Source organism: Pelophylax lessonae (genome assembly GCF_965119305.1).
Source record: "Pelophylax lessonae genome assembly, chromosome: 7".
Lineage (NCBI taxonomy): Eukaryota > Metazoa > Chordata > Amphibia > Anura > Ranidae > Pelophylax > Pelophylax lessonae.
In genome coordinates, this window is record NC_138774.1 from 66,353,261 (window position 1) to 66,497,439 (window position 144,179).

Sequence of the window (144,179 nt, forward strand, 5' to 3'; positions counted from 1 at the left end):
GTCCCCAAGTGCAAAACCTTACACTTCTCCACATTAAACCTAATTTGCCATGTCGATGTCCAGGTCATTCTGTAGGATATCTGCTTCATGCTGTGCAGTTATTGCCCTGCCCAATTTTGTGTCATCTGCAAAAACTGATATAGAACTACTAATCCTGTCTTCAATGCTGTTTATGAATAAATTGAACAAGGTTGGTCCCAGGACTGAGCCTTGGGGGACCCCACTTACCACCTCAGACCAGTCTGAGTATGCGCTGTTTATTACCACCCTTTGGACGCGCTCTTTTAGCAAGTTCCGTATCCAAGAGCAAACCCTGCGGTCGATGCCTGCAGACCTTATTTTATAAATTAAGCGCTTGTGGGGAACTTTATCAAACACCTTAGCAAAATCCAGGTACACCACATCCACTGGTCTCCCCCTATCTAGCTCACAGCTCACCTCCTCATAGAATGTTAAGAGATTGCTTTGACAAGAACGCCCATTTGTAAACCTGTGCTGATTAGGGATGATCGAACGGTTCGGGTCAACCATCGGTTCAACCCAAACATTGGGTGTTCGAAATTCGGCTGAATTCCGAACTTTTTGCAGTAAAAGTTCGGAATTCGGGTCACCCGAACCGCCCACAATGCAATGGGACAGGAAGTGGGCTTTAAAAGCCCGTGATTGGCCCAGAAATGTCAGTAAAAGCCAATTAGGGGGCAGGAGTCTGCTAGGAACGTGATTGGAGTGACTACGGGGACCAGAGGCCAATCAGGAGTGAATACGCCCCAGTATATAACATAGCCCCGCCTAACCTCTAGCACTGTAATACAGAGGCTTTGGAAGAGACTGGAAGCATTTGTGTTTCTCCTGCTGTGTTAAGCAACGTTTGCTGCATAGCCAATTGCTTGTAAAGCTCCAGATCAGCAGAAGAGCAGTCAGCTTACAGAAAGATTGTCAGTGTACTTAAATACAGCGATTGTGCTTGAGTTAGAAAAAAAAAAATTTAAAGGGACAGTGTCAGTTAGAAATTATCTTCTGCTGTATGGAGCTGTTCTTTTAGTGTGAGGAAAGGGATATGCAGTGTAGTTAGGGTACTATATAGCACTATAGTTAGATTCAATAATCTAGTTTTTGTAGGGATAGTTTTAAGTGTCAGGGTTCCGTCTAGTGAGCACGTTGCACTGCTGATATATCTACAGCAGGTATACGTGCTTGCTAGTCAGCTATTGTGCAAAATACATTTCAGCGATACACACATCTGCTGTATTTAGCTACAACTTTGGGTCGCATTGCAGGTGAATTTCATCGCACAGAGTTGCCAAAGCCTCAGTGACAACTTAATGGCTGTTCTTGTTGTAAGCGTTAAGTCCACTGCAAAAGGCTTTGCTACTCTGCGTCTCGCACATCGGCTTTATTTAGTGACAACTTTGGGTCGCATAGCAGTGTGCGATTTGCAGGTGATTTTCACATCGCACAGTTGATAACGCCTCAGTGACAAGTTAACGCCTGTTCTTGTTGTAAGCGTTAAGTCCACTGCAAAAGGCTTTGCTACTCTGCCTCACACACATCTGCTTTATTTAGCGACTACTTTGGGTTGCATAGCAGTGTGCGTCTTGCAGGTGATTTTCACATCGCACAGTTGATAACGCTTACAACAAGAACAGGCGTTAACTTGTCACTGAGGCTTTATCAACTGTGCGATGTGAAAATCACCTGCAAGAGACCCAAAGTTGTCGCTAAATAAAGCAGATGTGTGTGTCGCAGAGTAGCAAAGCCTTTTGCAGTGGACTTAATGCTTACAACAAGAATAGGCGTTAACTTGTCACTGAGGCTTTAAGTCCACTGCAAAAGGCGTTGCTACTCTGCGCCACACACATCTGCTTTATTTAGCGACAACTTTGGGTCGCATAGCAGTGTGCGTCTTGCAGGTGATTTTCACATCGCACAGTTGATAAAGCCTCACTGACAAGTTAACGCCTGTTCTTGTTGTAAGCGTTAAGTCCACTGCAAAAGGCTTTGCTACTCTGCGTCACACACATCTGCTTTATTTAGCGACAACTTTGGGTCGCATAGCAGTGTGCGTCTTGCAGGTGATTTTCACATCGCACAGTTGATAAAGCCTCAGTGACAAGTTAACGCCTGTTCTTGTTGTAAGCTTTAAGTCCACTGCAAAAGGCTTTGCTACTCTGCATCACACACATCTGCTTTATTTAGGTTAAAAGCTTGTAGACTTCACCTCAGTAACATCTGTAAAATTTGCCCCTTTTTAATTAATGAAACCACCAAGCTACTCATTCACTCCCTTGTTATCTCTTACCTTGACTATTGCAACTTGCCTCTCCATAGGCTATCCCCTCTTCAGCCTATCACGAATGCTACTGCCAGACTCATCTACCTTACCAACCACTCAGTGTCTGCCACCCCTATCCGCCAATCCCTAAACTGGCTTCTGATCCCCCAGCAAATCAAATTAAAAATACTAACAACAATAAACAAAGCCATTCACAACTCTGCCCCTAGCTACATCACCAATCTTGTCTCCAAATATCATCCAAACCGTCCTCTCCACTCCTCTCAAGACTTCCTGCTCTCAAGCTCCCTTGTTTCCTCCTCCAATGCTCATCTCCAAGAATTCTGCAGAGCCTCTCCACTCCTCTGGAACTCTCTGCCTCAAACTGTCCGGCTATCTCCTAGTCTGGCTGCCTTTAGGCCATCCTTGAAAACTCATCTCTTCAGGGAAGCCTATCATGTTTCCAACTAATATTTTATCACTTCCATCAGCTCCTCCCCCACAGTTACTACCTTTTGTACCACTTACCCCACCCTATTAGACTGTAAGCTTTTATGAGCAGGGCCCTCTTACCCCTTTTGTATATTATTGTATTGTAACTGTACTGTCTTCTTTTTATATTGTAAAGCACTCCATAACCTATATGTATAATATACATTATGTATATTAATAATAATAAAAGTAATAGGGAATAAAAAGGCCTGTTGCAATTTTTTACGTCACAAGACTTTTGCGCAGAGGTTTATAAAAACACATTTGTTTGGGAAAAAATACACTTTACCGAATTAAAAAAAAAACAAAATACAATATATACTCCATTTTTTTTAAACAATGAAAGATGATGCTACCCCAAATAAATAGATATCTAACATGTCATGCTTTAAAATTGCGTGTGCTCGTGCAATGGCACCGAATTATGGTACTTAAAAATCTCCATACTGTAGGTGACACTTTAAAAATTTCTACAGGTTACCAGTTTAGAGTTACAGAGGAAGTCTAGTGCTAGAACTATTGCTCTCGCTCTGACGCTCATTATTATTATTTTTTTTATTTATTTTTTTTAGACTGTCCCTTAATTTTTTTTTTTTGATCACTTTTATTGCTTCATTTTTATCTCAAAAAATGTAAACATGGCTTGTGATAACAATACGCATAACAGGTCCTTTTTATGGCAATAGGACAGCACCATGGCCAGGCAGTTTCACAGCCAGGCAGTTTCACACAAGAAGACTCAATGAAGGATCACAGCACTCAACAGCACCGTGGCAAATCATTGAAAACTACAGGCCAATGGATGTCAGGATTTGTAGTTCATTCATACACAAGGCTCTGTTTTCAAAATTGACAGCTAGTACAGGGAACTTCTCTCCGTACTGCTGTCACAGGGAGAGAGGGCATCAGTGAGCATCTGCAGCAGTGGAAACATGTTACATGTTCCCAAAGGTGAACTTATCCTGTAAGTTAAAGTGATACAAAAGACTCCTTTTTGTTTCTTCTTTAAAAATAACAAACATGTTATACTTACCTGCTCTGTGCAGTGGTTTTGCACAGAGCAGCCTGGATCCTCCTTTTTGCAATCATGTGATGGCTGTGATCCTCGGATACAGCCAATCACAGATTGGGATATGTGCGCTGTGATTGGCCCTCCCAATCATGTGATGGCTGTGCAGGGGTTGCCTGTGATGACAGCTCTCTGTGTACGTGATTAGTTTACACAGAGAGCTGTCACAGATCACATCTGTACCAGTGCAAAAAACATCTGTCACAGTGTCCCATCAACATCTGTACCAGTGCACAAACACATCTGAAATAGTGAAATAGTGTTCCATTGCAACATCAACATCTGTCAGTGTCCACTGGAGGACAATCAACATCTGTCAAAGTGTACAAGTTCACAAAAACATATGTCAGTGTACCAGTGTCCTACCAATAAATAAATAAAACATTTTAGGCGCCCCCGTCCTCCCCTGCAAAGGCGAACGCACACATGTACGCATATGTAAACAGCGATCACACCACACATCTGAGGTATCACCACGAACATCAGAGCGAGAGCAATAATTATAACACCAGACCTCCTGTTTTACTCTAAACCTGTAACCAATTAGGGCTTATAGATTGTCGCCTATGCAGATTTTGAAATATTGAAGTTTGGCGCCATTTCACAGGCGTGCACAATTTTAAAGCGTGACATGTTTGGTATCTATTTACCTGGCGCAACACCATATTTTACCAAAAATTTAGGTATTATATTGTCTTTGGGTGCACTGATACCTCTTACCAAATACCTTGGACAGTCTACTTTCCAAAAAGGGGTCATGGGGGGGTATTTGTGCTATCTTGGCATGTTAAGACCTCAAGAAATTAGATAGGCAGTCAGTACATCAGGTGTACTCAATTATCAATGATTGGCACCATAGCTTGTAGACTCTATAACTTTCACACAGACCAAATGATATACACTGATTTGGGTTATGTTTACCAAAGAAATGTAGCAGTATACATTTTGGTCAAAGTTTAGGAAGCAAAATTTCTTATTTGCTAAATTTTATAACATAAACTAAAATAAATTTTTTTTTTACATTTCTGTTCTTTTTTCATTTGTAGCGCAAAATAATAAAAAATCCAGTGCAGAGTAAATATCACTAAAAGAAAGTTCTATTTCTGTGAAGAAAATTATACAAATTTTCATATGGGTACAGTGTTACATGATATAAATCCACCTCTTAGCCATTTCTATCTGTGGGCTGAAAATATTTTGTGGTTGAAAAGCCATTACCATTTCTAGAGATGACCAAATTCAAAAAGTTGATGGATTCACTAATCCAATTATAAGTGAATTTGATTCCCCAGTCATTGGAGTTGAGCTCCCCCATAAATATATGTAGGGAGCCCACATCCCCCTTCCAAAGATAAAGAGCATCATCAATATAACGTCTTTAAAAGTAAAGGTTGGGATCATTACGTGAGAAGATAGTCTTATCTACCCAAGATGCCATAAACAAATTGGCGAGGCTGGGAGCAAATTTAGCTCCCATATGTCTGGGTGGAAATAGTCTCTTTCTGGCCCCCTGGGGTTTCTTTGCATTCTACCAGAAGTTCTCCTCCTCATCCGCTTAAGAGCAATTTAAGTGACGGCGTGCGCTACACTCCATTCCCAATTGACGCCTGTAAGAGGGGGAAACGCGTCGGACGGAGTAGTCACGCTCATTACTATCACATGGTCTGCCCTGCAGATGGCGATGTATATCATTTTCATGAATGTCCCATAACTCTGTGATAGATGTAAATGCAATATTTTAGCAATAAATTTCCATGTTTTAAAGATAATACACTATTAGCTCCTTTTTTCTTTGCATATGACTTTACCCTCTATCGAGTGTACCTCTTGTCCTGCATACTTACCTTTTGTGCTAGATCCTTTCTATATATTGGAGCTTCATCCCAAGCCTAAGAGGTGGATTTATATTATGCTGCATGTCCGCAGCCTTTTTGGTAAGCTGCCATTATCTTACTAACACCTGGGTGGATCAGTGAGCCCCTAGGAGTTTTCATTTTCGGCACGGTTCACGTTGTGCTACTGGCTGTGGTATCTCTCCTTCACTTATGGGACTGGACTTACTTCTATCTTCATATTTCTGCTAATTTTTAAACCTTTTGGTGTTTTTAATAGAGGACATTTTGTTTCACAATTTTTGATTTGTAAGCAGATACACATTTATGATTTATTGTCACACAGATTGGATTTGTTTTTTACAGCTCTATGTTTATTTTATTAATTCACTTTGTGTCCGCATGTATATAGGCATGGACGTAGGTGACGGCATGCTCCCCCCTCCTCGCCGCTTTAGATATTGGCTTGGTTCGGCTGGTGGGCGGGATGGCTCAGGTGGGGACAGTCTCATCTCGGCTCGGGGCGGGGTGGTCCGCATTTTCCGCTGATATCTTGGCTACACTCGGCTTGAGCAGGGAGGGGGGTGGTCCGGTCCACTGAAGGCTCAGGACGGCTCGGGCGGGGGGCAGTCTCATCTTAACTCAGGTCGGGTCGGCTCGGGTAGGGGGGTGGTCCACTGACATCTTGGCTCATCTCGGCTACACTCGGCTTAGGCAGGGAAGGGGGCGGTCTGGTCCGCTGATGGCTCAAGACGGCTTGGGTACGAGGCAGTCCGCTGACCTGGGGCGCACTGCATGGGGACATAAAGGCGCCTTTTTTCACAAATTGTAAACATACTGCATGGAGCACTCTCAGTGCCCTGGACTGCACAAGAAAATTAAGGTCAGTGCATGACAGCTCCACACCACAGACAGACTGCCCTGCCATCTGCTGAAAGAATCTGCAGGGGGTCACTGATGTAAGAGGTGAGTAGGGGCCCTAAAATAGGGGTAGTCCATCCGCAGTCTCTGGTTATCTCCTGTAATCTATCCACAGTCTCTGGTTATCTCCTGTAATCTATGTGCAGTCTCTGGTTATCTCCTATAATCCATCTGCAGTCTCTGGTTATCTCCTGTAATCCTACCGCAGTCTCTGGTTATCTCCTGCAGTCTATCCGCAGTCTCTAGTTATCTCCTGTAATCCATCCGCAGTCTCTTGTTATCTCCTGTAATCTATCCGCAGTCTCTGGTTACTGGTTATCTCCTGTAATCTATCCGCAGTCTCTTGTTATCTCCTGTAATCTGTCCGCAGTCTCTGGTTATCTTCTGTAATCCATCCACAGTCTCTGGTTATCTCCTGTAATCTATCCGCAGTCTCTGGTTATCTCCTGTAGTACATCTGCAGTCTCTGTTTATCTCCTGTAATCCATCCGCAGTCTCTCCCCTTTAGCCCCTCCCATGATCATGTTTGGTCACACCCACTTTTTTGTGGCACGCGTAGCCATACACCTCAGTCCCAAGTTTAAGAGTTCACAGGTATCGTTTGTATGTACAGTACCACTTCTCTTGTCTGGTGTGCTCGGATAACAATAAATCAGTTTGTGTGCTGCCTTCCACAAGATGGTGCCCTTTGCACCTGCTCAGAAAGTTTGGCTATTAGAGTGCCCCACCTTGTGATAGACACTCCAATGACTAAGAGCGCTGGTTTCTGGTGGGTGAGGCACCCCCCTGTCAGAACACAATAGCACAGTGGGGGAGATAACTGTACTAATACTGTGCGTCTGACAGTGTGTCCCAAGCCTTAGACTGGACAATAGACAAGCTCACTGGGCAATATTCATAAAAACTGAAAGTAGGAAAAACTGAAATTAGGTTAAATTTTTAGGAGGATCTGAGAAAATAGAATTTAAGGATGTGATTGCTTACTATGAGAAACACATTGTTTTCCCTTATGAATTTGGCACAATTTGTTTTATTTAAAAATACTTTTACTTAGTACCTGCTGCTGAACACCCCCCAGAACAAAAAAATTATCCCTGGTATATAGGTACCTTGTAACCTGTTCTAGAGATACATTTATATAGCGTCTGATAATGCTTATTATATGCAATATTTGTATTATTCCAAGATAGCGGACTTTATTTTATTTTTTTTTTTTTTATTCACATGCAATTATTCTGATATTCAGTAGTGATGCGCTTCGTGTTCGGGTCGAACATACGACTCGAACTTCGAGTTCCCGCATCCATAGTAGATTTTATTTAATATCCATATTTAATATTAATCATTCACTGGTCAGGGAATCAAACCCACAGCCTCTCATTTGCAAGCCCGTTATTCTAGTGCCTATGCCAATGAGCCAGCTGTTTAACCTAAGCCTCTCTCTGCCTAACTAACTTCTATCTGAGTTTGACACCTCTTTTAAAGGGCTCTGACGTCACCAACGCCCCAGGTGCAGTGAATAAATTACTGATGTCACGTCAGAAGGGGCGGGGACAATTAATAGGTTTTAATTAAAATCCATAATTATATTCTGAATTATATATAGATGATATAAATGACTAAGTTTACATAATCTATTCTTTCATGGAATGTGCGAGGTCTACATAATGTGAAGAAACGAACTGCTCTATTTACATTTCTTAAGTTTCAGAATCCCTCTATAGTATGTTTACAGGAAACACATGTTACTAAAGACACTATTGGTTTATTATGGTCCTCCAGATATCAGACTCAATATCATTCTACTTATACCCAATATTCTAGGGGTGTAAGTATTATGCTCTCTGGTAATGTTGGATTTGAGGTATTAGATAAATTATTGGATGAGTAGGGAAGATATGTCTTTCTATATGGTATATGGAATTCCTATAAATATATAATTGCTAATATATACTGTATATACCTCCACCCTTTGCCATGTAAGTGCTGCAGTGCCTGTCAAGGTTTATTTCTAAATACCCTCAAACCTCAATAATAGCAATAATAATGTGTTAGATCCGTCACTGGATCTTTTCAAAAAAAATTGTCCTCAAGGTCCTAGATGGCCTAAACCTTTTGCTAATTATTTAGGGGAAATGTGGTTCATAGAATTGTGGAGGTGTAAATATCTATCTGTCGGTTGAAAACGTAATCCTTTTTGGTTATCTCTGTTCACTAATGAGGAGGGTTTTCACCTCCAATTGGAGAATTTATTGATTGATAACAGGCACTCAGCTACTTCAGTTATTGTATGGGATACGTTAAAAGCATTTGTTAGAGGCCTATGTATATGTGAAGTTTCTAATATTAAAACTAACTCTAAAAGAGGGGTAACTAATGCTGCTGAGGAAGTAGATAGAGCGGGGAGAGATTTTATCCAGGCACCCTCTGTAGATACAGAAAATAAATGGACAATGGCACAAAAGGTATATCGGGAGCTTCAACAGGCATCTAATAAGAGATTTTTCTCATCACAAGCATTTTTTGAGGAGGAGGAGCGGACAGGACATATGTTATCTATTATTTCTAGAGCACAACGCCGATCTACTGTATTACATAGGATACTAACAGGTATGGGGGAGGTGGTTAGTAACACTCCATCTATTATACAGGAGTTCAGGTCCTATTTTTAGGACCTGTACTCCTCTAAAGGTATCCTATAACCGCCCAGACCTAATACGGTTTCTGGACGGTATATCCCTACTGACAGTTGGGGAGGTGGACAGGCAGAATCTGAATGCTCCCATTGCAGTGGAGTTGCTGCGGATTGCCCTGGCTACTTTTCCAAATTCTAAGACCCCTGGTTTTGATGGTTTACCAATGGAGCTATATAAAAAATGTGAAAGTATATTATTGCCAGAGCTTTTAGATACTGTTTTAGATGCTCAAAAATGTGGCTCACTACCGAGCTCAATGTATGAGGCAGTGGTGGTGTTACTATTAAAACCTGGGAAGAACCCTGAATGTCCCGAGTCATATAGACCTATCTCCTTATTAACAACTGATTTAAAATTACTCACCAAGGTTTTTGCTATGCAACTGTCAAAAATCGTAAGCAAAATTATACATCCTGATCAATCTGGATTTATTCCAAATCGAATCACAGCTAATAACATCTGTAGACTCTACATTAATTTACAAATACTTGCCACCAATCAGGGACATAGAGCTGTTTTATCTTTAGATGCCGCCAAGGCATTTGATAGTGTGGAATGGCATTATCTGTGGTTGGTACTGGAGAAATGTAAATTAGGGGACTCATTTATATCGTGGATTAAATTATTATATAGAGCCCCTGAAGGGTATCAGGGTAAATAATACACTTTCTTCCCTGTTTACACTTTATCGGGTGACAAGACAGGGATGCCCTTTATCCCTATTATTATTTGCCCTTGCGGTGGAACCACTAGCAGCAGCCATTAGGACACATCCCCATATTACTGGCTTACGTAGAGGGGATTTAGAAGACAAAATAGCACTATATGCGGATGATGCTCTTATATTCTTGGGAGATACAGATAGGTCCTTGACATCACTCATATCACTTATACAAACCTTTGGATCCTATTCTGGATTCAAAATTAATTGGGATAAATCTGTATTATTACCTTGACCCTCTTACTGCTTCACTTCCGCAAATGGCATCACAGATCCGGGTAGTGGAACAGTTTTGGTATTTGGGTATTGTTATCCATTCCAACCTTCATAATTATGTCAAACTTATTATTGAACCCCTATTGGGGTAAATAAATTACCTCTTAAATTAAATTACCTCTCTCGGTGGTGGGTCTTTGTAACTTAATTGAAATGATTTTGGAACCCACAATTGTTGTATGCTTTACATAATGCTCCTGTCTGGATACCTATACATATTTTTAGGAGGTGCAATACCTAATTTCATACGTTGATTTGGAGGAAAAAAACTCCTCGTATTAAACTGGAAAAGCTTCAGGAAGTTAATGAGGCCAGAGGTCTTGCAGTCCCTAATCCCTATTTTTAATATATGGCCACTCAGCTTCAACATTTAGCAGGCTGGGGAAATATTGAGTGTTGGGAGCCAAACAGGGAGATAATATGCTCTATTTTGTCTAATAAAGATGTAGTGGAGTGCCTGGAAGCAGGAGAAATGGGGAAATTGACAGCATGTCCTACATTGCTCCTACTAAATTGATTGTGGATTAAAACAAAGCAACACTTTATATATGAGGGATATACAAGATATTCTCGGCTCTTTCATAATTATGACTTTGTTGAATTACTTAAATTGGAAGGTTTTTCTATGTGGTCTGAATACGGATTGCGATATATTCCACAATTATATGAGGGTACAACATTGAAGGATTTTCAATCACTTAAAATGAAATTTGGACTTCCAAATGTTCTGTTCTTCCAATATTTAAAGTTAAGAAATGCCATATCTGCACAGGCAAAGGTTTCTCTCTGGAGTTTGTCCAATCCGGTGATATTGTGTAGGCTTCTGCGAAAATCTATTAAAAGAGGTACTATCTCACTTCTATATAATTCCTTTCTGAATCAAGTATCCAATGTGATGTCTTTAACATGTACAAAGGGATGGGAGGAGGATATTGGTCCCATATCTAATGAGGAATGGTCCAATATTTTGGAGAATGTGACTAAGGTCTCCCTCTCATCCACACAGAGGCTTACACAGTTATTTATTGTGCATCATACATACCACACCCCTACTTGTTTATATAAATGGCAGAGGATGGATTCTCCGTTATGCCCTTGGTGTAAGATTCGTAATGGTAAATGTATTCATATGTTTTGGAAATGCCCCAAACTTACCCGATACTGGAAAACAATAATATTAACTATTAATAATACATGTACAATAATACTCTCCCTTATGAACCAAAAATAGGTCTGTTAGGTTGCTTGAATGGGAAGGAATATTCTCCATATACACAGATGGCAATTCTTGGAGTGCTTTTTATGGCCAGAAAGCTTGTTGCAAGGAAGTGGCTCTCTCCTTCTCCCCCCAGTCATTGTGAGTGGATTGGGGAGGTGAATATGACACTACTTCGTGAATATCTAACATACAAACATAGAGGCAGTTCTAGAAAATTTGATCGTACTTGGGAACAATGGCTAGCTGTTCCGGGGGTTGGCCCCTGCACAGCTGGCCGCCATTAGAATTTTTGGAGGCATGTCCTCCTTAAGTTTAGAAAACAACTGACTTTCAGAGGCCCTAAAAGGTAGACCAATGTAATATGTTAGGAGAAAACTATATTGATCCCGAGAATACCAGTCTTGGCAGAGAAAGAGGTGAAATGGATGGTCAATACAAAGGCAAAAAGAGAGGAGGAGGCTGGAATTTTTTTTTTTTTTGGGGGGGGGGGGGGGGGTTGTGTTAAGAATGTAGTTAGTTAGGAAATAAAATGGAAAAAATAGTTATATACTAGAGTATTTGCATGTAACGAGATGAAGGTATTTCAGTATAGAGATAAATAATGATCACATATATATGTATTAATGGATGTACATAGATCTGTTGTTATACTGGTCTAACTCAGATAGAAGTTAGTTAGGCAGAGAGAGCCTTAGGTTAAACAGCTGGCTCATTGCGTAGCTGGTAGAATAACAGGCTTGCAAGTTAGAGGCTATGGGTCCAAATCTCCCCTGGCCAGTGCGTGATTAATAGTCACTTACATTTAACCCTTTAAAATGAGGACTTGTGAGTGTTCGTATGTTCACTAGAACATTTCCCCTGTTCGAGATGTTCTGGTGCGAACCGAACAGGGGGGTGTTCAGCTCATCACTAATATTCAGGAATATTGAGTGTAGCAATCTACTTTTGAGCAATTTTGAAGCATGGCATGTTGGGTATCTATTTACTTGGCGTAACATTGTCTTGGCGTTTCAATTGTCTTTCACATTATGGAAAAAATTGTGCTAATTTTACTGTTTTCTTATTTTTTAATTCAAAAAAGTTAATTTTCCCCCAAAAAATTGCGTTTGGAAGACCGCTGCACAAATATGGTGTGATAAAAAATATTGTAACGATCTCCATTTTATTCTCTAGGGTCTCTGCTAAAAGAAAATATATATATAATGTTTGGGGGTTCTAAGTAGTTTTCTAGCAAAGAAAACTGATTTTAGCTTGTCCAAGTGTCAAAAATAGACCTGGTCTTAAAGTGGTTAAGGTAAGTAAGAAAACACTCCAATTCACCAAATCCCTCCTCTACCACACAAATTAGATCATCGATATAGCAAAAGATCTTAATGTATGTTCTGAGGTGATGTTCCCTCTCCTAGATGTGTGTTGTAAAGGCTGGCAAGTGAGGTTGAAAACTTAGCCCCTGTCGCAGCCCTGCATTTCTGAAAATAAAACACCTCAAAAAGTGAAGTAGATGTGGCCCAGCAGATATTCTTATGCCTCCAAAATATATAATCAACATTCTACAGATAATCAAGTCTGATTTTCTATATAAAATTAAACAGCCTTGATCGCTAAATGAGGAGTTATAGAAGAATATAAGCTGGCCATGTCACAGGTGACCCATACAAAATTTCCCTTCCACTGCAAGTGGGTAGTGTCCTTTAAATAACCAGAAGCTGGCATAACTAAAGGCTGCAACTGTCTATCTTACCATTGGCCCAACCTTTTTATTTAGAGACCCAATGCCTGCAATAATTGGTCTTCTACACAAGGGATCAAGTCCCTTATGTCTTTTAGGCATGTAATAAAATGTAGGCAGAACAGGATACACAGGGATTAAGACTTCAGCTTCCTCAGCACTGAAAACTCAGAGGTAAACGCCTTCATTTATCAAACAGGCTAAAATAGACTTACATTTCTTTATGGGGTCCCCTGTGAGTTTAATATATATTGGTATCTGAAAGGGGTTTTAATGTTTCCCCCGTGTGTATCCACATTCATGACTATGACCAGACCACCTTTGGCTGCAATACGGACCGTGATGGACTTGTCAATCACTAGACTCTTAAAAGCTGCCCGTTTTTTGGATGTTAGATCGTGCCACACACCAAGGCCTACTGACATCTTCATGGCTAAAGAGATATGGTCTAATTCAGATTTTTGAAATGTGTCCATTTCTGGACTGCGGGAATTAACTAGGCAAAATTCTGAATGAACCCTGAGTGTGACAGAGCAAGTAGATCCATCACCTCCCAGAACCACCCCCCAAAGAATGATCTTCCAGATCTCTAATAGCACAGTGATAACTAAATGAACATTAACTTGTTCACTCAAATTCAAATCCGATCCAGAATCTTCCTTCCCAGTGTCAGAAAAAAATGCTTTTTAATTGTTACATTTCTTATAAATCTATTAATGTCCAAAATTGTATCAAATCCAATGCGGACAAAGGTGGTCTAGTCATGGTCATGAATGTGGATACATACAGGGGGAAGCATTAGGACAGCTTTTAGCTGTGTGCGGCTGTGTGTGGCCACTTGTTTTCTTTCAGTTATCACGGGTTTGGAGCCATGACTATCACTTGCCTGGAGTTGTGGTAGTCCGTATATTGTATTCAACAGTTCTGACTGCAGCTACCCAAAAGCATGAGCACCTGCAGGTAGAATATTGCCCCAAAAAACAAGGGCATTAAGTGGCCTTCTTCATCCAACGCAGTGTAAACTAGACCTACACAAGTAGAACATCAGTGCTGATCTGCTGTTTGTTTTTGTTTGTGAAAGATAATATCTTGATGTATTAGATTTTTAGTGCTACTTTGTTGAAATGAAGGCAGAAGAGGTTACTTTGATCAAGCAGCCAGCCTGCATTCAAGAAGAATGTAAACATTATAGCAGCATTTATTTTTTATTGAGAAAACCACTTACATGGCTGTATAGTAAATCACATTGAGCTTTTATATTTTATGTCCACCGGACTTGTTCAATACAATTTGAAAAATCTGCAACTTTCTGTCTGACCAATAATGATGCAATAGAAAAGAAGCATTAGTAGCGAGATTTGTTGCCCAGAAAACCAATACTTGACTTGCCCCGCCTTCCACACTAAGCCCCACCCTTATACATAACTGCTACACTGTCACGGTACCCAGTGGGAAACAGGGCTGGTACTGAATAGTGTGCTGTTTCCCCTTTGAAGCACGCAAAAGGATGCAAGGTAAAATGCCTTTTCCACATCAGTTCTAGGGATCTTCATTCATGGAAGGAAAGTATCTCTTTATGGAAAAAGTGGATTTGTTCCTTGAGGTAGGCAACATTCTACAAAACTCGAGGGATGAAAGACATCTCATAAAATCTGGGGACATTGGCAAATCCTGTCATTCTGGGTTCGATGTCTTCATCTGTGAATTTAGTCTTGGATGTCAGTTTGAAGTTCTGCAGGATAGTTGTTAAGAAAAGAAACAGCTCCATACGGGCCAGAGCTTCTCCAACACAAATTCTCTTTCCTAAATAAAAAAAAAAAAAGACAGTTACATTTTTCACTATATGAATATACTTTTAATAAGTGACCCCTCCAAAAATTCTACTGTTCATTTTTTAGTACAGTACAAAAAAAGACAGTTGCATATTGCAGTTTATTGAGTAGAAATGCAGTATATTGAATGTAAAATGGGTACGAATAACGGGACCCCTCTCATTTTTAACATAGTTGATCTTTAACCGAATGTAGTGTCTGGTTAAAATGTAAATGTACTTGCAGAGAATGGCATAAAGGGTTACTTCTTTATAAAGCAGCCATTGAGGGTATTTTTGGGTATAGTTGTTTTTGGGTATAGGTATTTTTGGGTATAGGTGCGCTTTAATCTGAAAATGTGGTGTCTGGGTAAAATGTAAATGTAGCTGTAGATAAGGGCATAAATGCTTCATTCTTCTTAACGCAGTCATAGCATTGATCAGGTGCTTCACAAACATAGGTTCATCAAGAAGGATAACAAGGGCCCCTCTCATTTTAGGTATAGTTACACTTTCATCTATGAGCGTGGTGTTTGGTAAATGTAAATGTACCTTCAGAGAATGGCATTAAGGCTTCATTCTACTTAACCACTTCCGGACCGCCCACCACATATATACTGCGGCAGGGCGGCCCGGCTGCGCAAAATCACGTACATGTACATGATTTTGTGCATGAATTTGCAGGGGGACGTGCACCGCTGGAGGGCCGTCCCTGCTGTGATTGGCCAATCAGCGGGTCTGGTGGCCATGATGGCCGCCGAGACCGAGACCCACTAATTGTTCCGTGGAATGACAAAACAGCAGTCTGCCTGTGTAAAAAAGGCAGACCCCTGTTCTGTCACAGAGGCACAGAGAGATCTGTGTTTCAGCTTAGCTAAAACTCAAGATCTCTCTTTTCCTCTAGTACATCCAATCCCAGCACAGTTAGAAATCCCTCTCTAGGAGGACATTTAACCCCTTGATCACTCCTAGTGTTAACCCCTTCCCTGCCAGTGCCATTTGTACAGTAACAGTGCATTTTTTTAGCACTGATCACTGTATTGGTGTCACTGGTCCCAAAAGGGTTTCACTTAGTGTTAGGTTTGTCAACCGCAATGTCGCAATCCCGCTAAAAATCGCTGATTGCCGCCATTACTAGTAAAAGCAATAAAAAATAAATAAAAGTCCATAAATGCATGCCATAGTTTGTAGACGCTATAACTTTTGCGCAAACCAATCAATATACACTTATTAGGATTTTTTTACCAAAAATATGTAGCAGAATACATATTGGCCTAAATAAAGGAAAAAAATTGATTTTTTAATTTTTTTTTATTGGGAATGCTTTATAGCAGAAAGTAAAAAATATTGGGGTTTTTTTTCTTCAAATTTGTGGTTCTTTTTTTGTTTTTAACGCAAAAAATAAAAACTGCAGAGGTGATCAAATACCACCAAAAGAAAGCTCTATTTGTGGAAAAAAGACATCAATTTTATTTGGGTACAGCTTCGTACAACCGCAAAATTGTCAGTTAAAGCAGTGCCGTATCACAAACAATGGTCTGGTCATTAAGGGGGTAAAAGCTTCCAGAGCTGAAGAGGTTAAAGTGGCCATTGTGTTGATCAGGTGGTTCACAAACAAGGGGTCAACAGAAAGGTTTTTAAAAACAGGACCCCTCTCATTTTGAATATAGTTGCACTTTAACCTATGCATGTGGTGTCTGCTTAAAATGTATATGTACAGTACCTACAGAGAGCAGCATGAAGACTTAATTTGTTCCAAAGCAGTCTTTGCGTCAGTCAGGTACTTCACAAACAAAAGGTCATCAAGAAATATACCAAAAACCAGGACCCCTCTTATTTCTCTTACTGTAAGTATATTTACACTATGACCTAAGAATACGGTTCTGATTTAAATGTAAATGTACCTGCAGTAAATGGCATACAGGTTTTATTCTTCTTAAAGCAGCCATTGCATCAATCAGGTTCTTCACAAAGGGTCATCAAGATGGATAACAAACACAGGACCCCTCTCATGTTGAGTATACAGTAGCTGCCTTTTAACCTGTGTTGTCTCTTTAAAATGTAAATGTACCTGCAGAGAATGGCATAAAGCCTTCATTCTTCTTAAAGCAGCCATTGCTGTCCAGGAAATGATTGGGGTTGAACTTAGTTGGAGTAGTAAACTTCTTGGGGTCTTGATGAACAGAACATAGTAATGGATAGACATCTGTACCCTAAAGACACACAAAAAGAGAGAGTGACATTGAAGGAGATGGCTTAATACATTTCAGGATTTAATATTAGGACAACTAATATTCCCTAACTAGGAAGAAGTAAATAAATATCCGATAGATAGCAGCCAGTGTGGAAGGTGAAGAAGACTCAATGTGAACGCTGGAAATTAAAACATTGTTTGGAGTACTAGCACTTTTATGGAATGGAAACTTTTTTTTTTTTTGGCACATGATTCTTGCACTTTATGACATTTTTTTATGGAATTATTTTTTTGCACATGATTTTTGCACTTGATAAACTTTTGTGTGCACCAAGCACTTTAATAACTGTATATGAATTTGTGGATACAGAACTCGTTATTAAATATATGGTCTTTTGTATATAATCAGATTCATCACCACCAAACCCATACCAGCATCCTGTTCACCATCATACCCCATACTGGCATCCTGATTACCGCCATACTAGCATTCTGATCACCACTATACCTCATGCCAGCGTCCTGATCACTGCCATATGCCATACACCATACCAGGGTCCTTATCACCACCATACAAATGTCCTAATCACCGCCATAACCCAGACCAATGTCCTGATTACCGCTATATGACACACCCACATCCTGATCACTGCCATACTTCATACCAGCATCCTGATCACTACGTCCTAATCACCACCATACACCATACCAGCGTCCTGATCACAGCCATACCCCAAACCAATGTCCTAATTACCTTTATATGCTACACCAAAGTCCTTATCACTGCCATAACCCATACCAGTGTTCTGATCACTGGCATACCAGCATCTTGATTACCACCATAGCCAGTGTCTCTAATTATTTCCACTGAACTGGTGCTCCAGTGCTTACAAAAATGTAATAGGTAGTAGGGAACTTAGATGTGTAATTTATGTCCCTAGAATGCCTATAGGTGCTCTCTATATTTTGGGCTCCTCTTTGTGGCTAGGCTGTAAAAAAAGGTCTCGCACATGTAGTATCACCACACTGTCTATGCCCTGATAGATATATATTATCAATTGACAACTTTGTGTAAAAAAAATAAATGTTAATTTTCTTTCCTACACTTTTCAAAAACTTGTGGCAAAAAATTACATTTTCAAAAAACTCACTATGCCTTTTAGAAAATACCTTGGAGTGTTTGCTTTCCAAAATGGGGTCAATTTGTGGGTGTTTCTTCTGTCCTGGTGCTCAAGGGCCTCCAAAATTGTGAATTTAGATGCATACTTTGTATGTAATTTATGCTCCTGTAACGCCTTAAGGTGCTCCTTGGATTGTGGGCCCTTCTATGCATCTAGGTTATGAAAAAGTCTCACACATGTGGTATAGTCATAGCAGAAAGTGTTTTGGGGTGTAATTGTAAGTATGCCCATATTAAAATGACATAATTGTAAAAAACAAAACAAAAAAGAAAAAAAAATATTTAATTTCTTCATTGTCGAAAAAACGGTGACAAAAAAATTACAAAATTCAAAAAAACTCACCATGCCTCTTATTAAATACTAGGGATGAGCTGTGTGAGTCAAACAAATGGGGGGCTCTGCTTGAAGTTCACCCGCCGATAAGCGCACATAATGCACTGCGCAGAGTGCCTTTGGCCAATCATAGCTCGGGGGCTAAGTCCATGGCCCACACTATATAAGGCTGCTGCTTACACGGCAGCCATGTATAGTGTGTGACAATGGAGAATAGGCAGGTTGTTAGTGGATAGTGTGTTCAGCCAGTGTAGTGTACAGTCATAACCCACTTTTAAAATGTATGGATATGTTGTAGTCCTGGGTCCCCTCTGCCTACATAACCTTTCAAAGCGGAGAGAAGTCAGATGGCTAGACGCTTCTGAAGAGGTGGAAGCATTTTTTTTTCCGGGTCTGGCAGGGCATCGTAATTGATGATGAATTTACATCGAGGGACACTATTTTTAATTTTTTTAATAAGGGACTTGTTGAAAACTGTTTCCTGTGGTTCTTACTTTTTGACACTTTTTTGATGAATGGGTAAGGGTACGATGTACCCAATATCCATTCACATGGGGGGGGGGCTGGATCTGGGAGCCACCCTTGTTAAAAGGGGCTTCCAGATTCAGATAAGCCCCCTACCCGCAGACCCAAACAACCACAGCCCAGGGTTGCCAGAAAGAGGCTCTGGTCCCTATCAAGATGGTGAGAAGGTGCTTTGGGACGGGGGCCAGGTATCATTCACAAGCGAGTGCCCCCCCCCCCCCCCTATTTCCTGACCTGCCAGGCTGCATGCCAGCATAAGGAACCCTACGCTGTTTTTTTTATTTTTTTATTTAAGGATTCCCCTTAAAATCCATACCAGACCCGAGGGGCCTGGTATAGACTGACTGGGGGGGGGGGGGGGGGGGGTACTCCATGCAGTTTTTTTTTTTCATTTTTTTAAAATCTGTATTGCCAGGAGCCGACAATACATTACAGCCGCGAGCAAGTTTAACCAGTTCTGTACCGGAAGATTTGCCCCTTAATGACCAGGCCCAATTTTGCGATTCGGGACTGCATTACTTTAATGGACAACTGCGTGGTCGTGCGACGCTGTATCCCAACGAAATTGACATCCTTGTTTTCACCACAAATAGAGCTTTCTTTTGGTGGTATTTGATCACCTCTGCGATTTTTATTTTTTGTGCTATAAACAAAAAAAAGAGCAACAATTTTGAAAAAAAAAGAACAATATTTTTCACATGTTGCTATATGACATTCTTAAAAAAAAATGTAAAAATCAAAATTTTTTAACCACTTGCAGACCGCCGCATGACTATTTACGGCGGCGGTCAGCCCCTCCTGGGCAAAGTGACGTATATATACGTCACTCGCCCGCGAGCCAATAGGGGGCGAGCGCGCGTCACCGGAGGCGCGCTCCCACCCCCGCTCGTTCACAGGGATCCCCGCGCGAGTGACCGGCAGCTCGGATGTCCTCCGGCCACCCGCGATCGTCCGCTGCAGAGGGAGAAAGGCAGGCAGCTGATGTAAACAAAGCCGCCTGTCATTCTCCCTGGTGTAACTGCAGAGATCATACGATCCTGCTATTTAGGATCGTATGTCTCTGTGGTTACATGAAAAGCCATGCCCCTTTACAGTAAGAAGCACACCCCTAGGGACACATTTAACCCCTGCCTCTCCAAAAAGTTAACCCCTTCCCTGCCAGTGTCATTTTTACAGTAACAGTGCATATGTATAGCACTGATTACTGTAGTAATGTCACTGGTACTCCCAAAAGTGTCAAAAATGTCAGTCAAGGGTCAGATATGTCCGCCGCAATGTCGCAGTCCCGCAAAACAAATTGCAGATTCCCGCCATTACTCGTTAAAAAAAAAAAACAACAAAAATTACAAAAATCTTTCCCTTAGATTGTAAACGCAATAACTTTTGCCCAAACCAATCAAAATACGCTTATTGTGATTTTTTTTACCAAACATATGTAGCAGAAAACAAATTGGCCTAAAATGTCAAAAATTTTTGATTTTTACATTTTATTTGGGAATTTCATATAAAAAATGTGAAAAATATTGTTATTTTTTCAAAATTGACGCTCTTTTTTTGTTTATAGCGCAAAAAGTAAAAATCGCACAGGTGATCAAATACCACCAAAAGAAAGCTCTGTTTGTGGGAAAAAAAGGATGTCAATTTCATTTGGGTACAGCGTCATCCATTAAAATCACGCAGTGCCGAATCGCAAAATAGACCCTGGTCAAATTGGTTTGCCAAAAGTTATTGCGTCTACTAACTACGGGAAAGATTTATGTCATTTTTAATGTTTTTTTTTTTTACTAGTAATGGCGGCGATCTGCGATTTTTTGCAGGACTACGACATTGCGGCGGACAGATTGGACCCCTGACTGACATTTTTGACACTTTTGGGGGGTACCAGTGACATTACTACAGTAATCAGTGCTAAAAATATGCACTGTTACTGTAATAATGACACTGGATATATATAGTATAGATGATCAAGGGGTTAAATGTGACCCTAGGGGAGTGATTCTAACTGTGGGGGGGTTGGACTTGTGAAAATATCACAGAGACATGCGATCCTATATAGCAGGATCACATGGGCTCTGTGATCATTGCAGGAAGAAAGACGGTGGGCTGTGTTTACATCAGCCGACTTTCCTTCTCTCTCAGCAGGGAGCGATCAGGGCTGTCAACAGGCAATTGGAGCCACCTGAAACCCGCATCGGCTTTCCCGCAGGAGAGCGACGTAGACCTATGTCTCTTTGCCTGTCCGTGCCACCCTGCCGCAGTAAAAAGGCGGCGTGTGGTCCGGAAGTAGTTAAATTACATTTTTTCCTTTAGAAATGTCAGTATTGTTGCAGCAGGCTCTATACTTTTCATTTTTATTTTTTCACTTTAAGCATCATTAAAATCACTGCTCCTTTAACCACATTAAGACCACCCGCGGCACATTTACTGCGGCAGGCTGCCTCTTCTGCATAAACAGACGTAGCCCTAAGTCGGTCGCGCTCGTGGTGCTGGGGGGCAAGGGTGCTCCCGCCCCCACTAGGCAGCATAGATGCCGATGCACGAGGCAGGCAGTCGCGATTGCCGCCGGGCACCCACGATCACTCCCCGCTGAGAGGGAAGGGTGGTCAGCTGTTGTAAACACAGTTGACCGTTCTTCCCTCTGAAATGATCACAGAGCGTTTGTGATCCTGCTATATATAGGATCACAGGTCTCTATGATCATTTCACAGGCCCATCCCCCCATACAGTTAGAAAACACTCTACTAGGCTCACACTTAACCCTTTGATCACCCCTAGGTTAACCCCTGCCAATGTCAATATTACAGTAACAGTGCATATTTTTAGCACTAATTACTGTAGTAATGTCACTGGTCCACCCAAAAGTGTCAAAAATGTCAGTGAGGGGTCTGATCTGTCCACCACAATGTCGCAGTCCCAATAAAAATCACAAATCGCCACCATTACTAGTAAAAAAATGAATAAAAAGTACATAAATCTTTCCCCTAGTTTGTAGATGCGATAACTTTTGCGCAAACCAATCAAAATACGCTTATTGCAATTTCTTTTTACCAAAAATATGTAGCAGAATACAAATTGGCCTAAAAGGATGAAACATTTTGATTTTTAATTTTTGTTAAGGGAATGTTATATAACAGAATTTTTTTTTTCTGAAATGTTGCTTTTTTTTGTTTATAGCGCAAAAAATAAAAATCGCACAGGTGATCAAATACCACCAAAAAAACACTCTAATTTTGTGAACAAAAGGACATCAATTTTATTTCAGTACAGCGTCGCATGACCACGCAAGTTTTCTGTTAAATTAACACAGTACCGAATCACAAAAAAATGGCCTGGTCATTAAGGGGGCAAATACTTCTGGTCCAGAACTGGTTGAAAGCGATCGTTTTAAAACAAAACGTTTGCATTGATTCATTTCCCCCAGGACAGTACCCAGGTCCCCATACACTTTTAATGGCAATAACTTGCATATACGCCTTTAAAATGAGGACTTTTGATTTTTGATGTTTGTGTCCCCTGTACTTTAACCACTTAAGCCCCGGAAGATTTTACCCCCTTCCTGACCAGGGCCTATTTTGCGATTCGCACTGCATTGCTTTAACTGACAATTGCGCGGTCGTGCGACGCTGTACCTAAACGAATTTCACGTCCTTTTTTTCTCACAAACAGAGCTTTCTTTTGGTGGTATTTGATCACCTGTGCAATTTTTTGATCATGCGCTATAAACAAAAAAAGAGCGTCAATTTTGCAAAAATAACAATATTTTTCAAATTTTTTTATATGAAATTCCCCCCCCAAAAAAAATGTAAAAATCAATTTTTTTTTAACGTTTGGCCAATTTGTTTTCTGCTACATATGTTTGGTAAAAAAAAATCGCGAAAAGCGTATTTTGATTGGTTTGCGCAAAAGTTATTGCGTTTAAAAACTAAGGGAAAGATTTTTGTCATTTTTGTTGTTTTTTTTTAACCGCGAAATGGCGGCGATCTGCGATTTTTTTTTGCGGGACTGCGACATTGCGGCAGACAGATCGGACCCTTGACTGACATTTTTGACACTTTTGGGGTTACCAGTGACATTACTGCAGTAATCAGTGCTATACATATGCACTGTTACTGTAAAAATGACACTGAGAGGGAAGGGGTTAACTTTATTGGAGAGGGAGGGGTTAAGTGTGTCCCTAGGGGCGTGTTTCTAACTGTGATTGGCTGTGGCTACTTGTGTAGGAATAGAGATCAACGGTCCTACATAGTAGAACCGTGTGATCTCCATTCTTGTACAGGGGAGAATGACAGGTGGCTGTGTTTACATTAGCCGCCTGCCTTTCTCCCACTCTAACGGACGATCGCGAGTGCCCGGCGGACATCGGGTCCGCCGGGCACACGCCCGGGGGGGGGGGGGTCCGTGAGCGAGCGGGAGCCTCACAGGCTAGCGATGTAGACCTACTGTAAAACCAAATGACAGAGAATATAAAACAAAAGCCCAATATCTCTATCACCCTGCGCTGGTAGGAGGATGTGGACTTGCTAAACTGTGTGAATGCAGTAAAATAGCAATATCTAGCAGCTGCCTTGATAAATACAAAATGATAAAAGGATGTGAATAGCCTAAAAGTCTAGGACAAGGAAGTATCACATAAGCAGCGCTTAAAATAAATGCATACATATACAATATGTGCAAAGTCAGACAATCAGGTGAGAAAGATGTACTAATATTAGATGTAAAAGTCCATCTTGACAAAAAAAAGGGATGACCCGTCACCATGAAGTGAAAAGATTATGGATGACAGACTTCCACCACACCGCGTGACCCCTTAGGCAGTCAACACTCACCGAATGCCTGAAAACAATGAGCCTTCAAAATATCAATATGAATCCCGGATCAGTCCACCGGATAATCAACACTAGCAGGTGCCCCGAAGGATCTCACTGGGGAAGGCTCACAGATGACTGGAATACTCAGAGCAGCATCACATGTGTATGAAAGGGAAAACGCTCATAGGGCAGTAGTTCTAAAAAACTTTATTGTAAAACAAGCCCCATCCCCCTCACATTAAACTCACATGTTCAATACAGATATCAGGCATGTAAACGAGTGGAGATGACCGGATAGTAGTGCGGCCAATGGCTCACCAGTGTCGTACCGTCCCCGGAGTACTGGATCTAGACACCGCCGCTGCTCCCCGGACAATCTCGCTGTCTCGCTCGCCTAACTCCGCTCCGCCGTATTCCGGACTCTTGGTTGCACTCGTCAGCGTTCGGCAACTTCCGCCTTCGCCTCGCCGACAGCACGTAGTGGTTGGGGTGATAGCGTGCTCACGCCCTACGTCGCTTTGCCTGTGAGGGGCTGACTGCCGACGTAGATCTACGTTAGACAGTCGGCAAGTGGTTAATAGAGTTTGCAAGTTCACTAGAACTTTTTCCCTGTTCGGAATGCTCTGGTATGAGCCGTACAGGGGGGTGTGCGGCCCACCCCTATTAAATACCTTGGACTGTCTACTCTCCAAAAATGAGTCATTTAGGGGGTATTTGTACTTTCCTAGCATTTTAGAGCCATTGAAAATGAGTCAGTACATTAGGATTAATTAATTTCCAAAAATAGATCATACTATAGCTTGCATCTATAACTTTAACACAGACTAAATAATATACACTGTTTTGGGTTATTTTAAGAATGCTCTACCGGTCTCAAAAGAATGATAACATTAATAATTGGGTAAAGTGTTGCATGGCCGAGCAATTGCCTTTCAAAGTGGGACAGTGCTGAAAGCTGCAAATTGGCCTGAGCTGGAAGGGGGTGAAAGTGTTTGAACTTTAGGCGTTGTGACACATCGTGTTTTCTTAGCTCAATGGTAACGCCAAAACAGTGAGCTTACTCCATGCCAGATATAGTTTTCAGGGCTTTCCTAACCACTTTAATTTAAACAAACATCACAGGTATTTCTTCCCAAGCAAGGGATTCTCACCATCACTGCAAAAACATAACACTTAGCCTCCTGGCTCTCTTGTGGCAGCTTTACTGCTCCAGGGTCCCTCCTGAACCTGAGTACCTTTTTGGTCCTCTTGACCATGAAACACGTCCCAGTGGCTGTTTTTCTATCAGTGCTGATGAGAGCTTGATGCAGGATGGAAGCCTGTTGCCTCTGACTCGAACCTGCTGTGTCTGCTAAGCACGTTTACCGGGCTGCATGATTTAGAGGATTTTGGGACCTGAGGCTGGCTCTACGTAAGAGGAGGTTTATTGGGCATGCTAGACTGACCTCTGTAATGGGGGTCTGTCAGATCCGGTAAGAGGCTTGAGCACCTGGTGATTGCTGGTGGTGGCTTCTGGATTCACAGTCTTATTTTGAACCACGATAACACTTGATTCCCTATCCATTTATGTGTGTGGACTTCATGTTAATTGTTTTTTTCCACTTGAGTATCTGTGGACTTTAAGAATTTAAAAAGCGCTGCATGTTTTTATAAGCTTTATGCACAGATGCTTCACCTCAGCTCTGCATCTCCCTAAAGCTTCCTAGCTGCTCTTGTCCCTCATGGACTTTCTCTCAGGCTTGGGCCTTACTCTGTCCCGACCTGGACACCATAGTGCACACCAGCACCTCTCCTGGCTTCCATCACACACTGACTCCCTCGGAAGGGTGGGGCTCTGAGCTCTATCTCTGGCTCTCATATTTAGCCAGCACACACCTGTGCCATCAGTGTGCTTGCTTCCCACAAAATCTGGCGTAAACAAACCATTTTACAAAGTAGTACAGGGTCACCCTGCTACAGAGGTTAATGATTTCATATTTAGACCAATACGTGTACTTTTTTGCCAAAACAATGTTAGTGATTTGAAATGTGTTCATGTTGACATTTTCACAGAGAGCAAACCCGTACCTTAGGAATATTATATCCCTTAAAGTTGGTATCTTTTGTCACTAAGTGTGCAACATTAACCGGAAGAATATCACCGAATCTCTGGATCTCATGAATTACAGCATCTGTATACGGCATTTTGCTTCGGTCTTCAATGTTAGGGATGCGATTTTGTCCAATAACCCGTTCTATTTCCTCAAGTAGTTTGTCTGGGAAATATTAATATAGATATAGATGTAAAAACAAAAAACAGTGCTTTAGCAATCTAAGAGGTCTATTTATATATAAAAAAAAAATAAAAAAATAAAATGCTGTGCAAATGTCTTAGCATCTGCATAGCCAACATAAATATGCCAATAATATTCTTAAAGGGATTGTAAAGGCAGAATTTTTTTTATCTTAATGTATTCTATGCACAAGATTTTACAATCACTTTAATATGCTTATTTTCTATGATCCTTCGCTATTTTTAGTGGCCATAATGCAGTATTTTTCTATCCCACCCCAATCAGACATATTAGACACATTATGGGGGTTATTTGCTATGGCTATGCGGATGCTAAGACATTTGCACAGAAAAATGTTTTATGAAGAGATGCCAGTATACAGTACCACAAAGCAGTCAGTTAGGAGTCATCTCCTTGCTCTTTTCATTAATCTTTTACTGCTGAGTTCTCCCAGTATTTACCTTGTATCTCAGGATATCTCATAAGTATGAGGAATCCATGTCGCAGGGTGCTGCTGACTGTCTCGGTTCCAGCAAAGAACAAGTTGAGTATTGACATTATCATATTCCTTGTGTCAAAGTGTGGATTGCCCTTTTCCTTAAAAAAAAAAAAAATATTATGATAATATTAGTAAATAGGAACTCAAGGTAGTTCTCTATGTACAGAACAAACTGAGTTGGAGTTGTAAAGGGAGGGGGGAGACTTAATTGGGCGGTGATCGCAAAACGTGCCCTTGCTTAGTGTAGAAGAGGAGAAATATGTGTATGTGTAAAACAAAAAAATAGATAATAAAGCAATGTTTACTATCCCCCTGCAAATAATAAAGCAATTCTTATACCTTACTGAACAGAGTCATAATTATTATTATTATTATTGTACAGGATTTATATAGCACTATTAGATTGTGCAGCACTTTATAAAATGAAGGCAGACAGTACAGTTACAATACAATTTAATACGAGAGGAATTAGAGGGCCCTGCTAATTAGAGCTAACAATCTGAAAGAGAAGGTCAAGTGATACAAAAGGCCATAACTTTGAGATAGGAGGTAATGGGGAAAGTAAAGGTCCGGTTGTTAAAAAGAGGCAGGATAGGCTTCTAAACAGAAATGGGTTTCAGGAATTGCCTAAAGGTGGACAGAGTAGGGGATAGTTAGACAGATTGGGGTAATGCGTTCCAGAGGGGAGAGGCTCTGGAGAACTCCTGGAGGTAAATATGAGAGGAGGTGATGAGGGAACTGTCAGGATTATTGGGGGAATTAAATTAAAGAAAATGGAAATATTTAAAAGCCATGTAGACTATAGCGATTTTGAACAGCACAGCTTCCATTTTGTTAGGAGTTCATGGGAAGTTCATGTTCTTTTACAAAATGCCTTACAGAGAGTCTTGAAATTTTCAACAGATATCTTTGTATTTCTTTTAAATCGTAAATAAGTGGTACATGGACTCATCAGATAAGGGTCATTTTAGCCCGACACCAACAGTCACTGATGTCCAGACGTTAGTCTATTTGTATTTTAACAATGGACAATAGTTCAGTGTATTTTATCAGACATTTAAACTATAAGTTTTAAAGATACATTATATCGTGTGTAAGAAAATATGAGTAATAATTATACGTATATGTATACATATATATTTAGAAATGTTATATCATATTTTGGTTTTATATACTTGATACAGTAATAATCTTACTTAGACGAAGAAGTACAAATTCTACTTAAATCACTTCACTTATAGGGAGTGTTTGTATAAGATTTGTTTCAGTCTTGGCTAGGTGATATAAATCATACAAGCCAGATGCTTTTCTTGGCAGCCCATGACATGGTCAAATGATTTAATTATTTTTGCCCAGCCAGAGGTCGAAGTTTATCAGTTAATAGTAGTGTAATTGTATATTTTATACTGAATTTAATAAGCAATACAATACTGCCCCCTTTGGAGATACTACTAAATGCATTATCGGGGTATTTCAGTATTTTCCAATATAAATATATATATATTGTATTCATAATTATTATTTAAATGGCTTTACCAGATCCAATTGCTGCCAAGATATGCGATGGAGATATTAGATAGACAAGTATACATATTATGAGAGTATGGACAAGTTTTTATGTTGTGTTTATGATCACTCTTAAATATAAAGAAATCATAATTTAACTTTAATATCCAAAATATTGGGTTATTACTGGAGGCGTGCCAATGACATCACCAGTTAATGTATAAGATATCCTAACCAATGGGGATAATGTTCCTCCCTCTGGGTTTAACTTATGGTAATTTTAATGGTCCTTTGTTAAATACAATATAAAAAGGAGAACCCAGATGTGAGAGACACATTACATTACTGACAACACTCATTACACCTACAACACACACACTACTCACATCCATCTATATACTCATCTATACATACTCCATCTTGCTCCATCATTTATCTGAAACTTTGAAGGGTGCCAAACGAAACTCCTCCCTAACTGGCCACCATTTTAAGAAGGCAGCCATCTTAAGGACTCTGGTAACGACCATTTGAAGCTAGCAGCCATTTTAAGTGTGGTAAATATACCTTGCTGTTTATTTGATTTTATTCAATATTGTTTATTTCCTTCCTTATACGTTTTATATTGCATATTTAAGGGTAATAAGATTACAATCCCAGCCGTATAAACCATGGTAGATTTTTCTCTAAAAAGCTGATTTTTGTTTTTATACATTTTTATTAATATCAGATTTAGTGCATATTAGCCTATTAGTCTCCCGTTTTGCATAGCTTATTCTTGCTCCATCTGCAGTGGAGTGACTGGAGGCTGCGCAATTCGCAGACAATTTTGGTCTGTTTATACAGAACACTTACCTATGGTTTATGCTATACCTGGAGAAAAGGTAATCTTGTTTCATTTTTAGTTTCATTACTAAGCTAAATATCACATTGCATTGATTGTTTTAAGTTTGTATTTTATGTAAAGTTATCTTTTTGTGTTACCTCAAGTTTAATCATATATTGTGAATACATGTCTTGTGAATAAATATTCTTATATATATATTCCTTACTGTAGACTTTTTTCACTAAGATTGGTATATGCTGTTAAAAAGAAATTAATCGATTAAAACGAACTTGTTACATATTGATTTGTGGAAAAAAGTTGAGATTCTCCTACCTTACAGATCTTTGCTTATTTACATAAATAGAAACTGTTATATTCAGAGCAGTATAAATATTCTGACAGAACAAGAGAGCAGGAAGTATTAGAAGGAGTCATGAGAACAGTTTAGTTGATACTTTGAGACAAGGTTAGAGATGTAGCTGGGGGGCAGAGTTGTGGATGACTCTAAGTTGTTGTTAGTATTTTGAATTCATTCTTTGGGTGAGTGAAAGCCAATGGAGAAATTGGCAGGAAGGGGTCGTCGACACTGAATGGTTGATAAGGTGGATAAGTCTGGCAGCAGCTTTCCTGATGGACTGAAGGGGGATAGCCTATGTAAAGGTAGTTCAATGAGGAGAAAGTTGCAATAGTTGAGGGGAGAGATACCCGGGGAGTGAACTAGAAGCTTTGTGGTGTCATTGGTTAAGAATGTAGGCAGGTAGTGGTTAACTCTGCCCCATTTGGGAAGAATGGGGTTAATTGTGTTTCCCGGGTCTTGTTGTTGATTTTCCTTTGTTTTCCAACCCCTCCCCCGTGTGCTATAAGAGGGGCTGAGGTCCAGACCCTGGGGTTTCTTACTAAAAAAAGGAGGAGACTGGCCTTGCTCACTTATAGCAGACCCATTCAATGCTGCTGCTGGGGTCTGGATTCCCAGTGCCATGCCAATGTCAGAATTCCCAATACCAAGGGGAACTGTTATGACTTGCAGTCCTCCCCAAAGAAACCAAGCAAAGACTCTGCCAAGAATGGATTCTTTCTGATGCAGGTATGTTGGGGTAGCCACCAGCCTGAAGTTAGGAACTAGGGATGTTAGGGAAAATACTGCACTTTATTTGGGATGGCCACAGAATTCAAAACGGTCAATCATTTTTCCATTTATCCAACTTTGGATTGTTCCAAAAATTTGGAGTTTGTTAGAATATTCTGGTGTGGTTTTAAGGGAAAACCCACACTAAAATAAAAAAAAATAAAAAATGGCGTGGGGTTCCCCCCTAAAATCCGTACCAGACACTTATCTGAGCATTCAGCCTGGCAGGCCAGCAAAGGGGAGGACGAGCGAGCACCCCCCCCCCTCCTGAACTATACCAGACCACATGCCCTCAACATGGGGGTGCCCTCCCCAAAGCACCTTGTCCCCATGTTGATGGGGACAAGGGCCTCTGCCTCACAACCCTGGCCCAGTAGCTGTGTGGGTCTGTGGGCAGGGGGCTTATTGGAATTTGGAAGCCTCCATTAACAGCAGTCGTGTTTGGCAGTGACGTTTTTTTTTTTTTTTTTCATTCAAGTGTTTTTTTTGTTAAAAGGGGCTTCCAGATTCTGACAAGTGACCTCCCGTACCCCAAGAACCACCGGGCCAGGGTTGTGGGGAAGAGGCCCATGTCCCCATCAACATGCCCCATAACACCCCCCAAAGTTGAGGGCACGTAGCATGGTATGGTTCAGGAGAAGGAGGCACTCGCTCCCCCCCCCCTTTCCTGACCTGCCAGGCTGCATGCTCAGAATAGAGTGTGGAATTGAAAGGGGCCCCCAAACCATTGTTTTTTAAAATGTTGGCGTGCGGTTTCCCTTTATATCAATACCAGGCCCAAAGGGCCTGATATGGATAGGGGGGACCCCCAAGTTTTTTTTTAATTCCAACTCTCATATTTTACTATTCTGTTTAAATCTAGCTGTCAGTGGGAAAGCCTGCTAACAGCTGATGATTTATCGGTTGTCATGGACGCAGCACCCAGCTTCTTGGTCCACTCTTTCACAACCAGCTATTCTTCACACAGAATTCAAATTGGTTGATTCTTTTTCCACCAATCCAAATTCCAATCATTCTGAAAATTTAGAATTGGTTTAAAAACAAATAAATGTAACACAACTAAATTTCCACAAAATTCATTACTATTGTTATTCAGAGATTTGGATACATCTGAATTTCTGAATAACCAAAAGTTAGATTCGGACCAAAGTAAATAACACATGTCTAGTAATGCAGCAACCCTATCTAGAATAGGTGCCTAGAATAGCCCAGAAGTACCCTCCCCAGGGTAGGCCTTTCCAATGAGGAGGGAAACATTCATGACGTAATGACCACCCTGTCAACTCATCAACATGCTCTGCAAGAAGAGGCATATTTTTGAGATATTATAGAGGTTGAGGCAGCAACATTTGGATAATGATTGGATGCCTGGCCAAAAGAAGGGTTCAGGGTCCAGGATTACACCTATCACCCTGACATTCAGAAATAGAAGGATAGTTGTCAGGGGAAGGGGCACATGGGGGAGGGAATAATATTACCTCAGCTTTGGATAGATTGAGTTTGAGAAAGTGGTGTGACATCCATAATTATATGTCTGTTAGTAAATAGTGATGTATGAGAAAACTGATGGAGAAGAAGGAATGATGGAATGAAGAGGAATCACTGAATGAGATATTATAGAGGTTGAGGCAGCAACATTTGGATAATGATTGGATGCCTGGCCAAAAGAAGGGTTCAGGGTCCAGGACCAGGATTACACCTATCACCCTGACATTCAGAAATAGAAGGATAGTTGTCAGGGGAAGGGGCACATGGGGGAGGGAATAATATTACCTCAGCTTTGGATAGATTGAGTTTGAGAAAGTGGTGTGACATCCATAATTATATGTCTGTTAGTAAATAGTGATGTATGAGAAAACTGATGGAGAAGAAGGAATGATGGAATGAAGAGGAATCACTGAATTAGGTATTTTCAGAATTGACAGTTCTGGTGTTGTCAATCTCCTGTGTTCTCTGTTGTGCCCAGTGTTTCCTTTCACCATCCTATACAATACAATGTCACTATGTCCTTTAGTGATGTAGGGGTTGGTGGGATCAACTAATGAGCACAGCAGAGAAGTCTTCAGATCGACTTATGGAATAGTTGGTTTCTTAAGAGCCTTCAGTTAGTGATTCATCTTCATCACAATGGTGTATGAGGGCATAGGCAGATCTTACTTTCCTGCAGTCAGGTTAACCTCTTCCCGCCACCACCTCCCAGCCCCTTGAGTGGATCTAAATGCTGGGAGGCAGAGGCGAGCAATCTGATCATGTGACCTCTGTGATTGGCAGTCACTTGATTGGAAAGCTTGCAATTATGCACCAGGAGCTTTCTGGTACACGCTCGTTACTGTGCTGGGAGCATGCTCTCAGCAGAGTAAAGTATTTACATAGGGCCACACACATTATATATATATATATATATATATATATATATATATATATATATACATATATATATATATATATATATATATATATATATATATATATATACATATACACACACACACACACACATATACACATACACAGTATTATATATATATATATATATTTATATATATATATATACACACAGTAATATATATATATATATATATATATATATATATATATATATATATATATATGCATATACACATACACACACACACACACTCACAGTAATATATATATATATATATATATATATATTTATTTACGCACACACAGCATTATATATATATGGAATTTTTTTTCATACTTTCCGTAATTTTCCTTTCCTGGATCCTTCTAATGTCAGCCTATGGGTCAGCTCTGCCCCTCTGACCCCTCCAGGACAACCTCTAACTAGCCTTTAAAGTGCGGCTGTCTCTCCTAGGAAACTGTTCCCTTACAAGCCTCGCGACGGAGACCTGGGAGGGGAAATCCTCGGCTGACATGAGGATCCAGAAAAGGAAAATTACGGTAAGTATGAAAACAATTTTCCTTATTCCTGGACCTCCTCATGTCAGCCTACTATGGGACCTAACAAGCAATACCATTTCAGGAAGAGAGGGAATAAAGACTAAAAAATTAATCAACCTGCTGTCCCAACCTATCTATACGAGACAGCCGCAGAAAATCATATGACGAGGTTCCTCAGAAGGCAGCAAGGTCAGGACCATTCTTTAGTGGTGAATGAAAGGATTTGCCAGCATAGCCCAATGCTTACACTCTACTTCTGCCAACCCCCTGGCCTATATGCTCAAGGAACTGCCCTAGTTTTGTGCAATGTGCCGTAATTTCTGAAGACAGAGGAAGCCGCAGGGAGCTAGTCAGACTGAACCATCCTGACTGTTCAGGAAGAACTAACCCCTGCCAATGCCGGGAAAACTCCCCTAAACCCAATTGGGACACCAAGTGGTTATTCCCCTTGAAAAGACCAAACTGATCCCAAGTAGGCCGAAAGAGAAGAACAAGATTGAATTCCTTTTCATATTCTCTATCTCATCTTCCGAAAAAGCAGGAAGAGTGGTTTCTCAGTTCCCTTGGAACGTCGTCCATGGAATGTTGGAACTTGGGAAAAAGCCATCTGGCCGAAAAAACCTAACCTTTTTTTTTTTTTTTCAAAAATGTATAAACCGGATACTCTCTAGAGAAGCAAGTATCCATTGCCACAGGATGTAGGGTTTACAATGAGTTGAATGCCACATTATTCTCTAACCAATTTGGTGACATACAACAAAATCTAAACCTGAAGGAGACAAGGAATCCCAATTCTTCCGTGAAGAATCGCGCAAGAAGACTGCCACCTGTGGTGATAAGTGGAATAGCCCGAATTTCTTGATTCCGCAATATGGAGCCTATTCTCCCTCTGGCAATATAAAATGATCACCGATATCACATTTCAACCTACAGACCATCTATTTCCATCTTCCAAAATCTGGATGGAAATACTAGTCTCCTGGAGTATGAAATCATGGCAGCACAATAGTCAAAATGGCCAACGCATCCTTGGAATTCTCCTGAAAATCAGCAGAGCTGGAAGGAAAACCGCACCAGGTGGAGCTTCCACATTTTACACCCTGACCTATGGTCTGAGAGTCCCAGGACCAGGAAAAGTAGAAAGGACACTGGAATACCTCTGCTGACCCTACCAGATCTACGGGTAGCGTAACCTAAAGTTTTAAGAAGAACCACACTTGTTCCAGGTTGAGAGTCAATTCACAGGGATCTATCAATTTTCTGGTCAGACTGGTAAAACTCTGACCCTGGAAGATTTAATATCCTCCAAGATAAAACCTGCACTCAGGACAAAGGATAAAATCAGCACAATACCCTCTAGAGTGTTAAACTCCTGACTCCCTCTTGGTGTACTAAGCAAATTACCATGGTAGTTGTCTGAAAAACACCCCCTGACCTCCTAAAAGAGACCGAATTGCTATCAGAACAAATCAGACTGCCTCTGGTTTCAAATGACTCAAACTGAGTCTTGCCATCTCTAATCCTTGGCATAAAGACCCACACACTGAGCTCCCCAGTCCCAAGGACTGCCGTGTGTAGATACTAGTTTGGAGCTGCAAGACGGATTTCAAAAAACACAAAACCGTCAAACATACTCTCCTTCCCAACTCCATCCAAAAGAAAAAAAAAAAAGAGGTGAAACTATGCTCCAGAGACAAAGAAATTGAAACCCCTGCAATAGGAAAGTTATTTATTCCAAGACTGAGACACCCTGTCTACCGAAGAAACAGAGGCGTATACATTGCCTGGGTGGGCAGGAACTGCCCCACCCGACATTACCCTAAGACTAAGGCCTGTTACAGAAAAGAGCAGAACCAGAAAGACAGAGCTATCAGTAAGAAAAGAGCCCCTGTCCTGAGCAGCGTGCAGGAATATCCAGATATTCAAAAAGGTGAGTTAGTCCCAGAGACGATCTGTGGAGGTTCTGCCCCATCCAAATTACTGGAATGCCTGAAAGATCTTTTTGGGTCGGTCAATAGAGCCCATGCCAACTGTTACCTAAAAAGAAGTCACCACAAGATCACATAAAGACTCTAAGGCTAGTATTGGGCCTAGCCTCCTAGCGCCCACAGCACTGACGAGAGGCAGAGGGACAATACAAGTGGGCTAATGGAACTGGGAAGAACCACCTATAAGAACTGAAGAATGGCGATCTCATTGTCGAGGAAAAATAAATTCAAGTCATCTACTTCACCGCTTGCCCCTTGCCAGCCCAGGCATGGTGGAGGATAGGAAGACCAAGCAAGCACACATCACTTGCTAATAGACAGAGTCTGTCCTCCACCTTCCGGCGATCCAGGACCAAGTAAACTGAATTTGATTCTACTAAAAAATGACAAGATGAAAGCTCTCACGGGTCCTGCAGGCTAAAGCGTTACCTAGCAGCAGCACTCCTACGTAGCTATAAGCAAGATATCACTAAGGAAATGAATGCCCTTCTGGGACGGGTGCCATGACCAAAAAGCATACCAGGACCCAAAAGGATGGACACGACCTTCGCTTGCAATGAACAGCGATCCAGGACTTAAGTAGACTGAATTTGAATCTACTAAAAATTGACAAGATACTCCAAGATCTAGAAGGTCCTGCAGGCTAGAATGTTAACCCACCAGCAGCACCCCTACTTAGCTATCAGCAGGATATCCCTTGAGGAAATAAATTCCATAAATATTGATAGTACCCTCAAGAGGGTTCTGGGGAGAATGCCAACCAAAAAACATACCATGACCTATACCAATTCGTCGTCTGCTAGAAAACCTGAGAAGTGCTGGTGAACCCCAGATTATAGCAATATGTAGATTAGCGTCTGCTAAGTCCAGAAAGGGCACCAGCCTCCCTTCCTCACCAGCAGAATAATGGTTTTCCAGGATTCTGTCATGAAGACAGGAACCTTCATAAACACATCCACGTGCTTAGCACCAAGATAAATCCCAAGCGCATCCGATATTTGCGACCCCAGAGAGGGAATGAATATTTGTGCTCCACCTCTGCGTCTGTATCGAAAGAATGCCCTGAGCCACAAATCACTCCTTTAAACTGTGACAGATTGGTGGAGTATGGGAGCTATGGCAAGGAACAGGAAACTGCTGCAGGGATGAGAACATTTAGATATCATTGATATTCAAAAAGTTAAAAAGATCTTCCAGGGTATGGGAGTTAATGCAAATATTGTATATTGCTTTCTTTTTAAAACCTGCATTTGACTGTAGCCCTAGAGCAGTGATGGCGAACCTCGGCACCCTAGAACTACATCCCCACGATGCCCAACTACACTGCAGAGTGCATGAGCACCATGGGAAATGCAGCCCCAAAACAGCCAGGGCGCCAAGGCTTGCCACCACCGCTCCAGAGCAAGGCAAACCAGGGTAGCCAACCACGGCCCGGCAGCTGATCCGAAACCACAAACCCCCTGTTGCCTCGGCCTTGAGGAGACACAGCTGTCAGTTCCCCATACATCTCTATGGGGGAATCGGATGGGAACGGACCGTCAGTCCGTTCTCATCCGATCCGCTGGACGAATGGAAAATTGGGTTTCCATCCATTCAGATTTGACAGATCAGATAGGATGTCAGCGGACATGTCTCCGCTGACATCCGATGCCCCATAAGGATGCATGGGGCGACCATTCAGATCTGCCAAAAAACAATAGACAGGCGGATCTGAACGGTCCACCTGTGTGAAAGGACCCTAAAGCAGCTCGAACATTCCTCCGGCCAGCACACATAAATTCACACGCAAGACCAAGTCAAACTGACCCCACTCGATCAGATCTATTCGGAGTGACTAACTGACGAAAATGTATTCCGTCCTGACCACATGCATTGCTCTCTATCTTTTTAAAAAAAAAAGAAAAACAAAACAAATTCCTTCTCAAAAAATCTTCAGTGCTTTGAGGCTGGAGACAGCTATAGACAAAAATACCCCAAGCTTCAACACAGGCAAAGTAGACCAGTATGTGCATGCAGCAGAGACCCAGTTACACACAGTGTATTGGCCACAGAGGAAAAGGAAGTCAGCCGCACCTGGAGACTGCCTCCACTAATTAAAAGCGTCATAGTGATCAGAGGAAGCCTGGCCCCCTCCCCCCACACTGGAGCATCCAAAACCACCATCTCTAGCAAACTACAAGAGCCAACAAGCATGTTTAGGGGGGAAAAAATAACAGCAAAAAAAATCACCAGCCAGCTTCATTATCCTCAATCATACTGTAACAATAACTGGAATACGGCATCTGTGGCAGTTTTTAACTGTCAAGTAATGGTACCAGTATGAAATGCAGCAATTTATACTGCAATGTAACTTACCCCCAGCACCAACGGGAAACCCACCATCGAGGGAGATTTACAGCCCATAAGAGGGGGTCTTCTTGCCGAGGAGAGGCTGAACCTCGGAAGGCCACAAGGAAAGGTACATTTTTTTTTCTTACTTTTTTTTTTTTTAAAGGTGTCCGGAGCGAGGACAAAAAAAGAACAGTTTGCTAGGCGAGACAGCCACACTTTAAAGGCTAGTTAGAGGTTGTCCTAGGGGGTTTGAAGGGGCGGAGCTGACCCATAGTAGGCTGACATGAGGAGGTCCAGGAAATATATATATATATATATATATATATATATATATATTATACAGTATATATATATATATATATATATATATTTGTGTGTGGCCCTATGTCATTTTTGGGAGATATTGTGTGTATATATATATACATACAGTGGGTACGGAAAGTATACAGACCCCCTTACATTTTTCACTCTTTGTTATATTGCAGCCATTTGCTAAAATCATTTAAGTTCATTCTTCTTCCTCATGAATGTACACATAGCACCCCATACTGACAGAAAAACACAGAATTGTTGACATTGTTGCAGATTTATTAAAAAAGAAAAACTGAAATATCACATGGTCCTAAGTATTCAGACCCTTTGCTGTGACACTCATATATTTAACTCAGGTGCTTTCCATTTCTTCTGATCATCCTTGAGATGGTTCTACACCTTCATTTGAGTCCAGCTGTGTTTGATTATACTGATTGGACTTGATTAGGAAAGCCACACACCTGTCTATATAAGACCTTCCAGATCACAATGCATGTCAGAGCAAATGAGAATCATGAGGTCAAAGGAACTGCCTGAAGAGCTCAGAGACAGAATTGTGGCAAGGCACAGATCTGGCCAAGGTTACAAAAAGATTTCTGCTGCACTTAAGGTTCCTAAGAGCACAGTGGCCTCCATAATCCTCAAATGGAAGACGTTTGGGACGACCAGAACCCTTCCTAGAGCTGGCCGTCCGGCCAAACTGAGATATCGGGGGAGAAGAGCCTTGGTGAGAGAGGTAAAGAAGAACCCAAAGATCACTGTGGCTGAGCTCCAGAGATGCAGTCAGGAGATGGGAGAAAGTTGTAGAAAGTCAACCATCACTGCAGCCCTCCACCAGTCGGGGCTTTATGGCAGAGTGGCCGACGGAAGCCTCTCCTCAGTGTAAGACACATAAAAAACCAGCATGGAGTTTGCTAAAAAACACCTGAAGGATTCCAAGATGGTGAGAAATAAGATTCTCTGGTCTGATGAGACCAAAATAGAACTTTTTGGCCTTAATTCTAAGCGGTATGTGTAGAGAAAACCAGGCACTGCTCATCACCTGTCCAATACAGTCCCAACAGTGAAGCATGGTGGTGGCAGCATCATGCTGTGGGGGTGTTTTTCAGCTGCAGGGACAGGACGACTGGTTGCAATCGAGGGAAAGATGAATGCGGCCAAGTACAGGGATATCCTGGACAAAAACCTTCTCCAGAATGCTCTGGACCTTAGACCGGGCTGAAGGTTTACCTTCCAACAAGACAATGACCCTAAGCACACAGCTAAAATAACGAAGGAGTGGCTTCACAACAACTCTGTGACTGTTCTTGAATGGCCCAGCCAGAGCCCTGACTTAAACCCAATTGAGCATCTCTGGAGAGACCTAAAAATGGCTGTCCACCAACGTTTACCATCCAACCTGACAGAACTGGAGAGGATCTGCAAGGAGGAATGGCAGAGGATCCCCAAATCCAGGTGTGAAAGACTTGTTGCATCTTTCCCAAAAAGACTCCTGGCTGTATTAGATCAAAAGGGGGCTTCTACTAAATACTGAGCAAAGGGTCTGAATACTTAGGACCATGTGATATTTCAGTTTTTCTTTTTTAATAAATCTGCAACAATGTCAACAATTCTGTGTTTTTCTGTCAGTATGGGGTGCTATGTGTACATTCATGAGGAAGAAGAATGAACTTAAATGATTTTAGCAAATGGCTGCAATATAACAAAGAGTGAAAAATTTAAGGGGGTCTGAATACTTTCCGTACCCACTGTATATATATATATACACACACACACAATATCTCACAAAAATTAGTACACCTCTCTCATTTTTGTAAATATTTTATTATATCTTTTCATGTGACAACACTGAAGAGATGACACTTTACTACAATGTAAAGTAGTGAGTTTACAACTTGTATAACAGTGTAAATTTGCTGTCCCCTCAAAATAACTCAACACACAGCCATTAATGTCTAAACCGCTGGCAACAAAAGTGAGTACACCCCTAAATGGAAATGTCCAAATAGGGCCCCAAGTGTCAATATTTTGTGTGGCCACCATTATTTTCCAGCACTGCCTTAACCCTCTTGGGCATGGAGTTCATCAGAGCTTCACAGGTTGCCACTGGAGTCCTCCTCCACTCCTCCATGAAGACATCATGGAGCTGGTGAATGTTAGAGACCTTGTGCTCATCCACCCTCCATTTGAGGATGCCCCACAGTTATTCAATAGGGTTTAGGTCTGGAGACATGCTTGGCCAGTCCATCACCTTTACCCTAAGCTTCTTTAGCAAGGCATTGGTCGTCTTAGAGGTGTGTTTTGGGTCGTTATCATGTTGGAATACTGCCCTGTTGCCCAGTCTCCGAAGGGAGGGGGATCATGCTCTGCTTCAGTATGTTACAGTACTTGTTGGCATTTATGGTTCCCTCAATGAACTGTGGCTCCTAAGTGCTGGCAGCACTTATGCAGCCCCAGACCATGGCTTGACTGTAGGCAAGACACATTTGCCTTTGTGCTCCTCACCTGGTTGCTGTCACACACGCTTGACACCATCTGAACCAAAAAGTTTTATCTTGGTCTCAACAGACCACAGGACATGGTTCCAGTAATCCATGTCCTTAGTCTGCTTGTCTTCAGGAAACTGTTTGCGGGCTTTCTTGGGCATCATCTTTAGAAGATGCTTCCTTCTGAGATGACAGACATGCAGACCAATTTGATGCAGTGTGCGGCATATGGTCTGAGCACTGACAGGCTGACCCCCCCACCCCTTCAACCTCTGCAGCAATGCTGGCAGCACTCATACGTCTATTTCCCAAAGACAACCTCTGGATATGATGCTGAGCACGTGCACTCAACTGTCCTGTTAAACTGATGTATGATCTTGGCCACTCTGCTGCAGCTCAATTTCAGTGTCTTGGCAATCTTCTTATAGCCTAGGCCATCTTTATGTAGCGCAACAATTCTTTTTTCAGATCCTCAGAGAGCACTTTGTTGAACCATGATGCCATGTCGAACTTCCAGTGACCAGTATGAGAGAGTGAGAGCGATAACACCAAATTTAACACACCTGCTTCCCATTCACACCTGAGACCTAGTAACACTAAAGAGTCACATGACACCGGGGAAGGAAAATGGCTAATTAGGCCCAATTTGGACAATTTCACGTAGGGGTGTACTTACTTTTATTGCCAGTGGTTTAGACATTAATGGCTGTGTGTTGAGTTATTTTGAGGGGACAGCAAATTTACACTGTTATACAAGCTGTACACTCACTACTTTACATTGTAGCAAAGTGTGTTGTACACACTTTTGTGAGATACTGTATATATATGCTCAGCAGCGATAAGCCTACCGGCCACATATATTCTCCAGATTGACAGGGAGAGGTTAGAGAATTTAGATTTTTTTTTTTGCTTTTCGTAGGTTCCTGCATTTATCATATCATTGCTTGCCTGACTGAACAAATGTTGTAAATTCACATACCTGCAGCTGCTTAATAAGAAAACAGTCAATGTAATCCCGAGGACAGTTGGGATCCAACGTCTCCTGGTTTATCTTCAGTCTCTCTAAGATGAAATTCCTCAGTTTATCCAAATGTCCGTTTACTCTCTGATGAGGTCCCGGAATGTAGTACATTATTTCTGGGAGCATTTCCTGTAACTGGATCATGCACAAAGGTAGTATTTTTTACAAGCCTTCAAATTAGATAAAATAAAAATCTCAGGTTGTGATGCCATTCAGCTGCATTTTGACAATATTCATTAAAATTAAATCAGTATTAAACCCCAAAACAAAAATGCTTCATGTTGCAGCTTGCAAATTCCTAGATGTGGTGGCTGCATTTGTTTTCTTTTTTTTAGGATTTTTTTTCCCCCTTTACATTCACACATTGATATGGACAGTAAATCTCCCTTTAACATACCAAGCTGTCCAGCAAAAGTGGCAGCTAGAGGGTTGAGGTAAACCATTTAAGCCTGTCAGAGTTGCTTACAATGATCAGATTGTCATTTATTAAACCTTTAAGCCATTTCATTAAACCTCATTTGGGTTCCCTCCTTCTCATTCTATGTCATTTCAACATATTACATCAAATTTCTCTGTTAAGGGTAATGTCAATGCCAAATTCTTACTATTGCAGGATTGGTTTGATGGACTTGGCTATTAGTTGTGTGTGTCTGTCTCGCTTTTGGATCACTCACTGATTGCCAGAATATTATATATACAAAAATGATTGGGGCCTGCGTGCCCAACATACTGTTATAATGATGATAAGTGATTCTTTGTTTTTCCTTTTTTTCTGTCTTGTATGTATTGCATTGCATATTTATTAGGGCTTGTGTACCTTACAATTCACAATTGTTCTTAATGATATTTTTCTCTCCCTCTTCCTCTTGTCACCGGCCACTGACAGTTCCTCTGATGGGTGGGATTACTTCTCCCACGGCGGGCATGTGTCCCCTGCATAGACGGACATCCGGTCCATCTATTACTGCTGGTTTCTTACCTGTGGACTGCGTGTGCGCCAATCCGGCGCATGCGCAATAGCAGGTGGACAGAATGGCCGAAGTCATATACCACGTCAGACGCGGCGCACACTCGGTCATTAGAAGACACATAAATAGCGGGCGCCATCAATCATGGCGGCGCCCGCTGTTTGCTTCCACACTGGGAGAATGATGCATGGGGATCTCTGCTGAGTAAGTTGTTATACAAGTTGAATTCTACAATCTGTTGTCCTCTTTTTCTCCCATTGAACGACCTATCTGTTGGGTTGAGCGATCCCGGACTGTATTGTTCGGGATCGTACCGAACTTTTGGGTATTCGGTACCCAGACACGGACCCGAACATTTCACTGTATGTTTGGGATACTGTCCGTTGTTTGGTAATGTTATTTGATGTTTTGGGGTGGTTTTAATGGTTTGACGTGGTTTTAATGGCGCGGTTTCCACAGGTGCAAGGCAGCCAATCAGGAAGCGTTTAACTAATGTGCCCTTAGAAGCCATCACAGCCATGCCTACTAATGGCATGGCTGTGATTGGCCAGTGCATCATGTGACCCAGAGTCTATATAAGCTGGGATCACATAGCGCCTCACGTCACTCTGCTCAAACTATACTAGGGAGAGGTTCCTGATGCTACTGCTGAGGGAGAGATAGGAGATTATTGTAGGGTCAGGCTGGAGATTGCTTTGAGGGAAAGAATAGGAAGAATCTCCTTTAATCAGACAGTGGTCTACATTGATTGTATTGTGTGGGGGTGCAGTGCACAATCTTTTTGCCCGGAGGGAGAGATAGGAGATTATTGTAGGTTCAGGATGGAGATTTCTTTGAGGGAAAGAATCGGAAGAATCTTCTTTTATCAGACAGCGATCTACATTGATTGTATTGTGTGGGGGTGCAGTGCACGATCTTTATGCCCTGACCTGAGAACATCGAGGAGGAGGAGGGAGAAAAAAAAAACTTTTATCAGTCTGTTAGGTGGGCGGCGTGCGGTGTGTAGCGGCCATTTAATGCAAGCTCAGTGCATATGTGTCTGCTTAATCTGCATTTAAAAAAGAGAAAAACTTTTTTCCTTCATATTTTACTGTGACTTACAGCGTTTAGACACTGCATTTCAAATCTTCTATTCAACAAGCACCAATTAAGGGGACAATTATTTTTCAGATTTTCATTCATACGTTACAGTGAGATGCACCAATTGCATACTGTTGTTGTATTCCGCTTTGCAATAAAAACCCATTTAGGGGAAAAAAAGTTAATTGCGGCCTAGTCTGCATATGGTACAGTGAGATACACCCTTTGCATACTGTTGTATTCCGCTTATCAATAAAAACCCATTTAGGGGAAAAAAAATAAATTGCAGCCTAGTCTGCATATGGTACAGTAAGATATACCCTTTGCATACTGTTGTTGTATTCCGCTTTGCAATAAAAACCCATTTAGGGGATAAAAAGTTAATTGCGGCCTAGTCTGCATATGTTACACTGAGATACACCCTTTGCATACTGTTGTTGTATTCCTCTTTGCAATAAAAACCCATTTAGGGGATACAAATTTAATTGCGGCCTAGTCTGCATATGTTACAGTGAGATACACCCTGTGTATACTGTTGTTGTATTCCGCTTATCAATAAAAACCCATTTAGGGGAAGATCCAAAATTCGATAAATATGAGGAGAAGGTCAAATAAGGGACATGGCCTGGGTCGCGGTGTTGCTGGTGGAGCTCCTGTTGCAAGGAGAGGACGTGGTCGATCTGTGCCAGCTACATGCACAGGTGAAACACCTTTCTCAGCTGCGAGTAGGCGACAGAACCTGCAGCAGTATTTGGCAGGGCCTAATAAGCCTCTACAAATAAAAGGACAAAAGGGGAAATGGGGGAAAGGGAAGGGAATGTTGAAAAGAAGGGAAGGCGAGGAAAGTGGGACTTTAAATGAGACTCGTGCAATTGAGTCTCCATCCCTGATTAATTGAAAAAATTATATATATGAACACATGGTGTTCAAACAAATTTGGGACATTATATGAGGTATGACCAGTGTACACATAATGTTAATAATATACATATACATCTGCTGGTAAGCATATAGAAGCATATGGTTAGCATTACATGTTTAATAATGTATCCATAGCAGTTTGACATAGATACAATAAGTATAAAAACTTCACTCATTTGGAATATATTGTTCCACATATCTTACTCACCCTTTTCTATTTTTATATTTCATTCACTTTCTATGGTCTTGGGCTCATCAAATTTTATTTTGATGACTTTCCTCCTTTTATATATATTACATGTATATATGTGTATGTCTATATATATATATATATATATATATATATATATGTATATATATATATATAAATATGCATATGTATGTATATATATATATATATATATATATATATATACACTTGTAATCATTATTAATTTTGGTATACCCTACTAGAATTCTACTTGCCTATCATGCCCAAGCCCTACCATGGGAATTCACACGTTGTCACCGGATCCTGCGCTCTGGCCTTGGGCGGAGACCTTGCCCCCTCAGTTCCCTTTATGGACGTTTCTGTGGGAGACCAGACTGCCTCATTGATAGCCTATACTTTATTGTAAGTTATATATTTTTGTTGTATTATTTCAATACACTCCCACATTGGATGCTAGATTGTTCACACATTCATATGTTTTCTAGAAATCAGCATTGTGCCTGCTCCTGACGAAGTGACTTTGGTCACGAAACGCGTTGAGCAATGGAGGCCATGTAAAGTCTTTTGTCAATCCATCATGCATCCTATTATCAACATTCATCTATATCATACGTTTCTGATTTATTCTGTTATTGCTTTTTATTGACAATTATGGTTTTATCATGATTATCCAAATGTATACCATTTTATGTCCCCTCATACTTTGTTTGTATACTTATTGTATCTATGTCAAACTGCTATGGATACATTATTAAACATGTAATGCTAACCATATGCTTCTATATGCTTACCAGCAGATGTATATGTATATTATTAACATTATGTGTACACTGGTCATACCTCATATAAAGTCCAAAATTTGTTTGAACACATTTGCCTCTACAAATGTTGAGGCAAGAACAAGTACAGGCGATAGTAGATTGGGTTGCTGACAGTGCCTCCAGTTCCTTCACATTGTCTCCCACCCAGTCTTCTGCTGAAAGGTCAGAGTTGGCACCTGCAGCCGATGTCCATCAATCTTTCACCTCACCCTCTTGCAAATCAGCCAAGCAGTCTGAGCCCCAAGTCATGCAGCAGTCTCTTCTTCTTCTTGATGACTCTGTTAGCATGGTTTCCCAGGACCATCCACCTAGCCCTGCCCCAGAAGTGGAAGAGATTGAGTGCACCGATGCCCAACCACTTATGTCTCCAGATGGTTTGCACGCTGTGCAACCAGAGCCTAAAGCGAGGCATAAACCTTCTCAACCTGAGCACAACCTGCATGACCAGGCATCTAAGTGCAAAGCACGAGCTGCAGTGCAGTGCACACCTCAAAAACCAAGAAAGCTCTCTGGCTCCTCCTGCTTCCTCTTCTGCTGCTGCAGTCTTGGCCTCTTAACCACCTCTGTAGTGACAGTGGCACCTGCCACCCTGCAAACAGAGGATCCACCAGCAACACCACCACCTGGGTCACCAACAACCATCTCCATAATGTCCCGTGGAAGCGTTCAGCTTTCTATCTCCCAAACACTGGAGTAGAAGAGGAAGTACCCCCCCTACCCACCTGCGATCCCTGGCCCTGAATGCCAGCATTTCAAAATTCCTGGCCTTTGAAATGCTGTCATTCCGTCTGGTGGATACGCAGAGTTTTAAAAGCCATATGGCGGTGGCTGTCCCACAGTACGTCGTACCCAGCCGCCACTTCTTTTCCAGGTAAGCCATCCCTTCCCTGCACAACCAAGTGGGTGACAAAATCAGGTGTGCACTGCGCAACGCCATCTGTGGCAATGTCCACCTAACTATGGATACGTGAACCAGTAAGCACGGTCAGGGACGTTATATCTCCCTAACAGCACACTGGGTAAATGCAGTGGCGGCTGGGCCTGAGGCGGATAGCAGTTTGGCGCATGTCCTTCCACTACCGAGGATTGCAGGGCGCTTCAGTTTACCTCCTGTTCCTAACTCCTCCTACTCCGCTTCCTCATCCTCTACCGCCTCCTCTTCCGGTCAGCGTAACACCTTCACCACCAACTTCAGCACAGCCATGGGTAAACAACAGCAGGCAGTTTTAAAACTTGCCTGTTTGGGGGAAAAACCACACACCGCACAGGAGTTGTGGAGGGGCATTGAACAGCAGACCGATGAGTGGTTGGTGCCAGTGAGCCTCAAGCCCGGCCTGGTGGTGTGCGATATCGGGCAAAATCTCGTAGCAGCTCTGGGCCTAGCCGGCTTGACACACATCCCTTGCTTGGCGCATGTGCTGAATTTGGTGGTGCAGAGGTTCCTTAGAAATTACCCCGATATGTCAGAGCTGCTGAAGAAAGTGTGGGCCGTCTGTGTGCACTTTCGGCGTTCTCACCCTGCTGCTGCTTGCCTGTCAGCGCTGCAGCGTAACTTCGGCCTTCCCGCTCACCGCCTCATACGTGACGTGCCCACAGGGTGGAGCTCCACCTTGCACATGTTGGCCAGACTGTGCGAGCAGCAGCAGGCCATAGTGGAGCTTCAGCTGCAGCACGCACACGTGAGTCGCTCTGCCGAACAGAACCACTTCACCACCAATAACTGGGCCACCATGCGAGACCTGTGTGCCTTGTTGCGCTGTTTCGAGTACTCCACCAACATGGCCAGTGCCGATGACACCGTTCTCAGCTTAACTATCCCACTTCTATGCCTTCTTCGGGCGATGATGGAAGAGGATGTGGCACAGGATGAGGAGGAGGATGAAGAGGTATAATTTCCAAGGCTTTCAGGGCAGTCATTTGCAAGTGACTCCGAGGGTGGGTTCCTGCACCCACAAACGCCAGGGACACAAGTGTCCAGCAGGGGCACAGTTCTGGAGGATGAGGAGATGGAGGAGGATATGGAACCATGTTCACAGCAAGGTGGCACCAAGGCCAGCTCATGGCCATCAATGGTGCGTGGCTGGGGGGATACAGGGGGCACAGAGGATACACCTCCCACAGAGGACTTCTTTTCGTTGCCTCTGGGCAGCCTGGCAGACATGAGCGATTACATGCTGCAGTGTCTCCGCAACGACCGCTGAGTTTCCCACATAGTAACTTGCGCTGATTACTGGGTGGCCACCCTGCTGGATCCCCGTTACAAGGACAACGCACCGTCCTTAATTCCCTCACTGGAGCGTGATCGGAAGATGCGTGAGTACAAGCGCATGCTATTAGACGCACTGCTGGTGGCATTCCCACCTGACAGCGGGGGCACAGTGGAAGCACAAGGCCAAGGCAGAGGAGGAGGAAGAGGTCGCCAACGCAGCCAGGGCACCACCAGCACCTCAGAAGGCAGGGTTAGCATGGCCGAAATGTGGAAAAGCTTTGTCAGCACGCCACAACAAGCAGCAGCACCACCAGCTGATATGGAACGTCTTAGCAGGAGGCAGCATTTCACTAACATGGTGGAGAAGTATGTGTGCACACGCCTAGACGTACTGAATGACGGGTCTGCCCCCTTCAACTTCTGCGTCTCCAAGTTGGGCACATGGCCTGAGCTTGCCCTTTACGCCTTGGAGGTGCTGGCCTGCCCTGCAGCCAGTGTATTATCTGAACGGTATTTAGCACTCTGGGGGTGTTATCACAGACAAGCGCAGCCGCCTGTCTAGAGGCAATGTGGACAAGCTCACGTTCATTAAAATGAACCAGACATGGATCCCACAGGACTTGTCCGTACCTTGTGCAGAATAGACATGTATACCGGCCTTACCCAGACATTGTTGTATTTGATCTTTCTTACTCTTTTGGGGTGTACCCTCATTTAAAAAAAATTTTAATTAAAAACCAAAACCAGTGTTGGCTACCTCGTCCTCCTCCTCCACCGCCGCCGCAGCTTCCACCTTCACCGCCATATCCACCGCCACCTCAACCTCCTACTCCATATGGGCCTCGTCCTCCTCCTACATCATTCAAGATTATTATTTTTTATTTTTATGTTTTTTATGTTATTTTAAGTTATTTCCCTATCCACATTTGTTTGCAGAGCACTTGCCATGCTCTTAAGATGATTTTGCTGCCATTTGCAGCCCTCTAGCCCTTTCCATGTTTGTTTTAGAGCCATTCTAGTGCTCAAAAGTTCAGGTCACCATTGACTTCAATGGGGTTCGGGATTGGGGTAATGTTCGGGTTAAGTCCGGGTCACGAACCCAGACTTTTTTTTCAAGTTCGGCCGGACCCGCCGAACCCGAACATCCAGGTGTTCGATCAACTCTACCTATCTGTTAACCTATGGACATGTATTTTTTCATTTTTATAGAACCTTGTCCTTCTACAAATAATCTTGAAAGAACTACTAGGAGTATTGTTTGAGGACTATCTTTCTATTTGCAGTCATTTATGCCCTTTATCAATAGAGCTCAACAAATGATTCTCATTTGTTCCTCCTATTTCTGATACTGTGGCAGACTGATCCTTACACCAATAAGCTACCCCCCCCATGTTTTGACCTCCTATGTGTGGAATACTTGTTGCAGACACACCTATATGATATGTTTCGTTATCACTTGACACCTAGTGTTATCAGTATTACCATTAGTTTTACCTTTCCCTCTGTCTCCCTTTTCCTTTTCCCCTCTTTCCCCCTCCCCCTACCTATTGTTCTTTCCTTCCCCTTCTCTTTTTTTTCTCCCCCCCCCCCTTTCCTTTTTCCTTTTTTCTATTCACATACCAATTCCAATGATAATGATTTCTGATATCAATATTAATCTCATACCAGTGTGTACCATTGTTAAATTTCTCCCATGCTCGCCGGTGAGAGATATTGATGGTCCGGTCCCCTTGGGGTCTCCTGTCTACCAGTGACTACAGGTGAGGTTGTCTTATCTCCCCATATTCTTTGTCACTTACCATATAAATAGACAATATCTTTCACTTTCTCTTTTGTTATCCCTAGATACAAAACTTAACCCATTAAATCCTCCTGAGGAAGCGGCTAAGTCCGCAAAACATGTAGAGGAACATGCTGAGACAATTTTGGTCTCTCCTAAATATGGGACTGTACTGACACAAGTTGTCACTGTATTTATTTGTCAATTTTTTGTAATGTCTTGTGTGTGTATATGATTTTAACCTGTATTTAATAAAGATATCTTAATTTTATTTTTTTCTTTTCTCATTTTGTACTGCACTATTATTTGGTACCCAAAAATCAAGACACTATTCCCTTCCGTCCCTTCCCCTCCCCCCCCTCTTGTGGGCTCCTTTGTTTGGGGAACTGAGGCCCATTTGATTCCCCTTCCCCGTTTCTTGACTCTGAAACCTGTAAACAGGTTGAAAATATGTGTGCAGTTAGTTGTCATCTCTGTTCCTGGGCTTTTGGTTTTGGCAGGCCCACCTGTGAAATAAATAGGGGGACAGCTAAGATCCGCGGGCACTGGAGAACAGGACCTTGGACACAGGGGTATTGTAGACTCACCTGCAGGCGAAAGAGTAGCACTAAAGAACCTGGGGATCATGGACAGCATCCAAGCTATGGACAATGCCATAATGGAATCTCCCCTCATGGAGACATGCCTGGACCACCACATTATCTTAGGATCAGGGACAGGATGTTGTTCATATTAAACTGTATGCTGCATCATGTTCAGTAAAGTTATATTACCAATATGAGCCTGATCTGAAGTTATTCAGAGGGGTGCATGTTTGTTCTGGAGTATTCCAAAGAACTTAAGTCTGTAAAGCACACGTGGGGTATGAAGCAACACTGCTACAAAGGGGTTAACTTGGCAAAGACAAGAAGAGGAGTGTAGTTGCTAGGGGTAACTACTGTAAGTGAAGAAGCAAGCTACAAGCAACTAGTCATTAAGCGTGGCACCTGGAAGGTGACAGGTGCTCCAGTAGTGAGGGGGTCAATGTTTTGGCTCCTCCCCAGTGGCAACCAGATCCAAACCCGCATTATGGAGATTGATTTCCTGGTCACAAGGTATGGGAAGATAAGAGTTAAGTGAGAGCACGTATGAAATCCGCATGCTTGGCGGGACCCCATTCTGTTACTGGGAGTGAGGTAATAGAGGTACAACGGACTGGCGGAGTGGGCGCAGGCTCCTATTGCAACTTACAAGTTATAGTGTGTAGTGACATGGGACAAGTTGCGTTTTAGCGGAATTTTGCACTTTATTTCTGCACACAATAAAGCTCATCGCTAAGTAGGGGAACTGCCTTAATGTTTGACTGTTCACATGACCACAGCCTCTGCACAGTCCCAGGTATTGGTAGGCACACTCCATGTCAAAGGCACCCCCACGTGCAGGGCGAGTAGACTCTGCCCATATACTTGAAGTAGTCCAAAAAAGGACCTCCCCACCAACAAACCTTTACCCCAAAAAGGAAAAAAAAAAAACAGTTGTAATGACTTAAAAAGTGTTAGCTGAAGTTCAGCTTTAATTTGTTAGTCCATATAAATCTGCTGGTGCATCTAACATTACCCTCTCCCCAGATTGCCAATGCTTTTGTCCAAAGGTGTTTCCATTACTCCTCCATCCAAAATGGAGGCACAAGAAAAGAGGAAGTGTGTTACTGGCCAGATCACCAGGTGAACAAAAAATGAAAAAAAAAATAAATAAAATAAACAAATGCAGTCACTATATTTAAAGTAATAATGCGGAGTAGGAGAAAAACCATGGACTTTCTAGGCACCAAAACAGATATTTTTTTTTTAAAAAGTAACAAATTTTATTTTATGTATTATACTGTACAACATGGAAAAAATGTCTAACATCTCATAAATAAAATTTGACACTCAAAATAAGCTACTATTGTATTTAAAGACTCTAGTCCCTGCACTAGCTAGGAAAATGGATACCATTATCTACAGTCATGATAATCATGGATGTGGAGGCTACATGATTTGTCAAAGTTTCTTACTTTGTATTTTTACTTATTTAGAATGTATACTCCAACTCCTGAGGAAGAGCACTGTCACGAAACATGTTGAGCTTCATCAAGCTACATCAACCTATACAGATTCCTTCTAGATGTTGGCAGTAAACCATCTGGCTTTTACATTTATATCTCTATAAGATTGGTCTGGGGTCTTTGGTTACAATAGTAGCTTATTTTGAGTATCGAATTGTATCTATGAGATTTTAGACATTTTCCCATGTTGTATGATATAAAAATTGTTACTTGTATAAGAAATGGTCTGTTTTGGTGCCAAGAAAGTCCATGGTTTTTCTCCCACTCTATATTGTTCAGTTCAAAATGGATGTGGCACCTTTCTACTGGTTTATACATCCACAGTACCACCCTGTGATGATGTAATAAGTGATAATGCTCCTTTTTCAGAAAAAAAAAGGTGTACTAACACCCCTACACCCTCCTCGCCCTTCCTGTTCCCACTGCACTTACCTCCGTGGCTGATATAGTTTCATCATTCACACAGTCCGGTGCAGTGGTCCTGATGTTCACAAATCATGCTGTTCTTCCTCTTCTTTCCCTAGGGATGCTGGGACAGATCAGAGCAGTTCTGATTGGTGATTGTTGGCATGTGACCGTGTTGACCAATCATAACTGCTCCAATTCATCCCTTTTTTTTTTTTTTTAATGGATGAGCTATCACTTTAAGGATTGATAAGCCACAATATATCCATTTTTGTACAGACATGATTTATAATGAAAAACAAGATTTATAAAAGTAATCTGGATACTTTTTCATATGGTATGAAAGACCTATCTATTTATTAACATTAGCTAATTATTACAACAGACAAACGTTTTGAGGAAAGTGGATAGTGAGAATTTTGATCAGCCTTTTCCTGCCCTATATCATTCACTAGAATTTGGTAACCACAGTTTCTTTTTTTTCTTTTTCTTTTTTTTAACCATAGCTTCAGCATCTTGATTGCTTTGTTGTATGCCTGTTTTTATTAATATAATCCAGATTTATTATTTCAGCATCAAGTCCTACAACACTGTTCCAAAGAGATGATTAAATGCAGACCTTCACCTTTTACCCCCATCAGTACCAGGACAAGGTATTCTAGAGCCCAGGGCAAACATGCCAAACTGCGCCCCCTCCAAAATGAATACGTATTATGTTTCAACAAAATTCCCCCCATAAAAACACAGCATTATTATGCATGCTTACCCCCTAAGCATGGATCCCCCCTCCTTCCAGTACAAATTCTCCCCCTGATAAAATCCTCCACCCTCTGTGCACAAATCTTTGTGCCCCCATCCCCCAATTCCCCCCAGCTCAAATGCCCCCCCCCCCACCAAAACAAAACAAAAAAACAAATCACCTCTCCTAGCACAAATCCTCTACCCCTAAAATTTACCCTCCTAGTACACATCTCCCTCCCTCCCACTTGAACTCCCTCCCTATCAGTACAAGTTCCCCCCCGAAATCCATCCTCCTAGCATACATCTTCTCCTTCCCAACACAGATTCCCCTAGATCACCACTCTTAGCAATCTCCTGGTGGCACCCCCCCACCTCACACAATTCCATAGTGCCCAGGGCAGCCGCCCCTTCCGCTCACCCCTTCTCTCGGCCCTGAACCCCATTACACAACTAGTTGCAAACCATTGGCGGGGGGGGGGGGTTAAGTGGCTTTTTTGCAGGACCTGTACCTTTCACTTTCTTACATAAATGGGAATGATGTCAACCCCCTGCCTGAAGCCTCCTGGAATACTGATGTCATCCCATGAGGGTTCAGAGTAATCTACGCTGCACTGTTAGCTGTACATGTGCCAGTAATCTCTGCAGCTGAGCGTCATCAGGGGGCTAGCTCGAAGAACCTGGAAGAAACAGCTGACAACCTGATGAGATCAGACAAGAATATGTGGGTGTGGGACCCAGAGTTAGATTTGATGGGTGGGTGGATTGTTTGTGGACAACCCAGCATTCAAAGTAAGGGGGTGAACAAAAAAATTGTAAAGGAATGGAGAGAAGTTCCCCTTTAAGATCAATGTTCCTTAGTAAGCCATGTAGCACCAGCATCACCTACCTGTCCCCAAGAGCTGCTGACGTCTTTGAATGTTGCAGCAAACAAGTTCAACAGTTCCTGAAAACTCTGATTATCATATTCGAAACGGTTTCCAAACACTACAGAACAGATGACGTTGGAAACAGCCTGGACTAGGAGGTTCGTTGGGTCGATGGATTTTTCTGCAGGCAAATTTTAAAAATCTAGTTATTGTACAGATTTGTGACACTTTTATACTTCACTTTGAAATTTACTGACACGACACCCAAAATTACTGGCACAGCCAAGTTTTTAACTGCCATTTTCACAAGTTACAAAATGACAGATGTAAGTGCAAATTTTAGTATTCAGACTACAAATAAGTACAATATGCAATTAGAAATGTGATTTAAGGTAGATATTAACCCCTTCCGGACCGCTTACATTAGCATGCTGGGGCAGGCTGGCTCGTACAGACAAAACGACGTAGACTTGCTCACCTGGGGGTAGCTAGGGGGTGAGCGCGTGCCGCCGGAGCACACGTGCTCCCGCCCCCGATGGTAAGCAGGGAAGCCGATGCGGGTGTCAGGTGGCTCCAATTGCCTCCTGACACCCGTGATCGTTCCCCACTGAGAGAGAAGGGCGGTCGGCTGTTGTAAATACAGCCGACCGTCCTTCTCCCTGGGATGATCACAGAGCTTGTGTGATCCTGCTATATAGGATCGCATGTCTCTGTGATCATTTCACAAGCCACGCCCCCCACAGTTAGAATCACTCCCCTACGCTCACACTTAACCCCTTGATCACCCACAGGGTTAACCCCTTCCCTGCCAATGGCATTATTACAGTAACAGTGCATATTTTTAGCATGGATTACTGTAGTATTGTCACTGGTACCCCCAAAAGTGTAAAAAAGGGCAGTTAGGGGTCCAATCTGTCTGCCGCAATGTCACAGTCCCCCAAAAAATTGCAGATCGCCGCCATTACTATTAAAAAAAAAAAACAATAAAAATGACATAAATCTTTCCTGTAGTTAGTATACGCAATAACTTTTGTGCAAACCAATCAAAATACACTTATTGCAATTTTTTTAACCAAAAATATGTAGCAGAAAACAATTTGGCCTAAAATGTTAAAAAAATTGGATTTTTAATTTTTTTTTTTGAGAATGTCATATAGCAGAATGTAATTTTTTTTTTAAATTTTCGCAATTTTTTGTTTATAGCGCAAAAAATAAAAATCGCACAGGTGATAAAATACCACCAAAAGAAAGCTCTATTTGTGGGAAAAAAAATGACTTCAATTTAATTTGAGTACAGCGTCGCACGACTGCGCAATTGTCCGTTAAAATAACGCAGTGCCGAATCGCAAAATAGGACTGGTCATTAAGGGGGCAAAGTGGTTATGGCAAAAAACATATTTCTTATTTTATTTTAATTTACTTTACTTTAATTTTACTGACAGCAGTGTGCAGCAGCACAGATGATGATGATGACACCTCACTGACACAACATGCACCCCCCCCCCCACCCCACAGTCACACAACACACTCAGGCATCTCCTCCAACAGACCCGTCCCTGCGGGTGCTGCCAGAACATGCCGTGGCAGGAATCTGGATGATCTCGGCCAGCTCCGAGTGTCACAACCATATTTTTTACTGGCAACCTTTTTCTGTGACTGGCTACCAGTAAAAATACTGACAGTTGGCAAAACTGACTGTATGTTTATGACACCATTGCCGCATATGGGTGTTATTTTTTAGTGCTGAAATATGGAGGCCAAATGGCAGCCAATCCTAGAGAAGTCTGTCACTCCTACTGTAAAGGTGCCTATAGGCACAAGCCTAAGTTGTAGTGATCGACCAATATTGGCTTTTCGTTGCCGATACTGATACAGATGTTTTGGCCATTGCATATTGGTATCAGCCGATATTGGCAGATATTTGTGTACATTTAAAATTTTTTTTTTTTCATTTTTATCACTTGACAGGTACTCTTGTGGAAGGATCTGGGGTCTAAAAGACCCCAAACCTCTCCTCTGCACTTAAAAGCATTCAAAACACCAAGTTGTTCTGAATGCTGTCATTTTTTTTTTTAATCTGGCGCTGAGTACCCGAAAGTAATGTCATGACATTACTTCCGGGTTTTTACATGGAGACCCGATCAGAGCCAAATGCGTCTTTGATCGTGTCTTCGGCGGCCATGCAGGCTGGTTGCCCTGGTCTCCCGGTGGGATGGGAGACCCGGGCGAGCCGCGGAAGGCGGCGGGAGGGAGGGACGTCCCCTCCCACTCCTTGTAATGGCAGCCGAGCGGCTTCTCAGCCGCATTGGTTGTCATTACAAGACAACCGACCATCGCCTATGGATGCCGGTACCGGGGTGATGCTTCTAGCTGCAGGCATCATTCCGGTACAAGCACTTTCCCAAAATATCGGCAATACTGGCCACCTTGGTGGCCGATTCCGATATATTGGGGAAAGTGCATATCAGCCCTCGATATATCGGCTTTGCCGATTATCGGTCGATCACGATCACTACTAAGTTGCCTAACGAAAATCCTATTGTGGCTTGGAAGAATAGGTAGATACATCCAGTCTCCATGTGGGGCTACAGATCAGCCAGTGCTGAACCACCAATACAAACTCAAAATGTAGGGGTACATGGGCAAATGAAGTGGGCCACATCCGATTTGCTATGAAACAATAAAAATATAGAAGGAGGACTGTTGTTCTTGTCTATTGCAGAAAAACAGATTTTCACAACTGGACTGGTTGTTTTAGGAAACAACAACAATTTTCCTTCAGATGCCTAAATAAGTCCCATATTTTGGGAACATCAAGATACAATGTATCCATTTTTTTCTCTGAGAAACACTACTGAAATTATTATTTTGCACTGCGTGTAAATAATTTTCATATTCCTTCATGGGCGTCCGCAGAACATTTTTCGGGGGGCATCATTTTAAGGTCACCCATGCTCCACCCCTTTTCAACAATGTTATGAAGGGGAGGGTCTTAGTCATTATGCTGCTTCTGCTGTAGTTTCATATAAAGTTTAATATCCTGTCTACAGTCTGTTTAATAATCCTGTGTGCCCCTCTGTCTGTGTTTTATAAAAATAAGCCGTTCTTTACAAGTTTTCAGAGGGCCAATCGCCGATTACGTGACCCGCCGCCTCTCTCCTCCTCTCCCCTCCCGACTGACATCAGTGAGAAATCCTCGGCCCCGCCCGCTGCAGGCAGCTGTCAGACGGGGAGAGGAGAGAGCCGATGGGTCACGTGAGCGGTGCTCGGCCCTCTGAAAACTGGTACAAAAACGTTTTTTAAAAAAAAACAAAAAAAACACACACACACATACTCAGACACACAGGATTATTAAACAGACCTGACAGGATGGTATAAAGTGGCTTAAAAACCACTTGAAAGAAGAAGTTGAGAATCCGGGGGGGGGGGGGGGCATTTGCCCCCCTTGCTCCTACCTGCGGATGCCCATGTATTCCTTCCAGGACGTACAATCAGACAACATACCTTTCAGAGATTTAATCGCTGCCACCAAGAACCCAGCTTCCTCCTGTATTCTCTCCTCAATAGATTTCTTCCCCATTCCAAAATTTCTGAGCATGGTGAGTGAAAACCTGCGCAAATCTTTCCATCGTTCCCCATTGCTGAAGACGATTCCTGCAAATCAATAATCAGAAATGTACAGAAAATGCTTGAAAACTGCAGTTATATAAAACATGAAATGACCTAAAACATCCATAATTGTTTTCATTAAAACTCATGGATTTTAACTATTTCATCTTCTAAAGAGGTTCAAATTCTGTTCACCAGTAATACTCTTAGTGCCGGTTCACACTGGGGCGACCTGTGAGGCGACCTGGTCGCCTCACAGGTCGCTGCAGGTCGCCTCCCATAGGGAAGCTGCGGACCCGTTCTAATAGGAGCGACACAAGTCGCTCCGACCTAGAAAAAGGGTCCGGAGCTTCTTTGGGGCGACCAGGAGGCGACCGCCATAGACTTCAATGTTATGAAGTCCGTGGCGGCCGCTCCAAGGTCGCGGCGCGCTGCTCGCACCGCGATCTCGGAGGTCGCCCCTGCAAGTAGCGTCGCGGTAATGTGAACCGGCGCTAAAACCTATTACAAGTCTCAGTGAAACGCTAGGAAAATAAATGATATAAATATTTCCTGAACAAATATTTAAATATTTGCAGGTCCGTAAGAATGTAGCGTTATACAGTGTCAATAATAAATTGATAACATAAATCAACTTATAAACATGTGAAAAAAAAACAACAACATGTAAAATCCACAATAATATTGCAATGACAGTGAAGTCCACATCCAAATAGATTTCTAATATACATCTAACGGCCACTTTATTAGGTACACCTGTTCAATTGCTTGATAACACAAATTGCTAATCAGCCAATCACATGGCAGCAACTCAATGCATTTAGGCATCTAGACGTGGTGAAGACAACTTGCGGAAGTTCAAACCGAGCTGGTCTGAGTATTTCAATAACTGCTGATCTACTGGGATTTTCAGGTGCAACCATCTCTCGGGTTTATAGAAAATGCTCAGAAAAAGAGAAAATATCCAGTGAGCGGTGGTTGTGTGAACTAAAATGCCTTGTTGATGTCAGAGGTTAGAGGAGAATGGGCAGACTGGTTGGAGATGATAGAAAGACAACAGTAACTCAAATAACCACTCGTTAAAACCAAGGTATGCAGAATACCATCTCTAAATGCACAACACATCAAACCTTGAAGCAGATGGTCTACAGCAGCAGAAGACCACACCGGGTGCCACTCCTGTCAGCTTAGAACAGGAAACTGAGGCTACAATTCGCACAGGATCAATAGAAGATTGGAAAAATGTTGCCTGGTCTGATGAGTCTCGATTTCAGCTGCGACATTCAGTTGGTAGGGTCAGAATTTGGTGTAAACAACATGAAAGCATGGATCCATCCTGCCTTGTATCAACGGTTCAGGCTGGTGGTGGTGTAATGGTGTGGAGGATATTTTCTTGGCACACTTTGGGCCCCTTAGTACCAATTGAGCATTGTTTAAACGCCACGCCCTACCTGAGTATTTTTGCTGACCATGTCCATCCCTTTATGACTACAGTGTCACCCATCTTCTGATGGCTCCTTCCAGTAGGACAATGCACCATGTCACAAAGCTCAAATCATCTCACCACTGGTTTCTTGAACATGACAATGAGGTCACTGTACTCCAATGGCCTCCACAGTCACCAGATCTCCATCCAACAGAGCACCTTTGGGATGTGGTCGAACGTGAATTTGCATTTTGGATTTGCAGCCGACAAATCTGCAGCAACTGCGTAATGCTTTCATGTCACTATGGACCAAAATCTCTAAGGAATATTTCCAACACCTTGTTGAATCGATGCCATGAAGTTTAACCACTTTACCACCGGAGGATTTTGCTGTCTTACGTCCAGGCCACTTTTTGCGATTCGGCGCTGTGCGAATTTAACGGACAATTGCGCGGTCGTGCGACACTGTACCCAAACGAAATTTACGTCCTTTTTTCCCCACAAACAGAGCTTTCTTTTGGTGGTGTTTGATCACCTGTGTGATTTTTACTTTCTGCGCTATAAACAAAAAAAGAGCGTTTATTTTGAAAAAATAACAATATTTTTAACATTTTTTTATATGAAATTCCCCCCCCAAAAAATGTAAAAATCAAAATTTTTTTTAAATTTTTGGCCAATTTGTTTTCTGCTACCTATGTTTGGTAAAAAAAAAAATCAGAATAAGCGTATTTTGATTGGTTTGCGCAAAAGTTATTGCGTTTACTAACTAAGGGAAAGATTTCTGTCATTTTTGGTGTTTTTTTTTTAACGAGTAATGGCGGCGATCTGCGATTTCTTTTGCAGGACTGCGACATTGCCGCGGACAGATCGGACCCTTGACTGACATTTTTGACACTTTTGGGGGTACCAGTGACATTACTACAGTAATCAGTGCTATAAATATGCACTGTTACTGTAAAAATTACACTGGCAGGGTAGGAGTTAATTTTATTGGAGAGGGAGGGGTTAATGTATGCCTGGTGCTTACTAACGTGTGTGGGGGGAGGTGACTGAGTGACACAGGGACAGATCGCATGTTCAGCTATGCTGAACCCTGCAATCTGCCACTGTTTGTCACTTAGGAGATCCGCCCGCTCTGTTTACACAAGCGGGTGGATCTCCGAACTTGATTCCCTGACGATCGGGGAAGAACAGCGGCGTTCGCCGCTGCTCCTCCCCTGGCCCGACTCCCGCTGTGACTGAAAACAGCGGGAGCACGCCTCCGGCGGTGCGCGAGCGCCGCCTACTAGGGGAGGAATCGAGCCACTTTGCCGCAGTACAGTCCCAGTGACTGGTCGGCAAGTGGTTAAGGCAGTTCTGAAGGCAAAAGGGGGTCCAACCCGGTACTAGCAAGGTGTACCTAATAAAGTGGCTGGTGAATGTATATTTGCACTGATGTCCCCAACTTCCAAGATAAGTAACAATCCTAGATAATCATCACTGTTCCCATCACCTTAAGGTGATTGCAATCCATCACCTTGTAAAACAACCCAACAAGGCAAAACATTTGTGTATAGAGATTAAAAAAAATAAAAAATAAAAAACATTATAAATACCTTTTTTACCTTGTCTTATGGTGAGCAGCCACATTCAGTCTTTTGCTAATAAAGCACTTATACTATACTGTATATTGAGCTATGAGAATCTTCTTCTCACTTTGTATGATATTTTGGAGATGTACTGGATTTTTTAGTTGTAGGAGGAATAGGGAATGGTTAGAACCAGGGCTTTTTTCTCAGAGAAAGAGTGCAGGAACTCCCCTTTCTAAGTTACTTCTACCCACCTTTGAGCACTAACCCTTGGTTCCACCCCTACCCACCTCTGAGCACCGACACTTGGATCCACCTCCTACCCAGCTTCCAGTACAGCCCCTTTTAGAGAATATAGAGTCAAGTATAATTTTGTAGTGGAATGTATGGAATTTGGTTATTAAAAACAAGAAAAGCAATAAAATTGATCCCCCACAGCCAGCAGCAATATACCCCCCCCCCCAGCAGCAATAGACCCCCAGCAGCAGCAAAAGATCTCCCAGCAGCCAGCATCAATAGACTCTAGAGCAGCCAGCAAAAGTAGACCCCCTCCCCAAACAGTAGATCCCTTCCAGCAACAATTAACCCACAGTATCAAAAGATCCTCCACCAGCAACAATAGATTGCCATCCAAAAATAGATCCCCTCCAGCATCAATAGATCCAGCATCAGTAGACCCTCCAGCACCCCTTGTCATGGCATATATTCAGTGCTAGAGGTGCCGGAACTGCGTTCCCCCACGTTCCCGCTGAAAAAAAAGCCCTGGTTAGAACTTGTCTGTTATCTCTTGTCTGTTTGAATTCCCACTGGAAAGATTAAAGATTTCCCTTCGAGTTGTACCACCAGTACAGGAACTGATGAGGATCTCTCCAGCAGGGGCAGACAGCAAATAAAGTACTTTTAGTAATAGGCACATTAAAATGTATTTCAGGTTTCATGTTGCACTACTTCTGTCTTTCACATCCTGTGCCTGCTGTACAAGAACTAAAAAAGGTTGGTATCAAATTAACCGCTGCAAAACTACTGTGGCTGGTCAGCTCTGTCCCGTGAAATGACGTACCTTTACGTCACTTCGTGGGACCGCTAGTGGGGGTGCGCATGCACGCTAACTGGCCACAGGGAGAGCCAATCAGTGGGTCCACGATGTCTGCCGGGCACCCACGATCGCTCCCTGTGGAGACAGAACGGCTGTTCTGTCAGTAATGAACACAAGGATCCTGTGTTCCTCTTATTTAATCGTCCCTGGTGTTAACCCCTTCCCTGCCAGTGTCATTATTACAGTAACAGTGCATATCTTTAGCACTGATTACTGTAGTAATGTCACTGGTCCCCCCAAAAGTGTAAAAAATGTCAGCTAGGTGTCCGATCTTTTTGCCGCAATGTCGCAGTCCCGCGAAAAATCGCTGATCGCCGCCATTACTAGTAAAAAAAATAAATAAATAAAAATGACATAAATCTTTCCCCTAGTTTGTAGACGCAATAACTTTTGCAAAAATCAATATACACTTATTTGGGATTTTTTTTTTACTAAAAATATGTAGCAGAATACATATTGGACTAAAATGATGAAAAAATTTGATTTTTTATTTTTTTTTATGAATGTTTTATAGCAGAAAGTAAAAAATATTGTTTTTTTTTTCTTTGCAGAGTTGTTGCTCTTTTTTGGTTTAAAGCGCAAAAAAATAAAAATCGCAGAGGTAATCAAATACCACCAAAAGAAAGATCTATTTGTGGAAAAAAAAGGACATCAATTTTATTTGGGTACAGCGTCGCACGACCACGTAATTGTCAGTTAAATGAACATTGTGCCGTATCGCATAAAACGGCCTGGTCATTAAGGGGGTAAAACCTTCTGGTCCAGAAGTGGTTAAACATGGGTACTTACAATATTTCACTTAAAGATTATATATTAGTGAATTTGCAACATCTCTTTATTTATGTATATACTGTAAGATTACATTGATACCTCTTACACTGTAATTATTCACAGTAAATGTTTTGTTTTGTTTTTTTCTGAATGGGCAATTGTCTCTCAATGCAATGTTGTGCCTGTTAAAAGATCGTTTTATTTTCTTATAAAAAATATTGCAATGAAAAAAAAAAGATATATTAATGATTACTAGGGTTGAGCGAACACCTAGATGTCCGTGTTCGACGGGTTCGGCCGAACTTTAAAAAAAAGTCCGGGTCCGTGTCCCGGACTTTTACCGAACTTTTCCCGGACACCGAACCCCATTGAAGTCAATGGGGACCCGAACTTTAAGGCACTAAAATGGCTCTAAAACACCAAAGGAAAGGGCTAGAGTGCTGCAAATGGCAGCAAAACGTAATTAAGAGCATGGCAAGTGCTCTGCAAACAAATGTGGATAGGGAAATAACTTAAAACAACAAAAAAAAAACAGAAAAATAAAACAATGTTCTTCTTCATCTCTGAAGGACGAGGCCCATATGGAGTAGGAGGGAGGTTGAGGTGGTGGTGGATGTGGCGGTGACATAGGCGTGCGCACAGGGTGTGCTGGGTGTGCCTGGGCACACCCTAATCACCTAGGGCACATAGCATTGCCAGTGAGGAGATGGGAAAGATCTCCCTGGGACCTGCTCTGCTCTATTTCTCCTTGCCTACAGGTACATGGCCCCGATACATTACTCTCCCTGCTGGCAAACACATGCATGTGTATTTCAACTTTGGGGTGCACACCTTAATGCAATAGGCTGCGCACACCTATGGGCGGTGTAGGTGGAAGCGGCGGTGGAGGAGGACCAGGGCCGGATTAACAGCATCATGGGCTTGGTGCTGAGGATTTTGAAGGGCCTTAAGGGCCGTGCCTTGCCATGCACCCAGAGGAGGAAGGGTGCAGCCATGCATGCCTAATTCAACATGGGATGCTGTCTCTGAAGCCCATAAACACATCCATGCATCGCCAACTGTCCCTCCTTGTCCGGCCTTCACGCTGTGTGGGGAGGTTCTGAGGGTGCTGCCTGGGGAAGCGAGCATAGAAGCCAGACTTCTGTGTTTACAAGTGACAGAAGAGCGGTAACAGTGAATATGGCCAACCCGGGGCCTATATAAAAGGTAGGGGCCTGGAGCTGCAGCTCCAATAGCCCCTACATTAATCTGGCCCTGAGGAGGAGGACGAGGTAGCCAACACTGCTTCTTTTCAAAAATTTTAAATGAGGGTACACCCCAAAAGAGTGAGAAAGAGCAAAAATGGAACAATGGGTGGGTAAGGTCGGTATCCATTGCTATTCTGCATAAGGTACGGAAAAGTCCCGTGGGATCCATGCCTGGTTCATTTTAATGAACGTGAGCTTGTCCACATTGTCTCTGGACAGGCGGCTGCGCTTGTCTGTTATAACGCCCCCAGCCGTGCTAAATACCCGTTCAGATAATACACTGGCTGCAGGGCACGCCAGCACCTCCAAGGCGTAAAGGGCAAGCTCAAGCCATGTGCCCAATTTGGAGACCCAGAAGTTGAAGGGGGCAGACCCGTCATTCACTACATGTAGGCGTGTGCACACATACTGCTCCACCATGTTGGTAAAATGCTGCCTCCTGCTAAGACGTTCCATCTGAGCTGCTGGTGCTGCTGTTTGTTGTGGCGTGCTGACAAAGCTTTTCCACATTTCGGCCATGCTAACCCTGCCTTCTGAGGTGCTGGCGGTGCCCTGGTTGCGTTGGCGACCTCCTCCTCCTCCTCCTCTGCCTTGTGCTTCCACTGTGGCCCCGCTGTCAGATGGGAATGCCAGCAGCATGGCGTCTACCAGCGTGCGCTTGTACTCGCGCATCTTGCGATCGCGCTCCAGTGAGTGAATTAAGGACGGTACGTTGTCCTTGTAATGGGGATCCAGCAGCGTGGCCACCCAGTAATCAGCACAAGTTAGAATGTGGGCAACTCGGCGGTCGTTGTGGAGACACTGCAGCATGTAATCGCTCATGTGTGCCAGGCTGCCCAGAGGCAACGAAAGGCTGTCCTCTGTGGGAGGTGTATCGTCCGTGTCCTCTGTATCCCCCCAGCCACGCACCAGTGATGGCCATGAGCTGGCCTGGGTGCCACCCTGCTGTGAACATGGTTCCATCTCCTCCTCCAGCTCCTCCTCCTCCTCATCCTCCTCATCCTCCAGAACTGTGCCCCTGCTGGACAATTGCGTCCCTGGCGTTTGCGTGTGCAGGAACCCACCCTCGGAGCCCCTTGCGAATGACTGCCCTGAAAGCCTTGGAAATGTTACCTCTTCATCCTCCTCCTCCTCCTCATCCTGTGCCACATCCTCTTCCATCATCGCCCGAATTGTTTTTTCAAGGAGGCATAGAAGTGGGATAGTTAAGCTGAGAACGGCGTCATTGCCACTGGCCATGTTGGTGGAGTACTCAAAACAGCGCAACAAGGCACACAGGTCTCGCATGGAGGCCCAGTTAAATTAAATAGCGGAATAGAAAATATGATCCAAAAAAAGTGTATGTATATCACACGTACACAACCACACTGGGCCCCAATTACTATTGTTTGTACCCCTAAAAGGCTAGATGAGGAGTAGGGGGAGTATGGAACAGGCAGCACCCTCAAACCTTCAGAAGTATGAGATGAACCCCAACAACTTGGAAAGGTGGATCTCTCTCACACGTACCGACACAGACTATCCCGCAATTCAATTGATCCTCAAAGGTTTTTATTGAATAGCGGAATAGGAAATATGATCAAAAAAAGTGTATGTATCTCGCACGTACACAACCACACTAGGCCCCAATTACTATTGTTTGTACCCCTAAAAGGCTAGATGAGGAGTAGGGGGGGTATGGAACAGGCAGCACCCTCAAACCTTCAGAAGTATGAGATGAACCCCAACAACTTGGAAAGGTGGATCTCTCTCACACGTACCGACACAGACTATCCCCCAATTTAACTGATCCCCAAAGGTTTTTGATTAAATAGCGGAATAGAAAATATGATCCAAAAAAAGTGTATGTATATCACACGTACACAACCACACTAGGCCCCAATTACTATTGTTTGTACCCCTAAAAGGCTAGATGAGGAGTAGGGGGGGTATGGAACAGGCAGCACCCTCAAACCTTCAGAAGTATGAGATGAACCCCAACAACTTGGAAAGGTGGATCTCTCTCACACGTACCGACACAGACTATCCCCCAATTTAACTGATCCCCAAAGGTTTTTGATTAAATAGCGGAATAGAAAATATGATCCCAAAAAAGTGTATGTATATCACACGTACACAACCACACTGGGCCCCAATTACTATTGTTTGTACCCCTAAAAGGCTAGATGAGGAGTAGGGGGAGTATGGAACAGGCAGCACCCTCAAACCTTCAGAAGTATGAGATGAACCCCAACAACTTGGAAAGGTGGATCTCTCTCACACGTACCAACACAGACTATCCCCCAATTTAACTGATCCCCAAAGGTTTTTGATTAAATAGCGGAATAGAAAATATGATCCAAAAAAAGTGTATGTATATCACACGTACACAACCACACTAGGCCCCAATTACTATTGTTTGTACCCCTAAAAGGCTAGATGAGGAGTAGGGGGAGTATGGAACAGGCAGCACCCTCAAACCTTCAGAAGTATGAGATGAACCCCAACAACTTGGAAAGGTGGATCTCTCTCACACGTACCGACACAGACTATCCCGCAATTCAATTGATCCTCAAAGGTTTTTATTGAATAGCGGAATAGGAAATATGATCAAAAAAAGTGTATGTATCTCGCACGTACACAACCACACTAGGCCCCAATTACTATTGTTTGTACCCCTAAAAGGCTAGATGAGGAGTAGGGGGGGTATGGAACAGGCAGCACCCTCAAACCTTCAGAAGTATGAGATGAACCCCAACAACTTGGAAAGGTGGATCTCTCTCACACGTACCGACACAGACTATCCCCCAATTTAACTGATCCCCAAAGGTTTTTGATTAAATAGCGGAATAGAAAATATGATCCCAAAAAAGTGTATGTATATCACACGTACACAACCACACTGGGCCCCAATTACTATTGTTTGTACCCCTAAAAGGCTAGATGAGGAGTAGGGGGAGTATGGAACAGGCAGCACCCTCAAACCTTCAGAAGTATGAGATGAACCCCAACAACTTGGAAAGGTGGATCTCTCTCACACGTACCAACACAGACTATCCCCCAATTTAACTGATCCCCAAAGGTTTTTGATTAAATAGCGGAATAGAAAATATGATCCAAAAAAAGTGTATGTATATCACACGTACACAACCACACTAGGCCCCAATTACTATTGTTTGTACCCCTAAAAGGCTAGATGAGGAGTAGGGGGAGTATGGAACAGGCAGCACCCTCAAACCTTCAGAAGTATGAGATGAACCCCAACAACTTGGAAAGGTGGATCTCTCTCACACGTACCGACACAGACTATCCCGCAATTCAATTGATCCTCAAAGGTTTTTTATTGAATAGCGGAATAGGAAATATGATCAAAAAAAGTGTATGTATCTCGCACGTACACAACCACACTAGGCCCCAATTACTATTGTTTGTACCCCTAAAAGGCTAGGAGTAGGGGGAGTATGGAACAGGCAGCACCCTCAAACCTTCAGAAGTATGAGATGAACCCCAACAACTTGGAAAGGTGGATCTCTCTCACACGTACCAACACAGACTATCCCCCAATTTAACTGATCCCCAAAGGTTTTTGATTAAATAGCGGAATAGAAAATATGATCCCAAAAAAGTGTATGTATATCACACGTACACAACCACACTAGGCCCCAATTACTATTGTTTGTACCCCTAAAAGGCTAGGAGTAGGGGGAGTATGGAACAGGCAGCACCCTCAAACCTTCAGAAGTATGAGATGAACCCCAACAACTTGGAAAGGTGGATCTCTCTCACACGTACCAACACAGACTATCCCCCAATTTAACTGATCCCCAAAGGTTTTTGATTAAATAGCGGAATAGAAAATATGATCCCAAAAAAGTGTATGTATATCACACGTACACAACCACACTAGGCCCCAATTACTATTGTTTGTACCCCTAAAAGGCTAGGAGTAGGGGGAGTATGGAACAGGCAGCACCCTCAAACCTTCAGAAGTATGAGATGAACCCCAACAACTTGGAAAGGTGGATCTCTCTCACACGTACCAACACAGACTATCCCCCAATTTAACTGATCCCCAAAGGTTTTTGATTAAATAGCGGAATAGAAAATATGATCCCAAAAAAGTGTATGTATATCACACGTACACAACCACACTAGGCCCCAATTACTATTGTTTGTACCCCTAAAAGGCTAGGAGTAGGGGGAGTATGGAACAGGCAGCACCCTCAAACCTTCAGAAGTATGAGATGAACCCCAACAACTTGGAAAGGTGGATCTCTCTCACACGTACCAACACAGACTATCCCCCAATTTAACTGATCCCCAAAGGTTTTTGATTAAATAGCGGAATAGAAAATATGATCCCAAAAAAGTGTATGTATATCACACGTACACAACCACACTAGGCCCCAATTACTATTGTTTGTACCCCTAAAAGGCTAGGAGTAGGGGGGAGTATGGAACAGGCAGCACCCTCAAACCTTCAGAAGTATGAGATGAACCCCAACAACTTGGAAAGGTGGATCTCTCTCACACGTACCAACACAGACTATCCCCCAATTTAACTGATCCCCAAAGGTTTTTGATTAAATAGCGGAATAGAAAATATGATCCCAAAAAAGTGTATGTATATCACACGTACACAACCACACTAGGCCCCAATTACTATTGTTTGTACCCCTAAAAGGCTAGGAGTAGGGGGAGTATGGAACAGGCAGCACCCTCAAACCTTCAGAAGTATGAGATGAACCCCAACAACTTGGAAAGGTGGATCTCTCTCACACGTACCGACACAGACTATCCCCCAATTTAACTGATCCCCAAAGGTTTTTGATTAAATAGCGGAATAGAAAATATGATCCAAAAAAAGTGTATGTATATCACACGTACACAACCACACTAGGCCCCAATTACTATTGTTTGTACCCCTAAAAGGCTAGATGAGGAGTAGGGGGGGTATGGAACAGGCAGCACCCTCAAACCTTCAGAAGTATGAGATGAACCCCAACAACTTGGAAAGGTGGATCTCTCTCACACGTACCGACACAGACTATCCCCCAATTTAACTGATCCCCAAAGGTTTTTGATTAAATAGCGGAATAGAAAATATGATCCCAAAAAAGTGTATGTATATCACACGTACACAACCACACTGGGCCCCAATTACTATTGTTTGTACCCCTAAAAGGCTAGATGAGGAGTAGGGGGAGTATGGAACAGGCAGCACCCTCAAACCTTCAGAAGTATGAGATGAACCCCAACAACTTGGAAAGGTGGATCTCTCTCACACGTACCAACACAGACTATCCCCCAATTTAACTGATCCCCAAAGGTTTTTGATTAAATAGCGGAATAGAAAATATGATCCAAAAAAAGTGTATGTATATCACACGTACACAACCACACTAGGCCCCAATTACTATTGTTTGTACCCCTAAAAGGCTAGATGAGGAGTAGGGGGAGTATGGAACAGGCAGCACCCTCAAACCTTCAGAAGTATGAGATGAACCCCAACAACTTGGAAAGGTGGATCTCTCTCACACGTACCGACACAGACTATCCCGCAATTCAATTGATCCTCAAAGGTTTTTATTGAATAGCGGAATAGGAAATATGATCAAAAAAAGTGTATGTATCTCGCACGTACACAACCACACTAGGCCCCAATTACTATTGTTTGTACCCCTAAAAGGCTAGATGAGGAGTAGGGGGGGTATGGAACAGGCAGCACCCTCAAACCTTCAGAAGTATGAGATGAACCCCAACAACTTGGAAAGGTGGATCTCTCTCACACGTACCGACACAGACTATCCCCCAATTTAACTGATCCCCAAAGGTTTTTGATTAAATAGCGGAATAGAAAATATGATCCCAAAAAAGTGTATGTATATCACACGTACACAACCACACTGGGCCCCAATTACTATTGTTTGTACCCCTAAAAGGCTAGATGAGGAGTAGGGGGAGTATGGAACAGGCAGCACCCTCAAACCTTCAGAAGTATGAGATGAACCCCAACAACTTGGAAAGGTGGATCTCTCTCACACGTACCAACACAGACTATCCCCCAATTTAACTGATCCCCAAAGGTTTTTGATTAAATAGCGGAATAGAAAATATGATCCAAAAAAAGTGTATGTATATCACACGTACACAACCACACTAGGCCCCAATTACTATTGTTTGTACCCCTAAAAGGCTAGATGAGGAGTAGGGGGAGTATGGAACAGGCAGCACCCTCAAACCTTCAGAAGTATGAGATGAACCCCTACAACTTGGAAAGGTGGATCTCTCTCACACTTACCGACACAGACTATCCCGCAATTCAATTGATCCTCAAAGGTTTTTATTGAATAGCGGAATAGGAAATATGATCAAAAAAAGTGTATGTATCTCGCACGTACACAACCACACTAGGCCCCAATTACTATTGTTTGTACCCCTAAAAGGCTAGGAGTAGGGGGAGTATGGAACAGGCAGCACCCTCAAACCTTCAGAAGTATGAGATGAACCCCAACAACTTGGAAAGGTGGATCTCTCTCACACGTACCAACACAGACTATCCCCCAATTTAACTGATCCCCAAAGGTTTTTGATTAAATAGCGGAATAGAAAATATGATCCCAAAAAAGTGTATGTATATCACACGTACACAACCACACTAGGCCCCAATTACTATTGTTTGTACCCCTAAAAGGCTAGGAGTAGGGGGAGTATGGAACAGGCAGCACCCTCAAACCTTCAGAAGTATGAGATGAACCCCAACAACTTGGAAAGGTGGATCTCTCTCACACATACCAACACAGACTATCCCCCAATTTAACTGATCCCCAAAGGTTTTTGATTAAATAGCGGAATAGAAAATATGATCCCAAAAAAGTGTATGTATATCACACGTACACAACCACACTAGGCCCCAATTACTATTGTTTGTACCCCTAAAAGGCTAGGAGTAGGGGGAGTATGGAACAGGCAGCACCCTCAAACCTTCAGAAGTATGAGATGAACCCCAACAACTTGGAAAGGTGGATCTCTCTCACACGTACCAACACAGACTATCCCCCAATTTAACTGATCCCCAAAGGTTTTTGATTAAATAGCGGAATAGAAAATATGATCCCAAAAAAGTGTATGTATATCACACGTACACAACCACACTAGGCCCCAATTACTATTGTTTGTACCCCTAAAAGGCTAGGAGTAGGGGGGAGTATGGAACAGGCAGCACCCTCAAACCTTCAGAAGTATGAGATGAACCCCAACAACTTGGAAAGGTGGATCTCTCTCACACGTACCAACACAGACTATCCCCCAATTTAACTGATCCCCAAAGGTTTTTGATTAAATAGCGGAATAGAAAATATGATCCCAAAAAAGTGTATGTATATCACACGTACACAACCACACTAGGCCCCAATTACTATTGTTTGTACCCCTAAAAGGCTAGGAGTAGGGGGAGTATGGAACAGGCAGCACCCTCAAACCTTCAGAAGTATGAGATGAACCCCAACAACTTGGAAAGGTGGATCTCTCTCACACGTACCAACACAGACTATCCCCCAATTTAACTGATCCCCAAAGGTTTTTGATTAAATAGCGGAATAGAAAATATGATCCCAAAAAAGTGTATGTATATCACACGTACACAACCACACTAGGCCCCAATTACTATTGTTTGTACCCCTAAAAGGCTAGGAGTAGGGGGAGTATGGAACAGGCAGCACCCTCAAACCTTCAGAAGTATGAGATGAACCCCAACAACTTGGAAAGGTGGATCTCTCTCACACGTACCAACACAGACTATCCCCACAATTTAACTGATCCCCAAAGGTTTTTGATTAAATAGCGGAATAGAAAATATGATCCCAAAAAAGTGTATGTATATCACACGTACACAACCACACTAGGCCCCAATTACTATTGTTTGTACCCCTAAAAGGCTAGATGAGGAGTAGGGGGAGTATGGAACAGGCAGCACCCTCAAACCTTCAGAAGTATGAGATTGTGTTCACTGTACCCCACAAAGATTGAGTTCACTGCACCCCACAATGATTGTGTTCACTGCACCCCACAAAGATTGTGTTCACTGCACCTCACAAAGATTGTGTTCACTGTACCCCCCAAAGATTGTGTTCACTGCACCCCACAAAGATTCTGTTCACTGTACCCCACAAAGATTGTGTTCACTGCACCCCAAAAAGATTGTGTTCACTGCACCCCAAAAAGGATGTTGTTCACTGCACCCCAAAAAGGATGTTGTTCACTCCACCCCAAAAAGATTGTGTTCACTGCACCCCACAAAGATTGTGTTCACTGCACCCCAAAAAGATTGTGTTCACTGCACCCCAAAAATGATTTTGTTCACTGCACCCCAAAAAGGATTTTGTTCACTGCACCCCAAAAAGGATGTTGTTCACTCCACCCCAAAAAGATTGTGTTCACTGCACCCCAAAAAGATTGTGTTCACTGCACCCCACAAAGGATTTTGTTCACTGCACCCCAAAAAGATTGTGTTCACTGCACCCCAAAAAGGATGTTGTTCACTGCACCCCAAAAAGGATTTTGTTCACTGCACCCCAAAAAGATTGTGTTCACTGCACCCCACAAAGGATTTTGTTCACTGCACCCCACAAAGATTGTGTTCACTGCACACCAAAAAGGATTGTGTTCACTGCACCCCAAAAAGATTGTGTTCACTGCAGCCCAAAAAGATTGTGTTCACTGCAGCCCAAAAAGATTGTGTTCACTGCAGCCCAAAAAGATTGTGTAAACTGCAGCCCAAAAAGATTGTGTTCACTGCAGCCCAAAAAGATTGTGTTCACTGCAGCCCAAAAAGATTGTGTTCACTGCAGCTCACACACAGAAAAATGGATGTGGATCACTGACACCTGCCTATCTCCAATCCCACACCACACAGCAATATCGATTGTAGTTTGTAGAACACAGTTTCCCTAAAATTCAGCAGACTCTGTCCCTAACAGGATTGAGAAGAGATCGTAGATCAGGATTGAGTGCAGACCCCACCCCCCACACAGCAATATCGATTGTAGTTTGTAGAAGACACTGACCCTATAATTCAGCAGACTCTATCCCTAAAATGCCTACAACTCGCCCTGCCTAAACACTCCGACCTGTCCCTCAATTCTATCCGGACACAAATGGTTTTTTCCTGCCTATCTTTCCCTAATCAGCAGCCAGCACGTTGATGTGTGCTCTGTCCCTGAATCTAAGCAGCATAATGACGCCGCTGCGGCTGCCTCGAACTTATAAAGACTTGGTCACATGCTTCAGACGGCCAATCACAGCTACTGAGACATTTGCAGGCATGGCTGGGATGGCTTAAGGCACACCAGTTAAACGATTGTTGATTGGCTGTTGAAAGCCCGCCATGAAAAGAGCGCCAAAGCATGCAAAACCCGGAAATAAAACGACCGAACACGGATTTTTACCCGAACATACAGTAAAGTGTCCGTGTCCGTGTTCGGGTACAAAAAATCCAATTATTCGGTACGAACACGAATAATACAGTCCGTGTTCGCTCAACACTAATGATTACACATATGCATTAGTTTATGTCATTTTTTTATCTGCCTTAAGTTCAGCTTGAAGGATACTTGTGTCCTTAGTTCACCTTCTATTTCATGATCTAATCCTTTAAACCATTCTTTAAAAATTAACTAGAAGTCTGTTTATGTTATTCTGTTTTTAAAGGTGAACTGATAACCGATAATCTTGTTTATATAACAAATATGCACTCATAAAAGTTAAAAAGAGATTTAAAATACCGTACATTAAAAATAAATCTGTCTTTTTCTTTTTTTTTAGTAACAATAGCAAGTTGAAAAATGTACAGTAACACATAAATGAATGTGCTTGTTAACATTAACAGTGCTATTTTTGTTCTATTTTTTCCTATTGTCTAAGTAACTTCAAATAACAAAACACACAACATAAGAAAAGGACACTTTTTTTTTTTTTTTTTTTTACTGCTTTTTTCCTATTGCGTAACATCGGGGCCAGTGGTGAATTTTTTTTTTTTTTCTCTCACTTTTCTGGTGTATTTTGTTTGGGGTTTTTTTTGTTATTTTGACAATAGGGGGAAAAGTTTGATTCTAAAAACTTTTTTTTTTTTTTGGGGGGGGGGGGGGGGTAATATTAATGTTTGATGATAAGAAAGATCAAAAAACATGAAAAAGAAAAAATGGTTGTGTAAAACAACTCAATTAACAACAAACTATACCCAAGTGTAGTTTGGTATAGTATAAACAGTCCATATATAGTAAATGGTATATTTTAAACAGTCTGTAAATGGTTGATTTTAAAATAAAGTGACAGGTGCTCTTTAAAACAGCTGAGTATATTCAGAAATCATGCTTGTGCTGGTGCTTCCATTGCTGCATGAGTTGAAGCACCAGCACAAACATCATTTCTGAATATACTCAGCTGTTCTAAAGAGCATCTGTCACTTTATTTCAAAATCAACTATATACGGACTGTTTATAATTATAATTATTATATAATAATTATAATATATTGGATATATATGAAAGCATATTTACACCTGTTATGAACTTGGAGTACTTTTTTGTGGTTTAAAGAGCACTTGTCATTTTATTTTATAATCAACTAAATGTGGATTGATTTTTCTGGATATACACCCAAGCACTTTTGCACACGCAGTATCTCACAAAAGTGAGTACACCCCTCACATTTTTGTAAATATTTTATTATATCTTTTTATGTGACAACTTAAAATGACACTTTACTACAATGTAAAGTAGTGAGTGTGCAACTTGTATGATAGTGTAAAATTTGCTGTCCCCTCAAAATAACTCAACAGCCATTAATGTCTAAACCACTGGCAACAAAAGTTAGTCCACCCCTAAGTCAAAATGTCCAAATTGGGCCCAAAGAGTCAATATTTTGTGTGGCCACCATTATTTTCCAGCACTGCCTAAACCCTCTTGGGCATGGAGTTCACCAGAGCTTCACTGGTTGCCACTGGAGTCCTCTTCCACTCCTCCATGATGACATCAAGGAGCTGGTGGATGTTAGAGACCTTGTGCTCCTCCACCTTCCATTTGAGGATGCCCCACAGATACTCAACAGGGTTTAGGTCTAGAGACATTATTGGCCAGTCCATCACCTTTACCCTCAGCTTTTTAGCAAGGCAGTGGTCATCTTGGAGGTGTGTATGGGGTCGTTATCATGTTGGAATACTGCCCTGCCGCCCAGTCTCTGAAGGGAGGGGATCATGCTCTGCTTCAGTATGTCACCGTACATGTTGGCATTCATGGTTCTCTCAATGAACTGTTGCTCCCAAATGCCGGCAGCACTCATGCAGCCCCAGACTATGACACTCCCACCACCATGCTTGACTGTAGGCAAGACACACTTGTGTTTGTACTCCTCACTTGGTTGCCCCCACGCACGCTTGACACCATCTGAACCAAATAAGTTTACCTTGGTCTCATCAGACCACAGGACATGGTTCCAGTAATCCATCCTTAGTCTGCTTGTCTTCAGCAAACAGGTTGTGTGCTTTCTTGTGCATCATCTTTAGAAGAGGCTTCCTTTTGGGATGACAGCCATGCTGACCAATTTGATGCAGTGTGCGGCGTATGGTCTGAGCACTGACAGGCTGACCCTCCCACCCCTTCAACCTCTGCAGCAAGGCTGGCAGCACTCATACGTCTATTTCCCAAAGACAACCTCTGAATATGATGCTGAGCGCGTGCATTCAACTCCTTTGTTCGACCATAACAAGGCCTGTTCTGAGTGGAACCTGTCCTGTTAAACCGCTGTATGTTCTTGGCCACCATGCTGCAGCTCAGTTTCAGGGTCTTGGCAATCTCCTTATAACCTAGCCCATCTTTATATAGAGCAACAATTATTTTTTTCATATCCTCAGAGAGTTCTTTTTCACGAGGTGCCATGCTGAACTTCCAGTGACCAGTATGAGAGAGTGATAACGAGTCACATGACAGCGAGGAGGGAACATAGCTAATTGGGCCGAATTAGGGGTGTACTCACTTTTGTTGACAGAGTTTTAGACAATAATGGCTGTGTGTTGAGTTATTTTGAGGGGACAGCAAATTTACACTGTTATACAAGCTGTACACTCACTACTTTACATTGTAACAAAGTGTTATTTCTTCAGTGTTGTCACATGAATAAAATATTTACAAAAATGTGAGGGGTGTCCTCACTTTTGTGAGATACTGTAGTATGAACTGGTCATTTTTTGTTTTATTAATACTAAGCTTATATTTTTATATATATTCCTCATATATTTATATTTTTCTGATTGCACATATGAAAATTTGGTTGTCAGTTTATGAACTATATAGCACCTGGCACTTATGTGATTTCACATCACACCTACTACTAAAGTAACCTACACATTTCAATTTTATAACATACCCAGAAGAGCAGCGTCATACCCACTCTTTCCTATTCACTACTCCAAGACTCTACTCTGGTAGGTGTCTCAGTGGAGGCAGAAGCTCTTTTTAGGAACAATAAAAACCACTGCGCTGAACCATTTTATTTTTTTTTAGACAAATCTATCTCTCTACTCCTCACCTCACTTCTTCAGTCTCCTCCAGCATTACTAGGTTACTAACTGACTTATCAGCATGGATGTCACACTACTTCCTTAAACTCCATCTTTCTAAAACTGAGCTCATAATATTCCCTCCTGCCCATGCCCCCCCACCTAACTTCTCCATCAAGATCAATAATACAACCATCTGTCCCTCACCTCATGCCAAAGTACTAGGTGTAATCCTGGACTCTGACCTGTCCTTCCAGCCCCAAATCCAATCACTGTTCAAATCTTGTAGACTTCACCTTCGTAACATCTCCAAAATTCACCCCTTTTTAACCGTTGAAACCACTAAGCAACTTATTCACTCCCCTGTTATCTCTTGCCTTGACTATTGGAACTCCCTTCTTATTGATCTACCTCTCCACAGGCTATCCCCTCTTCAGTCTATCATGAATGCTGCTGCCAGACTCATCCACCTTACCAGCCATTCAGTGTCTGCTACCCCTCTCTGCCAATCCCTCCACTGGCTTCCCATTGCCCAACAAATACAATTCAAAACTCTAAACACAAGCCATTTAAAACTCTGTCCCAAGTTACATCACCAATCTTGTCTTCAAATATCACCCAAACTGTCTTCTCTGCTCCTCCCAAGACCTCCTGCTCTCTAGCTCCCTTGTCTTCTCCACCTATGCTCTTCTCCAGAGCCTCTCCCATCCTTTGGAACTCCCTACCCCAATCTGTCCTGCTATCTCCTACTCTGTCCACTTTTAGGCGATCCCTGAAAACTCATCTCTTCACGGAATCCTATCCTGCCTTTAGCTAATAACCAAACCTTCTATTTATCCCATCAGTTCATCCCTTACAGTTATTACTTTTTGTTCCACTAGCCCCTCCCTATTAGATTGTAAGCTCATAGGAGCAGGGCCCTCCTAACCCTCTTGTATTGAATTGTATTGTTGCTGTATTTCCTCCCTTTATATTGTAAATCACTGTGCAAACTGTTGGCACTATATAAATCCTGTATAATAATAATAATAATAATAATGATAATAATAATAACATCATTATGTCGATATAAACATACCTTGTCCTCTGAAAAAATCGTCAAAACCTGGAACCCTTCCACGCCCACCAAATTCCTCTGCTCGGTCCAGTAAGGCCTCTTTTACAGATTCATAACCAGTTAGGACAATGATAGGATTATGGCCAAAATAAATAGTATATATTGATCCATATTTCTCTGCAAACTGAAAAAGAATATGAGTTTTTTTTTTGTTTTTTTATATTTGGCATCCATGAATCAATAAAAATAAATCTAGAATCTTAATGACTACAGTTTAAAAATGTGGAGACTGGAAGGACCATCACTGTTTATAAACTTTGGCATAACAACTTTACTCTACTAACCAATATATCTTGCCCATCACTCTCCCAATTAAAAAAAAAACTGAATGATGGTGGATAAAAGGGTAAGACCACAGCTTTCTTGATTATAAATCATATTTTGTCCAATAATAGCAAACTAAATTACAGTTGGGACTGGTGGTTTAAGACTCACTGCTATCCAAGTGCTATCCTACTGCAAGCAATAGTATCTGCTTGCTTTTACTACTTATGCTTGTTGGTGCTCTTGGTAGTAAAACTCAGTTCATTAACCCCAGCTTACTGCTGACACTGGAGAGAGCCCGGTATACTACTAATGTGTCCTCGGCCATGGACTCTGGGTGCCATCTTGGGAGAGCATATGCTAGTGTTGGCATAGAGTTCTCCCAGGATTTGGTAGAGCATCTGCATCACCAAAGGGCCCTGACAGTGTAAAAATTCAGATAGGGACAGGACCTCTTTGGTTAAGCATAGATAGGACTTTCTGTTGCTGTAAGCCTGCCAATACTTTTCTTATGCCATGTCATTGCCAAGGACTACATTCCTTAAGCTCTAGGGGAAATGTAGGCTGGTGGTGGCAGGTGGTTTGGGGCACCACTGCTATCCCCGAGGAACAATGATGCCAATTAAGGACTGATGCTTTATCCAGTAATCACTAAATCACTTCCTTCTTTTGCTTTTAGTATTAAACAAGGTGATCGCATTACCACCCCTTACTATGGCACTAGAGGGATTCTGGCATAGGACTAATGTGTCCTCTGTCATGGGCTCCACTTACCCTATTGGAAGAGCCTGCACCTAGCTCTCTTATAATTTTCTGACCATTTTAGGACACAGATTTTCTTTAAATTGAGCAGTCTGGTTCATCAATCAGGGACCATGACAGTAGGGAGTTTCAAATAAGGACAGGATTGAATTTGTGAAGGATAAAAAAGGCTCTGCTGCAGCCTCATCCCACTGGTAAATTCCTAATGTTTTGTATGCACTGAGGATCGATGTACTTTACCTGAGGGACCCATACTATTTATACTATCTTACTTTTCTAAGAAACTGTATATTTTGGGTATTTGGATACTGTTACTACAAGAGTCATCCGCATGTTCTATGTGAGGAGTCACCCCCCTCTTTGCAATTACCACCCAGTACAAATTTGGTGTAGTCAGCAGAATGAAGAAACATCCCTCTACCTTATAAGGCACCACTGAGGGACAATGATTGTACTGATAAGAGCAGGCTTCTTGTTAACTTCAAAATGTAATGGCATGAACATTTTCCCAACAGACTGAATCATACAACTGAAACGCTCTGCTCATCTGCAGCTAGTACATGCAGCACACCTCTCTAACCTGGCAAACAATTCCCTGGAGGATGGAGCTTGAACGGCACTGTTAGTTCTGCCTAAAGGGAGTGGACCAGCTAGAAGTGGTGGTAGGACTAAAGAAAGCCTGAATGGTGAAGTTACCTCAGTGGCAAATATCCAAAGACATTCTGCGCTTGGAGTCAACAAGATGGTGAGACTCTTGCACAATTTGCAATGGCCAAATAGGATATTGGGAACCATCTGGAGAATAAAGAGGGATCTGACTGTACAGCAGTAGCAAATCCTGTCCAACCTATGCACAACCAGTTTATATCTGGGGTTTGCGTTTGAACTGCACCGAACAATCGACTGAGAGCACATGGCAGTGTTACAATCACAGCCATGCTAAAAGGAGCTATACAATGTGATCAGGAAGATGATGAAGTATTTTTGTCTGTCACCCAGTGGGCTGTGTTGCCTTTGGAAAAGGATGAGGCTCCATTTCCACTGCTGTCATTGGGGAATGCCATCAAAGACTTAACTGAGTCTTTACCTTCCATCAGACAGGGGGTGACAGTTGTTAGCTGGGAAGTCATGCAGACATTGCATGGAAATAATCCTCTTTGAAGGGGCCCCAACACTGATTTGAGATGTTGACAATATGAGCAGCAGGGCCATATCATTAGGCATTGTGGGTAGCATGGGGCCTGGATAAGAGTTTAAGTGTTTTATCAAGTATTTAATCAAATTGGAGTGGTGGTGACCTGTGGTTCTGCCTTTCCAGAGGTCCCTATTGCTCTATGTGTAAATGTCCTATGACTGGATTTAGTAAGGCTACTGCTGAGGCTTTAGCATGACAAGCAAAGCATTCTGGAAATTAGGACACAATCAGTTGCAGAGCCTTGTTAACACTTGTCAAGCCAATTCGACACAGAGGTTACAATCAACCAAAAAATTCAGTGAGTGAGTGTGAGTGCGATTAACTTGTCCCCACACCCAAAGTGAAGGTTGTCTCCCAGCCAAGAGATTGTTTATATTACTTCTTACCTGTTTATACAACTATATTTCTTTAAGCCTGCCAATACTCTGCTTATGTCATGTCAGTGCCAAGGACTGTATTCCTTAACCACTTAAGCCCCGGAGGATTTTCCTGCTAAACGACCAGGGGGTATTTTGCGATTCGGCACTGCGTGACTTTAACAGACAATTGCGCGGTCGTGCAACGCTGTATCTAAACGAATTTGGCGTCCTTTTTTTCCCACAAACAGAGCTTTCTTTTGGAGGTATTTGATCACCCGTGCGATTTTTAATTTTTGCGCTATAAACAAAAAAAGAGTGTACATTTTGCAAAAATAACAATATTTTTCACATTTTTTTATATGAAATTCCCCAAAAAAAAAATGTAAAAATCAAAATTTTTTAAAATTTTCAGCCAATTTGTTTTATGCTACCTATGTTTGGTAAAAAAAATCGCAAAAAGCGTATTTTGATTGGTTTGCGCAAAAGTTATCGCGTTTACAAACAAAGGGAAAGATTTCTGTCATTTTTGGTGTTTTTTTTTTTAACGTGTAATGGCGGTGATCTGCGATTTTTTTTGCGGTACTGCTACATTGGGGCGGACAGATCGGACCCTTGACTGACATTTTTGACACTTTTGGGGTTACCAGTGACATTTCTACAGTAATCAGTGCTATATATATGCACTGTTACTGTAAAAATACACTGGTAGTGAAGGGGTTAACTTTATTTGGGAGGGAGGGGCTGTGTGTGTCCCTAGGGGCGTGCTTTCTACTGTGATTGGCTGTGGCTTGAGCTGTAAGGACACTGATCAACGGATCTACATAGTAGATCCATGTGATCAGTGTTTTTACAGCGAGGAGAATGACAGGTGGCTTGTTTACACAAGCTGCCTGACATTCTCCCTCTCCCCCGCCGATCGCCGAGTGACCGGCGGACATCGGGTCCGCTGGTCACACGCGCGGGGGGGTCTGTGACCGCGCGGGAGCGCGCCTCCGCGGGCGCGCGCTCGCTCCCCAGAGCCTCACAGGCGAGCGACGTAGACCTACGTCACTCTGCCTGTGAGGGGCTGACTGCCGCAGTAAATATACTGTGAGCAGTCGGCAAGCGGTTAAGCTTAGGGGAAATATAGGCTGGTGGTCGTAGGTGGTTTGGGATGCCACTGTTATCGCAGAGGAGCGATGGGTCCAATGGAGACTAAGGCTCCATGTACACGGGACGCTGGAAATGGCCGTTTAGGAGCAGTTGGGCGTTTTTTTCAGAAGCCCCTGAACGCAGCTCCATGTTATCTTATCTGTCCATGTACACAGGGTCGTTTACAGTCATTTGCAGGCAGTTGTGTTTAGGGACTTTTTTTAGAACGCAATTATTTGCATTCGAACATGTGTTTCCCGGCGTTTCAAATGCACAAACGCGTCCGAACGCGTCCGAACGTGTCCGAACGCGATGACCCGCGTTTAGCGTTCGCATTTTTCCATTTTAAAGGGGAATAATTTTTTTGACCTCTAGGAACGGTTCTAAATGCAAATGCCCGCAAACGCCCGCAAACGCCTGCTAAACGCGGGTGCAAACGCGACCTAACGGACATTTCAAATGTCCTAAAAATTCCAGCATTCAAAGGGACTTTTAACAACGTCCCGTATACATGGAGCCTAATGCTATAATCACCAAATGATTTTCTCTGTTTTGCTCTTAGTAGTAAACAAAATGATCACATGACCGCTGCTTACTAATGGTCGCTAAAGGGATTCTATTCTTATAAGACTAATGTGTTCAGGGCTGCTATTAGAAATCACAGAGGCCCATACAGCCTACCTGACAGCCCCGGAAAAATAACAAAACAATATTTTTGCTAAAAATACACTAAAATCATTATTAGCGGATACAAACATAACACAACTTGCAACATTCCTGATAAATCTAAAAGATAGTGTGTAAATGGGGTATTGGGGCTCATTCACATGCGTGCTGTGGCTTATACAAGGTGAGTTCGCATTTTTTTTTATTTTTTGTATGTGACTGGAGCTGTTTGTTCCTAATTTGGTCCAAATTCCACAGGAGTGTGGTTGCAGGTGTATGGCCACAAACACAGAAAGTGTGCATTTGTGGCCAGGCCACTCACCCATGCCTGCACACCTGTCAAATTGGAACCTGTGGCTGTGTTCATACACTGTACAGCCACTGCATCTCTATAGAATAACAGGTGGCTACAGCACACAAACTGCTCATTCACATTGTATGGGCCAGAGAACTTGTGTACGGGCTCTTTCACACGGCCGCTCCGTGTGAGAGCTCCGCTGCGGTCCTTTTTTTATTTTCCACGGAGCGGATGACATTTGTGTCATCCGCTCCGTATGCCCGCATATAATCCCATCCGTTTGCGGATGATATGGGGACATAATGTATGTCTATGGGGGTTTGCGGATATCAGCGGGTGACACCGCTGACATCCGATTTTCCTTCCTTTCCGTTTTTTGAACGGAGGAAAAATAGGGTTTTGTTCAGTTAAAAAAAAACGGAACAGAACTGACAGGAAGAAAATCGGATGTCAGTGGATGGTATTCCGCTGACATCCGCAATGCCATAGACTTACATTATGTCTGCAAATAATCCCCAAAAAAATAGGATGATTTGCGGACATACGGAGCGCCCGTGTGAAAGGGCCCTAACTGAGCCCTTATTTGTTTTTGTTTTTTTTTAACTTTTTTAATTGCTTTTTGCTTTTTTTTTAAAAAACATTGTTGGGGTGGGGGTGGTTCTTCAGTGAAATATCAGGGGTTTAGAGACAAATATATTTTTATTTGTAGTTGCAAAAGAGAAAAAATAAAAAAGAACATACAAAACAATAAGAGAGGGGGGCACTCCCCACTGTATAACACAGCTGTGACATAGGTAACAAATGGAGCATAGGGCCCTTTCACACGGGCGATCCGATCAGATCCGCCTGTCAGTTTTTTAGGCGGATCTGATCGGATCCTCCATGCAGCTCTATGGGGCAGCGGATGTCAGCAGAGACACCTCCGCTGACACCCGCTGCCATCCGTATCCGATCCTGTCCGTGAAATCTGGACGGATGGAAACCCTATTTTTCCATCCGTTCAGTGATCGGATCGGATCGGATGAGAGCGGACAGGCGGTCCGCTCTCATCCGATCCCCCATAGAGGGCAGCGGGGGCTGAGACACCTCCCTCTCCGCTCTGCAAGCGGAGACGGAGCTGTCATCCGCCGGCTCAGTGGGGATCAGATGGATGACAGGGAGGGTGATCAGTGTGGTGTAGTGGGTGAAATTACAGAACTGATCCCCTGTGTGGCTCTCCCTGCAGCAGTAGGTAAAGGAGGAGAAGTTGGATTTCAGCTGCTGCAGGGAGAGCCACATAGTGGGTCGGTTCCTGTAATTGCCTCCCCCACTGCACCGATCACCTTCTCTATCCATGATCCGATTTCCCCTGCTGCTTGGGCCCCCCTGATGAACTGATGGGGCTATACAGGAGGACTGGCTGTACCCCCTTATCAATCACTTGGAATGTTTCCTCTGCCATGGGTTTCAGTTGCCATCTTGGGAAAGCCTGTATCTACTTCTTTAAAACATTGCCTGACCATTTTAGGACACAGATATGCTATCCATAGAACAGTCTGGGTCATCAAGGGGCCATGCCAGTAGGGAAGTTACAGACAGGGACAGGCCCCCAGTTGTGAAGGAGAAAAAGGACTCTGCTGCTGCCTCATCCATCAGTGATAAAGTTGGAGGATCTGGAGACTAGATTTCCCTGTATTTAGGGCAGAGTGCTTGGCCTGAGTCAGTGAACAGTAAAGGAGAGGCTTCCTGATTCAGGATTTGCTGGTGGCCTCAAACCTTTATCAAGACTCATGAGTAGTGAAATGAGCATGTAAGGGAGGTAACCACTGGTATATTCCTATTGTTCTGTACACACAGAGGATCTATGTTCTTCTACATTGCCACCCTCTGACATGGTTATAATAATAAAAAAGATATATACTGACTAATACATATATATATGCCTTATACATAACATGGCAATTGTTTATGGTGCACAGCATTTATCAAACTAAATATTATTCAGTTAGTGTTTACGTTTTTTTTAAAACAGATCTAATTGAATTAATTAGGCTGGTACTCGCTGCAGTTACAGTAAGCCTCGGTTCACACTACGAACCGCATTTTTTTCCTGTGCAATTCCCATGTGATTCAGTGCGGTGCGATTTGAGTCCGTGCATGCACCAATTTTGAAACTGCACTGCAACCAAATCGCATGGTCATTTTATTTATGTAAAAATAGTTTATGTAAAATAATCCAGCGCTATAAGTCAATATCTAGTGCAATGTCTGTATGTATCTTTCTTAAAGCGGATTTCTACCCAAAAGTGGAACTTCTGCTTTAAGTAGCCCTAATTTGGCATGCTATTTTTTTTGGGGGGGGGGGGGGCTGGTACCTTGTTTTGACAGGTACCCACTTCCGATTGGAGCGTCGTGGTGCCCTGAGCAGCAGTTCTCCTCTCCCCCTCCCTCCCTGCAATCTTCTGGGGCACGTCAGAGGTTACAGAGGATTGTCGGCCAATCAAGACGCGCAGTGCTATTCGCGCATGCGCAGTGCGCGCCAGGCTGTGAAGCTGAAAGCTGTCACAGTCGGGTGCCCACACTAGTGATGCCGGCACCGCTAAGACCTGAGGGAGAGGAGCGAGGTGTCGGGTGGCCGCATCGCGGGATCGTGGAACAGGTGAGTATGTGTTTATTAAAAGTCGAGGGCTACACTTTTTGTAGCTGCTGTCTTTTAATAAACACAAAAAAGGCTGAAACACCCATTTAATACTGTAAATATCAATCAAAAATATTATATTTTATTATATATATATATATATCACAATAATCCTTTAATTGAGGGAAAAATACGTGTTTTGACTGTATATAAATTAGGTCCATCTTATGAGGTGAGAGTGGTGTAACACTGGTAGAGGGATGAGAGCTCTACAAATACAGCAACCCCAGAGTGGTCACCAGTGGAAACAACTTTATATGTGCATATGGCTTACTGCAAAAAAATAAGCACAGTAATAAAATGGACACACAGGGCACTGAACAATAGGGATGTAAGGATATCGAAGATATTGCGATATCGTATCGTCGTGGTCGTGTCTCGATATCGTCGTGGTTGGGTTACATTATTAAAAGGACAGGTGTCCGTTAAAAAGCAAGAGGAATAAACACAGTCCTGCGGAACAAATCATTGTTAACTACATAGACCAGAGTTTAAGGATTTTTTTTACTGTTTTTTTTTTTTTCTTGCAATGTAGATATTTTGATCTTTCTGATGAAAAACGTGAAAATAAGCTAAATGATAGGTCAGTGTTTTTTTTAAAGGCTTTTTGACTGACTATTTTATTTAAGTTTAAGTTATGTTCCTAAATACCCGTTTTAAAAGGCTGCCTTTATTTGCCTTGCACATTTAAACCTGACTTAACTTGATCTTTGTTTGCACTTAAAGGGAATTGCCTATTGTTTGTTTACAATTGTTCTAGCTGCTTCTTAACTTGAACATTGCACAGAAGAATCAGTTATGCAACCAAATATTTCTATATAGAATATTGATGTTCCTGACTACAACTTGCACTTTAAAAGCACTATGTGATCAGTGTTTTATGTTGTCATGGATCCATAAATACAACAATAAATTGCCTGTTGACTGGCAAAAGCAGAATAAATGTCAGTATTTTTTCGCTATTATCTTCACAAACACTATCATGAGCTATTTAACAATACCATGAGCTTTTCCACAATATCGCAATAAATATCGTACCGTGAGGTCAATATCGAAATTGTATCGTACCGTGAGATTTTGATATTGTTACATCCCTACTGAACAACACCATTTTTATTATATATATATATACTTTAAACAAAACATGTACTTATATTATTTTTTATTGGTTTCTATTAGGAAAGATACATACACATATAAAATGATTTTTTTATATGGAAAATTTTGTATATAGTAAAGTTCAAAGTTATTTGAATTAGCACGTCTTGTTTGGAGATGCACATGGTCATTTTGTACCATGCAATCCAGTGCAGCTAAACACACCTGCGTTTGCGACCTGCGTTTGGGGTGTCATTAAGATATAAACATGTAGTGCTGTCTATCAATCATACGTAAATAAATAAATATATTGTGAAAATAATAATAATCAAAAAATACCAAAATACATGTGCAATAATATGAATAAAAATGTGCCAATAAACTCATAAAATAAATTAATCAAATCAAAGTCCACCAAATAGCTAAAGTGTCTCCTAATAAATTAAAATTTAAAAAGTTCAATTATCAAAAGGTGAAAGCTGAATAACATGCAAAAAAAACTTTCTTCATCTCACCACCACTGTGCACTGATGACCAGATGCTCACACACCTGCTTACAAGAAAGTTAGACCATAAAAAAATAAAAAGTCCAGATGGAAGAGAAGAAACCCAGACGGATGGATGAATAGTGGATGCTTAGCCTCTCAGTAGAGCTTCTAACTAAATTTGATACATTTGTTGGCACATTTTTATTCATATTTATGCACGTTTATTTTGGTGTATTTTGAAAATGATTTATTTTACAATATATTGTTTATATATTTATTTATTTAAATATGTATTAATTGACAGCACTACATGTATATAGTATTCTTTAGTTAATATTCTTTAGTGTGTAAATATTAGTGAGAGCAGCTGTCTGAGTTTTTTTTATTATTTATTAGGCACTTTTAGCCCAGGATCATTTTTGGTTTTCTGTCATTAAGATTGCTCTGGCACCCGCAAGGGCAGTGCAATTCAAAGGTGGTGCGGGAAAGTGCATAGATCACGGGTTTTCAGCACTGCAATCTAGTGTGAACCTAGGCTAATAGCTGGTAAATTTTGCTGGCCTAATTAAATCCAAAACAAAATTTGACCAGGTCAACAACAGCTATAACAATTTAATTTGTACATTGTTTTTTATTTGGCTTTAGCCATTTTCAAGAAAGCAGGCAAAGAGCAATTATGAGAACGTTTTTGTTTGCATTAGCCATATAAAGATGAATTGTCTAATTTGTAACTGAGGAGTTTCATACTTTGTGCATGTTAAATGCAGAATAAGAGTTCCTGCTAAAAGTTTCTTAGCACAAAGGTAACACCTAATCAATATCAAGTACACAAGCATTGGATGAGCATCTCTTGGCTAGCAGAGATTCTTCTAACTCTGTAGTAAATCTCTACAGCTAATTCAGAATCTTCCTTCTTCTACACAAAAAATAGAATAATTTTATAACCCGTATTTTCTTATTCAAGCCTTAAGCGCCGTACACACGCGTCGATAATTGGGCGTGAATTTTCCGATCGCCCATTTTTCGGCTTGTTAGTAAGATGCTTCCGACAGCCGACTCCGAATTTTCGGCCGAAAAAAATCTGGTGTGCATGCTATAAAATTTTTGTTGGCCGTCAACACAACGGCCGATTTTCCGTCAGTCAGTACAGATTTCGGCAGACAAAAATCTGATGAGCAAGACTGGGCATGCTCAGAGAAGAAAAAACCCACGGAAAGTAAACCAGTACATGACATCACTTAAGTAGATTTTTGTTGGCCGAGAAAATTTGTGTGCAGTCTAGGCACATTCCAACCAACAAAACACCACTCTGGACAAATGTCGGACGATCGGTCGGCCGATAATCGTTGCGTGTGTACGAGGCATTAGAGAAAAATCTTGGTATTATAGCCAGATCTCATAACGTCCTCTTGGAAATCTGCCATCTAAAATATGAAACCAGATCTCTAGATTATATTTCCATTAAAACTGACCTCCATTAGGGATTGGACTAGTTTTCCTCTCCTTATCTGTAGGACATTGCCCACAATAGGCAGCGGTGTTGGTCCTGGTGGCAGGTTACGTCTCCGATACATGGAATTCCATGATGAGTAGAGGATACTGGAGATGATCAGAGCCAGGAGCACGGTGCTTATCCATGTGATGTCCATCTTGAGTTGGGAGCAGAATGTCAGAATGCTCTGCAGAATTTTATAAAGTGAATAAATGATTCCTTATCAAAAATTTACTTTTCTTGGCACAGCTTGCCCTAGTTGTGTAACTAATGAAATATTTGCAGGTACAAACATTTTCAGCCATTGGTTGGCATCATTCTTATATTCAGCTCTCTGATTAGTATTTACCTATTGCAAAACACATCATGCAAAGTCTACAATTGTAGAGCATACATAATCCTTTATTGTCTTGGCTGCCAGAAAGAGAACCAACAACCTTTCTGTGATTGGTCCCATGGAGCTACTATGCCTTCACTCTTTGTGTAATAGAATACAGTTCTAAGCCCCAAGGTATGTCTCCTTTGATTTATATGTTCTTTGTAAGAGTCAAAAGGTAACAACAGTTTACATACTTGCTAAATAATTTTATGTTATGATTAGAGCAGGCTTCAGACCCTCTCCCACTATCTTGCATTGGTTAAAGATTTCTCCATTAGAGATGAGGATCAGGTTTGCTTCCACCATTGGTTCAACGCTTGTGGTCTCAGCGAACGAAGGCAGGAATTTGCCATACTGAATACTTTGTAACCATAATGCACTGCCTGGTCCCTATACTTAGGTCAGCTGATATAGAAGGGCCAATAAGGAGCTTTTAGATAAGCCAGCTCCTTCACTATAAAAGGGTAAGGCCACAACAACTATATTGACAGTGTGCTTTAGCTGTAATAGGGAAAGCTTAGGGATTGCTGCTGACAAACTGCATAGGGAGAGATCAGTGTAGAGCTTAAAGGTACTGACAGTTCTGCTAAAGTCTATGTAGTGCCGGTTTACATAAATGCAATGACAGACATTGCATGTGATTCACAGCACACTGCTCTGAAAATCACATGCACTGTCTGTGCGATGCAAATTCAGTCATACAGATTGTATGGCTGAATTCGCATTGGATTTGGACACAACTTGCACAGGACCCTTTTTTGGAACCGCACCAGAATCGGATTGCATGGGTGTTCACACCTATGCGATCCGATTCATGTCCGAACTGAGAGTTCGCACTGCAATATGCAAACTGATCTAGGGGTGTTGTTATCTTTGTATTGACAACCCCAGCGATTTGCATATGGCAGTTGTGACAGGAAGTCAGGTAAATCTGTGGATGTAGTCACAGACAGGAGATACATTTCCACCTGGGTTAGAAAATTCACCAATTACTATAGGGTGTCGGCTGCAGAGGCAGCAGGAAGGTGTAAAGAAGTTGAAAGGCCTTCAGCTGTTCGGAATGAGGAAATGAAGGCTTCTATAATTTGTCCAAAGGAAGTCTAATGGATTGCTGCCTCCTGTCGCTGTGTGAGCTGGGAAGAGGAGGACAGTCAGACGTGTGCCTCCCGACGCCGTGTGGGCATGGGAGAAGGACTGCTACCTCCTGTCTCCGTGTGGGCTGGGAGAGGAGGACAGTCAGATGTGTGCCTCCCGACAAGCTGTGTGAGCATGGGAGAAGACCCCCTGAAGTGATGTGCGCTAAGGAGGGTAAACAGTTGTGAAGACTTCTTAAGGTGAGGAAAAGACCTATTTCTACGTGGAAGAAATAAAGGAATGTTTGCCATGTGAAGAGACAAGCAAAGGGACATTCTCAATGTGAAGAGTAAAGGGACATGTTCAATGGACATTTGTTTATATGTGAAGAGAAAACATGGACTATTGAGTGTTCCCTGTAGGATAAGCAAGTCTGCCCAACAGTAGGTTTGGGACAGACTCTTAGGTAGGTTCCAGAGTGTGAGAAGGTAGCCTCCCACAGTGGCAAGGATTTATTTTGTGTTTTATTTTTATTTTGGATGTTTTTGCTGCATGCAGTCTGGTTAAGAAAATTGCATGAATAAACCAAACTGTTTGCAACCACTTCTCGGCTATCTCCTTGTGTAAACGCACCCCCCAAAGGGGTCATCAATACCTACCACCGAGCGAATCCCCACACAGTGTAAACTGCCTGTGAGTCAATTGCGATGTGGAAATCCACAGTGGATTCACAGGGTTCCCACATCACATATGTGTGACCCGGGACCTAAACTGAATGTCATGTGTTGTTGATATTGGTACTAATTAGATAGTCCATCCACTCCTGGAGATTTGGCTAAATTCCAAAGGTGTAAAGGGTATGCGTCTGTTGTTCAGAAAGTTTTTGCAAATGGATGGAGTCTAGAAAAACATTAATTGAGTTTACTGAAGGTTGTGTAAGAGTTGGGTCATCTTTTAAGTTTTAGAAGGAGTGGTAAAAAGTGCTAAACTCATTAGCTGTTGTGGATCCTTCACTTTCCCATTTGTAGTAAATTGAGTAAGGATGACATTTTAGCTTTAAAGGGTAAATTCACTTTAGGGGGAAAAAATAGCAATAAAGTAAAAATAATATAGCGTATACAATTGTGATATATACAGTCATATTGTAATTAAATGTTATTAAAAATTATCTTTACTTTCAATCTTCAGCACTGTCATTTTCTGAAAATGCAATATGGCTACCTGAAGGCGTTCTGTACACAGAATGTGTACAGAATGCCCCCCCCAGGGATATCATTTCCAGCATGTGTGATTGGCTCACTGATCTTCCCAGAAGTCTGCACTAAGATGCAGGTCAGATTTCAGGCATCCCCTGCAACAAAAATGTTATTTTTGGTCAGATACTCCCAATAGGAAATAACATCTAAAGGGATGCAGACTCTGCCACTTTCCTCAATAGTGCCCTGCAGCTGCAGCAGCTGATTTATAAAACCACTTTATTTATGAAACCACTTCCATTGGACTCACTTTCCCACAAGGACACAGAGAAACACACAGGGATTTCTTCAGAATAACAAAAGGCAGGACTCTGCAACAAAGGTTGTTAAAATGTACATAGATCGCCCAGAGGGGAATGTTTTTTTCTCAACAAAAGTTGAGTTAAGTACAGTGTGTCGGAGGCTAAATCTCACATCACTACCGATCAATACATCGATCATGACTGAATTTCAAAGTATAATGACTGCCTTGTTGGGTCTGGTATCTTTTATTATATTCCTGATTTATGTGAAGTTATTATGGAGGAGAAGTAAGATGCCCCCTGGTCCATTCCCACTACCCATACTGGGGAACTTTCTGCAACTGTGCTCTGATGGATTACTGCCAAGCTTAACCACTTCAATACAGGGCACTTTCATTCCCTTTCTGCCCAGGCCCAATTTTAGCTTTTAGTGCTGTTGCATTTTGAATGACAATTGCGCAGTCATGCAACACTGATCCCAAACAAATAGAGCTTTCTTTTGGTGGCATTTGATCACCACTGGGTTTTTTCTTTTTTGCTAAACAAATAAAAAAGGACCGGAAATTTTGAAAAAACAAAAGTTTTTCTTTGTTTATGTTATAAAATTTTGTTAATAAGTAAGTTTTAGCCTGCACTGACGGGCACTTATGAGGTGCCACTGATGGGCACTGATGAGGCGGCACTGATAAGGTAGCACTGATGGGCACTGATGATGAGGCATTAATATGGAGCACTGATAGGTGGCACTGATAGGCAGCACCGATGAGCACTGATAGGCGGCACTGATGAGCACTGATAGGCAGCACTGATGGGCACTGAAAGGTGGCACTGATGGGCACTGAGAGGCGGCACTGACGGGCGGCCACAGTGGGCATGCGCTCTCCTATAACAGCTGCACTGCTCCCATATCCTAAAAGGAGCGTGCATGCCCACTGTTGCTGTCGCGCATTCTCCGAAACTTGTTGTGTGCCTCCTTCCGCCCATCTCCTTAACGTCACATGCCATCACCTCGCGGCCTCCACCGCCCGCCAGCCTGCACAGAAGGCTACTGAATGCCGTCTCCACTACTGTCTACTGTTACCATCCTGAGCTCTGCTGTCTCGGTGTGGATATGCACCACAACATTGGACGTCTCTACACATGCCTTGTTCCTTACTTTAATGTAAGTTACTACTGTTTTTATCTGTTCCCAATAAATATACTTGCACTCAGAGGCGTTCTCCTCTCCCCTTTTAATGGGCACTGATTGACATCCCTAATAGGCACTGATTGGCATCTTTAACTGCTTCCTATCTGCTCACCGTCAAATGACGGCGGAGCGGTGCATCTATTCTTCTGGAATGCCGTCATTTGACGGGGGCACGCAGAGCGGCGATCGTGGCACCGATCTTGGTAAAGAGTCAATGAAATGACTCTTTACCCATGAGATTGGCTGTGTCCAATCACAGCCGGTCACATGTAAATGAGGAAGTGCCGTTATTCGGCTCTCCTCGCCTCACACTGTCAGAGTGTGAGACGAGGAGAGCCGATTAGTGGCTCCCCCTCACAGGGAAGGCAAGGACATGTAATCAGGGCACTGATCATCAGTGCCCTGATTACAGAAAATTGAAATAGAGTGCCAATCAGTGCCTACCATCAATGCCCACAGTGCCCACCATCAGTGCCAACAATCAGTGCCAATAGTGCTGCCAGTCAGTGCCCACCAGTGCCTGCTCATCCTTGTGGGCACTGATGGTGCTGCCCATCAGTGTCCATCAGTGCCACCCATCAGTGCCCATCAGTGCCACCTCTCAGTGCCCATCAGTGCCGCATATCAGTGCTCATCAGTGCCGCCTATCAGTGCCACTTATCAGTGGCCATCAGTGTGGCATATTAGTACCTCCTCATTAGTGCCACCTCATCAGTGTCCATAAGTGCCACCTCATCAGTGCAGCCGATCAGTGCCGCCTCATCAGCGCACATCAGTGAAGGAGAAAAATTATTTATTTTTAAAATGTACTCACAGAAAATAAGAAAAACTTTTTTTTTTTAATTTTCTGTCTTATTTCTTTTTTTTTGTAAGAAATAAAAAAGCCAGAGGTGATTAAATACCACCAAAAGAAAGCTCTATTTGTGTGAAAATAAATGATACAAATTTCATATGGGTACAGAGTAGCATGATTGCGCAATTGTCATTCAAAATGTGAAAGCGCTGAAAGCTGTAAATTTGCCTGGACGGGAAGGGGGTGAAAATGCACTGTATTGAAGTATTTAAAAAGCACTGATTGGCACCCATGGTGGGCACGGGTTGACATCCCTGATGGGCATGGGTTGGCATCCCTGGTGGGCACGGGTTGACATCCCTGATGGGCATGGGTTGGCATCCCTGGTGGGCTCTAGTGGGCATTATTGATGGGTCTGTAATTAAAATCATTGTGCTGATTATCAGCTGTCAGAAGACCCACCGATCGGCTCTCCTCTTCTCGCGCCTTGTCAGTGTGAACTGAGGAAAGCTGATAAATGGCACTTCCTGATTACAATGTGACCAGCTGTGGTTGGACACAGCTGATCACATGGTAGAGAGCCTACGCCATAGGCTCTTTACTGGGATCAGAAATGCAGTGTGTCAGACACACACCACACCAACGATCGCTGCTCTGTGTCAAATGACGCCCAGTCTGTATAACTTAAAGCAGAGTTCCACCCTGGTTATACTTTTTTTAATAAAAATACCCCCGGGACAGTCAGGGCTAGTACATTCCACAATTGCTAGCCTCTGATCTGTCCCGGGTTGCACTTACATTTTAGGAGAAATACTTACCTTGAAAAAGTAATGTCCAGCGCTGCCATCTCAGGTGTGGGCAGCTTAAAGCCAGCGCGATCCTCTTCTGCATCCTCTTCCTTCTTCTTCGGTCCCACGATGCACTGTACCGGCCCCGCCGTCACTTTCGGTGCGCGCGCGTCATCCCTTCTGTTTAGAAGGGAATGACGCGCGCGCACCGGAACTGACGTCGGGGCCGGTGCAGGCGCATTGATTCCTGGGAGCGATGACGTTCAGCTCCCAGGAATCATTGCAAAAGCCAGGAAGTGACGAATCGCCATGGCCGCCGAGGGGAGGAAGAAGGAAGTAAGGTAAGTATATTTTCTCTACAAGGTAAGTAAAAAAAAAAAATTGCTATTATCTATTTGTTTTTCAGGTGACCCGGAGCGAGAAGATGGAGGTAAGTGTAAATTTAGGGTGGAACACCACTTTAACCACTTTGCGGCCATCATTCTGCTATATGGTGGTTGGGAGGTGGTTAAGCTGTTGGCATTTATGCCGTAATAAACCCAAAAATAAAAATTGTATATATTGCAGCTTACCAATTCTTAGATGTGTAGTTTTCCTTTTAAGAATGTTTCCCCTTTTTTCACTAGGTGATCCAGCCAGGAAGTCTGTTTTATTAAACTAAGAATACCAAGCTGTCCAACAAACTTGGCAGTTAGAGGGTTGAAACAAACCCTTTACCATTGATAGAGGTGCTTACAATGGTCTGCTTTTATTCAATTATGTAAAACTTTGATTGCAAAAGGAAAAAAAAAATCGATTTCTGTAACAGTTTAAAAAAGTTTTAGCTGGAGTCCAGCTTTAATCTGTTTGTCAAGTCTATCTAAATCTGCTAGTGCATCTCACACTGCCCTCTCCCCAGACTGACAATGCTCCTGTCCACAGGTGTCTCGGTTGTCCCTCCATCCAAAGTAGAGCACTCTGAAGACCCATACACACGATGCGAAAATCGTAAGGAAAATTTCGTCCGACGAACAATCTGCCGATTTTCAGATTGTTAGTATAGTGCTTTCGACAGCCGATTACAAATTTTCGGAAGACAAAATCTGGATGTGCAGGCTATAAACCTTTTATTGTACGTCAACACAACGTCCAATTTTCCTTTAATTAGTACAATTTTCATCCTGAATTCTGTCGTGTGAGAATTTTTCTATGAAAGTAACCTCTTCACTTTCCATATGAGACTAGCATGCAACAAAAAACGGACAAATAATCTGAACGTGTGTACGAGGCTTTAAACCGGAAGTGTTTTATTGGCTAATTCCTTGGCTATACTTATTAACCATTTACGCCGCAGTTTTACATAGCTACTTTGACGGTAAATACCGGGGTTATGGCAGTAGATAGCTGCCATAATCTCTGTATTTTTTTACAGGGCGGGTGGTCCTTTTTCACATGAAAGTGGTCCCAGCGGCTGATTCTCCACCGGATCACTTTTATGCGCGGTGGGAAAGGTGCTCCCCCCTCTCGCCGCTTTCCGGTCATTTTGCCCGCTTACTGGAGCCCTCTGTAGCGGGGAAAACAATCCAGTCCTTTCCCATCCTAGGCAGGAAGTCGAGTGAAGGCAAGCTGGCTCCCATATGACTCTATGGCCTTGGAGGACCAGAGCAACGTCATACGTCGCTTCCTCCCAACGGCCTTAAAGGGCCCATTTTTTTCATGATGAAAATAAAATAAATTTTTTTTTTTTTTTTTTTGCTTGTTAGAGTAGATGTGAGATCTGAAGTCTTTTTGACCCCAGATCTCACATTAAAGAGGACCTGTCCTGCTTATTTATATTACAAGAGATGTTTATATTCCTTGTAAAAGGAATAAAAGTAATCAAAAACATTTTTTTAAAGGGACAGTATAAAAAAAAAAAATAAGACAAAAAAAAAAAATAAAACACCCTGTCCCTCCGAGCTTGCGCGCAGAAGCAAATGCATATGCAAGTTGCGCTCACATATGTAAACGGTGTTCAAACCACACATGTGAGGTATCGCCATGGTTGTTAGTGCGAGAACAATAATTCTAGCCCTAGACCTCCTCTGTAACTCTAAACTGCTAACCTGTAGAAACTTTTAAAGCATTGCCTACAGAGATTTTTAAGTATCAATGTTTGTCGCCATTCCAAGAGCATGCGCAATTTTGAAGCATGACATGTTGGGTATCTATTTACTTGGTTTCGCATTATAGAAAACAAAATTGGGCTAACTTTACTGTTTTCTTATTTTTTCATTTAAAAAAGTATATTTTTCCCAAAAAATTGCATTTGTAAGGTTCTAAGTTTGGGGGTTCTAAGTAATTTTCTAGCAAAAAATACAGATTTTTATCTTGTAAACAACAAGTGTCAGAAATAGGCCTGGTCTAAGTAAGGTTAAGTAGTTAAATTATTTTATTTTTACTTGAGTATTTATAGCCTTATTGGCTTGTATATTCAATTTTGGGGCTATACTCCGTTTATATGCCTTATGAGCATTCTTTAGGCTGAAGCGGTTAGTATCCTTTAGATTGTTTTTACTTTTGCTTTTAGAAATATCATTAGAGATGTTCTATTACTTATTGACAGTATTGAGGGGAATATAAAGATAGATATTGTGTTTCCATAGATACTGTGGCATAGAAGCATGGCCCTCAGAGACCTAAACCATCACAGGTGCATGGACAGACCACGTTATGGTTTCCACAGTGGATTTTGCTATTTTCTGAAGTAGCTATTTATCAGATAATATATCTATATGTGTTGAAGATACATGAGCTGATGAGTAGGAAACATTCAGATCCATGCTGGCACCTTCATATGTCAAGCAAGTCACATTTATACAAAATGTCATCCAGAGACGGTTTGCAAATCCTTTTGTTTAGTGGTAGTGTTGAGGTATGGATCTGAAATAAAGTTAAAATCCCTTCCCAGCAATATCAAGCCTTGTTGGCCTTCACAATTTTTTAAAACACTTTTAGAAGAGAGCCGACCTGTTTCATAGCTGTATATATATATATATATATATATATATATATATACATAGCACAATTCCCAGCAGTTTGCTGGACATGGGTCCCCCTGGGTCACCGGGTGCAAAAAAAGTACCTTTGTGCATGTTTCTCCAAGTGTGAGCACTGAGACAATGACCAGTCCAGTATCTTTGGGTTTTTGTATTTATTTTGTAACTTGGATAGGGGAAGGGATGAGTGGGATACTTCTTTGGCTTAACTATGTACAACTTAGCGGAGACACTTGAAAAATGCTGATTGGCGCTGACTTGACGCTGGCAGGATGCCGGTCAACGCCATTTAATGCTGGTTAATGCTAGCCTGATGCCTGTTAACACTAAACTGACTTTTGACTGCTTTCCTGACTAAAAGAGTCCTCTTCAAGCTCCATCAGGCACTCCTTGCCGAGTTATCTATCTGTATATACTGCTGCACTGCTGAACACTTCAGGGCCAGCACTGGCGCCCCCTTTTTCTCTCACTTCTCTTCAGGGTTTAGACACAGGCACCCCCTTTCTCTAAACCTCTCTACTGGTTAACTGGCTCCTGGATCTCTTTGATCTCCTGGAGTGGTCCCTTATCCTAGGCAGACCCCTGGGCAGTTTCAAGTACTCACAACACTGTTTTTCCTGGAAACTTCTGCCCAGCAGCTCCACTCGGGCCACAGCACTCTGGATCCCTTTCTGCAGCCCAGCTCAACCTCCAGTCCTCTAGGCCAACTGCCCAGGACACACTTGCTTCCTCTGACAGGAGGAGTGACAGCCATCAGCCTCCTCCTGGGACTCTGCTTCCCGCCAAAGACGCTCTGGCATGTCCTCCCCTCAGACTTATACCCCATCCCAGGGTGTATTGCAGCAGACTCCACCCTCTGGGGTAGATACAAGCCCTGGTGTGCTATTGGCTAGGTTTTCTCCACTGTCCAATAAGAGCCCTCATTGGACACAGTGGGGAGACTCCCCAGACTCAACAGACACACCTGGAAACACCTAACAGCCTAGCTGAATGATCAGGCCCCCCTGATAAGCAGACACGGCTACAATATACTTTTCCTAGCATCTACCCAGCAGGGTGCTACACACACACACATATATATATATATATATATATATATATACAGTGGGTACGGAAAGTATTCAGACCCCCTTAACTTTTTCACTCTGTTATATTGCAGCCATTTGCTAAAATCAAGTTCATTCTTCTTCCTCATGAATGTACACATAGCACCCCATACTGACAGAAAAACACAGAATTGTTGACATTGTTGCAGATTTATTAAAAAAGAAAAACTGAAATATCACATGGTCCTAAGTATTCAGACCCTTTGCTCAGTATTTAGTAGAAGCCCCCTTTTGATCTAATACAGCCAGGAGTCTTTTTGGGAAAGATGCAACAAGTCTTTCACACCTGGATTTGGGGATACTCTGCCATTCCTCCTTGCAGATCCTCTCCAGTTCTGTCAGGTTGGATGGTAAACATTGGTGGACAGCCATTTTTAGGTCTCTCCAGAGATGCTCAATTGGGTTTAAGTCAGGGCTCTGGCTGGGCCATTCAAGAACAGTCACAGAGTTGTTGTGAAGCCACTCCTTCGTTATTTTAGCTGTGTGCTTAGGGTCATTGTCTTGTTGGAAGGTAAACCTTCGGCCCAGTCTGAGGTCCAGAGCACTCTGGAGAAGGTTTTTGTCCAGGATATCCCTGTACTTGGCCGCATTCATCTTTCCCTCGATTGCAACCAGTCGTCCTGTCCCTGCAGCTGAAAAACACCCCCACAGCATGATGCTGCCACCACCATGCTTCACTGTTGGGACTGTATTGGACAGGTGATGAGCAGTGCCTGGTTTTCTCCACACATACCGCTTAGAATTAAGGCCAAAAAGTTCTATTTTGGTCTCATCAGACCAGAGAATCTTATTTCTCACCATCTTGGAGTCCTTCAGGTGTTTTTTTAGCAAACTCCATGCGGGCTTTCATGTGTCTTACACTGAGGAGAGGCTTCCGTCGGGCCACTCTGCCATAAAGCCCCGACTGGTGGAGGGCTGCAGTGATGGTTGACTTTCTACAACTTTCTCCCATCTCCTGACTGCATCTCTGGAGCTCAGCCACAGTGATCTTTGGGTTCTTCTTTACCTCTCTCACCAAGGCTCTTCTTCCCCGATAGCTCAGTTTGGCCGGACGGCCAGCTCTAGGAAGGGTTCTGGTCGTCCCAAACGTCTTCCATTTGAGGATTATGGAGGCCACTGTGCTCTTAGGAACCTTAAGTGCAGCAGAAATCTTTTTGTAACTTTGGCCAGATCTGTGCCTTGCCACAATTCTGTCTCTGAGCTCTTCAGGCAGTTCCTTTGACCTCATGATTCTCATTTGCTCTGACATGCATTGTGATCTGGAAGGTCTTATATAGACAGGTGTGTGGCTTTCCTAATCAAGTCCAATCAGTATAATCAAACACAGCTGGACTCAAATGAAGGTGTAGAACCATCTCAAGGATGATCAGAAGAAATGGAAAGCACCTGAGTTAAATATATGAGTGTCACAGCATAGGGTCTGAATACTTAGGACCATGTGATATTTCAGTTTTTCTTTTTTAATAAATCTGCAACAATGTCAACAATTCTGTGTTTTTCTGTCAGTATGGGGTGCTATGTGTTCATTCATGAGGAAGAAGAATGAACTTAAATGATTTTAGCAAATGGCTGCAATATAACAAAGAGTGAAAAATTTAAGGGGGTCTGAATACTTTCCGTACCCACTGTATATATATATATATACACAATGCTAAAGAAAATTAAAGGAATACTTTGAAAACACATCAGATCTTAATGGGGGAAAATAGCATGCTGGATAGGGTTGATCAAACTTTTCAAAAGTTCGGTTCGGCCAGAACACCCGAGCTTCCCGAAAGTTCGACCCGGATTTCAGAACCCCATTGAAATCAATGGGACCCGAACTTCAGTAATCAAAAAACACAATTTTGAAGCCCTAAAACCCAATAAATGCCCCTAAAAAGTGCCTAGGGTTCTGGGTCATGCCCCAGGGACTATTAATCACACAAAAAAAAGTTCTTAAAAATTTTCATTTTTTAAGAGAGCCAATTATTGAAAAAATTATTGGGAAAAAAAAAGAGATTTCTTTTGATTTAGTGTCTGGGTGGTCTAAAAAGTGTACCTGTGAAGTTTCAGCTCTGTAGCATGTCCAGAACCAGAAAAAAAGATTGTTTCTTAGAATTGCAATAGAACAGGATAGTGGCTTCTCTACTTTTACACCCGGCTTTTTGTTGCAGGCGTTTATAGGGCTTTTTTGTGGACAACTTTGGATGCAGGCATAACATCAGAACTTCTGTGTAGGGGTATATACACACACACACATGTATGTATATATACACATACACATATATAGGTGTGAAAGTAGCAGAACCCTATGCTTGCGCTAATTAAATAATTAACATGCATATGGCTTCGCTCCTATCACACCTATGTGTGTGTATGTGTATAAATACATATAAGTGTGTGTGTGTGTATATATACCTCTATACAGAAGTTCAGATGTTATGCCTGCCTCCAAAGACCCCCAAAAAATGCCCAAAAAAAACACCTGCAACAACACACCTGGGCGTTTTTGTAGCAGGCATTTTTTTGGGCATTTTTTGGGCGTCTTTGGAGGCAGGCATAACATCAGAACTTCTGTGTAGGGGTATATATATACACACACACACACACACATGTATGTATATATACACATACACATATATAGGTGTGAAAGTAGCAGAACCCTATGCTTGCGCTAATTAAATAATTAACATGAATAGGACTTTGCTCCTATAACACCTATATGTGTGTATGTGTATAAATACATATAAGTGTGTGTGTATATATACCCCTATACAGAAGTTCTGATGTTATGACTGCCTCCAAAGACGCCAATAAAATAGAAAAAAAACGCCTGCTACAAAAACGCCCAGGTGTGTTGTTGCAGGCGTTTTTTTTTGGGCATTTTTTGGGGTTCTTTGGAGGCAGGCATAACATCTGAACTTCTGTATAGGGGTATATATATATATACACACATACTTATATGTATTTATACACATACACACATATAGGTGTGATAGGAGCGAAGCCATATGCATGTTAATTATTTAATTAGCGCAAGCATAGGGTTCTGCTACTTTCACACCTATATATGTGTATGTGTATATATACATACATGTGTGTGTGTATATATACCCCTACACAGAAGTTCTGATGTCATGCCTGCCTCCAAACACATCCACAAAAAAGCCCAATAAAACGCCTGCAACAAAAAGCCGGGTGTGACAGGGTCGAAGCCACTATCATGTTCTATAGCAATTCTAATAGAAACAATTTTTTTTCTATGGCTTTCTATGGCAGTCACCCTGACATGGAAGGGTTTGGTCACCCTGCCACAGCAGTCAGAATCAGTTAACCCTACACTACACTACGGTCCCCTGACACTTAACACTTTCCCTACAGAAACTAGATTATTAAATCTAACTATAGTGGAAAATAGTACCCTAACTACACACTAGATACCCCTTTCCTCACACTAATAATTTCTAAATGACACTTTGAAGCAGGAGTAACAGAACTGTTTCCACTCTCTTCCACGTCCCTGTATTACAATGCTAGAGATTTGGTGGGGCTATCTTATATACTGGGGGGCGTATTCACTAATGATTGGCCTCTGGACCCCCTAGTCACTCCAATCACATTCCTAGCATTCTCCTGCCCCCTCAATTGGCTTTTACTGATGGTTCTGGTCCAATCACGGGCTTTTAAAGCCCAGTTCCTGTCCCATTGCATTTTGGTCGGTTCTGGTTGCCGAATTCCGAACTTTTTCCGCAAAAAGTTCGGAATTCGGCCGAATTTCGAACAGTCAATGTTCGGGTCGAACCGATGGTCGACTCGAACCGTTCGATCATCCCTAATGCTGGATATCTATATTGATATGGACTGGGTAATGTGTTGGGAGCGAAAGGATGCCACAATCATTTAATGAAAATGATTAACCTACAGGACAGAACTTAAAGTGGTTGTTAAGCCACTATGTTATCTTTACATCAACCTGTATCCTAGTTCCTGTGCTTTATAAAAAAAAGCCTATTTTTATCCGTTTTCACAGCGCCCATCGGCGCTCACGTGACTCCCGGCTCTCTCCTCTCCCAGTCTGACATATCCAGTGGACAGGGCCCTAAAACTTCCTCTGACGTCAGCCAGGGAGGCAGGGAGGAAAGGAGGAGAGAGCCAGGAGTCACTGTGAAAACAGGTAGAAATCTGCTTTTTTTTTTAAATAAAGCACAGGAACTAGATTACAGGTTGCTATATAACAGAGGGGATGGTGTAAAGATAACATAGTTTTGTAACAGAGGGGAGGGGCGGCGCTAGTGAGAGCAGACAGGCAGGAAGGGGAGGGGGGAGGAGGACAGAGGGAGACAGAGGAAAGCTGCAGATAGCAGCTCTCCTCTGTCTCCCTCTGTTGTTTTCCATTCATAGGTCAATACATAGTTTAATTTTCCCTCCTTTCTTTTTGACAATGACAAGGTTGGAAGCCATGGGGAGGAATCAATGGGTTCTATAATCTTCTCTTACAGGTTTTTGTTTTTTTTTGCAGCTCTTCCTTGACTAATACCCAAACTGCTAAGGGGAGCCTGCACAGGGACTGCATTACTGGAACTATCTGAGGGTTCAGAGTTGGATTATGAGAAAGTTGCTATGCACAACATAATCAAGTAAAGACCTTCAGGTATCTTTCTTTCCAGGCACCATTATTTTGACTCCAACTGTTGTAATAGTTGTAAAAGTATGCCTGGCCTGTATAAGCAGATATAATCACCATGGACAGCCTTTATCAGATAGCTGAACTCACCAAAACACTTATTTTTCCATCCACAAGATATTTATTGACTACAGCAGTTACAGCATACAACAGGATGTGGTAGATGATTGAAAGACGATATTTGAAGGTCAAAACATGTTAATGTATTCCTGGATGCGAGCAGATTGCATCAAAGGCTTAGAAAAGTGGCCATCTTCATCCCCACAAGCACAATGTGAAAAAGAAAGAAGAAGTACATCACAGGTGGGAGGGAACAGGAGGGAACACAGAAGGGAAAGACAGAAAGGGCAAGTGCAATCATCAAAATAACCACAAGACTGCAGTATAATAACCAATTATATAGAAGTCAAATAATAATTAAAATTAGCTATATAAATTCTCACACAACATGTGTAACAGCACACTCCCTGTTTGGTATTGTAAATACCACAATGTTACATCATAACGGTAGTTATGCAAATGCAAATAAACCATCTGACCTGTTCTGCCACTGCCCAATTTCTATGAAGAAGAGGGCTTTAGCTTTATTCTTGTAGAGCAAACTTCTCTTAAGGCTACGTTCACATGTTAGCGTAGTGGACTGCGGGCAGAATCACCACGGTTCTGCCCGCGATCCAGAAATCATTGCAAATTGCGGGACGCCTGTGCGTTGCCGTTGATTTGCAATGGCACCCCAAACGCTGTGCGATGTTGCAACGATTTCCGCCTGCCGAATCGCAGTAACATCGCGCAAACAAAATCGCGGGTCGCATGACGCCCAAAAAAGGTACAAGAGCTTCTTTGGGGCATAATGCGACCCGCGATTTTGTTTGCACGATGTTACCGCGATTCGGCAGGCGGAAATCGCGGCAACATCGCACAGTGTTTGGGGTGCCATTGCAAATCAACGACAACGCACAGGCGTTCCGCAATTTGCAATGATTTCCGGTCCGCTGCGCTAACATGTGAAAGTAGCCTTAGCTTTTAGATCTGTTGTGGATGCTACTTTCCCTAGTCAATTTAGGCCTGTTAGCACTGGATGAATAAAAATCAGGTGTCACTGCTAAACTGCCTAAAAAGCCTTTTTTTCAAGTAGAAATAAATCAGATTGCTGCTGTAAAAACACAAACAGCTTAAAAGCAAATCCCAAGCATGTAATTTAAAGGATTGGTGTTTTTCCATGTGGCCTGTGAAAGTTGCAATAAAAGAACCTACCAACTGTAGTACGGTATTTAAAAAAAACATTTTTATTTTGTTAAATGTTCTCCATGTCCAGCTCCCCGTGTCCTTATTTGTCAATAGTTTGCCTGCACCCGGGCCAAAAATCAGACAGAATTGTTTGGTTCAACAGGAACCAGCCAACTTTCAGCACGTGTACAGTTGTCTGTTCTCATGGCCAGCTTCTATCGAACGGGCATGCTGGAAAACCAGCATCTGGTCCACATCTGATCAGCACTGGCAGCGAATGGCCAATCTGTAAAGAACGCGTAGGCACACCAGGGGTGATCGCCACACTAACATCACTTGTGTTATTATGGGGATCTCTCTGTTTATTTCCTTCTGCCCACTGAGTCAAATGAAAAAAAGAGATTGTCCCCTTTAGACTTCAATGTGGTTTGCTCCTAAAGGCCCGTACACACGTACTGATTGTCGGCCGTAAATATTCGGCCGACGACCGATCAGCCGATTGTAGGCTTGTTAGTATGATGCTTCCGACAGTCGACAGCGCATTTTCGGCCGAACAGAATCTGTTATGCAGGCATTAAAATTTTTGTATGCCGACACCAGAACGGCCGATTGTTCGCCAGTCAGTACAGAATTCGGCCGACAATCAGCAGATTTGCAAGACTGGGCATGCTCAGAGAAGAAAAAACACAGGGAAAGTTAACCATCACATGACATCACTTCTACAGTCGGCTGTTGTTGGCCGACAAAATTCGTGTGCAGTCTTTTGGCACTTTTCAGCGGACAGGACATCCCTGGACAAAAGATGGCCGATCGGTTGGCCGACGATCGGTACGTGTGTACGGGGCATTAGTTTGGGTTTTGCAAGTTTCAGACAGGTTTCAATGAACCCCCAGCAAATCGAACCCAGGCAGATATGCCCATCACTACTCCCCGTAGCACCCTAGAGCCATGTTCAAACTTTAAGATGCCAACTGTTTTAAACATTTTGATTGGTTGAAATACCATAAACGGTTCTGAAAGCACTTTGATAAAAGAAGCAACATTTTAAGTGGGTTTTCTCAGCAGCTTCCTACTGTCTGTAACAGACCTTTGTTGGTGAAGGTTTAATCCAGGTCACGTTAAAGCTAGTAGTTTGTCATGTTCAACTGGGATTGTTCTTTATTGTTGGCATCATTTTGACACTCATCCATGTGGCTTCTTCAGTTGTAATGAGAGTCAGGAACGTGCCCCAGCAGTTATATTCACAATTAAATCCATTTATCATGAAATGTGTGAAGGCAGATGTTGATTTCTAAAGCATGATGTGAGGTATAAAATTTTGTGAAACCACCCTGACCAACCAACAATACCCACCACACAAACAGTACATATATTTGAAGATTAGTTGAAGAGAACCTGTCCATTAATTGACAAAGCACAGGTTCCCTAACTTCCCTCTTCCTAGCAGAACATGGTCACCATCTCTTCATTCCTCCATCATTCAATATATCATATCAGGAATATGAAATGTTGAGTTGACATATTATTTAACCACCTCAATACAAGGCACTTCCTGACCATGCCAATTTTCAACCTTCAGTGCTGTCTTGTGTTGAATGATAATTACTCAGTCATGCAACACTGTACCCATATGAAATGTTTATCATTTTTTTCACACAAATAGAGCTTTCATTTGGTGGTATTTAATCACCACTGGGTTTTTTATTTTTTTGTGCTACAAATGAAAAAAGACTGACATTTAAAAAAAAAAAAAAAAAAAAAGCATTTTCGTTGTTTCTGTTATAAAAATTAGCTAATAAGTAATTTTTCTTTTTACCAAAATTTATACTGCTACATTTGTTTGGTAAAAATAACCCAAATCACTGTGTGAAATTATAGCGTCTACAAGCTATGGAGCCAGTCATTGAAAATTGATTGCACCTGTTCACACCTGACCATCTTAATTCTTGAGGCTCTAACATGCTAGGACAGTACAAATACCCCTCAAATAACCCTTTTTTAGAAAGTAAACCATCCAATACCAGGTATTAAGTAGGAGGCATGGCAAGTTTTTAAAAAAAGTCCCACATTTTTTTGGAAAATTAAGAAATTAAATAATTTTTTTCACAAAAATGTCATATTAACAAGTTATTTCTCACACAAGGCATAGGCATACTTGCAACTATACCCCAAAACACAGTCTGCTACTCCACCATGGAGTTACCACGTGGTATCTCTCTCTATGGATCTCTATGGAGATACCACATGTGTGAGACTTTTTTCCACAACCTAGCCACATTAAAGTGGAAATAAACCATCCTATAATTTTCAGCAAAGGAAGCTACCATCATTGCCTGTGTTTAATCTACAACTGCCATGATGCTGCACATATAATTTGTTATGACACCAGCCATTGGATGGTTTGACAGTTTGGTTGAGAGCACAAGCAATGTGACAGCTAGCATTTCCAGCATGCTGGAAATGTTAACTATTTTTTGAAACTGCCGATGGGTTTACTTCCTCTTTAAGAGGCACAACATCCAAGGAGCACCTTCAGCCATTATCTACTTTAAGACCAGGCCTTCTTTCAACACTTTTTGTTTACATGTAAAAAGCAGTATTTTTGCTAGAAAATTATTCGCTCTGGTGCGATTGCCTTTTATGTATGTGTACGAGACCAATGTGTGCATTTGCCTTTGCATGCGAGAACGAGGGGACGGGGCGCTATTACATTTTTTATTTATTTATTGGTGGGGCACTGGTACACTGACAGATGTTTTTGTGCACGTGTACACTGACAGATGTTTTTCTGCACTTGTACACTATGACAGATGTTGATCATCCAACGGCAGACACTCACAGATTTTGATGTTGCAATGGAACACTATTGCAGATGTTTTTGTGCACTGGCACACTGGTACAGATGTTGATGGGACATTGTGACAGTTGTTGTGTGCACTGATACCGATTTGTGTACTGTGTGGGGATGGCTACAGTCTGTGAGATCTGTGACAGCGCTCTGTGTAAAATCAGCACTCTCACTGAGCTCAGTAGGGGGAGCTGACACAGAGACATGTCTCTGTTTACATTGTGAAGGCTGTGAGCGGGAGGGCCAATCACAGCAACCATATCCCGATCTGTGATGGGCTGTATCTGAAGAGTGGAGAGGGATTAGAACACCCTATAAGGTTTTTTGCTGTCTGTGCCCCCATTAGGGAGATTCACCCTTTGTATTTGTACTGGTTGCCTATTATCACCGAAAGCAAAATATAATCCCAAATTTTGGGTTGCCACCAAAACAGGAGTAGAGAATTTGTAATTGGCACTCTAGCTCTGATTACTCTGGTGACTCTTTCACTTTGGCTGGATTTCCTCTTCACTTTCTGTTTTGGCTTTCGGACAGGAAGTGAAGGGAAATCTCCACCAAATGGGACACAGATGGCAAAAATAAACTGACAGAGGTTATAGCCCTCTTTTACTTTATCCAAAATACAAAAATGTTGCCTTTAGTTCTACTTAAAGTATACAGTACCTGTCAGTTTGTCTTGCACAAAAAAGGCAAAATGGTTCCCTTTAAGAAGTAAACAGAAGAAAATGTGAGCTGGCAGGATGCTGGATTATCCAAATATACAGCAGCTAAAGAGTACAGGAAGAGAAAGAGAAAGAACAAACAAAGGATTAGATGTGTGGACATGCTGGCTCCACTTGAATAAATTCAAGGGATCATAGTGAGAGAGGCACGAAGCCTGCCAGTGCTGACCTCTTTTTGATAATGCTAGTTGCTTGGCTGTTTGCAACATCAATGTTTGTTGAAACACTGACTTAAAACATGCATTCAGCCAGTTTAGTCCGAATAATAGTAAGGGTTAATGCCAGAAGATTAGTAATGAAGTGAGGCAATTAGCATTTTTAAGAGAGATCACCAATAGAAACCTCCATACTCCTCTCTTGTTTACTTCAATGGAAACATAATGACAGAAATACGTAGGAGGAGATTTACTAAAACTGAGGAGTGCAAAATCTAGTGCATCTGTACATAGACACCTTCCAGGTTGTATTGTTAAAGTTTATTTGAACAAGCAGAAGTTTGAACTGTTCGGCTACCATGCACAGCTGCACCAGATTTTGAATTTTCCAGTTTTAATGAATCAACCCCAATGCCTGCCATTGTAATCTAACTCAAAAAAATGCTAGTTATCTGGCTTTTTTTATTTTTCTGGCTTCAATACTTTCAGTGACTCAGAACAAGTATGCAGCAATTGACACTGGAACTCAGAATGCTTCTGCATTTTTGTTTTGAGTCTTAATAAATGCTGAAGATGAGATTCAGAATGACAGGTTTTCTGTTAAAGCAGTATTAAACCGAAAAGCAAACATTTATTATATTGCAGCTTACCAGTTCTTAGATGTAATGGCTGCATTTGTTTTCTTTTTTTAAGCTTTCTTTCCTTTATTTTCATCTGGTGATCCAACCAGTAAGGCGGTTGTTTTTCAAAAGATCAGGCTCTCTTCCAGATGTATCAATTTACAAAAAACAATGTTCAAAAAAACAGTGTGCTCCCCCCTCCAAATCCATAACAGAACCTTATCCGAGCATGCAGCCTGGCAGGCCAGATAAGGGGGGGGGATGGGGGGGGGTCGAGCGAGTGCCCCTCTGAACCATACTAGGCCAAATGCCCTTATGGGGGGTGGGTGCTCTGGGGCAGGGGGGCTCTGTGTTGCTGGGGACAAGGGTCTCTTCCCCACAACCCTGGGCTGTGGTTGTGGGGGGTCTGCGGGCAGAATCAGAATCTGGAAGCCCCTTTTTCAGAAGGGAGCCCCCCAGATCCCAGCCCCCCCCTACGTGAATGAGTATAGAGTACATAGTACCCCTACCCATTCACCAAAAAACGTGTCAAAAAGTAATAAAAACACAGACAGTTTTTGACAATTCCTTTATTAGCTACTTGCTGCCCGCCCACCTTCAAATGACGGCAGAGCTGCTCTTGATCTGTGAGGACGTCATATGATGACACCTCAGAACGGCCGCTCTTGGGGGCACGCAGAGCGGCGATCGCAACATCCTAGCAACACGGCGCGACCCCGATCTTGGTAAAGAGCCAATGACATGGCTCTTTACCCATGTGATCGGCTGTGTCCAATCACAGCCGGTCACATGTAAATGAGGAAGTGCCGTTTATTGGCGCTCCTCACCTCACACTGACAGAATGTGTGGCGAAGAGAGCTCCTCCTTAAAGTGATGTCCAGGACAGGTAATCAGGGCATTGATCATCAGTGCCCTGATTAAAGTAAAGTACAATATAGTAAAAAAAAAACTGTGCCCATTAGTGACACCAACCAATACCCATTAGTGACACCAATCAATGCCCATCAGTAACACCAATCAGTGCCCACAGTGACCTCAATCAGTGCCCATTAGTGATGACAGTCAGTACCCATCAGTGCCTGCTAATCTGTGCTGTCCATCAATTCTGCCCGCCAGTGCCGATCAGTGCCGCCCACCAGTGCCACCTACATGTCACCACCAGTGTCGCTTATCAGTGCCTATTAGTGCCACCTATCAGTGCCCATCAGTGCCACCTATCAGTGCCGCATATCAGTGCCACCTATCAGTTGCCATCAGTGCGGCATATTAGTGCCCCTCCATCAGTGCCCATAAGTGCCACCTCATTAGTGCCCATAAGTGCAACCTCATCAGTGCCCATCAGTGCAGCCTATCAGTGCCCATCAGTGCCCATCAGTGCCACCTCATCAGCGCACATCAGTGACGGAGAAAAATTACCTATTTACAAAATTTACTGACAGAAATTAAGAAAAACTTTTTTTTTAAAATGTTATGTTTTTTTATTAAAAAATAAAAAACCCAGTGGTGATTAAATACCACCAGAAGAAAGTTATAAATGTGTGAAAAAAATTATAAAAATTTCATTTCGGTACAGCATTGCATGACCGTGCAATTGTCATTAAAAATGTGACAGCACTGAAAGCTGAAAATTGGCCTGGGCAGGAAGGGGGTGAAAAATATAAAAACAGTGTCCCCCAATGTCGATCCATTGTTAATCACGACACCCCCGCCCACCTGAAAAAGGAAAAAAGAAAACAAATTGCTCCGCTATCAATTAACCTCTCTGGTGGTAATACCGAGTGTGGCTCAGGGTTCATTTTTAGAACCAAAATCGGTGACCCCGGGCCACACTCGGGGTTACACAGTAGTATCCCTGTAGTGAAACTTACCTTGTCCCTGCTATCCCCTGATGCCCTCCCACTGTGTCCTTTGGCCGATGCCGGCATCCGTCTTTCGAGTTCCCTTCCCTACGAGTGCTGCGGCGCAGGGGGGCGGAACCCGGCGGGAATTTCAAGAAAATAAACAAAACATGACACATACACATTGTAATACATTGTAATCTGTCATGATTACATTACTGTGTGAAACCATTTCACCTCAGTTCTGTCCCTAGTACTTTGTCCAGTGCCCTGCCTGCACTTTTACTGTTCTTTCTGCCTGGAAACTTAAGAACGTCCATGGCGTCAAAAACCGTTCCTTTAGATCAAAAGCATTTTTACACCAGCTAGAAAACAGCGTTAGCGAATTGGAATTACTTGAAGAATTGAGCGATAGTGATTTGTGGGGAAATTCATCATCAGACACTGAAAGTGATGACAGCGACGATTCTGCGACAGAGCTCAGTGATGTGCGAACCTGGTGCTCTATTGACTGCGGTACGCCCCCAAGATTCCCATTTACTGGAGCACCTGGTATGAAAGTAATCGTTCAACACAACAACCCCTTGGCATACTTACAATTATTTCTAACTGATGAGGTTATTGAAAAAATAGTTACTGAGACAAACCAGTACAAAGTGCAATTTAGTACTCTGCATCGGAAGTTTTCAAGAAGCAGAAAGTGGGAACCAGTCACCAAAGAGGACATTTGGAAATTTCTGGGCTTAATAATACTTCAGGGAGTGGTGGGGAAACCCATGCAGAAGTGGTTTTGGACAACTAATACAATACTTGCCACTCCATTCTATGGCACGGTCATGTTAGAGTACAGATTTTTAGAGATGGTCTTGCGGTTCGCCCAGCGATCGGTTCGCGGCAAATTTTGCTTGTTCGCTACCCGCCAATTTTGCAAACACATGGCGTTGTTCGCGGCGGCCATATATAGTTTACATTGGGGAGAACTTTGACACATGACACAGCCGTCAGGTGGAACGGGACAGCCAATTGAAACATTTCAGCACATGGACATGCCCCCTACCTTATAAATAGACCAGAGCAGGCGGCCATTTCACATTCTGCTTTTTGTCAGGGAAAGGTCTGCTGTGTTCATCAGGGAGAGATAGCCAGACACAAATAGCTCTGTTAAGATCCACAAAAGTCCTTTTCAGGGCTGGTTTTTCGGTATAGGTCTACTACAGTCTCTTTTCAGTTAAGGGACAGGTATCCAGTCTGTGCTTTAGGGACAGTTAGAGACCGGCAGTGACACAAATCGCTCTGTTAATGTCCACAAAAGTCATTGAAAGAGCTGCAATTTCTTTGGTATTGGTGTGCAGTTTCTGTTCAGTTTAGGGACAGGTATCCAGTGTGCTCTAAGGACAGATCTGCAGTGACACAAATCGCTCTGTTAATGTCCACAAAAGTAATTTAAAGGGCTGCAATTTTTTTGGTATTGGTGTGCAGTGCATTATATAGGGGTGTAATCCACGGTATAATATACTTTGGAAAATAGAAAGCATATTATAGTGGATTTGTATTGTGCACTGTGCAGCATTGTGACTGGTGTGGTGACTGAGCGTTGCTGCAGCAATACTACAAAGAGTGACAAAAGCACTTTTAATGTATTATAACTAGTGTGATAGACCAGTGGCCCCCTCAATACCACATATTGAAGTGGGGTGTTATCTGAGTATACTTTTACAAGTGTATTTGTGTCTTGCAACAATATTGCCTCTTTTGCTGTGTTAACTCTGCTACACACAGTGCCAAACTTACTAGTCAATTTTTTGAACAACTGGTGTGATAGACCAGTGGCCCCCCAATACCACATATTGAAGTGGGGTGTTATTTAACAGTATACTTTTGTAAACGTGTATTTTAGTCCTGCAAAAATTTGGCCTCTTTTGCTGTGTTTACTCTGCTACAAACAGTGACAACAGTTACTGACCAATTATTTGTAGAACTGGTGTAATAAACCTGTGCCCCCCCCCCCAATACCACAGATTGAAGTGGGGTGTTCTCTGAGTATACTTTTACAAGTGTATTTGTGTCCTGCAACAATATTGCCTTTTTTGCTGTGTTAAGTCTGATACACACAGTGCCAAACTCACTGGCCAATTTTTTGAACAACTGGTGTGATAGACCAGTGGCCCCCCAATACCACATATTGAAGTGGGGTGTAATTTAACAGTATAATTTTCTAAGAGTGTATTTTAGTCCTGCAAAAATGTGGCCTCTTTTGCTGTGTTAACTCTAATTAACTCTGTGTTAATGTCCCTGTATTACAATGCTAGGAATTTGGCGGGGGCTATCTTATATACTGGGGGGCGTATTCACTAATGATTGGCCTATGGACCCCCTAGTCACTCCAATCACATTCCTAGAATTCTCCTGCCCCCTCAATTGGCTTTTACTGATGGTTCTGGTCCAATCACGGGCTTTTAAAGCCCATTTCCTGTACCATTGCATTTTGGTCGGTTCTGGTTGCCGAATTCCGAACTTTTTCAGCAAAAAGTTCGGAATTCGGCCAAACCTCGAACAGCCAATGTTCGGGTCGAACCGATGGTCGACCCGAACCGTTCGATCATCCCTAATGAGGAGGAGCAAGAAGAGCATTCTTTAAACCTTTCTGGGATCCCTGGTGTTATCCGTGGATGGGGGGAGGAGAACGAGGACGACATTATCCTGGATGATGAGCTGGAAGCAGGCCACTACACCACTTCCAGTTTAGTGCGAATGGGGGCCTTCATGCTCCAGTGTTTTAAGGGGGACCCCCGTATAAAAAGCATAAAGGCCAAGGACCTGTACTGGGTGGCAACATGCTTAAACCCCCCCGCTACAAGCAAAAAATGGCGTAAATGTTACCACAATCATAGAGGGTGGTCAGAATGCAGCACTTCCAGGCCTTGCTGCGGGAAATGCTGCACTTTACTTTTGTGTGCGCTGGCAGAGGAATTTCCAGTCACAGAGAGACAGTTGCGGGTAGCAATCCAACAGTGCCTGCAAGAAGAGGGCGGTTTGAAGATGTCTTGGTCACTTCAGATATGAGATCCTTCTTTCGCCCGAACCATCGACAGCTGTACTCCGGATCCAGCATCAGGGAATGCCTAGACCGACAGGTGTCCGACTACATCGGGTTAATGGCCGATGTGGATGCTCTGAGGAGTGATGAACCTCTGGACTACTGGGTGGGCAGGCTTGACCTCTGGCCAGAGCTTGCACAATTTGCAATGGAACTGTTGGCTTGCCCCCCGTCCAGTGTCCTGTCCGAAAGGACGTTTAGTGCAGCAGGGGGGATCGTGACCGATAAGCGCACTCGCCTAGCTCATGACAGTGTAGACTACCTCACATTTATAAAAACGAATGAGGCATGGATCTCTGAGGAATTTAACACATGTGACCAGTAGACCATGTTTCATTGAAATTCCTCATGCCAGGCCACAAATATTCGCCAGACCGCAATCCACCCACAACAATTCCTGATCCTTGTCTTCGCTAAATACAGCGGCATAAAAGGCATTTCATGTCCATTGAATGCCAAATTTTTGGGGCCTTTCAGGGCCAACAATTATTTTTTCTGTGAATGCCTAATTTACCTCCAGCCACAGAATACAACTTTCTTTGCAATCAGGTAAACCCATGTGGGCTAATTTTTGGGGCCTATACTAGCCGACACTTACTTCTGTATCCTGTGAATGCCTATTGTACCTTCAGCCACAGAATACAACATTCTTAGCTGTCAGGTAAACCCATGTGGGCTAATTTTTGGGACCAATACTGGCCGACACTTACTTCTGTATCCTGTGAATGCCTAATGTACCTTCAGCCACAGAATACAAAGTTTTTAGCTGTCAGGTAAACACATGTGGGCTAATTTTTGGGGCCTGGAATGGCCGACACTTACTTCTTTATCCTGTGAATGCCTCATTTTTCAGACTGGAATTGAAAATCAATGGTTCTGTAAAGGTTCTGCCAAATTGTGGAATGGATGCAGGCCCATTTTACAGATGTGTGAATGGACCCTATATGTATTTGACATGTATTTACCGGCTGCTGTCAGTTCTGGCTGATTTATGAAAAAAAAATATATATTTTTTGCTGTAAAAAAAATTTTTTAGGGCAACTTTTCCAATTGCAATACTTCTGTTATGACATTGTCCATGTGCTGGGACTATTTTTGCACAGCTAGTACGTCTTTTGTGGCTGCAAATATGACCTAAAGTTTTTTTAAAGTTCGCCTTCCATTAAAGTCAATGGGGCCCGCCGCGAACTCGTGGTTTGCGGACTTTTGAAAAAATTTGCGGCTGACGTTCGCAAACTGCCCCAGTCGATGTTCGTCCATCACTACAGGCTTTCCCTCATCATGAAATATTTACACTTGTAAAACAGCAAAAAAATGTATGAAACTACTCATCCTGCACCAAAACTAAAGAAAATGTGGGAAGTATCTCAAATGATTCTAAAGAATTTCCAATGGAGCTATGTGCCAGAAAGAGATATCAGCATTAGAGTTGAGCGGACACCTGGAGGTCCGTGTTCGGCGGGTTCGGCCGAACTTGAAAAAAAAGTCCGGGTCCGTGTCCCGGACTTTTTCCGAACTTTACCCGGACACCGAACCCCATTGAAGTCAATGGGGACCTGAACTTTCAGGCACTAAAATGGCTCTAAAACACCAATGGAAAGGGCTAGAGTGCTGCAAATGGCAGCAAAATGTCCACATTGTCCACATTGTCTCTGTCTGTGATAACGCCCTCAGCCGTGCTAAATATACGTTCAGATAATACACTGGCTGCAGGGCACGTCAGCACCTCCAAGGCGTAAAGGGCAAGCTCAGGCCATGTGCCCAATTTGGAGACCTAGAAGTTGAAGGGTTCTTCTGAGGTGCTGGCGGTGCCCTGGCTGCGTTGGTGACCTCTTCCTCCTCCTCCTCTGCCTTGGCCTTGTGCTTCCACTGTGGCCCCGCTGTCAGGTGGGAATGCCAGCAGCATTGCGTCTACCAGCGTGCGCTTGTACTCGCTCATCTTGCTATCACGCTCCAGTGAGTGAATTAAGGACGGTACGTTGTCCTTGTAACGGGGATCCAGCAGCGTGGCCACCCAGTTATCAGCACAAGTTAGAATGTGGGCAACTCGGCGGTCGTTGTGGAGACACTGCAGCATGTAATCGCTCATGTGTGCCAGGCTGCCCAGAGGCAACGAAAGGCTGTCCTCTGTGGGAGGTGTATCGTCTGTGTCTTCTGTATCCCCCCCAGCCACGCACCAGTGATGGCCATGAGCTGACCTGGGTGCCACACTGCTGTGAACATGGTTCCATCTCCTCCTCCATCTCCTCCTCCTCCTCATCCTCCAGAACTGTGCCCCTGCTGGACAATTGTGTACCTGGCGTTTGTGGGTGCAGGAACCCACCCTCGGAGTCACTTGTGAATGACTGCCCTAAAAGCCATGGAAATGATCCCTCTTCCTCCTCCTCCTCCTCCTCCTCCTCCTGTGCCACATCCTTTTCCATCATCGCCCGATGCATTTTTTCAAGGAGGCATAGAAGTGGGATAGTTAAGCTGACAACGGCGTCATCGGCACTGGCCATGTTGGTGGAGTACTCAAAACAGCGCAACAAAGCACACAGGTCTCGCATGGAGGCCCAGTTATTGGTGGTGAAGTGGTGCTGTTCCGCAGAGCGACTCACGCGTGCGTGCTGCAGCTGAAACTCCACTATGGCCTGCTGCTGCTGCATAGTCTGCTCAGAGACTATAATCTAATGGATCTCATGGAGGAAGAGGAGGTCTAGCGATTTCCCCTTCCCCAACTCTCCCTTGTGTGTTTTTGTCCTTTCATTAAAGCTTCCGGCTTGCACTTCTCCACCTCCCTTGGGGGGTGGGGGGGTGGGGGGTCTCTCTTCGGGAGAGCACCCCTGACCTAGTATTCGAGGTGGCTTCGGCTACCATGAAGAACGGGGTTCTGCCAGGCCTTCTGGCTAGGCAGATCATGGAAACCCTATGTCCCCGTCAGGAGACTTGCCAACCAGTAATCAGCACAAGTTAGAATGTGGGCAACTTGGCGGTCGTTGCGCAGACATTGCAGTATGTAATCGCTCATGTGTGCCAGGCTGCCCAGAGGCAACGAAAGGCTGCCCTCTGCGGAAGGTATATTGTTTGTGTCCTCTGTATACCCCCAGCCACGCACCAGTGATAGCCACGAGCTGGACTGGTTGCCACCCCGCCGTGAACATGGTTCCTCCTCCTCCTCATCCATCATCCAGCAATTTTTCAAAAAGTTATACAAGTGAGATAGTAACGCTGAGAATGACGCCATAAGCACTGTCCATGTTGGTGGAGTACTCGAAACAGCGCAACAAGGCACACAGGTCTGGCATGGAAGCCCAGTTATTGGTGAAGTGGTGCTGTTCTGCAGAGCGACTCACGCATGTGTGCTGCAGCTGAATCTCCGCTATGGCCTGCTGCTGCTCGCACAGTCTTGCCAGCATGTGCAGGGTGGAGTTCCACCTTGTGGGTACGTCACATATGAGGCAGTGAGTGGGAAAGCCGAAGTTACCCTGCAGCGCTGACAGGCGAGCAGAAGCAGGGTGGGAACGTCGAAAGTGCGCACAGGCGGCCCGCACTTTCTGCAGCAGCTCTGACATATCGGGGTAATTTTGAAGGAACCTCTGCACCACCAAATTCATCACATGCGCCAGGCAAGGGATGTGCGTCAAACCGGCTAGGCCCAGAGCTGCTATGAGATTTCAACCGTTATCGCACACCACCAGGCCGGGCTTGAGGCTCGCTGGCACCAACAACTCATCGGTCTGCTCTTCCATGCTCCTCCACAACTCATGCGCGGTGTGGGATTTTTCCCCCAAACATGCAAGTTTTAAAACTGCCTGCTGTCGTTTACCCCTGGCTTTGCTGAATTTGGTGGTGAAGGTGTTACGCTGAACGGATGAGGAGGCGGTAGAGGATGAGGAAGCGGAGTAGGAGGAGTTAGGAACAGGATGTAAACTGAAGCGCCCTGCAATCCCCGGTGGTGGAAGGAGATGCGCCAAACAAATTTGAAAGGTGTATCTCACACGTACCGATACAGACTATGCCGCAATTTTATTTTTTTTACCCCAAAGGGTGTAGATTGAATAGCAGAATAGAAAATATGATATAAAAAGGTGTATCTCACATGTACAAACCCAGACTAGGCCCCGATTACAATTTTTTGTACCCTAAAGGCAGGATGAGGAGTAGGAGGAGTTCGGAACAGGAGGCAAACTGAAGCACCCTGCAGTCCTCGTCGGTAGAAGATACGCCCCAAAAATTTGGAAGGTGTATCTCACACGTACCGATACAGACTATGCCGCAATTTAATTATTTTTACCCCAAAGGGTGTAGATTGAATAGCAGAATAGAAAATATGATATCAAAAGGTGTATCTCACACGTACAAACTCAGACTAGGCCCCGATTACAATTTTTTGTACCCTAAAGGCAGGATGAGGAGTAGGAGGAGTTCGGAACAGGAGGCAAACTGAAGCACCCTGCAATGCTCGGCGGTGGAAGATGTGCCCCAAAAATTTGGAAGGTGTATCTCACACGTACCGATACAGACTATGCCGCAAATTAATTATTTTTACCCCAAAGGGTGTAGATTGAATAGCGGAATAGAAAATATGATATAAAAAGGTGTATCTCACACGTACAAACCCAGACTAGGCCCCGATTACAATTTTTTGTACCCTAAAGGCAGGATGAGGAGTAGGAGGAGTTCGGAACAGGAGGCAAACTGAAGCACCCTGCAATCCTCGCGGTGGAAGATGCGCCCCAAAAATTTGAAAGGTGTATCTTACACGTACCGATACAGACTATGCTGCAGTTTAATTTTTTTTACCCCAAAAGGGTGTAGATTGAATAGCGGAATAGAAAAAAGTATATAAAATTGGTGATTTTTCAATAGCACATGTGAACACAGCAGTGTCTTATGTTTTATGTCACGGTCAGCTCAGCAGCAGGCTATGAAGGGAAAAAAAAAAATTCCCCTTTAACTTTGTAATTTTTAAATAGCAGATTAGTACAGACTATGCCACAATTTAATTTTTTTAACCCAAAGGGGTGTATATCAAACAGTGGAATAGAAAAAAGTATATAAAATTGAAAATCACTCAATAGCACATGTGAACACAGCAGTGTCTTATGTTTTATGTCACGGTCAGCTCAGCAGCAGGCTATGAAGGGGGGAAAAAAAATTCCCCTTTAACTTTGTAATTTTTAAATAGCAGATTAGAACAGCAATCTGTAGTAAAATATAGCTGAATGCTGCACACAACAGACTGATGGCTTAAGGCACACCAGTTAAACGCTTGTTGATTGGCTGTTGAAAGCCCGCCATTAAAAGCGCGCCATTACATACAAAACAGGAAATAAAATTACCTAACACGGATTTTAAACCCGAACATACAGTAAAGTATTCGGGTCCGTGTCCGGGTAGCAAAAATCAAATTATCTGGTACGGACCCTAATAATACAGTCCGTGTTCGCTCAACTCTAATCAGCATAGATGAAAGTCTAATGGCCTACAAAGGAAGGCTCAGCTGGGTACAACACATTGCATCAAAGAGGGCACGATTTAGCATAAAATCCTACATAAATAAAACAAAGGAAGATCCACTTATGAAAATCACAAGAAGTCTCCACCCTGTGCCAATATTCAAAGGAGGCAATCACATAAATGAACAAAGCTGCCACCTACACCATAATAGCAATCTATAAACAAGGGTGAATCAGGTCAATGACCTAAAACCACCAGGTGACGCTGATCAATGACCGATAGTGGACGTGGTCTAGACCTCTAAATAACTATGGAGGCCTCAAATCAAATTTAAGTTGCAGTAAATGGGGCAAGAATAAAAATAAAAATAATAATGAAAAAATAAAATAAATATAACACAGATAAAAAACAACAATATGCTCAATATATGCAGTCCATTAAAGTGGGGTGATCCTCAAGTGCACCATGTGAAGGAATTCCTAAAGATAATGTCAAAGTCCTTCACTACACCGCGTGCAGCCTCTCTCAATTGCCCCGCACTCACCAGTAATTAATGGGTTAAAGGCATAACAGATCCATCAGATGTGAATGGGCCCTCACTGACTACTCTGAGCTGGATACTTTCAGACAGATGGGATGAGTTGTCCTGGATTTAGCAATAAACTCCACACCATTCCTCTTAAATCCAATCACATTATAGGCGGACCACCAGGATAATTATCACCAATATCCACCCATAAATCTCAGAATATGTAAAACATGCAAAAAAGGGGGAGGGAGCCGCTTATAGTGTAGCATGAAAGCAACTTTATTCCCCTAAAACCACCCCGGCACACATTACACTTACATAGAAAAATAATCACAAGCATAAAAAAAAACCATAGGACTGGCATCCTACACATCCCTCACCCGGTCACCGACCCGCAGTGGAGTGAGGCAACGCATGGTGGCGTCAGTCCGTTGATGCTGAACAGAGCCGCGTATCGTCACGGACTTCATCAGAGGGCCGCCTGGTGATTTTAGGTCATTGGCCTGATTCACCCTTGTGTAAAATCCTACATGCTGTCAAATGGCTACATTTGGAATTCAGTCATATACACTGAAAAAGGAACAAAGTTCAATCCGAAATACAGCAACTATGGAATGGCAACATCTTCCGTTCTTTCACTCATTGAGCTATTGCTAAATCAGGGCTATTGCGTATCAACCAACAACTTTTATATGTCTCCTGAACTTTGAGTTTCTTCTGCAAAACAAAATAGATGCCTATTGAACTGTTAGGGCTAACCGGTGCGACATGCCGCCAACGTTTGGCAATAAGAAGCTGAAGAAATGGTTGCCTGGCAGAAAGGCAAAATAATGGCACTGCGATGGCGTGACAAGAAAGATGTAAGCCTAATGAGTACAGTTCATAATACCTCCACTGTTATGGTACACATGAAAGGTGGGAAAGAAATCATGAAGACACAAGTAGTGATAGACTACAATAACACCATGGGAGGTGTCGACAGAGCCGACCAAGCAATGACATTCTAACCAGCAATGAGGAAACAGCAAAAGAAATACTACAAGAAGATCTTCAGACATCTTCTTGAGCAATGTTTGTGGAATGTCTACATTCTGCTCAAAAAAAAAAAAGTGACAAGCCTGTGATTCATTCTGACTTAATTTGGAAAGTTGCCGAACATATCTTTGTGAACCACTAAACATCATCAATGGCTGTGAATAGAGCTGGACGTCGTGCTGTTGGCGTTGTCAACCCGGAATGCCTGACTGGTCGTCACTTCATGGACTATATCCCACCAACCGAGAAAAAGTCAGCACCTACAAGGATGTGCATGGTTTGTTGCTCGAAGCGAGATGATAGTGGAAGGAAAATCAGAAAGGAAACAAGGTTCCATTGTCCCGATTGTAGCATCGGACTTTGTGCAGTCCCATGTTTCAAAATGTTTCATACCCGAAATGTTTACTAAACCAATATGCAGTGCCTAGTATTACAGTGATAATATTGCACCCTTGTTTGGACAAATTTCAGTGTTTTTGGTTTGAATAAAATGTATTATTATATTATAATTTATGATTTCGTGTTTCATACTTTATCATACCCGGGATGTCTACTAGACTTTTGTTTAGACAGATTTAAGCAAGTTATTCCTAAGAATTACAGGCCTACAATATAAAACAGACAAGAAATTGAACAAGTGGCGCAAGCTGTTAGCACTACATAAAAACGGTAGTCCATATAATAGGACATCAAGGCTATGATAAAGTCTTAAGGTGAGATGAGGAAATAGTCTGAATGCTCAGGGCCAGCCTGTTGGGGAGCAGAAGCGATCTCCAAACATGCAACAAACAAAAGAGAAAACAGGCGCCTCTGAGTTAAGACTGCGATTTAATATGGCAAACAAGTAATAAAAACTGCTGTGACACCCTCCACTTCCTGCTGGACAGGAAGAGGAAGACAGGAGATGATTACAGACCCACAGTGATGACTCCAAGCCCAAGCCTCCACACGGACGCAGGAAGGACCCATCTTGTCTGCTTATACTTACCTTGATGTAAGTTTTTATTACTTGTTTTCCATATTAAATCGCAGTCTTAACTCAGAGGCGCCTGTTTTCTCTATTGTTTGCTACAATATAAAACAACAGATTTCCATGCAAAAAAAAAAATTCCCCCTCATGCCAAAAAAAAAAAAAAATGGCGTGGGGTCCCCCCAAAACCCGTACCAGACCTTTACCTGAGCTTGCAGCCTGGAGGGCCAGGATAGGGGAGGGACAAGCGAGCGCCCCCCCCCTCTTGAACCATACCAGGCCGTTTGCCCTCAACATGGGGTGGGTGCTTTGGGGTGCCCCCAAAGCACCTTGTCCCATGTTGATGGGGACAAGGACCTCTTCCCAACAACCCTGGGCTGTGGTTGTGGGGGTCTGTGGGTGGGGGCTTATCGGAATCTGGAAGCCACCTTTAACAAGAGGGCCCCCAGATCCTAGCCCTATGTGAATGGGTATCGGGTACAGTTTTTGACAAGTCCTTTATTCAAAAATAAAAATAGTGTCCCCCGATGTAAATACATCGTCAATCACAACGCCTGCCGCCCCCGAAAAATAGAAAAAAAATGTAAAAACGCTTTCACCTCTTCAGACGCATCCCGCCAAATGACGCTCTTGAGTTTTGACAGCTCTCTTTTATAGACAATGGGCAGGGCCACCCAATTACGTCCCCCTGTGGCACTGCCCCATCTAACATCACGTGACTTGTCTATAAAAGAGATGTCAAAGCTCAAGAGCGTCATTCAGCGGGTACGCCTCAGAAGAGGTGGAAGCGTCTTTCAATTTTTCTCTATTTTTCGGGTGCAGTGAGCATCGTGATTGATGATGAATTTAAATCGGTGGACACTTTTTTTATTTTTGAATAAAGGACTTGTCAAAAACTGTCTTTTGTGGGGGTTTTTTGTACACATTTTTTGGTGAATGGGTAGTGGTACAATGTACCTGATACCCATTCACATAGAGGGGGCGGGACCTGGGGGCCCCCTTGTTAAAGGAGGCTTCCAGATTCCAATAAGCCCCCTCACAGGCGAACCCTTACAACCACAGCCCAGGGTTGTCGGAAAGAGGCCCTTGTCCCCATCAACATGGAGGACAAGGTGCTTTGGGGTGCCCCCCAAAGCACCCTCCCCATGTTGAGGGCAATGGCCTGGTATGGTTCAGGAGGGGGGTGCTCACTTGCCCCCCCCCTTATCCTAGCCTGCCAGGCTGCATGCTCTGATAAGGGTCTGGTATGGATTTTGGGAGGGACCCCATGCCGTTTTTTTTTTTTTTTTTTACAATTTTGGTGTGGAGTTCCCCTTAAAATCTGTACCAGACCCTAAGGGCCTGGTATAGATTTTGGGAGGGGGACCCCATGCTGTTTTTTTTTTTTTTTTACTTCTGCTCCCCTTAACCACTTAAATACAGGGCACTTTCACCCAGTGCTTTAAGTGGCCCAAAAGAGGTGTCGGTACTCTATTTTATAGCCTATATATTTTTTCTTTTTGATGACTCCCCTCATCCCCTGAGGTAACAAGTTGTGCTACTAACAACAACTATATTGAAGGGGTTTTATATACAGCAGTCAACAGACAGACGACCTTATAAACAATAATAAATCCTTTTATTAGTTTGTGGATTTGCTTGAGCTAGAAAGAGCTACTGAACATAAATAAAATGTGCAAAAGCCGGATTTTGAAAAAATACCCTTAGAAAGAGCTACTGAACATAAAATGGGCATTGAAATTTTTTTAACAAAATGTACATAAAAAAAATTAAAACATACCATAACCATAGAACAGTAGAACAAACATTGTCTTGAAGTCTTGAAGATGGTTAATTTCTTTACCCCTGAAAAATGAACAAAAGCAGATTCAGCAAAATACAATCACAGTACATCAAATGAAAAAAAAGAAGTACTGTACAAATAATTTTACCTAGAAAAGGCTTAAGCACGTTTTGGGCTCCACTTTCCTTGCACTTTGGGCTTCACAGTTTGTGGATGCTGCACTTCTCCTCCCTAGTACCAGCCATGTCTGCACATATGTTTGTGCATTAAACTGATCCAAGGGTGGACCATTGCATTTCAGGAAGATCAGATTTGAAAGCCTTTTGATGTTAAGAAAGTTTCTTTTATCTGTCAAAGTATCATTCATTGAGCTGAAAGCTCGCTCGCATTCACTTGTTGATACTGCAATGGTGTGGACAGCTTTACGAAGAGGCTTCAGGGCTTCTGGTGTCTTGGAAGCTTTTAGGTCTTTATACTCCCTAAATCCTAGGACACTTTCCCTCTCCCCAGATCTGAATCTCTGACATAAACGTCTGACTGCTGCATCCCCATATTGAATATCTAGAGATGGCGGCCATGAGTCAGTTCGGAGGACCTTGATGTCTGAGAGGAGGTGACTATCTGTCTTTTCAGATGACGAGGTTCTACTGACATGTGAGGAACTTGTTGGAAAATCCAAAATGTGAGACCGCACTCAGGATATTATTTTGTTGAAATCAATGATTTTCTTTATTCCTCAAGTAAGATAGATAGACAGACAGTGTACAGGCAGACATGTCAGGTTGACGCGTTTCACGACATTGCTAGTCGCTTACTCATAACCACACTCCACAGTGTGGTTATGAGTAAGCGACTAGCAATGTTGTGAAACGCGTCAACCTGACACGTCTGCCTGTACACTGTCTGTCTATCTATCTTACTTAAGGAATAAAGAAAATCATTGATTTCAACAAAATAATATCCTGAGTGCGGTCTCACATTTTGGATTTTCCTATGCTTCTGGACGACGGATCTGACCTGCACCAGGTCTGAAACATACACCTGAGCGGCTTTACCCTCCTATCTCCCATTATCTCCAGGAACTTGTTGGAGTCATCCTGCACTTAACATTTTTAGCCAGGCTACGGAAAAATTGTCCAGGGTTTATTTTTTATAACCCTCTCATTTTCATGCAGGCATAGATTTCTGAAGATTTTCTTCTTTTCAGCTTCAATGGCAGTTTGTGTGTAGGGACCAGGTGTGGATACCATTGACTCAAACACCCGGATTTGTCGGTGCAGCTGCCTGTCGGCTTGATCCAAAGTCATGTCCCATCTCTGGAGCATTCTTGAGAGGTCCCTGAGTTCTGTGAGAGCGTCATACATGATGCCAAGATTGACCACAAAAGAAACAGTAGTGAGAACATCATTGAGTCCTTTGTATTTTGCTCTCTCTCTTTAATCCCTGCTGGTATCAGCAGCAACACTTGTAAAGTGTACCTGCAGAGCTTGGTAGTTCTCCCACTCTGCTTTCACTGTTCTTTAACTTGAAGCAACCCAACGAACTGATAAAACACGGCCTATCACAAGGAGACGCTGTCCAACATTGTGAGCACTCTCGGTCAACTCCCTTTGGTTTTTTGGGGATGCGTGGTAGAGGGAGTAAAGCTGATATAAAAATATTTTAAAGTGGCTGATTCCTCCTACCTCCTTCAAAACATCATAAACTGCCAGTTCCAGTCTGTGATTGGAACAATGCCAGACAAACAGGTAAGGGAACTCCTGCTTTCCTCCCAAGCATCACTGAGGCTCCATCACAAGCAAATGCCAACAAATGTTCCTGTAGGTAGTGAGGGTCAAAGCCATTGTTATGAAGACATCCTAACAGTGCTTCAGTGATGTCCTTTGCTGTAGTCCCCTCCAGCTCAATCAGTTCAAAAAATATCGTGTCTGGCTGTTCACTAGAAATAGCTGACCGCAGGCACATGACAAGCACAGACTTTCCACTTATTGCAGTGGATTCATCAATGAGCACACACAATTTTCTTTCATTCATCCCTATGTCATTCACTACTTTCTTTTTCATTTCAGCTGCAATGTAATCCAGTTTATTTGCACATGAGTTATTAGAGTGCAAAACTCTGCCCATCTTGACACCATTTAAGACTTGCAACTGGACATCTATTGGCATGTCTGTAAAGGGACGCCCATGCTTGCCAATCTTAGAGGGTTTCTAAACACATTGCAAGTTGAAGCGTATTCAGCCTTTCTCATAGCTTCAATGTGTTTTTGCATTGTATTTTCTGTTGCCTTCTCTTTTATTTCAACTGCTTTCTTGTGATAAATTGAGTCTCTGTGCTCTTTTATTTTCTTTCGTAGTGAGTTTTGTTGTGCAGCCTTGTCCCTTCCAAAAGACGAGATTAAGCACCCACTCTACTCCTGCGACACTCTCTGCCCTTGCTGCATGTCCATGACGCGAGTACAAACTTGACTACACACACTACAACCCAACTTGTGATTTCTGCTCATCAGCCACTTGTAATTTGTGGAGAAATACTGGACTTGTGCTTGGGACCAACATTCTGGCCACTCATGATCGCTAACGCGGCTGTTGTCATCAGAAGTGATGTCATTCTCGTCCTCAACCGCGGCTCAAGTGCTGCTTTCATTAGCTTGAGTCTGACCTGCAGCGATATCATTCTGGCTTGGTGGGGTGTCAGCCAGCGAGTCATCTGATTCAAGTGCTTACGGTTTTCTTTTAGTACTCTGAAGCAAGGAGAGCATATTAAGTGTTGTTCTTCACATCACAGTCACACTGTATTAGGTATTATTATTAGGTATTATTATTATTACCGAGCAGTGCACCCTCTGCCCCTATAAAATGAAATAATAATCAGCGCAAAACCACAAAAAATAAAGAATAATAAAACAATCCAGAAAACTCAGGCTGCAAGCATTCAGTGTCTACACATTACACTAGTGAATATATACCAAAAATCAATAATGCTGCGCCAAAGAAATAGTGACCGAATAAATAAATACAAATATAAAGAATTCTTACTTGAGTGGTAAATCAATAATGTGAACAATTCAAACTAATGTGCATATAAATAAAATCATATATAAATAAGTGAATAACACTTCAAAGTTAATTCATAGATAAAAAGTGCTCAAATGTCAATTCATCCCAATGCTCTCTGTGACTGGTGCTCTTATAGCAGCTCACCTCAATACTAGACCTATAAAGGGTCATGCAAGCAACAGCGTTGTATACAGACAGCATCTCTCTCCTCCACCACAACTCCAACCCTCCGTGGACCTGCCTCCAGATCTCGGTATAAAAAGGAAGAGGGATCTAATGCTCTCAGTTTTAAACGTTTATTGAAGCATAAAAAGGCATACAGGGTACTTACAGAGGCAAGCACTTCAAGAAGAGTGGGTAATTAGCAGGCTAACGGCTGCTATGTTTATGTGTTTGATGGCCAATGTCAGGAATATGTTAGGTTTATGCGTTTGATTCCCAAAATGGAAATCAAACACATGAACCTGAAATATTCCTGACAACGTCCATCAAACGCATACACATGAAATATTCCTGACAATGGTTATCAAACGCATAAACATAAAGTACTCCTGACAACGGGTATCCAATGCATTAGCATGAAATATTGCTGGCAATGGGCATCAAACGCATAAACATGAAATATTCCTAACAATGGCTGTCAAATGCATAAACATTAACTATTCCTGACAATGGATATTAAAAGCATTAACATTACATGATAATGTCAACTGACAGTGACACGCTGACAGAACTTTTCAGCTGGACATAGCAAAATTACTGACATGTATTATACATGTTTGCCATGTTCAACTGTAAAATTCTGTCAGTGTCCACATTGTCATTTTCAGGGGTGGGGAGGGTGGTACCGGTACGAGAATGCAAATGTGCAGTGGACTCACTGCTCCACTTACCTGCCACGGGCCACGGCCACCTCTAAAATCGATGTCCCCGGGCCTGCTTCTCGTGTGCTGGCCGTGTCTCGTTCTTCTGCTGCGTGCTGCTGCCTCGCCTTACAGGTGACTCCCCATTGATGCTGTCCACACACTCTAGGCCTTCAAATGCATAAACATGAAACATTTGGGCATCAGTCACAAATATTTCCCACTTAAAGCACTGCACATAAGTCTATTCTGATGTCAGGGCCATCACTGTATTCTAAGATAAGATCATCAATTTATTCAGACATGAACCATAATACCATATGACATGAGACTATTCTAATATCAGAGCCTTCAGGTGCATTCTAACATGGGGCCATCACCTAATTCTGACGTGAACCATCGTACCATACGACATGAGACTATTCTAATATCAGAGCCTTCGGTGCATTCTAAAAAAAAGGGGCCATCACCTAATTCAGACATGAACCATAATATCATATGACTTGAGACTATTCTAATATCAGAGCCTTCAGTGCATTTTAACATGGGGCCATCACCTAATTCAGACATGATATATTAAGGCATGCAGAGCTCTATTTACGAAACAAATAATAGGTTATAGGTACCACGTCCCAATAGGAATAGCAAAAATGGAAGAGAAAATCTTGTGGGGCATGGATGGGGACTTTATAGGGTACCGTCTTAGACAAATAATAGTAATGTAGTATCACTCTCACAAAAAGAGGGAGTATATATAAAAAACTTGAACTTTTTATTCACATAAGGAAATATACAAAAACCAAAAATGGACAGGAGAACCATACAAATGACAAAGGATCAGATCATATAAAGATTAAACAATTTCCAGCATGTTATACAGTCTCTTTATATCCTATGTTGAGATCATTGGGGACTACTATGGAGACCAAACAGCGTTGGTAACTCTCAAAAGATCCCCATGATCTGTTGCCAACCCACTACCCTACATGTTTTGCAGTAGGATCCGCTGCTTCAGGGGCATAGGGGTACAGATGGGTATTTCAGAGGAATAACTGCAAGGTTGCTGATCTGAGAACTGGGACCAGCATACAAGGCCTGATGGCAAACCACGTCCCCCTGGTGGGCATGGACGGCCAAATGTGATACTACATTACTATTATTTGTCTAAGACGGTACCCTATAAAGTCCCCATCCATGCCCCACAAGATTTTCTCTTCTAATTCAGACATGAACCATAATACCATATGACATGAGACTATTCTGACATCAGAGCCTTCAATGTATTCTAACATGGGGCCATCACCTTATTCCGACATGGACCATATCACCATATGACATGAGACTATTCTAATATCAGGTTCACCATTCAGTCCTCACTCTATTCTGATATAAGGCCATCATGCTGTCATATAGGGCCTACACTATATTCTTACATGGGGTCATCACCATATTCTGATATAGATCCATCACTGGATTCTGACATGAGGTTATCACTAATTCCTGACCTTGTCCCCATATTGTTTTCTGGCATTGGGTCATCCCCATGTTCTGACACAGAGCCATCACTGTATTCTGACAATCTATAAAAGGAACCTTACAACCATAAATACTCCAGATGAAAGCATACATTACTTTACTTACTAGAAATCTTGCTGGGTGCATGTCTTCTTTCATTTATAGCAGAAAGCAAACCACTACTTTTGCCAGAAAAATGTGTTTTAACTGGATTAAATAGAACTATTTTGCTAAAAAAAAAAATTGCAAATAAACCAATTACCAAGAGTAAAAGAGCTATCACTGTAATACTCTAAAATTACAATTTGCTGTGGAAAACAATTCTAATCCATAAAGCGTGTTATCCTCGCTTATGGAATCTGTTTATGGAATGTTAATATATAAAACCTGCAATAATTCTACTGGATTTTGATTTCAGTATAATAATTCAAAATTCTACAAAACCACAATCACCTCCTTTAAAACAAGACGAACTTAACTAACACAGAATGTACAATGTCTCCACCAAGTACCCTTAGTGCCGGTTCACACTCTTGCGAGTGCGGCGATCGCATGTAATATCGGAGCGCACTGCTCCTTCATTACATGCGATCGGATGTGCGGTGCGAATTCAGCCATACACTTTTTATGGCTAAATTCGCACTGCACCCGCACAAAAGTCGCACATGACCCTTTTCTTCAGCCGCATCATGATCGGATCGCACAGTGGTTCACACTTGTGCGATCCGATCCTGTGCGAACTGTAAAGATCGCACTGCAATATGCGATCAAACTGGGGGTGTCATTAACATTTCATTGACACCCCCTGCGTATCGCATATGGCAGTGTGAACTGCCAGATGTGCGTTTGCGATGCGGGAACAGGCTGCGAATTCGCAGCCTTCCCGTATCGCATAAGTGTGACCCGGCACTCAAATCAGCACAACACCTAACCCGATCTTAAAGGAATGTCAAAACAAAGCTCTCTCTATTGATATGTAAGTATACTAGTCGGACTGGTCTCTCAAGATTAGGTTTTAAAACAAGCTTGTGAGAGAACAAAAGACAGCAAATGCTTATACAAAACCAAAATAATTACACCCTCAGAACAAATCCAATGTAAAAGGGACTAATTCAAACAGAGAAAAGTTACAATCTAAATGAAAGAGAGCTCTGAACAGGGGACCGGCAGAGCGCGGGATCAGTGGCTGCGTGCGAGTGAGAGGAGCGGGTGTGTGACAGACCGTGTGTGTGTGAGTACCCCCCCACCCCCCAGTAGAGCGGCGGTGGCGGCGGAGTCCGGTGCTAGAACCCCCCGAAGTAAAGCGGGCGGCCGGGCGGTGCGGTAATCCCCCTCCCTTGTTGCGGCGGCGTCTGGTGCTAGAACCCCCCCCCGAAGTAAAAGCGGACGGCGAGCGGTGCGGTAACCCCCCTCCCTTGTTGCGGGTGGCGTGCAGTAAAGCCCCCTTGCGGCGAGCCGTGCGGGAACCCCCCCAACCCCCCCCCCCACAGAGAGGGAGCAGAGGAGACTAGCAGACACAAAGGCTGACCGGGAAGTGACCGAGGGAGGCGGGTGCAGAGAGGAAGACTGACCGACTGAGGGAGGAGGGAGCAATCACATCAGGAACTGCAAGTGATAGGCTTAAAGGGACACACACTAGGTAAGTAAGACTGGTGACTGAGATTGAACACTGACTGAGGGCGTAGTGTAGTACCTGAGTATCTGTGAGTACCAATTACTACCTGAGTGTCTGGGAGTACCTATTACTACCTGAGTGCCTGGGAGTACCTATTACTACCTGAGTGTCTGGGAGCATCTATTACTACCTGAGTGTCTGGGAGTACCTATTACTACCTGAGTGTATGGGAGTACCTATTACTACCTGAGTGTCTGGGAGTACCTATTACTACCCGAGTGTATGGGAGTACCTATTACTACCTTAGTGTCTGGGAGTACCTATTACTACCTGAGTGTCTGGGAGTACCTATTACTACCCAAGTGCCTGTGAGTACCTATTACTACCTGAGTGCCTGTGAGTACCTATTACTACCTGAGTGTCTGGGAGTACCTATTACTACCTGAGGGCCTGTGAGTACTTATTACTACCTGAGTGCCTGTGAGTACCTATTATTACTTGAGTGTCTGGGAGTACCTATTACTACCCGAGGGCCTGTGAGTACCTATTACTACTGTGAGTGTTGTGCGACTGACCGGGCTGTGTGTCTGCGAGTGTTGTGCGACTGTGAGTGTTGTGCGACAGTGAGTGTTGTGCGACTGAGAGTGTTGGGCAACTGAGAGTGTTGTGCGACTGACCGGGCTGTGCGACTGAGAGTGTTGGGCAACTGAGAGTGTTGTGCGACTGACTGGGCTGTGCGACTGTGAGTGTGATGCGACTGTGAGTGTGGTGCGACTGACCGGGCTGTGCGACTGTGAGTGTGGTGCGACTGGGAGTGTGGTGCGACTGACAGGCCTGTGCGACTGTGAGTGTTGTGCCTCGGAGTGTTGTGCGACTGACCGGGTGGTGCGACTGGGAGTGTTGTGCGACTGACCAGGCTGTGAGATTGTGAGTGTTGTGCAACTGAGTGTCAAGTGAGGGTAGCGGAGTACCAGAGGGTGAGAAGGTAGAGTTAGGAAGCCAGGAAATAGCCACATAGGATAGACTTAAATCACTGAATCCCCATTAGATTAGATTAGTAGGCACAATTCCCGGCGGGTGTGGAGATGCGACTCGGTGTACATCTTGTGATATGTATGCGTTCCTCGGTCATGCGATCGAGGGCGAATACAAATGCCCAAAATGTAAGCAAGTTGCTTCCCTGGAAGCTCAGGTCCTGAATCTAGGGAAGCAGCTGGCAACACTGAGACGAATGTCCATACCGGAGGAGAGCCAGGATCGTACCAGTCAGGTGCAGGCAGGGGTCTGCACAGAGGTGGGCGGAGTATTGGAGGTGCAGGCATCAGAGCAGAGTAGAGGGGTGACAGTTAGGAGGGGTAGAAGGGGACAAGGCAAGGAGGCTGATCCTGGGCTGGAGCACCCCAATAGATACGCCCTGTTGTGTGATGTTGGGGAAACCAGTCAGGGACCAGCATTGCTGGAGCAGAGCGACGCCCCTAGCTGCCAGGGGAGAAAGGGAAAGGAAAGACAGGTGCTGGTGGTAGGGGACTCAATTATTAGAAGGACAGACAGTATAATCTGTCACAAAGACCGTGTGCGCCGAAAAGTCTGTTGTTTGCCGGGCACATCGCGGATTGGGTGGACAGATTATTGGGTGGGGCTGGGGAAGCCCAGCTGTCATGGTACACGTGGGTACCAATGACATAGGCAGAGGAAGATGGAGAGTCCTAAACAATTTCAGGGACTTAGGAGCTAAGTTGAGGAGTAGGACCTCCAAGGTAGTATTTTCAGAAATACTACCTGTACCTCGAGCCACACCAGAGAGGCAGCGGGAGACTAGGGAAGTTAACAAGTGGCTGAGGAGCTGGTGTAGTAAGGAGGGTTTCGGGTTCCTGGAGAACTGGGCCGACTTCTCAGTCGGCCACCGGCTCTTTGGTAGGGACGGATTGCACCTAAATGGGGAGGGTGCAGCCGTACTGGGTGAGAGGATGGCCGAAAAGTTAGAGGGGCTTTTAAACTAGGTGACGGGGGGGAGGGTACAGATGTAGAATTAGCCAGTGGAAAGCAAGATTCAGAGGGCAGAAATGGGGGCATTAGCGGTAGGGTGTTCGGAGCTCCTAAACCCAGGGTAGGTATGGGGAAAAATCAAGAGAGCAGCCTAAAAACATCAAATGAGGCTATATGTAACCGGTCAAAATTAAGAGGTTTGTATACCAATGCCAGAAGCCTGGCCAACAAGATGGGAGAGCTGGAGCTACTGACATTTGAGGAGGACTTAGATTTTGTGGGGATAACAGAGACTTGGTTTGACAGCTCTCATGACTGGATGGCGACCATTCAGGGGTATTCCCTTTTTCGCAGCGATAGAGAAGGTAAAAAAGGGGTTGGGGTATGTCTGTATATTAAGAACAGTATACAAATAAATATGAGGGATGATATTAATAATGGAGCTATGGACGAGGCAGAATCCCTATGGGTAGAGCTTCAAAGGGAAGGCACGGTGGGGAAGGTAATATTGGGCGTGTGCTATAGGCCCCCCAACCAGAGGGAGGAGGGGGAGGCGGACCTCATTTTACAGATAGGATTGGCAGCAAGGATGGGAAATGTCATTATAATGGAGGACTTTAATTATCCAGATATAAACTGGGCAGAAGGAACCGCACACTCAGCCAAGGCTCGGCAGTTCCTAAATGTTTTGCAGGACAATTTCATGGGTCAGATGGTGAATGCACCAACAAGAAACAATGCGGTACTTGACCTACTGTTTACCAACAATACAGACCTGCTCACGGATATAGAAATACGGGGCAACTTAGGAAACAGTGACCATAGGTCAATAAGTTTCAGTATTAATTACAGTAATAGGAAGCACAAGGGTAATATTAAACTGAATTTCAAAAGAGCCAATTTCCCAAAACTGCGCTCGCTGCTAGAAAATATCAAATGAGATAGAACCCTGGGAACAAAGAACACGGAGGAAAAATGGGAGTGCTTCAAGAGCATACTTAACAAGGGGATTGGCCAGTGCATTCCAAAGGGAAATAAATTTAAAAGAGCAAAACTAAACCCTGGGTGGCTAAACTCCAACATTAAAATGCATATTAGCGCTAAAGAAAGGACCTTCAAAAAATACAAGACTGAGGGGTCATTGGCAGCATTTAAGCATTACAAAGAGTGCAATAAGAAATGTAAAGATGAAATCAGGGCGGCTAAAATAGAACACGAGAGACATATAGCGGAGGAGAGTAAAAAGAACCCCAAGAAATTCTTTAAGTGTATAAACAGTAAGAAAGCGAGGCCAGAACACATTGGCCCCATAAAAGATGACAAAGGAAATATGGCCACTGAGGACAGAGAAAAGGCGGTAGTGTTAAATAATTTCTTCTCTTCAGTCTTCACAAAAGAATCGGGGGGCTACACGAACCCAGCTTGTAAGGCCGAACTAAACAACACACCTCAGGAAGTGCCGCCATGGCTAACAGAAGATAGACTTAGAACTAAACTAGAGAAACTTAACATAAATAAATCACCGGGACCGGATGGCTTGCACCCGAGGGTTCTTAAAGAGCTCAGCCAGGTGATTGCCAGACCATTATTCTTGATCTTTAAGGATAGTTTACAGACGGGTATGGTGCCAGCTGATTGGAAAAAAGCCAACGTGGTACCAATACCAGTAGGGTAAATCGGCGCTGCCAAGTGTTATGAATCAGTCAATAGGCAAAATGTGTTGTTATTAAACACCAAATGAATACGGGCAATTGCACACAGTCAATGGGCAAAGTATGTTGCTAATACCAAATAAATACGGGCAATTGCACTAGACCAATAAATAGGTAAAAAACACACAATGATATAAATAGCAATAATAAAATTGTAGGTGGTAAAGTGCAAATCAAAGTGACTGGTGCTAATTTAAATATGTATAAAAATTAGAATAAAGAAATAGGTGAAATTAGTGATACCATATAATTAGTTTATAAGTCTAAAAAATGCCCAAGTGAATAAAAGTAATGAATAAATATATATTCGATTAAATAATTCCCAAGTGTATAAAAAATATAAATAAATATATATCCAATTAATTTGAGGTGTATGAGGTGACTCTCGAATCGTGGTAACGTGATCTAAAAACAATTATCAATAAATTACGTGATTTATAGTGAAGCAAAAAATTTATATATATATAGCTAAATCAATATAAGTGATCCAGTAAAAAAGTCCATGTTAGAGAATTAATATCCAAAAAAGTCCATAAGTGAGATAATTGTAATAAAATATATGGGTGAAAAATCCTTCTTAAAGGAAAAAGAGTGAATCCCAGAAGTGGCTCCAAAATGTGGGTGCTGGGTGAGGAAATCGGTGCTCCCCTCTCAATAATTCCCACACTCACCAGAGAGCGGCACCCCTACAGGGGTAACTAGCATGTAGAACCTTAGAGTGAATCACTCAGCCAAAACCGGTTTCAATCTCCACTCCTTTTGGGGTTATTCCTAATTCCACTTTCCCATAGACATGTTTACAAACGATATCTCATCTTACAGGCAACTCTCCATAGGTAGTGTACACAGATGTCCGATGGTATAAGGATAAGAAAAACTCTGTGTACAATGTAATTGTCCTGGCCTGCTAGCCAGTATTTGGAGTCTGCATGCGGCACAGGCGGTCGGTCAGGAGAGTCGGGACAGAGTTCTTCTACATCTAGTGAGTGCAGTGACCAACAGTCTGACACACGTTCTGTATTCTGTTCTGTGCTGATCTCTGTAGGAGTGTCCTCTTCTATAAATGTCCCCGTTATTCCATCCTCCTCCATAGACTGCTGATCATCCCTCTCTTCGTCTTCTGCTTTATCCTCAGCTTTTATATCAATTGGATCTTCACACTTCCTCCTCATGATGTCATAGAGAGCACTCATGCCCATGGAAGAACAGATCTGTTCGAGAAAAATATTTAGAAATGAAAACACAAAAAGGAAACAGAAATGGTGGTCTGGTAAAACTCAAAATTGTGGCTCAGTCATGTGGGTTTCAACACCACCAAACAAAATGGAGATGTAGAACCCAAAATGGCTGCCACACAAAGGGAATTGTGTTACAACCACATGAGTCTCAATGCTAAAACAAGATGGCGGCCAAACACATGGTCGACACAAAATGGTGGCACTGAGAATCACCAACCACAACAGAACTATGTAAAAACAAAAAAGTTGAGCAAACACGTGTTTCTTGGTATGAAAACAAAAAGATGATGCTAGAAAACTGAATTTACGATCAACCGGATTCAAAATATAGACAATAACTATCCTCACGGAATATGGGTTTTCAGCTGTGCGACGCAATCCCCCACTTCAAACAGAAACTCAGTATAAAACCGGGATGCTTATGCTCAACTCAAACTTCAGCGTCTAAAACAACCCCCAGTTTCACGAATAAACGAGTTGCCGCCAAAAACCAATTCCAGCACATACACAAACCAATTGTTATACTAAAACACGTTATCTGCCGCCAAAACCAGTGACTGATAATCTATTGCTATCCTATCGAACGAAACTGATATCACAACAGAGATGCTAAAATGAAAAGTTTAACACATATATCACAACCCCATATGAAACCCCTTTACAGTAAAACACTAAACATACACTGAACAAAAACCCTTTAGGCTATATTGACTTGGGGCCTACAGAGGACATTCAGTATAGGTTTTTCCCCCAATCAATACACCCACCTCAAATTACAAATATTGAAAGCACAAAATAAACCCCATACTTATACAAAAGAGAAGCAAAGTTTACCTTACACAGTAGACAGAGAAAATAAATCCTGGCCTCAAGGCAACAAAACATTTTAAAAGCTGAAATAAAGTTTGATACAAAACAGCTGGCATTTTTGTTGTATTGGATCCAAATTCGTCTTCCCCCTCTCGGTCAGCTGTAAAGGTAATTCTGCCGGCTCCTTACCTAGGCTCGCCATCTGTCATAGAAATTAATATACGCTTGATGCACAAATAACTCTGTTGCACTTTTGGATATTAATATATGCCAAGCGCAATTAATTCCATTGTGCTAAACAGCACAGTTCTCAGCTCCTTTGCATAATGCATTGAAGAGCTCTCACCATCCTCAGAGACCCAGACACAAACCAGCTCGTTTATTTATAGGCAGAGATGTATAGTAACTAAGTAGAACTACTTCACTACTGTACTTAAGTACCGAAAGGCGGTATCTGTACTTTCCTAGAGTAGAATTTTTTTCTCCTACTTCCACTTTTACTTCACTACATTTTTTCGATGATTTCAATACTTCTACTCCAATATTTTTTTTTTTTGTGCTGCATAGTTACTCGTTACTATTATAAAAATTACCACTGCCAGAACAGTAGATGGCAGGTTTCATGAAGCTCAAAACATGTGTATTATCAGCGCATACGAAAATAAATGCTACTGTATGTATAAATAAAAGCTGCATTTGAAATAATAAAAAACAATATGATGTTCAAACTTTTGACTTCTTTCTTTAATAACTACATAACACAGTACTTGTACTTTTACTTTCAGTACTTGAGTAGCAATTTTTTTTTCAAAACTACTGGTACTTTTACTTTCAGTACTTGAGTAGCAAAATTTTTTAAAAAACTACTTGCGATACTTAAGTACAAAAAATGTTGAATACTTTAGTACTTCTACTCAAGTCACTTTTTGATCGAGCACTTCCACTTCTACTCAAGTCACTTTTTGATCGAGCACTTGTACTTTTACTCAAGTATGGGTTTCGAGTACTTTATACAACTCTGTTTATAGGGAAATAAAAGAATAGAGACAGGAAGTGATGGCTATACTACATCAGCCAATGACACACTTGTATACATTCAAATGTACAATAGAAATGGGAGTTCATGTAAATGAACCAACTGAAACTGTGTACAGGAGTTTCCAGCTAGTCTGTATACAATGGAACCAGCATGGATTCTCATGAACACGGCCATGCCAGTACATACACATACACTCCCATCATAACCTGTTAGAGTGAATCCTATCTAATATAATTCATAAAAAACATATTTGATAGTGAATATGCTACTATTCCAGTAAATGGGTCCATATATGCAAAGGAAAATAGCAGCAGCATTTCAATCATGCAGATCAAGCATAATAGAAAGCTATCAGCCATTATTCCAGTAAAAGGGTAAAAATTTATGAAAACGATAATAATTCCACATCACAAACATATCTCGGCCAGTGAATACCAGGGCCCTGGCTGGCTGATATACATTTGCACGGTCGAGTTCGCATAGCACTGCCATAGATCCGGATCAGAGTTCTCTCCAGTGGTAGCCACTCAGAGCGCCCGCCGTTCAGGAGATCAGGCGAGTGGTATACAGTCTCCATTTAATGGAAGGTTTCCACAACTACAGGTCTTTCCTCAATGGCAGTTAAAGCCATATTCGCTGTACATAGCGATTACCGGTAAACTTACACTGGGAGACATACTGGCAATTTAAATAAAACACTTCCTGGAAATGTCCACACAAATATTAATTCAATTCCCACAAAAAGTGTTGCACCTATATGGTTGACAATAGTTATGACATAAATGCTCACCTTTTAGCAACAGAAGGGTTACAAAGTAATGTACATGATATTCCTAAACATAATTTAGATTTATCTGAGTGGGGTGTAGGTGTAATGTCGTGGACATCTTGGTTGAACCTAGCAAATTGGTTTAAGGGAATTGGTGAGGTTTTTAAGACATTCCTGATAGGGTTGCTGAAAATAGGAGGAATGGTAATGGGGAAAATGATATGCTTGCTCTTGTGCTATAAACTAAGTTTATTTGCTTGTAAAAAGATGTATATTCAATTTAAATCTAAGAAAGACTCAGATGTGTTTGTAACTTAATTTTGAAGGAACAATGGAAAACAGAAAAGGAGAAAGTGAGATGCCTAAGCTGTCACTCATGTTTGAACAAACCATTAACACACTCATTGATACACTATTTGATGCCATGTGCCTGGAGATGCATGCACTGATACCAATGTCTGCAATCCATTAGGGGGAAGGTAAGTCTGACCACAATGAAAATGCCCAAGACCCTCCAAAGATGGAATCCCTTCCACCAACCCCTGAAGTAACATGGACTGTTCCTGCACTGATTGATTTGCCATCCACTATCGGGGGATTGAAACAGGAACCTGACCCAATTCATGCTGAAGGGTCCTCATGAGAAGCTTAGTCTCCTCAGGGGGACAATAAGGACATTTTGATTATTGGACATTCATACATATATTGGGCACATTCTAGAGCCAGACAGCGGAATAAAAGGAATCTGGGGTTCACTGAGCAAGGGATTAGGATCAGGGGGGTGGGGGAGCGGGGAATGACTTGGCGACAGTTGAGACAGCGGTTGCAGGAAGAGTCATTCAGTAAGCCACCATTTCCCATAATAATACATTTGGAAGGTAGTGACATAAGGAGAAAGGGGCGGATGGAACCTCTAATAAGGAGAGTAAGGGAAGATATGCCTTGAATAAGAGAGACATTTCTGACTACACACATAGTTGTCTCTCTAATCTCTGACCTTTATGGAAACATGACAGAATCTCACAAAAATGTAATTGGGAGTGTTACAGGGCTGTTAGAAAAATTACTGGAGTTGCAGTTCATCACTTCCAGGGAGATGCACAGGACCCATGTCTATTCAGGGGGGACTTAGTGCACCTGAATGACAGGGAATCTGACCTCTTCCTGGAAGGATTACAACGCACAATTGCTATGTGTCTTGCAATGGGAATTCTGGGGTGACAAGTGGGCAAATAAAAACCCAGTAAGGAATTGTTTTCATTAACTAGAGTGTGAAAGCATTGCGATTGATAAGTGTGAAAATGCTATAATAAAGATGAATGCTTGCTGGTGTGGCTGCATAAGGTTGGTGTCCTTTTGTTGTGTTTCTCCCCCGGTGGGAGGCATTCCTCCGACATGTAGATGGATCTATCCTATCTATATGTCCCAGTAAGGACAGGGATGGGACATTGACTACCTAAAAGCAAGTTAGTAAGGATGATTTTGTTACATCTGAGTGAGAGCTGAGCGGAAGAAGGACCTGAGAGTGGAAACCATGCCTGTGAGTTGGAGGTACAGGTGTGATGGAGGAAAGAACGGCATCACAGGGTTTGCCACTTCCTTGAGTCATGTTCCAAAACTCTTCCAGTAGTAGATGAAAGTCAAAGGGAGATGGGATTGAGGATTACCTGGTGAACAGAAGGAAGTAGGAATGTAGAGAATCCTAACATTCTCTGCAGTCTTCCTGATGGTCACGTGGGGGGTCTATCGGCCTACATGTATTTTAAGTGAATTGTAATTGCTAAATACTACTGTGATCAATTATTAAGAAAGTTTAGGTAACAAGAATAAAGATGAGAGCCTTCCTTGGCACATTGGTGCGAGGAACGAGATATATGATCAGTAATAATCAAAGGAGGCAATTAATGTATAAAGATAATTTGATCTTTACTCATTCCTACATCATAGTGCATGATAATACCACAATTAAACAAGCAATTATATTTACAATTATATTTAAACCGACATAGGTATGAATATTAGGAGAGAGTATGTGCTCACAACAGTGATCCCAGTATACACTGATGATAGGAGAGGAAGTTGGGTCTATGGCGGACTTAAATGTCAAAGATTTATAGGTAAGCAGAGAAAACAAATTAGGAATATAAAAATAACAATATTGATTTAAATAAGTATAAAAGTCGACACATAGAGAAAAAAAGTAATACAATTCAACATATTTCACATTTTTTGTGAAATATGTTGAATTGTATTACTTTTTTTCTCTATGTGTCGACTTTTATACTTATTTAAATAAATATTGTTATTTTTATATTCCTAATTTGTTTTCTCTGCTTACCTATAAATCTTTGACATTTGAGTCCGCCATAGTCCCAACTTCCTCTCCTATCATCAGTGTATACTGGGATCACTGTTGTGAGCACATACTCTCTCCAAATCTCTAATCGGGATGAGGACCATTTGTCTAGACATAGGATATTTCCCACTTTTTCCATAGGTATGAATATTAGTATTGATATATGATAAGTATTATCAAATGATAAGTTTAAGTGATATATAGATATATTCATTAGAAAGCTAAAATGGCGCCTATGAGTCTGTTACAAAGATGTTATCATACTAATGCCAATACCAATGTGAATGCCAACGCCTCGTACCAATGTACCATTCTGTAAGTGTGTGTTGTGTGATAAGAAACCCTATAAAAAGAGGAGTTTGAAATGTATCAGACCAGAGCAAGCTGGGCGGCTTTATAGGGGAGTGCTCTCACATAGCTACGTTTTCTGTTTTTAATAAACCTTTTTTGATTTGGAGCTTTCTCAGTCTAGAAGTTTTCTTGCAGGTACAATCGAAATAGGTCTACGATATACGCCATTATCCCTTACCCCATTCAAGTTATCGTCCCCTAATAAAACTACAAAACCAAGCCAATGACTGATTTCTGTGTCTGGATGAAAGAGGGAAAAGCTGTGACAGGCCATGTAGCAGTGGGGAACCCTGACTTCAGCAACTTCTACGGGGGTAGTGTTACATTAGTATTTCCAAAGTTCATTGTGCAAATTAAAAAAAGTACAATAAAAACAAATGAATCATCTGAATTAAACTTGGTGGTATTAATAGCTTCCTTTCATTGCTACAACTTGTACACATACAAATTTCAAAACAAATGAAAAAGAATAATTAGTTGTTACAGCACACATTCACCTTCTCCTCCATTTCTAGCTTTCTACCCCCTGGGAGTCCCCCTAGGAGTCCCCTTAGCACCTAAATACGTTGTACATACATATTATAATACATAATTCACGGCAGTGTTTACAGCAGTCTTTGTCTGGTTACTTGATATCACAAGTCCTCTTCATATTCTTCTGGCAGTAGTTGAGTCCTTAAAGGGGAAGAGAACATTCAGGACTCACCAAGTCCCTAAAGTATTCTCTTGTGAGTCCAGGGAGTCCATGATGGGTGGGGGGTTCTTTGAGTTTAAAGGAAGTATGTTGGAAAGCTGCTGCAGATATGACTCTTATTAGTCTGGTGCTAAAGACATGACGGAGTCCTTCATACAAGGAAGAATATTACATTATGAGAGAATCAAACATAACACATACTACCATATACTAGCCAAGCTCTTTCACAGTATAATATGTGAAAATGGTTGTTGTGCCTATGCCTGTAAAAATAGCATGTTAACACCCCTACTTAGTAACTACTTTTCCTGGATTTACTTACACATCCGCAAAAAAGTGACATGGCAGCTCTTTAACTAAATTTATGGTGGTTGCAATGTATAAAAATGTCAAAACTGCTTGTCTGTACTGCCCATTGCTGTGCAAAAAAAATCTTCTCCCTCCAGTGTTACTAAACCCAGACGCCTGCATTCCCTAAATCTGGTCTCCCACTGTACACAGCACATGGAAATGCAATTATCTTAGTAAATATAAACTGCTAATACCTTTTCTCATCAGCAGTAAATAGCAGCTTGTGACTTCTATATAGTGCCTGGTTAAGCTTGTACGAGTTTTCATACTACACTGACCTGTCCTATCAGGATCTAGGACCCCTAACCCTCTGTCTGGACAGTGCTGATTGGCCCTGTGCTGATCACATGACTCTCCCAAGAAAAAAAACACACCAAACTGAGCATGTGCAGCCTGAATCCAAAGGCAGACCCCGAAAGCTCTGTCTTATCCGGACATGTTCTGGAGTCAGTGGAAGAAGAGAAGGATCAGAGAAGACAGTGTCAAACAGCCTTTTTAAACAATGCAGAGGATTAACCCCTTAGGTTCCAAAGTGAGTATAACAAGCATACTTTACTGCATATACTGTACAGACTGATTTTACTGTTACCCCATTACAAGCGCTTAACTTATTCTCCCTTGAGAAGAGACGCCCGAGAGGGGATATGATAGCGATTTACAAATACCTCAATGGTGATCCCAGCATAGGAAAAAAACGTAGTCTCAAGAGGACACCTGGCCACACAATGAGATTAGAGGAGAGGCGGTTTAACCTTAAGCTGCGTAAGGGGTTCTTCACTGTAAGGACGGTGAGAATGTGGAACTCTCTTCCACAATAGGTGGTAGCTGCGGGGAGTTTGGCTACTTTTAAAAGACTCTTGGACATGCATCTCACAGACCACAACATTCAGGGTTATGGGAAATGATCACGTCACTGACACACACACACACACACAACTGAATGAACCTGCATTGAACTGGATGGACTGTTGTCTTTATTCAACCTCAACTACTATGTAACTATGTAACTGTTGTGGGTTTAGTAACACTTTAAAGAAGGTCTGTCATTATATTTTTACAGTTTTTTTTCCCACATTGAAAACAGTACATGTAGTGCTTTGTCCCGTATTTCTAAGTGCATTCCAACCCTAGTTATGAGATCTGACAAGGCCCCCTCCCCTCCTTCCACAGCCAATATTGCTGGTTCATAGGTGCAGTTTTTTTTGTCTGTGAGCATTACTGAGACTAGCAACAGCAAGAGGAATTCAGAAGTCAAGTAAACTTGTCAGCCTTTGCATTCCTCTTGCTGTTGCGTTTACTCACAGTTGAGACAAGCTGCAACAATGAATCATAGGCTGATTGTTATTGGATCAGCCTGTGGAAGAAGGGAAAGAGGGCAAGTTGGACTTTAGAAAGTACTTAAAAACCATTGGACTAAATCCTGCCTTCCTGCCTGTACTTTATCCCATAGGGACAGAATTGCAAAAAAACGATGATAGATTTTTTTTTTTTTCAGTTAAGCTGTTTCATTGTTCTGCTCACACCTTTACATTCTATAACTTCACAGGTTTAGAGTTGATGTTGTCTCTTCATATGCATCTTTAATGCACATTTGCTTCTGATGAACAGGTATCTACTGAGGGGGATTTACTAAAACTGGAGCATGAAAAATCTGGCGCAGCTATGCATAAAAAAACAACCAGATTCCAGGTTTTATCTTCAAATCTTAATTGAACAAGCTGAAATGAATAAGCAAAAAAATGGGGGAGCGAGCGCTGAACATGTATATCTAAAGCCGGTGCAGCTATGGCCAAGCAACATGAATATTAAAAAAGAATAGCGCACACATGCAAAAGAAATGACTATCAAATATTAGGACAATCCATAAATAAAAATGGGGATTTAGTCCCACCATATAAGCTGAAATGAATAGCTGATCAGCTACCATGCACAGCTGCACCAGATTCTGAGTACTCCAGTTTTAGTAAATCTCCCCCCATTGCCTGTATTACCATGTCACTTGTAGGCAGGTGTAGTCTGTTTTCTCCACTGCAGGTGGTGCTCAACTGCAGCAGCAGTGCAGAGGGAGAGGACAAACATGGTTCCTTTATGGTTTCCTGGGTCACTGGAGCAGTGATCTGGTTAGATGCTGAAAGCCCATGTGATCCTGGTGGCCATCTTGGGTCAGCTAAAGTCTATTTAAAACCCTGGGCTTAAGTAGTGTAGGGACAGATCACTGGGACATAGTGGGTGGGAGAATAATGAAACCAGCGTGCATTTTAACCACTTCCATACTGGGCCATAGTAAAATGATGCTGGCAGGAAGTGCTCCTCGATCCGGGCGACCGTCATATGACGTCCGCCCGCTCTCGCCGCTACTGCACGCTTCCGGGGGTGCGCAGCGTGGTGATCAGGGATGAGGCTCGTCCCTCAGACAGAGCCCATGCCCGATCAAGGTAAACAGCCAATGAAATTGGCTGTTTACCACGTGATCGGCTGTGTCCAATCACAGCCGATCACATGAGCGGCTCCAGCGCGAGCCGCTCGTCCTCTCCGCAATGCGCACGGCGATCGGGGACGAGGCTCATCCCTAGGACAGAGCCCATCCCCGATCTAGGTAAAGAGCCAATGAAATTGGCTTTTTACCACGTGACCGGCTGTCAATCACAGCGGGTCACAGAATGTCAACAGAGAACACGATAACTAGCTTTCACCGTGTTCTCCTCCTCCTGTCACCAGCCCATCAGAGTACCCAAGTACCTGTCACCAGCCCATTAGCTACTCTGATGACAGGTACTCAGGTACTCTGATGGGCTGGTGACAGGTATTTGGGTACTGTGATGGGCTAATGACAGGTACTTGGGTACTCTGATGACAGGTACTCGGGTACTCTGATGGGCTGGCGACAGGTACTCGGGTGCTGTGATGACAGGTACTCGACAGGTTCTCAGGTACTCTGATGACAGGTACTCGGGTACTTTAAGTACCTGTCATCAGAATACCCGAGTACCTGTCGAGTACCTGTCATCGGAGCACCTGAGTACCTGCCATCAGCCCATAAGAGTACCCGAGTACCTGTCATCAGAGTACCAGAGTACCTGTCATCAGAGTACCCGAGTACCTGTCATTGGAGTACCTGTGTACCTCTCTGTATCCCATCAGAGTACCCGAGTACCTGTCTCCAGCCCATCAGGGTATCTGACTACCTATCTGCAGCCCAATAGAGTACCTGAGTACCTGTCTTCTGCCCATCAAAGTATCCGAGTACCTGTCTCCAGCCCATTAGAGTACCCGAATACCTCTCTGAAGCCCATCAGAGTACCCAAGTACCTGTCTCCAGCCCAGAGTACCCAAGTACCTGTCTCCAGCCCCAAGTACCTATCTCCAGCCCAGATTACTCGAGTACCTGTCTCTAGCCCATCAGAATACCCAAGTACCTCTCTGAAGCTCATCAGAGTACCTGAGTACCTATGACGGCTCCGGTAGGCAGAAAAACAAGGTCTGTATCCTGGCAGTGACTCTGTCCCTCTGCACTCAGGTCTTGACTCTGTACTAGACAAGGCTTTTTTTCTCAGAGAGTAGGTGCAGGAACTCCCCCCTTCTGAGTCACCCCTTGTCTCCGACACTACCCACCCCCAAGCACATCCCTTGACCCCACCCACCTCCCAGTACCGCCCCTTTTAGAGAACACAGAACCAAGTATCATTCTGTGGTGCTTAGTAATTTGTATTGAACTTGTTAATTATAACAAGAAAAGCAGCAAAATAGATCCCCTGCAGCCAGCAACAATAGACCCCCCAGAAACAAGAG

At 42.6% G+C, this 144,179-nt stretch overlaps 1 protein-coding gene across 1 annotated transcript; it reads right to left on the minus strand.

Annotated features, from left to right (window-relative positions):
* Window positions 1-14,727: 14,727 nt before the first annotated feature.
* Window positions 14,728-87,455, minus strand: LOC309559479 (cytochrome P450 2G1-like). The gene is made up of 9 exons (XM_082262753.1): window positions 87,236-87,455; window positions 76,787-76,949; window positions 56,964-57,113; window positions 53,480-53,640; window positions 41,330-41,506; window positions 26,813-26,948; window positions 26,146-26,333; window positions 17,109-17,250; window positions 14,728-15,030 (listed from the first exon to the last, which is right to left on the minus strand). Exons 1-9 carry the CDS (start codon window positions 87,410-87,412, stop codon window positions 14,843-14,845), a joined length of 1,482 nt encoding a protein of 493 aa, XP_082118879.1. The 5' UTR covers window positions 87,413-87,455; the 3' UTR covers window positions 14,728-14,842.
* Between the last annotated feature and the right edge of the window lie 56,724 nt (window positions 87,456-144,179).

Coding starts and splice junctions, on each gene's coding strand:
- LOC309559479 (XM_082262753.1), bottom strand. CDS start 87,412: ATGGACATCACATGGATAAGCACCGTGCTCCTGGCTCTGATCATCTCC. Junction 26,949..41,329: donor TTCTTATTAAGCAGCTGCAG/GTATGTGAATTT, acceptor TTTTTTTTTAAG/GAAAAGGGCAATCCACACTT. Junction 17,251..26,145: donor AGGGATATAATATTCCTAAG/GTACGGGTTTGC, acceptor GTGTGTCTTTAG/GGTACAGATGTCTATCCATT.